The 144179-nt window shown below is 49.1% G+C and overlaps 2 protein-coding genes across 2 annotated transcripts in view; both read right to left on the bottom strand.

The window, feature by feature from the left end:
- Positions 1-15023: 15023 nt before the first annotated feature.
- On the bottom strand, positions 15024-74892 carry LOC142259232 (uncharacterized). Its single transcript, XM_075331746.1, has 3 exons — positions 74709-74892; positions 55765-55833; positions 15024-16584 (listed from the first exon to the last, which is right to left on the bottom strand). Exons 1-3 carry the CDS (start codon positions 74890-74892, stop codon positions 15563-15565), a joined length of 1275 nt encoding a protein of 424 aa, XP_075187861.1. The 3' UTR covers positions 15024-15562.
- An 11405-nt stretch (positions 74893-86297) lies between these two features.
- LOC142259334 (uncharacterized) overlaps positions 86298-144179 on the bottom strand; it is a 527893-nt gene continuing 470011 nt past the window's right edge. The window contains exons 11-17 of the mRNA XM_075331821.1: positions 110653-110762; positions 107778-107883; positions 104797-104973; positions 104593-104716; positions 104447-104511; positions 104143-104245; positions 86298-87664 (exon numbers count right to left, since the gene is read on the bottom strand). Coding sequence (XP_075187936.1) covers positions 86385-87664; positions 104143-104245; positions 104447-104511; positions 104593-104716; positions 104797-104973; positions 107778-107883; positions 110653-110762 — 1965 coding nt within the window. The 3' untranslated portion in view covers positions 86298-86384. The remainder of the gene's footprint in view (positions 87665-104142; positions 104246-104446; positions 104512-104592; positions 104717-104796; positions 104974-107777; positions 107884-110652; positions 110763-144179) is intronic.

Here is a 144179-nt window from a genome sequence, read left to right on the forward strand (position 1 = left end):
GCGCCTGGGTAGAAAACCAATATCTGAGGGAGAAACCACTGCCGCTTTCCCTGGGCTATGTGCTCCCCAATCCGCTGTCCAGGGAGCCGGTGCGGATGCCTCCTTCCCTGAACCTGTGGGTGCACATACACAACTAACATCAGCAACCACATCCACTTTTGTCCCTGTGTAGCGTTCAGTTGTTCCTAGCCCAGACTTTGCAATGGAAACAAAATACTCAGCCACCCACCCACAGGCCCAAACACTAAACTGATCGCCCTGGAAATGTTGCCGTTTCTGCTTGTGCAGACTGTGTCTTTTCACAACCTCTTGGCGGCGGCTGTTCCTTCGTCTTCGGTCCCCAGCCGCCACTATTTCTACCAGTGTGTCATCCCCGCTTCACAGATGCACATTTCTAATAACCTCACCCGTGCTCTGACCAACGCAGTTACTGGGAAGGTCCACTTCATAAACACATGGACAGGGACACTACATTTCCCTGACTGCACACTGGGTGAACCTGGTGGAGGCAGGGACGTAGTCAGACCCTGGGACACTACATGTGCTTCTGATGCCTAGAATAGTGGGCCCAAGTACCATCAGGGTTTCCCTCTCTTAGTACGCCAGTTCCTGCACCCCCTCCTTCTCTTCCACCTGCTCCTCATCCTCAACTGAATTACTCTCCCCATCAGTCCCAAGCTGGGAGCGCTGCAGCACTGCCTCAGCAAAGCAGCAACAGACTCTGCTGAAACTCGTCTCTTTAGATGATTAACCGCAGAGCTGTAGAAAGGTCTGAAAGACCAGACTGACCGGTGGCTCTCGCTGCTGAACCTAGAACCAGATTGGTTGTGTGCAATAATGGGCATCACCTTGTGGCTGCTCTGAAGCATGGCAACCTGGACCACGTTTCATGCCTTGCCCAAGTGCTTAATTAGTTGTACAGTGGTTTCTGTAAACATACCTAGACTTGCCAGAGCTACTTGTCAAGGTACGCTGCTGCATCTGCGCCCATTTCAAAAAGTCACCTTCCGCTTCTGCCAGTCTGGCAGTGCTGCGGCAGTGTTTTCAATTGCCACCTCACCAAATACTTTCAGACCTGCTCATGACCTTGGAACTCAACAGTACACGTGTTGGCAAGGCTTAGTGAGCAGCAGAGGGCAGTAGTTGATTACCAGTTCCAACATGGCCGTTGGACTTCAAATCACCACCTGCACATAACAACTGCTGATTGATCATGGATGTCTGACATCTGTGAGGCTCACTAAAACTTTGAGGGCTCCACCAAGATTGTCAGCGGCTATGACACCCAAATCTGCCTAACCATCCCGCTGCTGTGTCTACTGAAACTCTTGCTTCTCACTTTGAATGAGGAAGCTTCGCAAGCCGAGCAGGTGGGTACGAATCAAAAACTTACACTGGGTGATACTACCCATCCCACCCTCATCCTATCTTCTCCGCTCAGACTGGATAATAATCAAGAGGAGGAGGAGGACAAGAAGTTGCTTTTCTGCACTACAGAGTGGACTACTAACACCAGCTTCTTGTGGATAGCCTGAAGGAGAGTCAGGAGGAGAGGTAGGAGGTGATGGATTGTCTTCATCCTGCTGGGAGCACTGAATGTTTTCTCTTGGTAATCTGGCACATATGGCAGAGATCATGTCCTACTGCCTTTTATGAAGACCCTTGTATGATACCCAAATTGGCCACCACTAAATACTGGTTGTTCATCTTTCTCGATCTACGCTACCAGGAGAAATTTCCATCTCTCCTGCCGGCATCAGACAGGGTTAATAATAAGTAACATTACAGAAGGCCATTATTGAACAGTTGCTAAAAAAATTCCCTAAGACAACGCTGGCGGCAGAGGTACTGCTTTATTGGACAACCAAGAACTAGAGAGCAGGGACAAGCACAGCAGGTGTAACACAGGCAGGGGCACAATGTCCAAGACTTGGGACAGTTTAATCAAGCCGTCCCAGCACCAAAGGGATGGCTGTTCGGGGTACTCTGACAAATAGGGAGAAATTGACGAAGATGGTAGAGTACCTAAGCGACTGTACCATGATCCTCCTTGATTCCTTAGTGCCATATAAGTATTGGGTGTGCAAGCTGGACACGTGGCACAAACTCACCTTGGAGGTGCTGGCCTGCCCGGCTGCTAGCGTCATATGAACAAGTTTTTAGTGCCTCCAGGGCCATCATAACGGATAAGCGCAGCCGCCTGTCACAGGAAAATGCATTGTCACCCCACCAGATCCACAAGAACATCTCAGCATTGATTAAGAGAGAACGGAAGAGACCAAATAGAAAAGCCTTCATTCCGAAGGAAATGAAGAGAAAATATCCATTTGATTCAGAAGAATCCTAAATGTGGAACAAAATTCCAAAAATGTAGAGCAACTGTCACCTTTATGTTACTATGTTTCTTCTTCATTCTGCACCTGTTCACATTAGAAAGGTAGGATGTGCCATCAGTCTTTTCCTTAGATTACAGGGTCATGCCTTCTGATTGAGCTCCTGCTCTTCAGCCTCAGGATATTTGAATTCTCCATTTGCAGGTTCCTGTCCGCCCATAAATTGTAGGGGTTTTTTTTAACCCAAAGAGAGGCATTAGTTTGATAGGGGCCCAACAAAAATGAGGTCACCTTGCTGCTGGCTGTTGAGCTCACAAAGAAATGGCCAAATGCTAAGTATCTCAATTTTTCCATGTTTTTTTTTCATAGCAGTAATGCATGTCTATATTCCCATATTCATTGTTCCACATATTTTAGCACTGCAGTGTGCAACTGTCTCCTTTTTGTTACGAAGATTAAAAAAATATACGCCGCTGTCTCTAAGGTATCCAGGAACATGGCTCTCCCATTTGACGATGTGAGATTATTGAAGGACCCGTTATACCAGGGCTGTGGAGTCGGAGCTCATTTTGGTGGAGTCGGAGTCGGTATAAAATGGACCGACTCTGACTCCTAAAATATATAATAAATTAGGGACAGTAGTATAATGCCGAATGTGCTGAATGTTTTTTCATAGGAATTTGGGAAAGTTCTGAAATGTCCTATAAATGGCTGTTCTATTCCTGATCTAAGGCTACATTCACACACAGCGTTTTTGCTGCGTTTTTTGAGGATACGTTTTTCAGCGGCAAAAGCAGATCAGCTTTTTAAAAAAACGCATCACCTGAAAAGTTTTTGAGCTCATAGATGTTTTTAATAGCAAAAGTAGATTAGAAAATCGCCACACAAACTGACATGCGGATCCTCACAAAACGCTGTGTCTGAATGTCCTATCTTGAAACCCTTTGCCTTTGCTGGGATGCCCAGAATCACTGCATTTCACTGAATTATTTTGCCATCAATGTTCGATATGTTTGTAACAAGAAAGAAATTGTTAGAAAGACACTGGCAGTAAAAGATACTAAAGCTCATCACAGCAGCCAGTTTCTCCAGGCCTTAGGGGAAAAAGTTCTGCAAGATTAGGAACGCAAAAAAAGAACAGGTTCTTGCCATTGTAACGAACAATGCTTCAAAAATGATAAGTACAATTAAACTGATGAATGAGAGTAATGAACAACAGCTAGAAGAAAATGTAGGATTTAGTATGTGTGAGATAGAAGGCCACAGTACTGTTCATGTAACTGAGGAACAAGCAGATATTACAACAGAAGAACAGCAAAATGATACTTTAGGATTAGATGATCTTGTTGAAGCTGCTTCAAAACACTTTCATATTCATCACATGCGCTGTGTTGTGCACACACTGCAGCTGGCAATAAGAGATAGTTTGCAACAGGGACCCCGATTTCACACATCCGGCTTTTCGCCGGTTTGGCAGATGCGGCGTATTCCAGCACAGTGTATACAGTACAGTGGCAGCGCGACAAACGCCGGTCACATGCTGTCATGTGACCCGGAAGTTGCGGTGCTGCCACTGTACTGTATCGTACTATACTGGCGTGCGCCGCATCCGCCAAACCGGAGAAAAGCCGGATGTGTGAAACTGGGCGGACATGCTGGAAATCTGATTGGAAAAGTGAGGAAATTGGTTATTGCCGCCAGAACCCCTAAAATTGATTCCATCTTGAAGAGACGTGCTGGGAATGGGGCAATTGTTGATCAAGCCACTCTGTGAGGCAGCACTTATTTAACCCCTTCACGACCATGGACGGATGTTTCCGTCATGGAGCGTGTCCCATTAAGCCCCACCCCCTGCCGCGGGCAGGCGGCATGGATCGGCACACATATCAGCTGTTTTCAACAGCTGACATGTGTGCCTGCATGTTACGAGTGGAATCGCATTCCACCCGTAACATTAACCCCTTAGATCTCGCTGCCAAAGTCTATCAGCGAGATCTATATGCGCGTGGCCTCGTTTTTTACTTACCGCCGCCCCCACCGGAAGTCACGTGAGTGATCACGTGACGTTCGGTGGTTGCCATCGTAGCACAGGGTCATGTGATGACGCTTGCAGCTACGAAGTTTCACTTTCGTTTTTCCTCGGCCGGGAGCAGAGGGAAAAAGAAAGTGACTATTTCTGCTGTTTACAGCTGTATAGCTGTGATCAGCAGATAGCGATCAGCGATCGGATTGCTGATCGCTATAGCCCCCTAGGGGGACTAGTAAAATAAAATAAAAAAAGTAAAAAAAAAGTTTTAAAAAATAAAAAAACCTAAAAGTTTAAATCACCCCCCTTTCCCCCCATTGAAAATTAAAGGGTTAAAAAAAAATATAAATATACACATATTTGGTATCGCCGCGTTCAGAAATGCCCGATCTATCAAAATATAAAATCAATTAATCTGATTGGTAAACGGCGTAGTGGCAAAAAAATTCCAAACGCCAAAATTACGTTTTTTGGTCGCCGCAAGTTTTACGCAAAATGCAATAACAGGGGATCAAAACGTAGCATCTGCGCAAAAATGCTACCATTAGAAACATCAGCTCGAGAAGCAAAAAATGAGCCGTCACTGAGCCATAGATCCCAAAAAATGAGATCTCTACGGGTTTTGGAAAATGGCGCAAAACGTACGCCACTTTTATTGGACAAGCTTGTGAATTTTTTTTAACCCCTTAGATACAAGTAAACCTATACATGTTTGGTGTCTACAAACTCGCACCGACCTCAGGCATCACACCCACATATCAGTTTTATCATACAGTGAACACCGTGAATAAAAGATCCCAAAAACTATTGTGCCATCACACTTTTTTTGCAATTTTTCCACACTTGGAATTTTTTTGCTGCTTTCCAGTACACCATATGGTAAAACTTATGATTTCATTTAAAAACACAACTTGTCCCTCAAAAAACAAGCCCTCATATGGCAAGATTGACAGAAAAATAAAAAAGTTACGGCTCTCGGAAGAAGGGGAGCAAAAAACAAAAACGGAAAGTGCCCCGGGGCTGAAGGGGTTAATGACTGAGACAGGGTCAAAAAACTTAACCTTTGTCCGGCTGAATAGGTACAATTGTAACTATTCCGTTTTAAAATTGCAATACATTTTTTTTTCCAAAAACCGTAGAGGGCTGAAATTTCGTGACATCTCTGCAGTTTTAGTCCAGAATATATTGGCCAAATTTGAATAAAATATCTCCACCCCTTTCCAAGATAAGGGGTCGCTGTTAACATTGTAAAAATATGCAGCCTGACGAAGGTTAAAGAAAGAGAATCCTATTGGATCCACATGCTTAATACCCTCTCCCCCCTCGGACTCAATAGAGAATTTGAGAATTTCTGATGATATGGAGATATGAGGTCCGTCCTAACCTATTTATCTGTTACATTTATTAATGTATACTTCTGATGTTATAAGTATATGTTCAGTTATTTTGGGGGTTAGGATCATGTTAACCCCTTCACGACCATGGACGGATCTTTCCGTCATGGATCGTGTCCCGGTAAGCCCCGCCCCCTGCCGCGGGCAGGTGGCGTGGATCGGCACACATATCAGCTGTTTTCAACAGCTGACATGTGTGCCTACATGTTCCGAGTGGAATCGCATTCCACCCGGAACATTAACCCCTTAGATCTCGCTGCCAAAGTCTGGCAGCGAGATCTATATGCGCGCGGCCATGTTTTCTACTTACCGCCGCCCCCATCGGAAGTCACGTGAGTGATCACGTGACGTTCGGTGGTTGCCATCGTAGCACAGGGTCATGTGATGACGTCTGCTGCTATGAAGTTTCACTTTCCTTTTTGCTCGGCATGGAGCAGAGGAAAAAAGAAAGTGACTATTTCTGCTGTTTACAGCGGTATAGCTGTGATCAGCAGATAGCGATCAGCGATCGGATTGCTGATCGCTATAGCCCCCTAGGGGGACTAGTAAAATAAAATAAAAAAAGTAAAAAAAAAGTTTTAAAAAATTAAAAAAAAAAAAAAAAACCTAAAAGTTCAAATCACCCCCCTTTCCCCCCATTGAAAATTAAAGGGTTAAAAAAAAAATAAAAATATACACATATTTGGTTTTGCCGCGTTCAGAAATGTCCGATCTATCAAAATATAAAATCAATTAATCTGATTGGTAAACGGCGTAGTGGCAAAAAAATTCCAAACGCCAAAATTACGTTTTTTGGTCGCCGCAAGTTTTACGCAAAATGCAATAACAGGCGATCAAAACGTAGCATCTGCGCAAAAATGCTACCATTAGAAACATCAGCTCGAGAAGCAAAAAATGAGCCGTCACTGAGCCATAGATCCCAAAAAATGAGATCTCTACGGGTTTTGGAAAATGGCGCAAAACGTACGCCACTTTTATTGGACAAGCTTGTGAATTTTTTTTAACCCCTTAGATACAAGTAAACCTATACATGTTTGGTGTCTACAAACTCGCACCGACCTCAGGCATCACACCCACACATCATTTTTACCATATAGTGAACACCGTGAATAAAAGATCCCAAAAACTATTGTGCCATCACACTTTTTTTGCAATTTTTCCACACTTGGAATTTTTTTGCTGCTTTCCAGTACACTAAATGGTAAAACTTATGGTTTCATTTAAAAGTACAACTTGTCCCGCAAAAAACAAGCCCTCATATGGCAAGATTGATGGAAAAATAAAAAAGTTACCGCTCTCGGAAGAAGGGGAGCAAAAAACAAAAACGCAAAAACGGAAAGTGCCCCGGGGCTGAAGGGGTTAATAAAGGGAGAAAGAAATAAAATATATGTATATATGATATATATTATATAAATAATTACTGTTTTTATATATAGTTATTACTATATTAATCAATACATACTCCTAATATGAAATCCAGCTTAATTATCATAATAATTTCTTTGTCTTACAGACACAATGATATAACACTGCTTTTCACCGGAGCTTCAGGAGTTCTAATTCACCTTCACATAAGAAACGCTACTGCGCATGCGCGGACTTCCAGGTATCAGCGCGCACACGCGGCGTGCGTTCCATATACTCTCAATGTGCGTTCCACAATACAGGAAATTGTTAGTTATGCCCGCCCCTTCTATCATTTAAACCCCACCGCGGTCACACTTCTGCACACTTCACCGCTGACCACCGGCTATACAGGTAACGCTACAGTTCTCTGTCAGGTTAATTAATCTTTCTATTGGGCTGCACTTAGCGATTTCCCTATTTGCTATACTGCCTCCTCTATGGGACTGGATGATTTTTCGTTGAAATCTGATTCCCTCACTAGTAAGTGAGGTGTAACATTCCTCTCTTTTTACTTTTTTCAGCCACTATCATAGCGATACTGCATTATTATCACCTTCCCCTTGGGAAATCAGCACATTGTCCTCATTATCTCCTCTAACAGAGGTAATATAATCAAGTTGTAAACATAAACGTTAGGGGTGCTTCACACACAGCGAGATCGCTGCTGAGATCGCTGCTGAGTCACGTTTTTTGTGACGTAGCAGTGACCTCATTAGCGATCTCGCTGTGTGTGACACTGAGCAGTGATCTGGCCCCTGCTGCGAGATCGCTGCTCGTTACACACAGCCCTGGTTCGTTTTTTTATTGTTGCTCTCCCGCTGTGACGCACACATCGCTGTGTGTGACAGCGAGAGAGCGACGAAATGAAGCGAGCACAGAGCAGGAGCCAGCATCTGGCAGCTGCGGTAAGCTGTAACCAGGGTAAACATCGGGTAACCAAGGTGGTTACCCGATATTTATCTTCGTTACCATCCTCCGCCGCTCTCACGCTGCCTGTGCTGCCGGCTCCTGCTCCCTGCACATGTAGCTGCAGTACACATCGGGTTAATTAACCCGATGTGTACTGCAGCTAGAAGAGCAGGGAGCCAGCGCTAAGCAGTGTGCGCGGCTCCCTGCTCTCTGCACATGTAGCTGCAGTACACATCGGGTAATTAACCCCATGTGTACTGTAGCTAGGAGTGCAGGGAGCCAGCGCTAAGCAGCGTGTGTGGCTCCCTGCTCTCTGCACATGTAGCTGCAGTACACATCGGGTAATTAACCCGATGTGTACTGTAGCTAGGAGAGCAGGGAGCCAGCGCTAAGCAGTGTGCGCGGCTCCCTGCTCTCTGCACATGTAGCGACGTTATGATCGCTGCTGCGTCGCTGTGTTTGACAGCTAAGCAGCGATCATAACAGCGACATACAAGGTCGCTGTTGCGTCACAGAAAATGGTGACGTAACAGCGACGTCGTTGTCGCTGTCGCTATGTGTGAACCCAGCTTAACTTGTGTTTTTCTATTTATCCTGTAATCATATAATTGGATTATGTCCCATAGATATCTATAATCTGAAATTTACTAGGTACCTGAGCCTTTAATAATACGGAGCCTTTCACTATATTGAGCTCCAATTAGGTATGTTCTATTTATCCATGATTGTTTGTTTGCTACATTTATTTTCTATACTTTCTAATATATGGACATTATTTTCATAGATATAAATTGATATCAAGCACATCTGACGTTCTTCCTAGAACTTTTTTGTACATCATCTAGGAAAATTGATTATATGAAACTATGTGTTGATATCTGGATATTGATATGAAATTATAATATAAATATATCCATGGTACTAATTGTATGTTCTTTTGTATTCATTATGTAATATTTCAGTTTATGAAGAAGGCATCAGCCGAAACGTAAAAAATACAATTCTGAATGTGAAATAAATAAACAAAAATTCCTTTTTTCACTATATATGAGTGCCGCAGTTTTTTTTACTATATGATACTTGTTTCTCCTGAGCACCACTGACTCTACATTACTTGGACTGCTCCCTAATAAAGTCACCATCTCCCAGTGTGCGGTCCTTAATCTTGCTACACTTCTCCCTCTTCCAAGGGGGGAGTGTCCCACCTCTGACACCTTGGTGGAAGAGGTAGTCGACTCTGGCATAGCTGAGGCAGGAAAAATCTGGATTCGATACAGTGACGGATACACATTTGGACCCTAACTTAACCACTTTGCGGATAGATCAAGATGTGCATCAAGAAAACGGTTCCACACGGGTATGGTGGTGGTAGCAGAAGATGCTGTGTTGATAGGCAAGCGACTGCTCTAACTGCAAAAAAGCAGAGGTATGTGCTCTCACTGAAGCCTGCAAGATGGCACACAACATCTACTCTGTATGGAAGACAAGAGACTTGATCACTGCCAATGGAACTGTACGCCACCATGAGGCCATAGATGAACTGATGGAAGCTTTGCTATTGCCAGACAGAGTCGCGGTGAGCAGGGTTGAGGCCTACACTGTAGGAGACAAGGGAAGCAGTAAGAAATGACCTCGCTGACAGAACAGCCAAAGAAGCCCCAAGACCACTTACCATAGAAACAGTCAGTCAATCTGTGCTTTTTAAATGTCCCCAATGTGAAGACGAAAGGAAAGATGGAAAGTCTTGAGAAAACATTGTCCTGACCCTACAAGAGCAAGTCTCAGAAGAAGAGGACTGAGATGCTGCTGTGGGCTCCCGGAGACCATAGAAAGTGGCAAGTGACCTGCTTTTACTGCCAGCCAAAGAGATATGGCAGGCCTTAGACACAGAACTGACTCTACACACCCCATACCAGCCACAGAATAGAGGGAGGGTTGGGAGGTTGGGGCAGTGTAGAAAGCAAGGGCATGAGAGTTTTCCCCTTGCATTGTTCAGTGTCAGACACATCCCAGCAGGGACCACTAAGCTGAGACCCTATGAAATCCTGTTTAAGAGAACCCCCAGATACTTGAACTAAACTTGTTGTTTGTTTAACTAAAACATTTGCCTAATATACTTTCGTGAGTTTTCTCCTCCAGATCCAACCAGATCTAGATCTTTCTCTCTCTCTTCCTCTCTTTCTCTCTTCTCTCTCGCATCCTCTCTTTCTTTCTTACAAAGATCCATGCATTCTACTACAAAAGATGTCGGACCTGGGACCAGGAGATGGCTGTCTTCCCTCTTCTACCCGATGCTTTGTGCCAAGAAGATGATATCCAAGCCTGTGGACCAGAAGATGACTGTGCATCCCACCTTTGATGATGTCCCACCATTACCGCCTGAGGGCTGAGGAATATGAGACTCTGAGTGAAACCAACCCTGATTAATATGAGCTGATTAGAGGACTACGTCCACTTTCCCCCCTTCCTGAATAACGTGTGCCAGTGTGGAACATAGCCATGAGGACAGTCAAGAGGATACGGTCAGGATCTGACTTCCTATGCATATGTCGCGAGCGGCGGGGCGCTGCGCTCGCCAACGCTCGGGTCCGGCGCTGCTGCTCGTTGGCAGTCCCCCGGATCCGGGGACTCGAGCGGCGCTCCTCGCCCGTGAGTGAAAAGGGGATGGTTTGGTTTGGGGATTTTGTCCGTGACGCCACCCACGGTTTGTGGTGAGGTTGGGGACACCACCACTGCTCTGGACGGGGATCCCGGGAGCGATGACAGGGAGCAGCTGAGATGTTTCTCTCCCCTCCGTGGGTAGGGGGTTTTGGTGGACCCGGGGCCCAATGATGATGACTGAAAGGTGGATAGCGGGGTTTGGCGAGGTGCAGGGTCGCAGGGGCGGCAGCGCAGTGCCAGGTGGCACGATGGTACTCACTCAGCCAATGACGTAGACGGAGTCTCTGGTAAAACAAACGGCTGGATGGACGGGTCCCGCAGCCGGCTGCGGTGGTCACTCCCGGTAGGTTGGCGGTGACTGTCTCTCCCTGCATCTGTGATGGTTTTCGGCCCCGATGGCTTCCCACCGGTAGCCCGCTCCCCAGCGGTGTATCTGCCAGAGGAGCCCCTTTTTGCCCGCAGGCTCTGGCCCTGGGAACTCTAGCTGTGGCAGTAGCTGTATTTCCCTTCACGGTTGAGCGTTTGCCTTCAGTCGAGTCTTTGCTGCTGGGAAACCCCGGAGGTTCCCGTCGCTGACGGATTTGACCGGTTTAACGGCGACTCCAAGCCTGGTCGGGGTCCGTAGGCACTGCCGAATGGTGCTGGCTTCTCTTCGCTCCCCGGTCCGGTACCGGCGGGCCACCGCCCTTCCCCGGTCCTTACGGTTGTGCGTCAATCGGCCTCACCTGCAGACGGTCACCACTGTCTGCCAACCTTGCTGTTTGTGCCCGGACCACGTACCCGGACATGGTCAGTCTGCTCCACTACCGCTTCACTCCTTCCACTTCACTCTCCCTCACTCGACTCCTCGACTACACTGATCTGACTTCCTTTCCCACCTCAGCCCCTGGAGGGAGGCAACAAGGATTTGTGTGTGTGACTGATGTGCCTAACCGGGGTGTGGGGTGTGTTGTTGTAGTACCTGTGACGTCCTGGCTTGTCCAGGGCGCCACACATACTCTGTTGGGTGGGGAGATTCATCCACAAGGGATGGGTTATCTCGTATGTGATTGAGGTAACCATCGGCATTAGGACAGATCAATAGACTCAGCCAAAAGTCTTTCCTTAATTTTTTCAGCTCTAAAGGGGAGAATGTTATGGACATGATTATGAATTATTATAAGTATTGAGAGTTATATGAAGATATTAAAAAAACAGGATTTAAGATAAGTGCTTGAATTGTGTACCACACCTATACCTGCATTCAGACATCATAAGACTCAGACAGTCTGGACTTTCATGTGACAACTGAATCATGCTGCCATAGCTTAATATAAATGAGGAAGCACATATACTGTATACATATATTACAAAATAAACTATTTTATGGTTTACCCAATAGGAGACGTGTTACGTATTCTTGGCTCCTAGCCAACTGGTTCCTTTAAATATGTCTTAACTTCCGCAATAAAGTCAGTCATATTTTCTATGCAGATCCGTGTACATTTCTCTGGTCTGTATGGAAGAATAGTATGCATGCTACTAACAAATGACTCATGATTTGGATGCAGACGGGGTTAAGGTAGATGCATTATTAGATTGCATCACTCAAAATTTATGGCCTCCTTAACACAACAAGGCTACGACGTCAGCAAGGAGTTGGAGTCATGTTTTGGGCCAGAAGCATGGGGAGACAGCTAGTAGGCCCCTTTAGGGTTCCTGAAGGTGTGAAAATGACCTCTGCAAAGTATATAGAGTATCTGACTGACAACTTTCTTCCATGGTACAAAAAGCAGAAATGTGCCTTCAGGAGCAAAATCATCTTCATGCATGACAATGTGCCATCTCATGCTGCAAAGAATACCTCTGTGTCATTGGCTGCTATGGGCATAAAAGGAGATAAACTCATGGTGTGGCCACCATCTTCCCCTGACCTCAAACCTATAGAGAACCTTTTGAGTATCATCAAGCAAAAGATCTATGAGGGTGGGAGGCAGTTCACATCAAAAAAGCAGCTCTGGGAGGCTATTCTGACATCATGCAAAGAAATTCAAGCAGAAACTCTCCAAAAACTCACAAGTTGAATGGATGCAAGAATTGTGAAGGTGATATCAAAGAAGGGTTCATATGTTAACATGTACAGTTAGGTCCAGAAATATTTGGACAGTGACACAATTTTCGCGAGTTGGGCTCTGCATGCCACCACATTGGATTTGAAATGAAACCTCTACAACAGAATTCAAGTGCAGATTGTAACGTTTAATTTGAAGGTTTGAACAAAAATATCAGATAGAAATTGTAGGAATTGTACACATTTCTTTACAAACACTACACATTTTAGGAGGTCAAAAGTAATTGGACAAATAAACCAAACCCAAACAAAATATTTTTATTTTCAATATTTTGTTGCGAATCCTTTGGAGGCAATCACTGCCTTAAGTCTGGAACCCATGGACATCACCAAATGCTGGGTTTCCTCCTTCTTAATGCTTTGCCAGGCTTTTACAGCCGCAGCCTTCAGGTCTTGCTTGTTTGTGGGTCTTTCCGTCTTAAGTCTGGATTTGAGCAAGTGAAATGCATGCTCAATTGGGTTAAGATCTGGTGATTGACTTGGCCATTGCAGAATGTTTCACTTTTTTGCACTCATGAACTCCTGGGTAGCTTTGGCTGTATGCTTGGGGTCATTGTCCATCTGTACTATGAAGCGCCGTCCGATCAACTTTGCGGCATTTGGCTGAATCTGCGCTGAAAGTATATCCCGGTACACTTCAGAATTCATCCGGCTACTCTTGTCTGCTGTTATGTCATCAATAAACACAAGTGACCCAGTGCCATTGAAAGCCATGCATGCCCATGCCATCACGTTGCCTCCACCATGTTTTACAGAGGATGTGGTGTGCCTTGGATCATGTGCCGTTCCCTTTCTTCTCCAAACTTTTTTCTTCCCATCATTCTGGTACAGGTTGATCTTTGTCTCATCTGTCCATAGAATACTTTTCCAGAACTGAGCTGGCTTCATGAGGTGTTTTTCAGCAAATTTAACTCTGGCCTGTCTATTTTTGGGATTGATGAATGGTTTGCATCTAGATGTGAACCCTTTGTATTTACTTTCATTGGGTCTTCTCTTTACTGTTGACTTAGAGACAGATACACCTACTTCACTGAGAGTGTTCTGGACTTCAGTTGATGTTGTGAACGGGTTCTTCTTCACCAAAGAAAGTATGCGGCGATCATCCACCACTGTTGTCATCCGTGGACGCCCAGGCCTTTTTGAGTTCCCAAGCTCACCAGTCAATTCCTTTTTTCTCAGAATGTATCAGACTGTTGATTTTGCTACTCCAAGCATGTCTGCTATCTCTCTGATGGATTTTTTCTTTTTTTTCAGCCTCAGGATGTTCTGCTTCACCTCAATTGAGAGTTCCTTAGACCGCATGTTGTCTGGTCACAGCAACAGCTTTCAAATGCAAAACCACACACCTGTAATCAACCCCAGACCTTTTAACTACTTCATTGATTACAGGTTAACGAGGGAGACGCCTTCAGAGTTAATTGCAGCCCTTAGAGTCCCTTGTCCAATTACTTTTGGTCCCTTGAAAAAGAGGAGGCTATGCATTACAGAGCTATGATTCCTAAACCCTTTCTCCGATTTGGATGTGAAAACTCTCATATTGCAGCTGGGAGTGTGCACTTTCAGCCCATATTATATATATAATTGTATTTCTGAACATGTTTTTGTAAACAGCTAAAATAACAAAACTTGTGTCACTGTCCAAATATTTCTGGCCCTGACTGTAACTTGGCCTGTTAAGCTATTTAACTCCAAAATATCCTATTATTTCAGTGAATGTGACCTCCTAATGCTGCAAATTCCACAAATGAGCATTTCAGTTCTTTCAAACATAAAACGTTTAACTCTACTGTGCCTAATAATTTGGAACAGTGCATTTTGAGTTTTTCTTAATTTTGAAGATTATACTATTATCATTGGGAATTCTTCAATAAAATTCGATGTATACTCTAACGGGTGATGACTTTTATTAGACTAAATGTCATTTGCACCGACCATTTAGGAAAATCAGAGATTAATATAATTTGCATAATAATTTGGAACATGGTGTATACAGGGACAATTAGGCAGGGAATAGCAATATGCACCCAGGACTGCTCATAGTTCTGAGTGCATATTGCACTTGACAGGTTCCCGTTCATGGCGCTCTCCGTCTCCAAGGGCAATGTAGTAGTGGAATAAGGGGGATCCATTCAAGATTTTAATAAAAATAGTTTATTAAAATTAATAAAAATACAATGCCATGCATTATGCTGTGAACCGGCCTTCTTCAGGCATATAACTCCATTTATTTTACTCACTTTTATAGCTCCACTAATTCCAAAGCTTTGCAGACAATATCACCACTGTCCCCAGTGGGGCTCACAATATACATTACCAATCAGTATTTGGAGTGTTGGAGGAAACCAAAGGAAACACGGGCAGAACATACAGATTCCTTGCTGATGGCGTCCTTCTAGAAATCTGACTGAAACAATTGAAGAAATGTCTGTTTTCTTGTGTGCAAATACTATGGTGTCTAAAAAGATTTAAGTTATGGATATGTTTTTTCTGTGTGAGTTTTTGGATGTATAATCAGATGTGACCTTTACTAATAACTCTTTCCACATACAGAACTTAAAAATAGCTTCTTTTATCCTGTGTGAATTCTTTGATGTCCGATAAGTTCTGATTTCAAACATTCTGAAAATGAATACGGCTTCTCTCCTGTGCGACTTCTTAGATGTTCAGTAAGAGCTGATTTACTGCTATTACATTTCCCACATTCTATTCATAAAAATGTCTTCTACCTTGTATGAATTCTCATATGTTTAACAAAAGCGGATTGGTAAGCAAAACATTTCTCACATTCTGAACAAGAAAATGGCTTCTCCCCAGTGTGAGTTCTCATGTGTCCAACTAAAGAGTTTCTATGAGCAAAGCATTTCCCACATTCTGAACATGAAAATGGCTTCTCACCTGTGTGAATTTTCATGTGTCCAACTAAAGTGTTTCTGTGAGCAAAGCATTTCCCACATTCTGAACATGAAAATGGCTTCTCCCCTGTGTGAGTTTTTAAATGTTCAACAAGCAGTGATTTCTGATTAAAACATTTCCCACATTCTGAACATGAAAATGGCTTTTCTCCTGTGTGAATCTTTATATGCACATTAAGCTGTGATTTCTGAATAAAGCATTTCCCACATTCTGAACATGAAAATGGCTTCACCCTGGTGTGAGTTTGTATATGCAGATCAAGGTGTGATTTCCGAATAAAACCTTTCCCACATTCTGAACATGAAAATGGCTTCTCCCCTGTGTGGGTTTTTATATGTTCATCAAGCTGTGATTTCCGAATAAAACATTTCCCACATTGTGAACATGAAAATGGCTTCTCCCCTGTGTGAGTTTTTATATGCCGATCAAGTTCGCATTTCCCCACAAAAAATTTCCTACATTGTGAACATGAATGTGGCTTTCTTGTGTGACTTTTTATATGCCCATCAAATTGTGACCTCCATCTGAAACATCTCCCACATTCTGAACATGAAAATGGCTTCTCCCTCATGTGAGTTTTTATATGCAGATCAAACTGTGATTTCTGAGCAAAACATCTCCCACATTTTGAACATGAATACGGCTTCTCCCCTGTGTGAGCTCCTTGTTGTTGATCTCCCTGCGTATGGCTTTTATTTTGCTGAACATTCTGTGTTGAATTAGGAGATTGTCTAGAAGCATCAGAGGACGGATCTTGGGTGTAAACGGCTGAGGGTAGAGCTGAGATAATGACTTGCTCTTCGGCTGTATTTTGTATAATGCCACAATCTTCTGTCAAAACAAAATAACAGATTTTTATAAATTTTAAACACTATTTCTTTAAAACTTGGTTTTCACTGGTAAACTCAGGCCCCTGATTGCAGTATCATTGTGCTGCCCAGATAGTGATGGTCTTATGTATAATCTTTGCTTATTAAGAAATATGCAATACAATAGACAAGAAAAAAAGAATGGATTCGAATATCACATACAAATTTGACCAACAAATCAATTCCTTAGTGGTATAGAAATGAATCATGTAGACATATATTTTTCTTGAAAGTAGCAAGAGGCAAAAACAGAGGGAAGGGGAGAAAGGAAAGAGAATAAGCATATCTCATGCCCTGTAAAATACAAATGTTGTCCGCCCCCCCCCCATCAACATTTGCTTGACTCTACTCCCTCTGTTTACCTGGGATAGGGTATTATTTCAATACCAAAATGACAGGGAATCTACGGTACCACCTAACTCATAAACTCAAACATTAGGCACAAAGAATGCAACTTAAAGCCAGGGTACAGGATGGTAGAAAAAGGAGAAAAGACCTGGTAGTGAAGATAGAAGCAACATAGAGAGGGGAGGATGATGGAGGGGGAAGGTGAGAAAGTCCGAGGGGAAGGGATGTCCATGTTCCCCTAGGTGCGGCTGTTGGAACAACTAAGCCCAGCAAGTAGTCCACATCTATTCAAGGACCAAACAGTTCTCTATACGCATTTGTCCCTTTGAAGAGGATCCATGGTTGCCAAATTTTTAAGAATCTCTCGCTGTCCTCTGTCGCCTCCGCGGAAAGCTCCTCCATATAACATATGGAGGAGAGTTCCTGCTGCCATTCTTGCATGGAAGGAGACGTAGTCTTCTGCCAGTGTCTAGGCACCACCGAGCGGGCTGCCGAGAGACAGAATCTAAGTAAGTCTCCTTTTTGTGGCTTAATTGAGCCGGGCAACATAGACAGCAAAGAGATCTGTGGGGAGGGCAACACCCTCGCTCCAGAAATTTTGGTATATGTCCGAAACATCTCTAACCAGAAGGGTTTAATCAGCGGACAGTCCCACCAGATATGTAACATTGTCCCCGGAGACCTTCCACACCGCCAACACAGCTCAGACACAGAGGGGAAGATCCTATGCAGCTTCACTGGGTATAAGTACCATCTTGATAAAATTTTGTAATTCTTTTCTTTCGCATAGCCTGCTGTGGCCAACTTATGGGTAAACAGATATGCTTTCTGTTTTTCTTCCTCAGAAAAGGTGGTGCCCAGGTCTATCTCCCATTGTGACATGAAATTTGGATCCGTATCTGCCTCCGGGACCGCCTGACTCAATAATTTGTAAATTAATGATATTAACTGAGGTGGTGGGGATTTTTGCATGAACAACCCTTCAAATGGGGTCAGAGAAAGGTTGGGTAAATGTTTCCATTTTCTCAATCTATTGCTTACAAATGATTATAACTGTCTGTACTCTATCCATGATAATAAACGGGTGGGGGTCCAAACCCTGCAAATCCCCAAAGGACATAATGTCATTTCCTTTTAGTACATGGTAAATCCTAACGTCATCTTCCATTTCCCAGCGCAGAAAGGTGGAACGGACAAATCCCGGAGCAAATTCCGGGTTGGAAAAGATCGGGATGAGCAGAAGTGGAGGACCAGACAATGAGCTTTTTTGTCGGGTCTGATCCCATTCTTTTAGTGTGGCCTTTGCCAAAAAGTCAGCCGTAGGCAACTTCACTCCCTCTCGTGACTCCAGCCAAGGTAGATACCTCAGGGGCACCTGCGCTCCCCCTTGTTCTAATGCTACCCATTTCTTATGTTAAAAAAAAAGAAAAGTCCCAGTCGAACCTGCGCATTAATAGAGTAGCCTGGTGATATCTGCGGAGATCTGGTAGTCCAGCCCCTCCCCTGACGATGGGTCTGGTTAAGGTTTGATATTTTATTCTCGCCCTCGTGTGTCCCAATACAAACTTAATCAAAACCGATTTGAATGTGCGGAAAAAGCTAGCGGGTGGCGACAAGGGAACTGCCTGGAAAACATATAGAAACCGTGGGAGTACGTCCATCTTGAAAGAATTGATACGTCCAAACCACGAGATAGGTTTTTTGTGATATGATAGGAGGTCTTTAAGTGTGCGTGTCAATAGGGTTTGATAATTTAACGAGTAGACGAGAGAAAGGTCAGCCGGGATCTGTATGCCCAAATATTTAATTGCTTTAGTTTGCCACCTGAATGGGAAATTCTGTTTAGCCGATGACAACTCAGAGGGCCTTAGTGTGACGCTCAATGCTTCAGTTTTTGAGTAATTTACTTTAACATTGCTCAACTCTCCGAATCTCTCAAACTCCTTCATCAAGCAGGGCAGTGTGATGTGGGGTTGAGAAACATAAATCAATAAGTCGTCAGCATACAGGGAAGTCTTATAAGTCCTATCATCCACCCGCAGACAATGCACACTGGGGTTCCCTCTTATAGCGTTGGCAAGGTGCTCCATCACCACCACATACAGCAACGGTGAGAGAGGGCACCCTTGTCTTGTGCCATTTCTTATCGCAATAGGTCGAGACAATGCTCCATTGACCTTGATCCGTGCTGAGGGACACATATACAACGCCAATATTTTTTGTAGGAAGAGAGGGCCCAAGCCAATCTTTTGTAACGCAGCTCGGAGGAAATCCCAGTGCACACGGTCAAATGCCTTCTCTGCGTCCACTGACAGAAGGCCAACAGGTGAAGAAGAGGAGATCGCATTAACCATGAGTAACAATGTCTTATTCACATTGTCGCGGGCCTCCCTACCCTGAACAAAGCCGACCTGATCTGGGTTAATAATTGAAGGGAGGAGAGGGGCCAGTCTATTGGCCAGTGTTTTAGAAAATAGCTTCACATCCACATTTAATAAGGATATCAGCCTATAATTGGTAACCAGAGATGGGCCCTTCCCGGTCTTCGTCAAGACTGTAATGAACGCCTCCAGGGACTGTGCTGCAAATGGAGTCGCGTCTGAGGCAGAATTGAAAACCCTTGTGAGGAATGGGACTATCAATTCTCGAAATGTCTTGTAAAATACTGGGGAGAACCCATCTGGGCCTGGACTCTTTCCTGCAGGAGAACTTTTGATCACCGAACCCACCTCCTCCTCTGTAAACTGTTCTTCTAATTGTGAGACCTCCTCCTCCCTCAACGGTGTGGATGCCGTGTCTGTGATGTACTCGTTGATCCGCTCCATCCGGTTACTCTGCTCCATATCCGCCAGACGTCCCCTAATGTTATAGAGATCAGAGTAAAATGTCCGCATTTCCTCCATGATCTCTACCGGGTTACTCGTATCAGCGCCGCTACACCGATGTATTCTAGATATGAACGATATGTTGTTGCGGGGGGTGAAGAAGGCGTGACAGGGGCCTGCCACATTTGTCGGAGTGTTGATATAAAAAAAGTTTGTAATGAGAGCGGTATTTGAGGTATTTTTCGTTGAGAAGCGTCCTGAGGTCTTCTCTATTTTTAGCGAGGTTTGCCAAAACCCCGGCTGATCTGTTTCTTTTATGTGTGGTTTCCAGCCTGTGTATCACATCAAGTAGTGTGCTAATTTGCAATGTCTTCATCCTCTTAATGCGTGCCCCATGTTTTATTAAAACTCCTCGAATTACACACTTAAATGCTTCCCACTGAAAAGGTAGGGAGGTGGAGTCCCCGGCGTGAGCGCCAAAAAGAATATTGATTCCTTGATATCATTCGCGCACAATGTATCCTTCAATAAATTGTCATTAAGTTTCCATGTCCACTCCCGCGTCTGACCAACCGGGGGCGAGATTGTGTTGGTCTTATTACCAAGACGACTCTTGTACAATAATAATAATTAGAAATAGAAATCACATAGAAATTAGTTAATATTGATTATATTCAGAATGTCATGCCTGGAACAACAAGCACAGTGTCAATGGCTGCCTTATATAAGGCGATATGGGAGGAATTATACTTTATGATGCCATAAACCTGAGTGACTGGCGAGACCGGAGCAATAACCATCCCTGAACTCCAGTACCAAGTGAGGGAAAAACTAACCCAGTCTTTAAATAAACAACCCTGTAATGGACAGAGGTCGGTCAGTTCCATATAGTGTAACAATTATTTAACTCATAACAAGGCACGACGGCCAACGTACATGACAGTGCACAATTAAAGCTCCAGTCGCACTCCCGGCGAGCTGCACCTGCAACGCAGGACCACCAAATTATTAAAATGACTGCCATGGAGGAGCAAAGTAGCCGTACTGTGCTCCGATCCCCACCCAAAAGGAGCAGGGCTTGCTAGATCTCAACATGAAGTCCCTACAGGAAAATATCAAGGCCTGTATCATTTAGGTGCGCTCCATTGTACAGCAAGAGACCCGCATTATTTCCCTCGAGCTGCCGGCGTCTGATGACTACACCAGCTTTAATTTCCTAAAAAGCCTCATAGTCTAAATACTCTATAAAATAAAAGCACAGAGGACAGCGCTCCATTTGTGAATCGCCCGAGCACAGAAACCAAAATATTGTCCACAGCGCTCACGCCACAAGTTATGCTAGCCGGTACAACACTGGAAATAGCCCAGGAAAATCCTCCAGAAGCCGCTGCACCGACCGCCGGCTCCGACTGCCCAAGGCAGGCAGCGGATCATGGAAGGAAAGGGGCTAAGCGCAGGATGATCCGGGCGCTGCAAAAAGAGTAGGCGAGCCAGTGCAGGAGCAATCAATTCTTACAGAATACCGTCCTGCAGCCCCTTTCCTTCCATAAATCCTCTATAAGATGGAAGAGTCAGCAACAGAAATGAGCAACCAAGGAGAGATTTGTTACATTTCAGCATCTTGTGATTACAAAGGAAATAAATCTGAACATTTTCTCTCCTAGAAGAAAATCAGACTCTAGAAATACTTTATCCTTTTCCTATTATTAAACTCGTCTCCTGAACATTCACTGATGAAATGACGTCAGTAGAAGAATAGCTCAAGAATCTCCCCCTCCAATATCAGGATTAAATTGCTGGATCCGGACATCCTATCTGCACACAATGGGTTATACAGTTAGGTCCAGAAATATTTGGACAGTGACACAAGTTTTGTTATTGTAGCTGTTTACAAAAACATGTTCAGAAATACAATTATATATATATAATATGGGCTGAAAGTGCACACTCCCAGCTGCAATATGAGAGTTTTCACATCCAAATCGGAGAAAGGGTTTAGGAATCATAGCTGTGTAATGCATAGCCTCCTCTTTTTAAAGGGACCAAAAGTAATTGGACAAGGAACTCTAAGGGCTGCAATTAACTCTGAAGGCGTCTCCCTCGTTAACCTGTAATCAATGAAGTAGTTAAAAGGTCTGGGGTTGATTACAGGTGTGTGGTTTTGCATTTGGAAGCTGTTGCTGTGACCAGACAACATGCGGTCTAAGGAACTCTCAATTGAGGTGAAGCAGAACATCCTGAGGCTGAAAAAGAAGGGAATTTTGTTACTTACCGTAAATTCCTTTTCTTCTAGCCCTTATTGGGAGACCCAGACGATTGGGGTATAGCTACTGCCTCCGGAGGCCACACAAAGCACTACACCAAAAAGTGCAAGGCCCCTCCCCTTCTGGCTATACCCCCCCGTGGTATCACGGGTTCTCCAGTTTTAGTGCCAAAGCAAGAAGGAGGAAAGCCAATAACTGGTTTAAACAAATTAACTCCGAGTAACATCGGAGAACTGAAAAACCGTTCAACATGAACAACATGTGTACCCGCAAACAACAAAAAAATCCCGAAGGACAACAGGGCGGGTGCTGGGTCTCCCAATAAGAGCTAGAAGAAAAGGAATTTACGGTAAGTAACAAAATTCCCTTCTTCTTCAGCGCTCTATTGGGAGACCCAGACGATTGGGACGTCCAAAAGCTGTCCCTGGGTGGGTAAAAAAAATACCTCATGTTAGAGCTGCAAAACAGCCCTCCCCTACGGGGGTGTCACTGCCGCCTGCAGGACTCTTCTACCTAAGCTGGCATCCGCCGAAGCATAGGTATGCACCTGATAATGCTTGGTGAAAGTGTGCAGACTCGACCAGGTAGCTGCCTGACACACTTGTTGAGCCGAAGCCTGGTGTCGTAATGCCCAGGACGCACCCACGGCTCTGGTTGAGTGGGCTTTTAGCCCTGAAGGAACCGGAAGCCCCGCAGAACGGTAGGCCTCTAGAATTGGTTCTTTGATCCATCGAGCCAGGGTGGCTTTAGAAGCCTGCAACCCCTTGCGCGGACCAGCGACAAGGACAAAAAGTGCATCGGAACGGCGCATGGGCGCCGTGCGGGAAATGTAGATTCTGAGTGCTCTCACCAGATCTAGCAAACGTAAGTCCTTTTCATACCGGTGAACCGGATGAGGACAAAAGGAAGGCAAGGATATATCCTGATTAAGATGAAACGAGGATACGACCTTAGGGAGAAACTCCGGAATGGGGCGCAGCACTACCTTGTCCTGGTGGAACACCAGGAAGGGAGCCTTGGATGACAGAGCTGCCAGCTCCGACACTCGCCGAAGCGATGTGATCGCAACAAGAAACGCCACTTTCTGTGACAGGCGAGAAAAGGAAACTTCCTTCAGAGGCTCGAAAGGCGGCTTCTGGAGAGCAACTAGTACCCTGTTCAGATCCCATGGATCTAACGGCCGCCTGTACGGGGGCACAATATGACAGACCCCCTGCAGGAACGTGCGCACCTTAGGAAGACGTGCTAGACGTTTCTGAAAAAACACGGATAGTGCCGAGACTTGCCCTTTAAGGGAGCTGAGCGACAAGCCCTTTTCTAACCCCGATTGCAGGAAAGAAAGAAAAGTGGGCAATGCAAATGGCCAGGGAGACACTCCCTGAGCGGAACACCAGGATAAGAAAATCTTCCACGTTCTGTGGTAGATCTTAGCAGAAGTCGACTTTCTAGCCTGTCTCATTGTGGCTACAACTCCTTGGGATAATCCTGCAGACGCTAGGATCCAGGACTCAATGGCCACACAGTCAGGTTCAGGGCCGCAGAATTCTGATGGAAAAACGGCCCTTGGGACCGTAAGTCTGGTCGGTCTGGAAGTGACCACGGTCGGCCGACCGTGAGATGCCACAGATCCGGATACCACAATCTCCTCGGCCAGTCTGGGGCGACGAGTATGACGCGGCTGCAATCGGATCTGATCTTGCGTAAGACTCTGGGCAAGAGTGCCAGAGGCGGGAATACGTATGGGAGCCGGAACTGCGACCAATCTTGTACTAAGGCGTCTGCCGCCAGAGCTCTTTGATCGCGCGACCTCGCCATAAATGCCGGGACCTTGTTGTTGTGCCGGGACGCCATTAGGTCGACGTCCGGCACTCCCCAGCGGCGACAGATTTCCTGAAACGCGTCCGGGTGAAGGGACCATTCCCCTGCGTCCATGCCCTGGCGACTGAGGAAGTCTGCTTCCCAGTTTTCGACGCCTGGGATGTGAACCGCGGATATGGTGGATGCTGTGTCTTCCACCCACATTAGAATGCGCCGGACTTCTTGGAAGGCTTGCCGACTGCGCGTCCCTCCTTGGTGGTTGATGTATGCCACCGCTGTGGAGTTGTCCGACTGGATTCGGATCTGCTTTCCTTCCAGCCACTGTTGGAAGGCTAGTAGGGCAAGATACACTGCCCTGATTTCCAGAACATTGATCTGAAGGGTGGACTCCTGCGGAGTCCACGTTCCCTGAGCCCTGTGGTGGAGAAAAACTGCTCCCCACCCTGACAGACTCGCATCTGTCGTGACCACTGCCCAGACGGGGGCAGGAAGGATCTTCCCTGAGACAATGAGGTGGGAAGGAGCCACCATTGTAGAGAGTCCTTGGCCGTCTGGGAAAGGGAGACTTTCCTGTCTAGTGACGTTGACTTTCCGTCCCATTGGCGGAGAATGTCCCATTGAAGTGGGCGCAGATGAAACTGCGCAAAGGGAACTGCTTCCATGGCTGCCACCATCTTCCCTAGGAAGTGCATGAGGCGCCGCAAGGGGTGCGACTGACCCTGAAGGAGAGATTGCACCCCTGTTTGTAGTGATCGCTGTTTGTTCAGCGGAAGCTTCACTATCGCTGCTAGAGTATGGAACTCCATGCCAAGATACGTGAGTGATTGGGTCGGTGACAGGATCGACTTTGGAAAGTTGATGATCCATCCGAAAGACTGTAGAGTCTCCAGCGTAGCATTCAGGCTGAGTTGGCATGCCTCTTGAGAGGGTGCCTTGACCAGTAGATCGTCTAGGTAAGGGATCACCGAGTGTCCCTGAGAGTGCAAGACTGCTACCACTGCCGCCATGACCTTGGTGAAGACCTGTGGGGCTGTCGCCAGACCGAATGGCAGAGCTACGAACTGAAGATGGTCGTCTCCTATCACAAAACGTAGAAAACGTTGATGTTCTGTAGCAATTGGCACGTGGAGATAAGCATCTTTGATGTCTATTGAGGCAAGGAAGTCTCCTCGAGACATTGAGGCAATGACAGATCGTAGGGTTTCCATCCGGAACCGCCTGGCGTGCACATGTTTGTTGAGCAGTTTTAGGTCCAGAACAGGACGGAATGAGCCGTCCTTTTTTGGAACCACAAAGAGATTGGAGTAAAACCCTCGACCCTGTTCCTGAGGAGGGACAGGGATCACTACTCCTTCCGCTCTTAGGGAGTCCACCGCCTGCCGCAGAGCATCTGCTCGGTCTGGATGTGGGGAGGTTCTGAAGAATCGGGCTGGAGGACGAGAACTGAACTCGATTCTGTACCCGCGAGACAAAATGTCTGTCACCCACCGGTCCTTGACCTGTGACAGCCAAATGTCGCAAAAACGGGAGAGCCTGCCCCCGACCGGAGATTCGGCGGGAGGGGGCTGGAAGTCATGAGGTAGCCGCTTTGGAAGCGGTTCCTCCATTTGCTTTCTTGGGGCGTGCGTGAGCCCGCCAGGAATCTGAGTTTCTTTGCGTCCTCTGAGACCCTTTGGACGAGGTAAATGGTGTCTTGCCCGAACCTCGAAAGGACTGAAACCTCTGCTGCCACTTTTTCTGTTGAGGTTTGCTTGTTCTGGGCTGGGGTAAAGAAGAGTCTTTACCCTTGGACTGCTTAATGATGTCAGCCAATGGCTCGCCAAACAGTCTATCTCTAGATAAAGGCAAGCTGGTTAAACATTTTTTGGAACCAGCATCTGCCTTCCAGTCCTTTAACCACAAGGCTCTGCGCAAAACTACCGAATTGGCGGACGCCATGGAGGTGCGGCTGGTAGATTCTAGGACCGCATTGATAGCGTAAGACGCAAACGCAGACATCTGCGAGGTAAGGGACGCCACTTGTGGCACTGCTGGATGTATGATAGCATCCACTTTTGCTAAACCAGCTGAAATAGCCTGGAGAGCACATACGGCTGCGAATGCCGGAGCAAACGACGCGCCGATAGCTTCATAGACAGATTTTAACCAAAGGTCCATCTGTCTGTCACTGGCATCTTTAAGTGAAGCGCCATCCTCCACTGCAACTATGGATCTAGCTGCAAGTTTGGAAATCGGGGGGTCTACCTTTGGACACTGGGTCCAGCGCTTGACCACATCAGGGGGGAAAGGATAACGTGTATCCCTAGAACGTTTAGAGAAACGTCTTTCTGGGTGAGCGTCGTGTTTCTGGATTGATTCTCTGAAGTCAGAGTGATCCAACAAAGCACTCAATTTACGCCTGGGATAGAGGAAACGAAACTTCTCCTGCTCTGCAGCTGCCTCTTCTGCTGAAGGGGCTGGGGGAGAAATATCTAACAGCCTATTGATGGCTGAGATGAGGTCGTTTACCATGGCGTCCCCATCAGGGGTATCCAGGTTGAGAGGGGTTCCAGGAGTGGATTCCTGATCACTCTCTTCAGACACCTCACAGGGAGACTGATTGCGCTGAGACCCTGAGCAGTGTGATGACATTGAGGGTCTTTCCCAGCGAGCTCGCTTAGGGTGGCTGGGGCTATCATCTGAGTCATAATCCTCAGCTTGTGAAGCCGGGGACCCCCTTGTAGTCTGGATTGGATCCAGCTGAGGGGGGCCAGAGGACAGAGACCTCGCCGAGTCCAAAGACTGAGCCCCAGACATGGATTGCAAAGTTTCAAGGATTTTTGTCATAGTCACAGACATTCTATCAGCAAAAACTGCAAAGTCTGTCCCTGGCGCCGGGGCAGAACTTACAAGCGTCTCAGCCTGGGTCACTACCTCTCCGGACTCCGGCTGGCGAAGCAGCACCGGATCGGAGCATTGCACACAATGGGGGTCATCGGAGCCTGCTGGTAGAGCAGCCCCACATGCAGCACACGCAGTGTACACAGCCCTAGCCTTGGCAGCCTTGCGTTTTGTGGATGACATGTTGCTGCTTCCTCAGAGCGATCTGGGTATCCAGCCAGGAAGCGACCTCACAGTGCAAGAAATAAATATATCTATATATCTGGTAGACAGTACACCAATACACAGTGAGGCACTAGAGGGGCCAGCACTGAAATGCCGCTTACCGCCCGCTTAAGAGCGGGTGTGTGGTCGCCAAAAAGCCCCCCCAGTCCAGGTCTCCCAGAGCCTGCGTCCTTCCTCCAGCCAGACTGCATGTAATGGCTGCCGGCGTCCTAGGAGAGGGAGGAGGGCGGGCCCTGGGCGTTCCTGACTAAGAGCGGGAAGCCTGCTTCCCTCTGTGCCTAGTGAGAGGGCTGGAGCATGTAAATCAGGCTCCAGCCCTCGTCGCTGCTGCGAAACAGCGTCTCTCCCCTACCCTGATTGACAGGGTGGGGGCGGGAACGAAGCGGAGCTAGGCCGCAAAAGCCGGGGACTAAAGTTATAAACGCCGCCGCCGTAAAAGCGCGGTCGGCGTGTCCCCGGCGCACCACAAGTCACAGCAGCGCCGCCCGGTCCAGTGGGGGTCGGCGCTGCGTTCCCACAACACAAAGTCCCCCAGTAAACTGTAGGAACACTAACTCCAACGTTACGGTCCCCGGCGCACTACAACACCCAGCCAGCCCGGAGTGTGTCTGTGCCTGCCGGGGACACAGAGTACCTGTATGATGCAGGGCCTTGTCCCTGATTGTACTCCTGCTCCATATCCATCAGGTTCAACTGGGTCTGTGGATGGAGCCCGGCGTCAGAGCTTAGAGGCCGGCAGGATCCCACTTCCACAGAGCCCTACAAGGGGATGTGGAAGGAAAGCAGCATGTGGGGCTCCAGCCTCTGTACCAGCAATAGGTACCTCAACCGTACAACACCATCCACGGGTGAGACGGGAGCATGCTGGGGGCCCTATATGGGCCCTCTTTTCTTCCATCCGAAATAGTCAGCAGCTACTGCTGACTAAAATCTGTGGAGCTATGTATGGATGTCTGACCTCCTTCGCACAAAGCTTGAAAACTGGAGAACCCGTGATACCACGGGGGGGTATAGCCAGAAGGGGAGGGGCCTTGCACTTTTTGGTGTAGTGCTTTGTGTGGCCTCCGGAGGCAGTAGCTATACCCCAATCGTCTGGGTCTCCCAATAGAGCGCTGAAGAAAAAGAAAAAATCCATCAGAGAGATAGCAGACATGCTTGGAGTAGCAAAATCAACAGTCGGGTACATTCTGAGAAAAATGGAATTGACTGGTGAGCTTGGGAACTCAAAAAGGCCTGGGCGTCCACGGATGACAACAGTGGTGGATGATCGCCGTATACTTTCTTTGGTGAAGAAGAACCCGTTCACAACATCAACTGAAGTCCAAAACACTCTCAGTGAAGTAGGTGTATCTGTCTCTAAGTCAACAGTAAAGAGAAGACTCCATGAAAGTAAATACAAAGGGTTCACATCTAGATGCAAACCATTCATCAATTCCAAAAATAGACAGGCCAGAGTTAAATTTGATGAAAAACACCTCATGAAGCCAGCTCAGTTCTGGAAAAGTATTCTATGGACAGATGAGACAAAGATCAACCTGTACCAGAATGATGGGAAGAAAAAAGTTTGGAGAAGAAAGGGAACGGCACATGATCCAAGGCACACCACATCCTCTGTAAAACATGGTGGAGGCAACGTGATGGCATGGGCATGCATGGCTTTCAATGGCACTGGGTCACTTGTGTTTATTGATGACATAACAGCAGACAATAGTAGCCGGATGAATTCTGAAGTGTACCGGGATATACTTTCAGCCCAGATTCAGCCAAATGCCGCAAAGTTGATCGGACGGCGCTTCATAGTACAGATGGACAATGACCCCAAGCATACAGCCAAAGCTACCCAGGAGTTCATGAGTGCAAAAAAGTGGAACATTCTGCAATGGCCAAGTCAATCACCAGATCTTAACCCAATTGAGCATGCATTTCACTTGCTCAAATCCAGATTTAAGACGGAAAGACCCACAAACAAGCAAGACCTGAAGGCTGCGGCTGTAAAGGCCTGGCAAAGCATTAAAGAAGTTGTCCAGTTACATAAACTGTTTTTTTTTTTTTCTGATAAATCTTGCTAATATGTGCCCCTCAACACATCTATTATGTTTTTTCAGCAAAATTACCTTTCATTGTGCACTAGCAGCACATGCTCATTGCTGGCTCCAGCTCTGATGGGGTTAATCTCTCCTCTGACTTCCTGTGTTCAGTTCCTACAAGTCCCAGAATTCTTTGTGGCTCTAGGGCGGTGTCTGGCTTATCTAACACACCCATTGTGTCTAATACACCCACTCTGCTCCCACCCAAACCCTCCTCCCTGCCTCTTCCCAGTGGATGTGCACTGAGATCAATCATACAGAGACAGCAGCAGCTCTACACAGCCAGGGGAAGAAAGTGTGTGTGCGCGTATATACAGTGTGTGTGTGTGTGTGTGTGTGTGTATACAGTGTGTGTATATACAGTGTGTGTGTATATACAGTGTGTGTATATACAGTGTGTGTGTATATACAGTGTGTGTGCGTATATACAGTCTGTGTGCGCGTATATACAGTGTGTGTGTGTGCGTATATACAGTGTGTGTGTATATATACAGTGTGTGAGTGAGTGTGTATGTGTGTGTGTATGTCATACTCACCTGTCTGCAGGGTCCCGGTGCCATGCCTGCTTCCAGCCCCTGTCTCGGTCGCGCCGCTTCGGCTGTGTGCAGTCTCCCCGGGGCACGCACGAAGCTTGCAGGACCTGGCCGTGGATCACCTGATGCAGTCACCTGACGCATCAGCTGATCGTAGTCTTGCCGGCCTTTTCGCGCCCAGCCGGCTATCAGCTGATCCTGCCGTCAGGGGACTTCATCAGCTGATTACCGGCAGCTCCTGCAGCGATGGGCCAGGATCAGACTCTCATCCGATCGCTCCAGGAGCTGCCGGTAATCAGCACAGACGTGAGTATTTTATTTATTTATTTTTTTTTTTGCACTGATGCTTCAGCTGATTATATAATCGGCTTTTATACAATCAGCTGATGTATGATGTGATTCACATCCTTTAACCTGACACATCATCTGATCGCTTTACCTTCCAGCAAACCGATCAGATGATATTGGATCCGGATTGGACGGCGCGGGACCCTAACCCAGGATTACTGCGGAGGGGGGTTTATTTCAATAAAGATGGAGTCACTAATTGTGTTGTGTTTTATTTCTAATAAAAATATTTTTCTGTGTGTTGTGTTTTTTTTTTTTTTTATCATTACTAGAAATTCATGGTGGCCATGTCTAATATTGGCGTGACACCATGAATTTCGGGCTTAGGGCTAGCTGATAATATACAGCTAGTCCTAACTCCATTATTACCCGGCTAGCCACCCGGCATCAGGGCAGCTGGAAGAGTTGGATACAGCGCCAGAAGATGGCGCTTCTATGAAAGCGCCATTTTCTGGGGTGGCTGTGGACTGCAATTCGCAGTGGGGGTGCCCAGAAAGCTTGGGCACCCTTCACTGTGGATTCCAATCCCCAGCTGCCTAGTTGTACCCGGCTGGACACCAAAATTAGGCGAAGCTCACGTCATTTTTTTTTAAAATTATTTCATGAAATTCATGAAATAATTTAAAAAAAAAAAGGGCTTCTCTATATTTTTGGTTCCCAGCCGGGTACAACTAGGCAGCTGGGGGTTGGGGGCAGCCCGTACCTGCCTGCTGTACCTGGCTAGCATACAAAAATATGGCGAAGCCCACGTCATTTTTTTTTCTTTTTGGGTAAAAAACTGCATACAGTCCTGGATGGAGGATGCTGAGCCTTGTAGTTCTGCAGCTGCTGTCTGCTCTTCTGCATACAATGAACATTTTGAATAAGGAAATGACATCAGACCTTTTTTATTTTTTTCATCAACAATCTTTAATGGCATTGTGCACTGATTAAAAACGCAGTGAGCAAAAACGCAGCAAAAAAGGCACCAAATCGCGGCAAAAACGTGACATGCAGCACCGCAGGTGACAGAGCAGAGCAAGTTGGTGACATGCTCTGCTCTGACACATAGTGTGCTGCATGTCACTGTATCCACTCTGGGACTTGTTGTGCAGGTGACCGGATGATACATGTCACTAACTGCCCCACTCTGTGATTTCTGCTGCATAGTACCAACTGTATACACTCTCACCTGCACAACAAGTCCCATAGTGGAGACAGTTAGTGACATGTAGCATCCGGTCACCTGCACTACAAGTGCCAGAGTGGAGAAAGATAGTGACATGCAGCACACTATGTGTCAGAGCAGAGCATGTCACTGTCTCCACTCCGCTGACCCCACAGCCCGTACACGCTGCGATGGATGCAGGGGGACACAGAACAAGTAATCGGCCGACACTGGAGTCATCTGATTACTTGGGATGAATTGAGCAGTATAATGCTCTGGTGCTCGATGGGCGAAGCCCATGCCGATTTTTTTTTAAAAAAATTCATTAAAAATAAAAAAACAAAAAAATCACATTGTTTGTGGGCTCCCGCTGCATTTTCTGTTGCTAAGGGTAACCAAAGCAGCTACTGGCTGCTAGCCCCCGCTGCTTGGTGTTACTTTCACTGGCAATAGAAATGCAGGGAAGCATTTTCTTTTTTATAAAGGTTTTTCCCTGAAAACGTTTTTAAGAAAATGCCATGGGCTTCGCCATATTTTTGTATGCTAGCCAGGTACAGCAGGCAGCTACGGGCTGCCCCCAACCCCCAGCTGCCTAGTTGTACCCGGCTGGGAACCAAAAATATAGAGAAGCCCTTTTTTTTTTTATTTCATGAATTTCATGAAATAATTAAAAAAAAAAATGACATGGGCTTCGCCGAATTTTTGAGTCCAGCCAGGTACAACTAGGCAGCTGGGGATTGGAATCCGCAGTGAAGGGTGCCCAAACTTTCCCCCCGCTGCGCATTGCAGTCCACAGCCGCCCCAGAAAATGGCGCTTTCATAGAAGCGCCATCTTCTGGCGCTGTATCCAAGTCTTCCAGTGGCCCTGGTGGCAGGTGGCACGCTGGGTAATAAGGGGTTAATACCAGCTATGTTTTACCCGCTGGTATAAAGCCCGAGATTCTTAATGTCAGGCCAAGGTTGACCTGGCCATTAAGAATCTCCAGTAAAGGGTTTAAAAAAAAAAAGACCACACAGAGAAAAATACTTTATTAGAAATAAATACACAGACACGGTAGGGACTCCATGTTTATTACTCCCTCTCACCCCTCCACGATGGAGAGATTTCTGTACTGACCATGCCAGGAGAGAGCGAGGGAAAAGAGAGAGAGCGAGAGGGGGGAGGAAAAGAGAGCGAGCGGGGGGGAAAGAGAGCGAGCGGGGGGGAGAACAGAGCGAGGGGGGGGAAGAGAGCGAGGGGGGAGGAAAAGAGAGCGAGGGGGGAGGAAAAGAGAGCGAGGGGGGAGGAAAAGAGAGCGAGGGGGGAGGAAAAGAAAGCGAGGGGGGAGGAAAAGAGAGCGAGGGGGGAGGAAAAGAGAGCGAGGGGGAGGAAAAGAGAGCGAGGGGGAGGAAAAGAGAGCAAGGGGGAGGAAAAGAAAGCGAGGGGGGGAGGAAAAGAGAGCGAGGGGGGAGGAAAAGAGAGCGAGGGGGGAGGAAAAGAGAGCGAGGGGGGGAGGAAAAGAGAGCGAGGGGGGAGGAAAAGAGAGCGAGGGGGGAGGAAAAGAGAGCGCAGGGGGGAGGAAAAGAGAGCGCGGGGGGAGGAAAAGAGAGCGAGGGGGGAAGAGAGCGAGGGAAAAGAGAGGGGAGAGGAGAGAGGGATAAGAGGGGGGCAGAGAAGAGGGGGAAGAGGGGAGGGGGAGAAGAGTGGGGGGAGAAAAGAGAGTGGGGAAAGAACAGGGGGGGGGCAGAGGTGCTCTGTCACCAACTGTCTCCACTCTGTGACTTGTGGTGCAGGTGACAGAGTGCAGACAGTTGGTCCCATGCAGCAGGACAGATGGCAGAGCACAGCGGTGACATGCCCGTCAGTGTCTTGCTGCTGGGAGGAGCAGATGATCACACTGCCCGACACCGGCCGCTCTCCTGACATCGCAGCAGAGCGGGCGGGTGGACAGTGTGATCACATACTTACGTGCAGGGGGGGATTCAGCTGAAGAACCCCCCCCCCTGTACTGCACACTGGCGCCCCGTGTCTCACCATCTGCAGGATGCTAGCCGGCTCCACAGTGACGTCCTCCGGATCCTCCCCTCGATGCTGAGCTGTGACGTGCGGTAGTCACCGCCCACAGCCCTGTCACTCAATCTGAGTGGCGCCGGCATCCTGTGACGTACCCGTCTTGTTTGAGAGCCCGGAAATGCCGGGACGTCAGAGGATGCAGGCGGCCACAGCTCCAGGGGGTCATGTGACCGGCACTGAGCGTGCAGGATAGCGCCGCTCAGTGCCAGAACTGGAAACAGAAGCCAATGGAGAAGACGCCTAGAAAGGTAAGTAGAGCTCATACAGAAAATAAAAAAAATGGGTGAACCACCCCTTTAAGAAGGAGGAAACCCAGCGTTTGGTGATGTCCATGGGTTCCAGACTTAAGGCAGTGATTTGCCTCCAAAGGATTCGCAACAAAATATTGAAAATAAAAATATTTTGTTTGGGTTTGGTTTATTTGTCCAATTACTTTTGACCTCCTAAAATGTGGAGTGTTTGTAAAGAAATGTGTACAATTCCTACAATTTCTATCAGATATATTTGTTCAAACCTTCAAATTAAACGTTACAATCTGCACTTGAATTCTGTTGTAGAGGTTTCATTTCGAATCCAATGTGGTGGCATGCAGAGCCCAACTCGCCAAAATTGTGTCACTGTCCAAATATTTCTGGACCTAACTGTATATAAGAGGTGACGCTCATCTTTCATGTAACCATGATATTTGTTATGTGATAATAACGCTCCGCCATCTCTGTCTCTTCCTCCTCCCTGGTGAGCAGCATTACCGACCCTCAGAGCAGTAATCTCCATCCACTCCTGTTATTTGGGTTTATGCCTCCATGTTCTGTATCAGTCACACACTGACATGAGTGTAATAAGAGATAATGGATTCTTAGTCCCTAAACTGGAGAAACCCCTCATCAGCCCTGACAGCGGATAATAGGAAAGAGCTGGAGCTCGAACTCGCTCACATCGGCAGAATTCATGTCCAGCTGTATTTCTCCTCTATAACATAACTGCACATCCCGTGTTATCACCTGCACCGGGATCACAGATTCATTCACATTTCATGTGTATTGTACATGAAGGGTTAATATACCGCTGGAGGAACTGACACAGCAAAGAGCGGAAAATAGGAAAGTGTGACTTGTGTGTGTTATTGGGTGGTCTGTACTCACCGGGGCGGTAATCTGTAGGAATCTCCTCGTTACTCCGCTGATCGCCCCTCACATTTCTCTCTGGAGAATTAATGTTGTTCAGATCTTTATCCAGATCCAAAAGCTGCAAAACAAAATATTGTAAATGTCCCCGGGAATAATGGAGATAAGATCCGGACATGTGAGGTCTGTGGTCAGCTGTGATCCTGCCGTCTCCACCGCTCTCATTACACAAGTATAAACATCTAATACTGGAGGAGAAAACAAGACTGAACACAAGGAGGTCACAGCCGTCTACACCTCATAGGGGAGATCTCCATCTACCTGAGGATCCTGTGGAGGAGGAGGAGGAGCGGGACATCTCTCTGGGGTCGTCCTCGTACTGGAGAGACCTGCAGGAGACACAGACAGGACGGACATCATTATTACACACAGATAATTATAGGCCGGGTGTATTCAGTCCTGTCTATTACCTGGTGATGTGCGGGGCTGGGGCTCCTCCATCATCACCTCCTTGTACCACTCCTTGTGTCCTTCTAGATACTCCCACTCCTCCATGGAGAAATAGACGGTGACGTCCTGACACCTTATAGGAACCTGATAACACAATGATACCGTCATCACCCAGAATCCTCCAGTGTCGTCCTGTATAATGTCCCAGCATTCCCAGCAGTGTCACCTCTCCAGTCAGCAGCTCAAGCATCTCGTTGGTGAGTTCTAGGATCTTCTGGTCATTGATGTCCTCATGTATTCGGGGGTGAGGTGGAGGCAATGGGATTGAGCTCAGGGTTCCTCCCCATCCTTCAGACATAGGGGCCTGACAGCAATCAATAGAGGTCTTCTTCACTACTGTGTAAACCTGAGTGTGGAGACATTAATTATATCACTACAGACATTTCCAGAGTCCATCACCTCCCCGGTCATATCCTCTGTTATTCCCATAGATATTGATGTAATGTGATGACATCAGAACCTCTAACCTCCCTGGTCATATCCTCTGTTATTCCCATAGGTAATGATGTAATGTGATGAAATCAGAACCTCTCCGGTCATATCCTCTGTTCTTCCAACAGATAATGATGAAATGTGATGACTTCAGAACTATAGATGAGCGAACCTGAACTGTAAGGTTCAGAGTCTGTAGCGGACACCTTGTGTGCGGTGCTGAACCCTGAGCACAGACCTTTTACTGTACGTCTAGTTCCTGTTCAATCAGCAAGCATTTAGGCTGTGGGTACTTCTGGAGCCATCCCAGCCATGCCAAGTACCCCATAACTCGAGCTCTAAAAAGGCCGGATGATGGGCTACGCCGCCATTTTGTGCTGACTAGAATAGGGAGGGTACGCTGTTGGAGTGAGAGACAGTGATAGGTGTATGAAATACAGTGCTGCATCACACAGTTTTGGTTAGGTTGTTCAAAAAAGTACAGCACAAACGGTTATGGTTTGGGGTTCTCTCGAGCCTCGAACCGTGCCTGCTCCATCTTCATCACCTGCTGTGGTGCTTGCTGGCTCTCTGCTAGGCGTCAGGTGTCCAGGATCATTGTGAGTTCTGAGGCTGTCCCTGTTTTGCTCTGTTTTGTTCCTGGCTCTAAGTGCAGGATTCTCGCAACTGCGCATGATGTCACCAGTGACACGGCAGCCTCTGAATGGCCATCACTGATGTCACCGGTGATGCGGTGGCTGCTGATTGGCCGTCGATGACGTCATTAGTGACGTGGCAGTCCTGCATTGGCCACTGATGACATCACTGGTGATGTGGCGGTCTCTGATTGGCCCCTGCCGGCGCCATTGCCATCAAGTGCTTGGCTTGGGGCTGCACGTGCGTCACATATGCACTGTGGAGTGGTTCAGAGCTGTGAACCCATACTGCAACATTAGCGCCATTACAGTCTGGAAGTGGTAGGCAGGGTTAGGCGTCGGTATCCGTCACTCCAAGATAATGTGGCGAGGTACTGTTAGGGTCAGTCACTCCGCTTCTCCACCGATCCAGTTTTTCAGTGGCGGCTCAGTGGTGTCAACTGAGCTGCACCTTCTGTCCTGGTGTGCTCCATTCATGCACGGACAATTACCTTCTGGATCCTCTTTGTACAGTTAACAAGAGAGGTCTCGTTTCCGGCGAGTGTGAAGTTAACACTGCCTAGTGTGTTTTTGTTTTCGTCTGAAGCTGTGCCTTCAAACTGCTTGTCCATCTGTAGCTTTACCACCTGCACAAAAGGACCTCGGGAGATGTTCAAGCTTTTCTAATTTTTGGCTCCAACTGTCCTCCCGCGTAACAGTACGCTTTCGCCAACGGTCTTGGGGACATGGCGGATGTACAGCTTCAGGAGTATATCCAGCAACTGGAGGCTCGGCTTACAGCAGTCCTCTCCAGTTGTGTATGTTGCCACCCTGGTTAAGCAGGTTGCTACTCAGGCAGTCAGCCACACCTGGACAAGCTGGAGGCCTTGATTTCTGTAGCTACGAGGATCGATCTGCGCCGCTCGGAGCATAAGTTAGAGCAAGCGCTGAGTCATCCTCATGTGCGTCTGGCCCCTACCTTCTCCCGCCCATTAACTTTAGCCTCGAACCCTGAACCACGTCCAACACCCATGGAGATCGGGAAGACAGGAGCTGGGCCGCGTTCATCTCTATTAGGCTGTGTGCACACGTTGCGTTTTTTACCGCGGAAACGCTGCGTTTAGAACCGCAGCGTTTCAGTGGCAAATTGCATGCGTTCAGCTTTCCCAGCAAAGTGTATGAGAAAGCCGAAAAATCAGTGCACACGCTACGTTTCTAAACGCAGCGTTTTGGATGCCAAAAATCGGTGCGGAAAGAAAAGCAGCATGTCACTTCTTTTGTGCGTTGTGGCTGCGTTCTCTCCCCCATTAAATCAATGATGTGGGTCAGAACGCAGCTACACCGCAGTGAGCTGCTTTTTTGTTGCGGTCCGCGGCCTTTGTCGGCACGCCAGAACGCAGGCATTTACCTGGAAGTGAGGTCAAGAGGTTTCGTGTTGACCTCACTTCCTGGCAAAGTCCAGGAAAGCCCCCGGTGTCTCCAAAGTGCCCGCCCCGACCCCCCTCCCGAAAATCCAACATGGCCGCGCGCACAGTAGCGCACCGGCCGCCCTGCTCCTATGATTTCTGTCGCATGTGCAATAACACATGCGACAGAAAAATGCCCCCCAGGCCCTGCCCGGTCACCCCCTATTCCCCCGGTATTCCCCCTTACCTGTCCGGTCGCAGCGCTGATCCCCCGCGGCCCCCTACTCCTTCACAGCAGACGCCGGCCGGTCACATGAGCAGAGCAGCTGACAGCCAGCACTGTGTTCAGAGAGCTGTGCTGACTGCTCGCACTCTGCAGCTGTGACCCAGGGAGAGTGGGTGCAGATTTTTGGCACCCACTCTCCTCAAATGGAGGGTCTGCCCTCCTAGAAAATGGGGGATACGTTCCCTGAACGTGCCCCCATATTCTAGAAGGTCCAGAGGCGATGTGGGACGTCCATATGGATTTCTGCGGACCCATTTTTTTCAAATTTTTTGATTAAATTGGAGAACAAGGGAATGATTTGGGGAGTGTTTATTCTAATAAAAAATTTTTTGTCATTTTTTTTTGCTTTTGTTTACTGTCAATTAGTTATGTCGGGTATCTAATAGACGCCGTGACATCACTAATTGCTGGGCTTGATGCCAGGTGACATTACACATCTGGTATCAACCCCATTTATTACCCCGTTTGCCAACGCACCAGGGCGCGGGATGAGTTGGGGCGAAGCGCCAGGATTGGCGCATCTAATGGATGCGCCACTTCTGGGGCGGCTGCGGCCTGCTATTTTTAGGCTGGGAAGAGTCCAATAACCATGGCTCTTCCCACCCTGAGAATACCAGACCCCAGCTGTCAGCTTCACCTTGGCTGGTGATCTAATTTGGGGGGACCCCACGTTATTTTTTTTTTAATTCTTTATTTGTAAATAAAAAAAAAAAGCCTGGGGAGCCCTCCAAATAAGGTGAAGCTGCCAGCTGTGGTTTGCAGGCTACAGCTGTCTGCTTTACCCTGACTGGCTATCAAAAATAGGGGGGACCCCACGCCATTTTTTTCATTGTTTTGTTTTTTTTTATTGGATAAATACTAAGCTAGGCACCCTTTAGTGCCACATGAAAGGTACTAAAGGTGCCAGCTTAGAATATGCAGGCGGGGGTGGGACGTTATATATATATATTTGACATCCATTCATCCATTGACGCTTTTTAGGTTGTGTGCCCACAATCAGGGTTTGCAGCGTTATGGGCGCTGAGTGTTTTCCCTGCGTCCATAACGCTGCGTTGTGCAGTAGAAGCACAGTGGAAGGATTTTTGGAGATCCCATGCCCACTGTGCTTCTTTTCTCCGCAGCATAAACTGACCGGTGGCGTGGCTTCCCGAGCCTCAGCATGTCAATTTATGCTGCGGAGACGAGAGTGTTCTCTGCAGGTAGAATAGAGCTAAAGTCCACAGCAGCCTGAACCCAAATCGTGGGCATGGGCAGCTGCGCTCTCCCGTGGACAACACTCACATCTCTGCAGGAAGGCTGACACTGTGTACTAGACGCCGTGTCGCTGGATCATGGCCACATAGCCTTAGGCCTCTTTCACACGTCAGTGATTCTGGTACGTTTGTGCTTTTTTTTAAACGTACCAGAATCACTGACATACGCAGATCCATTATAATGAATGGGTCTGCTCACACGTCAGTGATTTGTCACTGCACGTGTCTCCGTGCAGCGTACCCGCGTGTGCGTGATTGCCGCATGGAGACATGTCCATTTTTTTCTGGCATCACTGATGTTCCACGGACCACGCAGTGGTGTGGTCCGTGAAACAAGTGCCAGAAAAAAACGTGCATTTAAAATAAAAATCATTTTAACTCACCCAGCGTCCAGCGATGTCCTCTGCAGCCCGTCCTCCCTGCTGCTCCTGAGCCGGCTCATTATTGTCGCGCATATTCATGATGTGCGACACAGCCGACCCGGAAGCAGCTGCTGCGGGGGTCAGCGCCAGCCGGATGCTGCACCGCGGGAGCGATCAGCATCATGGAGAACGGGAGCGGGCACAGGTGAGTTAATCTCTAAGTGCAATCACGGGCCACGGAGAACGGAGCCTGGATTGCACTTAGACAACCCATGTGTGCCGTGATTCACGGCACACGGAGGGACATGTGCGTGTTTTACACGCCAGTGAAAAACGTCAGTGTTTTTCACTGACGTGTGAAACGGGCCTAAAAGTGAGAATATTGTTGCTACAGCAACATTTTGGGTGAAGTAGCTGTGGATTCAAAATGCTTAATATACTCCTGAATAAAATCCTTGAGGGGTGCAGATTCCAAAATGGGGTCACTTGTGGGGGTTTTCTGACGTATAGGTACCCAAGGGGCTCTGCTAATGTGACATGGTGCGCGAAGTTTATTTCAACTTTTCCAAAATTCAAATGGTGCTCCTTCCATTCCAAGCCCTCCCATTTATCCAAACAGAATGTGGAGAAGGAAATGACAACACAGGTTTTTTTTTCCAAAGGTCTGTGTTCAACCAACTTTATTAACACTGACAAGTCTTAAAAAACGCACCTAAAAAAACGCATGAAAACCGCATGAAAACCGCATGATTAACGCATGCGTTTTCGATGCCTTTTTCTCAAAAAGCATTGTTTACAATTCTCCCCTCTGTCAGAGGGTGCGTTTTTTTCCGCGCTGATAAAAAAGCAACGTGTGCACATAGCCTCAAGCCCAGTTTGTTTTACTTGTTAACAGGGAGGTCACTTTGCCAATCGGTGCCCTAGTAGGTCAGAAAACGGTCGCATCTAGCTTCCGTAAGAAAGGGTACTCTAGACACGACTGCATCTCCTAAGCTGACCTATTCTGGAACCTTGGCCTATGGTGATGTCTCCATTCCTATGAAGGCACGTGTGGACTTCGGTGCAGATGGGAGTTTCATCTCCTCCACCTTCGCCCGTCTGCACGCGGTTCCCCTGATAAATGTTGCCAAAACCCATCACCATCCGTGTGGTTAACGGTTTCACTCTACCTGAGGTGATGTCTCATCGAACCGTCCCGGTGACCTTTACTATGCCACCTGGTCATCGGGAGACCATCTCCTTCTGGGTCATGTTGAATGGGTTAGATGAGGTCCTTTTAAGACTCCCTTAGTTAAGGCAGCATTCCCCTCATTTCGATTGGGGTACTGGGAGAATCCTCAGCTGGAGTGCCACCTGCCTGTTTACCTAAGACTGTAGGAGGGGTCTCTCCTGCTGAACCCTTGGACTTGTCAAAACTTCAGCGGCATTATCATCAGTTTGCGGATGTTTTCTCCAAGAGGTCAGCGGAGACTTTACCTCCTCATCGCCCCTATAACTGCCCTATAGACCTTATCCTGGGGTTCGAGCCTCCCCTGGGTAGAGTCTGTACCCGAGACTCAGGCCATGTCCGAGTACATCAGGGATAATCTGAAGCGAGGGTTCATTCAGAAGTCCACATCTCCAGCTGGAGCCAGTTTCTTCTTTGCGCAGAAGAAGGAGGGTGACCTCCAGCTATGTGTAGATTTAATGCCATTACCATCAAAAATAAATATCCTCTTCCCTTAATCTCAGAGCTTTTCGATCGATTGCGGGGCGGCTAAAATCTTCACGAAGTTGGATTTACAAGGTGCTTACAATCTTATCCGTATCCGAAAGGGTGACGAGTGGAAGACCGACTTTAACACCAGGGACGGTCACTATGAGTACCTTGTCATGCTTTTCGGACTGTGTAACGCCGTTGCTGTTTTCCAAGACTTTGTGAATGATGTCTTCCGCGATCTGCTGCAGCCCTCAGCAGTCGTTTATCTGGATGATATTCTCATCATCTCTCCAGATAAAGCGACTCATCAAGAAGATGTGGCATGGGTACTAGGGCTGCTGCGTGAGAATGCACTTTATGCTAAGTTGGAGGAGTGCATTTTCGAACAGTAGTCCATACCTTTCCTGGGTTATATCATCTCCAGCCTGGGACTGGCTATGGATACTGTGAAGGTGGAGTCTGTCATGAACTGGCCCGAACCCTGGTCGCTGAAGGCGGTACAGTATTTCCTCAGGTTCTTGAATTACTATAGCCAGTTCATAGAAAACTTCTCCACCTAAGTCGCGCCCCTAGTAGCCCTGACCAAGAAGGGTGCGAACCCCAAGACCTGGACAAAGGAGACATCAAACTCCTTCTCCTCCCTCAAAGCCCACTTCTCTGGGGCTCGCATCCTTCACCATCCAGATGTGAACAAGCCCTTCATCTTAGAAGTTGTAGCTTCCAAAGTAGGTGCAGGGGTGGTCCTTTACCAAAAGGATCCCCAAGAGCGAAAACGTCCTTTTTTCTTCTCAAAGACATTTTATCCTGCTATGAAGAACTACTCCATCGGGACTAGGAAGCTGCTGGTTATGAAGCTGGCATTCTCCAAATGGAGGCACCCACTTGAGGGCGCTAAGCACCCTTTCTTGGCGTACACGGACAACAAGAATCTGTAATATCTGCAGTCCGCTCAGCGTCTGAACCTCAGACATATAGGTAGTCCCTCTTTTCCCAATTCAATTTCATCTTACATTTCCTATCGGGAGAGAAGAACGCTCGAGCAGATGCGCTTTCTAGGTCCATGCACACAGAGGATGAGGAGGAGGAGCCTCGCCTCATCGTTCCCCCTGACAGCCTGAGGACGGTCTCTCCTGTGTCTCTTGACCAGGTACCCTCCGGAAAGACCTATGTGCCTCCCGAGAGTCAAGTGGAGGTATTAGCTTAGGCCCATACTTCCAAGCTGGGAGGTCACTTTGGGGTCAAGAGGACACAGGAACTCTTAGAGAGGTTCTTTTGGTGGCCTTGTCTTGCACGGGATGTGAGAGATTACATCCAGGCATGTGTGTCCTGTGCCACAAACCATCCTTCCAGGCAGAGGCCTGTAGGGTTATTGCATCCTCATCCGGTGCCTGACTGGCTTTGGGAGATGGTGGGGATGGATTTTGTTGGGGACCTACCCAGGTCCAAGGGCAACAAGATCATTTGAGTGGTGACTGACCAATTTTCAAAGATGTGCATTTCATCCCTCTGCCATGCATACCGTCCTCCAGGTGACTGGCATCCCTGTACATTAAGCATATCTTCCGTCTACATGGGATGCCAGACAAGATCGTTAGTGACCGGGAGCCCCAGTTTGCCTCCCGGTTTTGGAGAGATCTCTGCTCCCTACTGGAGATATAGCTCAATCTCTCCACCTCGTACCATCCAGAGACTAATAATCTTGTCAAAAGGATGAACCAATCATTGGTGACGTATCGACGTAATTTTGTTTTCGCACATCAAGACGATTGATTTTCCTTGTTACCCTGGGCGTAGTTTGCCATCAACCACTCTGTGGCAGAGGCGACAGGACAAACGCCTTTTGCCCTGAATGATGGTCAGCACCCCCGTGTCTCCGTTCCCATACCAGTCTCCTCTGCCTCTCCTCTTGTGGAGGATTGGGCAGTTCAGGCTGGGGAGGTATGGGATCGTAAGCAGGATGCAATACGTGCTTCCAAAGAACGGATGAGGACGACTGCTGACGTGTCTCGCTGTTCGGCTCCTTCCCTTGCTCCCGGGGATTGGGTCTGGCTGTAGGCGCGGAACATAAAGCTCCAGCTTCAGTCAGCCAACTTTGCGCCTCGGTATCTAGGCCCCTATAAAGTCCTGGCACAGCTCAACCCAGTAGTGTTTCGTCTTGCCATTCCCACTCACCTCCACATATCCGACACGTTCCATGTGTCCCTTCTCAAGCCAGTTCGGCTCACAAGGTTCTCTGGGGATTTTCTATCCAGTCCCGACTTCCCTGTTGGGGATCGGTCCGTACGTGCAGTGGTCGGATCCAAGAAATTCTTGGAGAGAATGATTTACCTGGTGGACTGGGCTGGCTTGGGTCCAGAGTACCAGACCTGGGTGAAAGCTGAGTAGGTTTCAGCTCCCGATTTGGTGGCTGCTTTTGAGCGGCAGAGTTACAGTTCGGGGTTCTCCCAAGCTTCAAACTGCTCCTGCTCCGCCTTCATTCCCTGCTGTGCTGCCTGTTGGCTCTCTTTCACCACCAGTCTGCCGCTCTAGGCGCCTGGCTGCTAGGCGTCAGGTGTCCAGGATCGTGAGTTCAGGATTCGTGCTACTGCGCATGCTCGTGATGTCACCAGTGACGCGACGGCCTCTGATAGGCCATCCCTGACGCCACCAGTGACACAGTGGCCGCTGATTGGCCGTTGATGACGTCATTCGTGACGTGGTGGTCCCATATTGGCCTTTGATGACGTTACTGGTGATGTGGCAGTCTCTGAGTGGTCGCTGCCGGTGCCATTGCCATCTGGTGCTTGGCTTGGGGCAGGGCTTAAGCGGGCTTTACACGCTACGATATCGTTAATGAATTATCGTCGGGGTCACTGTGTTTGTGACGCACATCAGGCTTCATTAACGAGATCGCAGCGTGTGACATTTATGAGCGACCTTAAACGATCGCAAAAGCGGTCAAAATCGTTTGCCGCGGAGAGGTGTCCTGAAACAAGAAATCGTTTAATGCTTATTAGCGATGTTGTTCCTCGTTCCTGCGGCAGCACACATTGTGTGTGACACATGTGACACCGCAGGAGCGACGAACATCTCCTTACCTGCCTCCACCGGCAATGCAGAAGGAAGGAGATGGGCGGGATGTTACATCCCGCTCATCTCCGCCCCTCCGCTTCTATTGGATGCCTGCCGTGTGACGTCGCTGTGACGCCGCACGAACCGCCCCCTTAGAAAGGAGGCGGTTCGCCAGCCAGAGCGATATCGCAGAGCAGGTATGTGCGTGTGACGCTGTCGTAGCGATAATGTTCGCTACGGCAGCGATCACACAATATCGCACGTACGACGGGGGCGGATGCTATCGCGCTTGACATCGCTTGCCGATGCTAGCGATGTCGCAGCATGTAAAGCCCGCCTTAGTCTTTAAAGATCCTGGACGACGCATATGGGTGCGCGTGCGTCACATATGCTCTGTGGAGTGGTTCAGAGCTGTGCAGCCGTACTGCAGCATTAACGCCATTATAGTCTGGAAGCGGTAGGCAGTGTTAGGTGTCGGTACCTGTCATGCCAAGATAATGTGGTGAGGTACTGTTAGGGTCAGCCACTCTGCTTCTCCTCTACCGATCCACATCTTCAGTGGTGTCAACTGAGCTGCACCTGCTGTCCCAGTGTGCTCCGTTCATGCACGGACAGTCACCTTCTTGATCCTCTTTGTGCAGTTAACAAGGGAGGTCCCGTTTCCGGCGAGTGTGCAGTTAACACCGCTTAGTGTGTTTTTGTTTTCCTCTGAAGCTGTTCCTTCCGACCGCTTGTCCATCTGTAGCTTTACTACCTGCTCAGAGGACCTCGGGAGACGTTAGAGGTTTTCTTATTTTTGGCTCTAACTGTCCTTCCGATTAAAACAAACAGTTTAATCTATTAGCCCAAACTTCCAAAAAAAAAAACCAGACTGTTTTCCAGCGTGCCTGGGTTTGATGGTGCAGAGCTTCCGGAAAAATTACACACATATGTGAGCGCTTCTGCTGAAAAAGCAGGCTGTATGTGCGCACTTTCAGCGTTCTCACCCTGATGCTACTTGCCTGTCTGTTCTGCAAAGTCACTTTGGCCTTCCTGTTCACTGCCTCATAAGCGTCGTACCAACAAGGTGAAGTTCCACCCTGCATATGGTCTTATTCCATTATTGAAAGCTGTCATATTCAGACATAGTTGCCTGCTTGGAACACAATTTTTTTTCAAGTTAAAATGTTTCGGCTTCCCGGGATAGACAGTGAGCAGCATGGCGAGCCGCTTTAAGTATAAATTCCTGGGACTTGCAGTAGCAAGTCTAGCTGTGGCACCTCCTGTGCTCAATTCCAAATCCAACTATGAGCTATTTAAATGCAGCAACTAGACTGTCCACCACTGGAGCAGAAAATTGTGTTCTATGTGGGAGCTGTCAAAATAGGCAGTCTAAAGGCCCTGTCACACACAGAGATAAATCTGCGGCAGATCTGTGGTTGCAGTGAAACTGTGGACAATCAGTGCCAGGTTTGTGGCTGTGTACAAATGGAACAATATGTCCATGATTTCACTGCAACCACAGATCTGCCAAAGATTTATCTCTGTGTGTGACAGGGCCTTAAGAATCGGTGCCCTGCTGAAAGCGCAAAGTTGGCACCTGAGGAGCATGGGCAACTTTAGTCAATGTCACCCCCTTGAAAACGAGCAAAGTAGTGGGAACCTCAATAATCAGGCACCTGTCACTTCTGGTTTTTATCACTCTGTTGGATGGGTTTCTGTGACCCATCTCTGTTTTAATTGGTTGCTGTGTGGTGATCTCAGGCAATAAGCTGCGAGGGTCAACCGGATAAACAGGCTCGTTTGGGCCTTTTTTACAATTAGGTGGTCTGTGGGGGTAACTTTGACAATCTTGGCTGCAAGGTCGGACTGGCCCGCCGGGGTAGCGGGTAATCCCCCGGTAGTCCCCGGGCCCTCAGTGGGCCCCTGTGCCTTATATAGTGTGGGGCTGTGTACAGCGCCGCGGGGCCGCCTGTTTCTCATGGCCAGCGTTATGTGCAGCAGACTGGGTAGGGCCCCCACGCTCTAAGGCCCCCCCCAGCCTTTCAATCACAAACTGCAGCGATAGCACAAGTTCTGTACTGTAGCTGCAGTTTCCGCGGTTGAGAAGGACCAGTGGTGACATCACAGTCATGTGATTCACCAAAGGTCCTGCACTATGGAAGTCCCAGGCCTGTACATATTTGGTGTACAGGTCCTGGAGACAGCGCCGCTATTCAAATGTATGCGCATCTTTCAGACACGCGTACATTTGAGCAGTCCAGCCGGTGACAGGATTGAGGTGGAGGAGCTCCTCATCCCACACCGACACAGTGGCTGACATCACACTGCTGTCGGGGCCGCAGAGCAGAAGAGGACGTGCAGGGCTGCAGAGGAGAGGTAAGCGCTCAGGAGGAGCCGAAGAAAAAAAATTATTCTCACCTCTCTCCTCGGTTCCCGGGGTTCCTCCTGCTGCTTCTTACAGACCGCAGGACACCTAGACCCCTTGGTGACCCGTCCGGTGTACGGAGCCGCCGCTGCAGGCTGACTTCATGGCTTTATTGCAGTTAAATGCTTTATGGCGCCGCAAAGCATTTAACTGCAGTAAAGCCATGATGGCATCCTGCAGCGGTGGTTCCGTGCAGCGGACGAGGTCATGGAGGGGTCTATGAGCCTGCGGACTGGTGAGGTAAGGACACCGCAGGAACGGAGGACAGGTGAGAATAACTTTTGTGTGTGTGTGTGTGTGTGTGTAAACAACGGCATAATAGGGGACAAGAAGGGGACTGGACATTACTAAAGGATGGGGGGCCCTTTGCTACACTGCACAAGGATGGGGGGCCCATTGCTACACTGCTCAAGGATGGGGGGGGGTATTTCTACACTGCACAAGGATGGGGGGGCATTTCTACACTTCAAAAGGATGGGGGGCCCATTGCTACACTGCACAAGGATGGGGGGCATTTCTACACTGCACAATGATGGGGGGACCCATTGCTACACTGCACAAGTATGGGGGGGCTCATTTCTACACTGCACAAGTATGGGGGCCCATAACTACACTGCACAAGTATGGGGGGCCCGTTGCTACACGACACAAGGATGGGGGGCCCGTTGCTACACGACATAAGGATGGGGGGGCCCGTTGCTACACGACACAAGGATGAGGGGCCCGTTGCTACACGGCACAGGGAGGGGGGGCCCATTGCTACACGGCACAGAGAGGGGGGGGGCGTTGCTACAAGACACAGGGAGGGGGGGCCCGTTGCTACACGGCACAGAGATGGGGGGCCTGTTGGTACACAGCACAAGAATTGGGGCACATTACATTTTATTGGGGTCTATTTTAATTTTTTAAATTTACCTACCAGTAGCTGCTGCATTTCCCACCCTAGGCTTATACTCGAGCCAATAGGTTTTCAGTTTTTTGTGGTTAAATTAGGGGCCTCGGCTTATACTCGAGTATATAGGTAACTTGAGATGAGGGGGCCTTGGTGGGGGGAGCGGTATTACATTACAAGTGACATTATGGGCCAGTGGGGGCTTTATGGGGAAATGAGGGTCATTATGAGGCAATTAGGAAGGGAATTGTGACAGGCTGCATAGTATAATGAGGAGCGGGGGGACTTTATGCAGAGAGAGATTATAGAAAGGGCAGTTTTGGGGGTACATTATGGAAAGGGACACTTTGTGGCCCTATTTTGGAGAGGAACAGTGTGTTCGGGGATATTTTGTGCAGGAAGCAATTAACAACCCTTCTGATTCCACTTGTTCCCCCAGATATTATTAAATAAAAGGGGATAGGATCAGGGACATACATTATTGGTTTATGGTGGCAAGTGCAGATAATTACTGAAGGGGCAAATTAGGGGAGATTATTACTGCTGTAATATAAGTTTATTTTCAGGATACTGTCTTCCATGGGGGAACAAAAGTCTGACGTAGCGTAGAAATTGGAGAATGTGCCCTGGGAGTGATTGGCTATAGGTGACCGTGTGTTATTTTCTGCAGAGTATTTCTCCCTTATATGTGGCATTATTGGTATAGTGGATTGTGTTTTGTATGGAGGTCACTTTTTCTCTCTGATAGCAAGATTGGGAAGATTCTTTATTTCCAATAGTTTAAATATTTGAACATTTAACCCCTCCCTGTCCTGTGATTATTACACAACACTTACAGAGGTTCTCCAGTGAAAACAAGTAATCCCCTCTACTAAAGCCATGTGCACACAGTATTTGGCCAGTATTTTATCTCCGTATTTTGAAGCCAAAACCAGGAGTTGTAAAACCAGAGGAAAAGTAGAATAGAGACACAAGCACCTCTTCTGTATTTTTAACCCACTCCTGGTTTTGGCTACAAATACTGATGTAAGATACTGAAAGTGTGAACATGGCCTAAGGGTACCTTCACACTTTAGCGATGCAGCAGCGATCCGACCAGCGATCTGACCTGGTCAGGATCGTTGCTGCATCGCTCCATGGTCGCTGGTGAGCTGTCAAACAGGCAGATCTCACCAGCGACCAGTGACCAGCCCCCAGCCAGCAGCGACGTGCAAGCGACGCTGCGCTTGCACGGAGCCGGCGTCTGGAAGCTGCGGACACTGGTAACTAAGGTAAACATCGGGTATGGTTACCCGATGTTTACCTTAGTTACCAGCGCACACCGCTTAGCTTAGCGTGTGCAGGGAGCAGGAGCCGGCACTGGCAGCGTGAGAGCTGCGGAGGCTGGTAACGAAGGTAAATATCGGGTAACCATCTTGGTTACCTGATGTTTACCTTGGTTACAGCTTACCGCAGGCTGTCAGACGCCGGCTCCTGCTCCCTGCACATTCAGGATTGTTGCTCTCTCGCTGTCACACACAGCGATGTGTGCTTATCAGCGGGAGAGCAACAATAAAAAAACGAACCAGGGCTGTGTGTAACGAGCAGCGATCTCACAGCAGGGGCCAGATCGCTGCTCAGTGTCACACACAGCGAGATCGCTAATGAGGTCACAAAAAACGTGACTCAGCAGCGATCTCAGTAGCGATCTCGCTGTGTGTGAAGTACCCCTAAGGATAAGTGATAACTTATTGATCAGTGGGGTATGATTGTGTGGCGCCCCTGACCTGGTCAGGCACCGCTGAGTACTGCACCCATGCTGGGGGCAGTACAATACAGGTAATCCAGAAGGCTGACCGAGGTGTGACTACACAGGCGCATAGTAATCAGGTCTCACACATCTACCTCTGGGTGGACCCCTGGGGAATCCAGGAGGGGGCGTGGCCTCCATGTCCACTCAAGGGGTGTGGTAGAGAGCCTGGTTGCTAGGTTGCGTAGGCAGACAGAGTAGGGAGGAGTGAGCTGAGTCTGAAGTAGAGCACAGGGGGAGCAGACGCAAAGAGGAGACCTGAGGCTGCCACTAGTCAGACAACGTACGCGCAGTGACTACCAACGGGGGAGATCGGTCACCTGGTAGTGCCACCCGAAATCCACCCAAGGCTAAAGCGAGCAAAGGAGTGGCAGAGTAAGGGGACTGCCAGGGAGGTACCAGGCCCGCAAGGGTAACAGGTCACAGTGCAGAGATTTATTCAATTTTTTCCTGCCAAACCTGCCGGTGGGGGCACTTCAGACCCACACCACACACAGAGTCCGCAGCCACGTAGCAAAGATTGGGCCCATAGTTCACAGGAGGCAAGCAGCCGGAGTGACCTGGTCCAGGCTACAAGCAAACGGGCCAAAAGAAGGGGAGAGAGGCATCAGCAACTTCCCTGGGTGACCCCAGCAGGGCTTCAAGTAGGGGTCACCCCAAAACACACAGAGCTAGGAAGGCGAGTTGGTAGTCACCCTCATCAGCCAGCCGGAAGGATACCTGGTTCCAGCCTGGTTCATCCCAGCTACGCCCGGGTTACTCACCCTGCCATCAACTGTGAGTAAAAACCCTGAAAGACTGCCTGGACTGTGTTTGAGTCATTCTGCGCCTTGTGGTTCCACACACTTACACCGGGCCCTGGGGCTTGCCTCACTCTCGGGAGGCCACTACAACTGACTGCACCCACCATCAGCCCCAGGCACCCCTTAATCTGCAGTGGCGGTCACCCTTACCGCAATACCGAGAGTGGCGTCACGAAAATCCTAAAGAGAAGGTTCCCTACCTGTGATCAGACTGTTCCTCCACGTGGAGTCCCTGAAGGTAATGCACCAACACAACACCTGTGGGGCTTCACATCTGGCATCACGAACAGGATAAGGACTAGACCTGTTAAGACAGGTGACCATGTGCCTTGGCGGTCCGCTTAAAAAGTTTGAAGCGCCGCCATATTGCCACCATGAAAAGAGCGCCAAGAAACAACAGCAGTGCGCGAAAACAGAAGTTACTGCCCATGAAGAGGTGTGGCTACCCAGAGAACCCCTGCAGCGTCCTGACCTCGCGAGTGATGAGAGTGGAGGTGTGCAGAGACGGCGGGAAGGAAAAGGAGTCCCAAGCCTGCTGCTGAGAGAAGATCGTGCAGAGAAAATGGCGTCCACATACAAGGACCCAGAGCCAGGCTCCGCTGTCTGGTGGGACTGGGAACTTGATCAATAGTGTGAACGGCTGGAGGCTCGAGTGATGCAGCAAATTCGAGAAGCCCGTGCAGAATTGCGAGAAATGGCTGGAGTCGCTTGGGCCCATGAGAAGTGGATGGCAAGGAGGGCGACACGCGGAGCAGCGACTGCCCGGACTCCGGTGATGCCACCGAGGGGCGAGTCATCTGATGCCCCTGCCTGCGCGGGTGCCCCGATCCCCGCTGCCACACCCGCGGTCCCCGGAGAGACACCCGGTGCGGCGACGCCGACCCAGGCCGCAGCCACGGCAGGTGCGGCCCGCCACGTCCTGGCCGCCGCCATGCCAGGGCCGACCCGCCAAGATCCCGCTGCAGCAGCGATGCCCATCCATGCCGCAGGAGCGAAGCTGACACAGCCCGCCGCCATGCCAGGCCTGGCCCGCCAAGATCCCGCCGCAGCAACGACGCCCATCCACGCCGCAGGAGCGATGCTGACCCAGGCCGTCGCCATGCCAGGCCCGGCCCGCCAACATCCCGCCGCAGCAGCGACGCCCATCCACGCTGCAGGAGCGATGCTGACCCAGGCCGCCGCCATGCTAGGCGCGGCCCGCCAAGACCAGGCCGCAGCCACGCCAGGTTCGGCCCGCCAAGACCAGGCCTCAGCAGTGATGCTCTGCCCGGCACGCCAAGACCAGGCCGCAAGGCCATCTACCCCGGCCTGTAAGGCCAGAACAGACGCCGCTCCCCAGCCCAGGGAAGTGGACCTCCCGTCCCCACCAGGAGAAGCCCCCGAATACATGAGGGTATCTGCTCCCTCCGCATTCCCACAAGAAGGCTCCAGTAACATCCACGATAAAAAGCCCACCGCCCTGGCCTGCTGATGAGGACCCATCCCCAGCGCTACAACGAGAGGAGTGCTCAAGAGCACTAAGGGGGAGGAGAGGCCCAGAGCCAGAGATTCTGCCGTACTCCCGCTGGGATGAGGAGAGCCCGACACCCTCAGAAGATGAACCTCTGGCCATCACGATACCAAGCATGTATGTAACCTGGGAGCCTGCGGTGCAGAGGAGCCCCACAACCAGAGCCCAGCGCCGCGCCCGTGCAAAACTGGCCGCAACACAGAAGTCCCCAGACCGGTATGATGTTACAGCTAGAGATCTTGAAGATAAGCAACACCTAAGGAAGGCTCGCTACCAGGAAAGAGGATTCTTTTGCCGTGGTGTGGTAGAAGACTTCAGCTTAAAATCAGGGTACGGCTTTATCGTTGCACCTGGCATGAAGGAGGGCATATTTGTGAGCAGAAGGGATGTAAGAGCACATTTACCAAAAGGACATCAAGGAAGAAATCTGTACATGGGTGACTTAGAGTTCACAAAACATCGAGGAGAGCGTGGTCGGTATGCGCTAGACGTTTCGCCATGCCCTAGAAATCCTGATTGTGGCCCAGCTGCTTCTGCCCAAACCCCAAAGTCTACAGTAACAACAGTAACAGAACAAGATAAAGAAAGAATAGAACAAGAAAAAGAAACAGAAACAGAAGAAGAAGATAAAGAATTAGAAAGAGACACCAATAAAGGCAAAGAACCAACAGAAGATACAACCACAGATGATGACGACGACAGAAATGTAGAAAATGACAGGTGCCGCAGCCCTACAGGCCCAAGCACTGGTGAGGAAGAAGAAGAGGAGAAGTCCATGTAAAGCGAAGTAAGAAACACAGCAAGTTACCAGTTTGAAAAGTTTGCAACGTTTACAAAAGTTCAAGAAATGCACCCACATGAACTTATGTGAGAAACCCCTTTGCACTTTGAAAAACGGACCATAGGCTATGAACTGGCTATAGCCACAAACTCTCGCAGTGTACATAGTTACCTTGAATGGTACCACCACGAGCCAGCCTTTTCAGGGGCCTGGCTCGCCTGTGACCAGGGAGCACGCCTGTTTATGGGGCCTGGCTCTCCACCACAAAGAGGGTACCTGATCAGCACCAATTGTGGAGGGCGCCTCTACATCCTGCCAGAAGAGGCTGAAGGCGCGCCTCCACCAGGCCAGGTATACCCTGAAACCACCAGACCAAGAAAGCCGCCTCTACATCCTGCCAGAAGTGGCTGAAGGCGTGGCTCAACGGGAGAGGAAGACTGGAGGAAAGGTCTGGGGAAACAGAAGACCCAGACCTGGTTACCATAAGGACCGGTGACCTGCTTCCTGAGAGGGTTTTGGGTGGGTTAACAGACTTGTGGGTGGAGGGTGGTGATGTATGGTACCTGGTGGTTTTAAAATGTTTTATATGTTTTACTGTTTTAAGCATTTTAAAAAGTTGTCTTGCAGCCCGAGGACGTGCTGGTGATAATTAAGGGGGAATGTGGCGCCCCTGACCTGGTCAGGCACCACTGAGTACTGCACCCCTGCTGGGGGCAGTACAATACAGGTAATCCAAAAGGCTGACCGAGGTGTGACTACACAGGCGCATAGTAATCAGGTCTCACACATCTACCTTTTGGGTGGACCCCTGGGGAATCCAGGAGGGGGCATGGCCTCCATGTCCACTCAAGGGGTGTAGTAGAGAGCCTGGTTGCTAGGTTGCATAGGCAGACAGAGTAGGGAGGAGTGAGCTGAGTCTGAAGTGGAGCTCAGGGGGAGCAGACGCAAAGAGGAGACCTGAGGCTGCCACTAGTCAGACAACGTACGCGCAGTGACTACCAACGGGGGAGATCAGTCACCTGGAGTGGCAGAGTAAGGGGACTGCCAGGGAGGTACCAGGCCCGCAGGGGTAATAGGTCCCAGTGCAGAGGTTTATTCAATTTTCTCCTGCCAAACCTGCCGGTGGGGGCATTTCAGACCCACACCATACAACCACAGAGTCTGCAGCCACGAAGCAAAGAGAGGGCCCATAGTTCACAGGAGGCAAGCAGCCGGAGTGACCTGGTCCAGGCTACAAGCAAACGGGCCAAAAGAAGGGGAGAGAGGCATCAGCAACTTCCCTGGGCGACCCCAGCAGGGCTTCAAGTAGGGGTCACCCCAAAACACACAGGGCTAGGAAGGCGAGTTGGTAGTCACCCTCATCAGCCAGCCGGAAGGATACCTGGTTCCAGCCTGGTTCATCCCAGCTACGCCCGGGTTACTCATCCTGCCATCAACTGTGAGTAAAAACCCTGAAAGACTGCCTGGACTGTGTTTGAGTCATTCTGCACCTTGTGGTTCCACACACTTACACCAGACCCTGGGGCTTGCCTCACTCTCGGGAGGACACTACAACTGACTGCACCCACCATCAGCCCCAGGCACCCCTTAATCTGCAGTGGCGATCACCGTGACCGCAATATCGAGAGTGGCGTCACGAAAATCCTAAAGAGAAGGTTCCCTACCTATGACCAGACTGTTCCTCCACGTGGAGTCCCTAAAGGTAATGCACCAACACAACACCTGTGGGGCTTCACAATTGCTGGGAGCTGCACCGATCGGCAAAATGTGCAACTTTTATCTCCATTACACTGGAGCTCATGTCTGACCAGACCCCTGATCCATTCATTCTCTCAGTGGCTGCGAACGCTGCACTTGTTTTTATCTGACCGCCCCAAAGAGGATGAATGGAGCTGCAGTCACACATCCCACCTGCCGCTGTATAATGGGGATAAAGGTGTCCTATCAGGGATAAAAGTTCCTCATTCTTCCGATCGGTGCGGTTTCCACTGGTTTGGTACCAGCTACCGAACCTGTGGATTGGTGATAACTTGTCATCAAAGACCCTCTACTGCAAACTACTGTAATTGTACATCCCAGTTATGGTGCATACAATAGATGTGCAGGAGCCGCCTGTGTTTTACAGTCAGTGCTTCCCTATAACGGAGATAGCAGCTAATAGGTATTTGCATGTAGCTGTAGGGTGGGCCCCTAGACTCAATTCCCCTGATGGGGCCCAGACACCCCAGTCCAACCCTGCTTGGCTGTGTGGCTGAACTGGAAATACAGGCTATAAAGGGGATATTATTTGTTAAACTTGTTGCCTGTCGGCCTGCTCTGAACAATAATTTTTTCAAAATAAATGCTTTGGATTCCTGGGATAGACACTGAGCAGCATAGGTGAGACGCTTCAAGTATTCATGGCTGTGAAAGGAAATAGCAAGTCTAGCTAGTGGACCGCCAGCTCGATCACAAATCCAACTATGAGCTTTTTAACTGCAACAGCCATACTGCACGCAACAGGAGCTGAAAATTAGGTTCTGTAGGGGAAGTTGGAAAACAGGCTCTCTTCTTTAAAAAAATGTTGTTCTTTAAGAACAGCCTTCTAATCTGAACTAAGATGGTGAAGTAGAAAAACAGAGTGGGCAGGGTGTACTGTAATGTGTTCTTCACCTTAGATGGAAATCGTTTTAGTGAATGTCCTAACACTGAGGATTGGTGCACATGTCCGTGTTTCCTACTACTATTCTGATTCTTCCACCTCCTCCTCATCCGGTCAGCGTAACACCTACACGACCAACCTCAGTACAGCACAGCCTGGGGGAAACAACAGCCGGCTTGTCCGAGACTCCCCACCGGGATGGACCTGTGGACAGACTCCAGAGGAGACTTTTTAAAAATGTTGCTCGGTGGGAGGGAGGGAGGGGCAGGGGGAAGTGTGGCAATCTTGACTGTGTGGGTGAAGTGGGAATACAAGCTCTGTAGGGACCTTTTTTTAAACTGTTGGTCTGTGGAGGATTTCTGAAATCTGTCCCTGTGGGGTCACTGCTAAAAGTTTTAGTTTCTTCACTTACTTTCTATGTAACCATAATTGCTATAGTGACAGAAGCCTTTAAGGCATTTTTAAATCCACATTTGTTTCCAGGGCAATTGTCCTGCTCTTACCCCCATTAAGGTTTCTTTTGAAATCCCCTGTCCATTCTGACGACCATTTTATAGCCTCGATCTTGGGCTCCCCATTGACTTGTATGGGGTTTGCTGTTTAGGTCAAGCTCAGCTGCCAAACCCGATTTCTTTTTTATTTTGGGGGGGTCTGTGCTGATTTGGCGAAGCCGAATATCCACGGATTCGCTCATCACTAATCAGAGCCTCTCACCTCTCCGGTCATATCTTCTGTTATCCCCATAGATAATGATGTAATGTGATGACATCAGAACCTCTCACCTCCCCGGTCATATCCTCTGTTATCCCCATAGATAATGATGTAATGTGATGACATCAGAACCTCTCACCTCCCCGGTCATATCCTCTGTTATTCCCATAGATAATGATGTAATGTGATGACATCAGAACCTCTCACCTCCCCGGTCATATCCTCTGTTATTCCCATAGATAATGATGTAATGTGATGACATCAGAGCCTCTCACCTCCCCGGTCATATCCTCTGTTATTCCCATAGATAGTGATGTAATGTGATGACATCAGAACCTCTCACCTCTCCAGTAAGATGGAAGATTATCTCCAGATTCAGGTTTAATATCTTCTCCATAATTTGGTCTTTGTCCTTATTCATCTTTTATGTCTGAATCAGGAAAAATCTATTTAAAACAAAAAAAATAACAGAAGATCCATTATTGCAAAGAGGATGAGATGATCTCCTCCATGAGTAGTGCGGGGTCTGTCGCTCTCTCTCCTCCAATATGTAGTGCGGGGTCTGTCGCTCTCTCCCTCATGTGTAGTGCGGGGTTTGTCGCTCTCTCACCCTCATGTGTAGTGCGGGGTCTGTCGCTCTCTCTCCCTCATGTGTAGTGCGGGGTCTCTCTCCCTCATGTGTAGTGCGGGGTCTGTCGCTCTCTCTCCCTCATGTGTAGTGCGGGGTCTGTCGCTCTCTCTCCCTCATGTGTAGTGCGGGGTCTGTCGCTCTCTCCCTCATGTGTAGTGCGGGGTCTGTCGCTCTCTCTCCCTCATGTGTAGTGCGGGGTCTGTCGCTCTCTCTCCCTCATGTGTAGTGCGGGGTCTGTCGCTCTCTCTCCCTCATGTGTAGTGCGGGGTCTGTCGCTCTCTCTCCCCCATGTGTAGTGCGGGGTCTGTCGCTCTCTCTCCCTCATGTGTAGTGCGGGGTCTGTCGCTCTCTCTTCCCCATGTGTAGTGCGGGGTCTGTCGCTCTCTCCCTCATGTGTAGTGCGGGGTCTGTCGCTCTCTCTCCCTCATGTGTAGTGCAGGGTCTGTCGCTCTCTCCCCCATGTGTAGTGCGGGGTCTGTCGCTCTCTCTCCCTCATGTGTAGTGCGGGGTCTGTCGCTCTCTCTCCCTCATGTGTAGTGCGGGGTCTGTCGCTCTCTCTCCCTCATGTGTAGTGCGGGGTCTGTCACTCTCTCTCCTCCATGTGTATGCGGGGTCTGTCGCTCTCACTCCCTCAGGTGTAGTGCGGGGTCTGTCACTCTCTCTCCTCAATGTGTATGCGGGGTCTGTCGCTCTCTCTCCCTCAAGTGTAGTGCGGGGTCTGTCCCTCTCTCTCCCTCATGTGTAGTGAGGGGGTCTGTCGCTCTCTCTCCCTCATGTGTAGTGCGGGGTCTGTCGCTCTCTCTCCCTCATGTGTAGTGCGGGGTCTGTCGCTCTCTCTCCCCCATGCGTAGTGCGGGGTCTGTCGCTCTCTCTCTTCTCCATGTGTAGTGCGGGGTCTGTCGCTCTCTCTCCCTCATGTGTAGTGCGGGGTCTGTCGATCTCTCTCCCTCATGTGTAGTGCGGGGTCTGTCGCTCTCTCTCCCCCATGCGTAGTGCGGGGTCTGTCGCTCTCTCTCCCTTCCATGTGTAGTGCGGGGTCTGTCGCTCTCTCCCCCCCATGTGTAGTGCGGGGTCTGTCGCTCTCTCTCCCTCATGTGTAGTGCGGGGTCTGTCGCTCTCTCCCTCATGTGTAGTGCGGGGTCTGTCACTCTCTCTCTCCTCCATGTGTAGTGCGGGGTCTGTCACTCTCTCTCCCTCATGTGTAGTGCGAGGTCTGTCGCTCTCTCTCTCTCCCTCATGTGTAGTGCGGGGTCTGTCGCTCTCTCCCTCATGTGTAGTGCGGGGTCTGTTGCTCTCTCTCCTCCATGTGTAGTGCGGGGTCTGTCGCTCTCTCCCTCATGTGTAGTGCGGGGTCTGTCGCTCTCTCTCCCTCATGTGTAGTGCGGGGTCTGTCGCTCTCTTTCCCCCATGTGTAGTGCGGGGTCTGTCGCTCTCTCTCTCTCCCTCATGTGTAGTGCGGGGTCTGTCGCTCTCTCTCCTCCATGTGTAGTGTAGGGGTCTGTCGCTCTCCCCCCCCCATGTGTAGTGAAGGGTCTGTCGCTCTCTCTCCTCCATGTGTAGTATGGGGTCTGTCGCTCTCTCTCCCCCATGTGTAGTGCGGGGTCTGCCGCTCTCCCCCCCCATGTGTTGTACGGGGTTTGTCGTTCTCTCTCCCCCATGTGTAATGCGGGGTCTGTCACTCTCTCTCCCTCATGTGTAGTGCGGGGTCTGTCACTCTCTCCTTCATGTGTAGTGCGGGGTCTGTCGCTCTCTTTCTCTCCCTCATGTGTAATGCGGGGTCTGTCGCTCTCTCTCTCCCCCATGTGTAGTGCGGGGTCTGTCGCTCTCTCTCCTCCATGTGTAGTGCGGAGTCTGTCGCTCTCTCTCCCTCATGTGTAGTGTGGGGTCTGTCACTCTCTCTCCCTCATGTGTAGTGCGGGGTCTGTCGCTCTCTCTCCCTCATGTGTAGTGCGGGGTCTGTCGCTCTCTCTCCCTCATGTGTAGTGCGGGGTCTGTCGCTCTCTCTCCCCCATGCGTAGTGCGGGGTCTGTCGCTCTCTCTCCCTTCCATGTGTAGTGCGGGGTCTGTCGCTCTCTCCCCCCCATGTGTAGTGCGGGGTCTGTCGCTCTCTCTCCCTCATGTGTAGTGCGGGGTCTGTCGCTCTCTCCCTCATGTGTAGTGCGGGGTCTGTCACTCTCTCTCTCCTCCATGTGTAGTGCGGGGTCTGTCACTCTCTCTCCCTCATGTGTAGTGCGAGGTCTGTCGCTCTCTCTCTCTCCCTCATGTGTAGTGCGGGGTCTGTCGCTCTCTCCCTCATGTGTAGTGTGGGGTCTGTTGCTCTCTCTCCTCCATGTGTAGTGCGGGGTCTGTCGCTCTCTCCCTCATGTGTAGTGCGGGGTCTGTCGCTCTCTCTCCCTCATGTGTAGTGCGGGGTCTGTCGCTCTCTTTCCCCCATGTGTAGTGCGGGGTCTGTCGCTCTCTCTCCCTCATGTGTAGTGCGGGGTCTGTCGCTCTCTCTCCTCCATGTGTAGTGTAGGGGTCTGTCGCTCCCCCCCCCCCATGTGTAGTGAAGTGTCTGTCGCTCTCTCTCCTCCATGTGTAGTGTGGGGTCTGTCGCTCTCTCTCCCCCATGTGTAGTGCGGGGTCTGCCGCTCTCCCCCCCCATGTGTTGTACGGGGTTTGTCGTTCTCTCTCCCCCATGTGTAATGCGGGGTCTGTCACTCTCTCTCCCTCATGTGTAGTGCGGGGTCTGTCACTCTCTCCTTCATGTGTAGTGCGGGGTCTGTCGCTCTCTTTCTCTCCCTCATGTGTAATGCGGGGTCTGTCGCTCTCCCTCTCCCCCATGTGTAGTGCGGGGTCTGTCGCTCTCTCTCCTCCATGTGTAGTGCGGAGTCTGTCGCTCTCTCTCCCTCATGTGTAGTGTGGGGTCTGTCACTCTCTCTCCCTCATGTGTAGTGCGGGGTCTGTCGCTCTCTCTCTCCCTCATGTCTAGTGCGGGGTCTGTCGCTCTCTCCCCCCTATGCGTAGTGCGGGGTCTGTCTCTCTCTTCCATGTGTAGTGCGGGGTCTGTCGCTCTCTCCCCCATGTGTAGTGCGGGGCCTGTCGCTCTCGTCCATCTGTGGTGTGGGGTCTATTGCTCTCTTTTCCCTATGTGTAGTGCGGGGGTCGGGGGTCTCTCCCTCTCTCCCCCATCTGTAGTGCAGGGTCTGTTGTTCTCTCTCCCCCATGTGTAGTGCGGGGTCTGTCGCTCTCTCCCATGTGTAGTGCAGGGTCTGTCGCTCTTTCTCCCACGTTTGTAATGCGGGGTCTGTCGCTTTCCCCCATGTGTAGTGCGGGGTCTGTCGCTCTCTCCCATGTGTAGTGCGAGGTCTGTCGCTCTGTATCCCACATTTGTAATGCGGGGTCTGTCGCTTTCCCCCATGTGTAGTACGGGGTCTGTCTGTCGCTCTCTCCCTCATGTGTAGTGCGGGGTCTGTCGCTCTCTCTCGTCCATGTGTAGTGCTGGGTCTGTCGCTCTCTCTCCCTTATGTGTAGTGATAGGTCTGTCGCTCTCTCCCCCATGTGTAGTGCGGGGTCTGTCGCTCTTTCTCCCTTTTGTGTAGTGAGAGGTCTGTCGCTCTCTCCCCCATGTGTAGTGCGGGGTCTGTCGCTCTCTCTCCCTCATGTGTAGTGCAGGGTCTGTCGCTCTCTCTCCCTCATGTGTAGTGCGGGGTCTGTCGCTCTCTCTCCCCTATGCGTAGTGCGGGGTCTGTCGCTCTCCTCCATGTGTAGTGCAGTGTCTGTCGCTCTCTCCTGTAGTGTGGGGTCTGACACTCTCCTCCATGTGTAGTGCGGGGTCAGTTGCTCTCTTTTCCCCATGTGTAGTGCGGGGGTCTCTCCCTCTCTCCCCCATCTGTAGTGCAGGGTCTGTCGCTCTCTCTCCCTCATGTGTAGTGCGGGGTCTGTCGCTCTCTCTCTCTCCCTCATGTGTAGTGCGGGGTCTGTCGCTCCCCCCCCCCATGTGTAGTGCGGGGTCTGTCGCTCTCTCTCCTCCATGTGTAGTGTGGTGTCTGTCGCTCTCTCTCCCCCATGTGTAGTGCGGGGTCTGCCGCTCTCTCCCCCCATGTGTTGTGCGGGGTCTGTCGTTCTCTCTCCACCATGTGTAGTGCGGGGTCTGTCACTCTCTCTCTCCCCCATGTCTAGTGCGGGGTCTGTCGCTCTCTCTCCCCCATGTGTAGTGCGGGGTCTATTGCTCTCTCTCCCCCATGTTGTGTAGTGCGGTGTCTGTCGCTCTCTCTCCCCCATGTGTAGTGCGGGGTCTGTCGCTCTCTCTACCTCATGTGTAGTGCGGGGTGTGTCGCTCTCTCCCTCATGTGTAGTGCGGGGTCTGTCGCTCTCTCTCCTCCATGTGTAGTGCGGGGTCTGTCACGCTCTCTCTCTCTTATGTGTAGTGAGAGGTCTGTCGCTCTCTCTCCCCCTCATGTGTAGTGCGGGGTCTATTGCTCTCTCTCCCTCATGTGTAGTGCGGGGTCTGTCGCTCTCTCCCCCATGTGTAGCGCGGGGTCTGTCGCTCTCTCTCCCCCATGTGTAGTGCGGGGTCTGTCGCTCTCTCTCCCTCATGTGTAGTGCGGGGTCTGTCGCTCTCTCTCCCTCATGTGTAGTGCGGGGTCTGTCGCTCTCTCTCCCTCATGTGTAGTGCGGGGTCTGTCGCTCTCTCTCCCTCATGTGTAGTGCGGGGTCTGTCGCTCTCTCCCTCATGTGTAGTGCGGGGTCTGTCGCTCTCTCTCCCTCATGTGTAGTGCGGGGTCTGTCGCTCTCTCTCCCTCATGTGTAGTGCGGAGTCTGTCGCTCTCTCCCTCATGTGTAGTGCGGGGTCTGTCGCTCTCTCCCTCATGTGTAGTGCGGGGTCTGTCGCTCTCTCCCCCATGTGTAGTGCGGGGTCTGTCGCTCTCTCTCCCCCATGTGTAGTGCGGGGTCTGTCGCTCTCTCTCCCTCATGTGTAGTGCGGGGTCTGTCGCTCTCTCTCCCTCATGTGTAGTGCAGGGTCTGTCGCTCTCTCTCCCTCATGTGTAGTGCGGGGTCTGTCGCTCTCTCTCCCTCATGTGTAGTGCGGGGTCTGTCGCTCTCTCTCCCTCATGTGTAGTGCGGGGTCTGTCGCTCTCTCTCCCTCATGTGTAGTGCGGGGTTTGTCTCTCTCTCCCTCATGTGTAGTGCGGGGTCTGTCGCTCTCTCTCCCTCATGTGTAGTGCGGGGTCTGTCGCTCTCTCTCCCTCATGTGTAGTGCGGGATCTGTCGCTCTCTCTCCCTCATGTGTAGTGCGGGGTCTGTCGCTCTCTCTCTCTCATGTGTAGTGCGGGGTCTGTCGCTCTCTCCCTCATGTGTAGTGCGGGGTCTGTCGCTCTCTCTCTCCCCCATGTGTAGTGCGGGGTCTGTCGCTCTCTCCCTCATGTGTAGTGCGGGGTCTGTCGCTCTCTCTCCCTCATGTGTAGTGCGGGGTCTGTCGCTCTCTCTCCCTCATGTGTAGTGCGGGGTCTGTCGCTCTCTCTCCCTCATGTGTAGTGCGGGGTCTGTCGCTCTCTCTCCCTCATGTGTAGTGCGGGGTCTGTCGCTCTCTCTCCCTCATGTGTAGTGCGGGGTCTGTCGCTCTCTCTCTCATGTGTAGTGCAGGGGTCTGTCTCTCTCTCATGTGTAGTGCGGGGTCTGTCGCTCTCTCTCCCTCATGTGTAGTGCGGGGTCTGTCGCTCTCTCTCCCTCATGTGTAGTGCGGGGTCTGTCGCTCTCTCTCCCCCATGTGTAGTGTGGGGTCTGTCGCTCTCTCTCCCTCATGTGTAGTGTGGGGTCTGTCGCTCTCTCCCTCATGTGTAGTGCGGGGTCTGTCGCTCTCTCCCTCATGTGTAGTGCGGGGTCTGTCGCTCTCTCTCCCTCATGTGTAGTGCGGGATCTGTCGCTCTCTCTCCCTCATGTGTAGTGCGGGGTCTGTCGCTCTCTCTCCCTCATGTGTAGTGCGGGGTCTGTCGCTCTCTCTCCCTCATGTGTAGTGCGGGGTCTGTCGCTCTCTCGCTCATGTGTAGTGCGGGGTCTGTCGCTCTCTCTCCCTCATGTGTAGTGCGGGGTCTGTCGCTCTCTCTCTCCCTCATGTGTAGTGCGGGGTCTGTCGCTCTCTCTCTCCCTCATGTGTAGTGCGGGGTCTGTCGCTCTCTCTCCCTCATGTGTAGTGCGGGGTCTGTCGCTCTCTCTCCCTCATGTGTAGTGCGGGGTCTGTCGCTCTCTCTCCCTCATGTGTAGTGCGGGGTCTGTCGCTCTCTCTCCCTCATGTGTAGTGCGGGGTCTGTCGCTCTCTCTCCCTCATGTGTAGTGCGGGGTCTGTCGCTCTCTCTCTCATGTGTAGTGCAGGGTCTGTCTCTCTCTCATGTGTAGTGCGGGGTCTGTCGCTCTCTCTCCCTCATGTGTAGTGCGGGGTCTGTCGCTCTCTCTCCCTCATGTGTAGTGCGGGGTCTGTCGCTCTCTCTCCCCCATGTGTAGTGTGGGGTCTGTCGCTCTCTCTCCCTCATGTGTAGTGTGGGGTCTGTCGCTCTCTCCCTCATGTGTAGTGCGGGGTCTGTCGCTCTCTCCCTCATGTGTAGTGCGGGGTCTGTCGCTCTCTCTCCCTCATGTGTAGTGCGGGGTCTGTCGCTCTCTCTCCCTCATGTGTAGTGCGGGGTCTGTCGCTCTCTCTCCCTCATGTGTAGTGCGGGGTCTGTCGCTCTCTCTCCCTCATGTGTAGTGCGGGGTCTGTCGCTCTCTCCCTCATGTGTAGTGCGGGGTCTGTCGCTCTCTCTCCCTCATGTGTAGTGCGGGGTTTCCTCTCCCACCTTCTCCTCAGAGCCGGTGTTGCTTGTGCTCACAGGACCTGTGTGATGTCACTGTCATGTGATCAGTCACATGATCAGGGGCTCTGCTCAGTGGTGTGTGCAGAGCTCTGCTGTGTGGGAGGATAGAGCGGAGCCGCGTGTGTAATGTGAATGGAGCGGAGCCGCGTGTGTAATGTGAATGGAGCGGAGCCGCGTGTGTAATGTGAATGGAGCAGAGCCGCGTGTGTAATGTGAATGGAGCGGAGCCGCGTGTGTAATGTGAATGGAGCGGAGCCGCGTGCGTAATGTGAATGGAGCGGAGCCGCGTGCGTAATGTGAATGGAGCGGAGCCGCGTGCGTAATGTGAATGGAGCGGAGCCGCGTGCGTAATGTGAATGGAGCGGAGCCGCGTGCGTAATTGGAATGGAGGGGAGCCGCGTGTGTGTAATGTGAATGGAGCGGAGCCGCGTGCGTAATGTGAATGGAGCGGAGCCGCGTGCGTAATGTGAATGGAGCGGAGCCGCGTGCGTAATGTGAATGGAGCGGAGCCGCGTGCGTAATGTGAATGGAGCGGAGCCGCGTGCGTAATGTGAATGGAGCGGAGCCGCGTGCGTAATGTGAATCTAGCGGAGCCGCTTGTGTAATGTGAATGGAGCGGAGCCGTGTGTGTGTAATGTGAATGGAGCGGAGCCGCGTGCGTAATGTGAATGGAGCGGTGCCGCGTGCGTAATGTGAATGGAGCGGAGCCGCTTGTGTAATGTGAATGAAGCGGAGCCCCCATGCCAGCAGTTGGGCTGCTCGGATTCGGATCCGCAGTGTGGCTCGAGGGATTTTCCGGACACTTCAAATAAAAGGGAACGGATTTGTACGGGCTTTGCCGTTAACACTCTGTGACGCCACCAACAGTGTGTGGTAAGGTTATAGAACAAGATAGGACACATGCAGACCAATTCCACATATATTAGGGATAGTTAACCCCTCATACAACATTGTACTAAACCAGAGAACAAGGAGGGAAGAAAAATACCCCGTGTCAGATGTTTAAAGGAAACACTTCAGACTGGGTCAGATGCAAAAAGTATAAACAATCTTTATTAAGTACAAAAGATCCAGGTAAAATCACACCAGAAACAGTGATCCAGGGGATTACACAAAGTAGATATAGAGCCAGGTAAAAAGATAAAAACCCAGAGCACACATAGGGGCAGTCAGGTCAGAGGGATCACCATGAGAGGCATCTGCAGAGTGAGCCCAAACATGTGGAGAGTAACTCCCAGTGAAAAACACATGTGGACATTTGAACATTAAATAGTTTACTTACTCATGGTGAGACCTCAACAGACCAGACGCCACCGCATCCCAACGCGTTTCGTAGTCTTCTTCAGGGTAGTGCGACATGATCATCATCCTCTGCACTGCTTTGTGTTGTGTTGGACTTCTCGGTGTGAAACACGGAAGTCCGCTCCCGGTGTATTGTGTACCTGAGGAGCCGTGCCCGCTGACGCTGAACCGTGGGATCTACCGGGCCCTGGCAGATTCCCTATCCCTCTCGGTGGGTGGTTGTCTGCTTTCGGGACTTTGGTTGGTACATGACCTCTAATCCTGCCCTCAATTAGTTAATTAGCTAGGCCGTTCGTTCCGGTCCTAGCTTCAGGGTCCAAGTACCCCCTCTGTGCATGGTTTCTGGGTCGGTTCTCCGGTGTCGATACTGGCGGGCTACAATCCTACCCCGGTCCACCTCAGATCTCCGGCTGCCGTCTTCCCGTCGCCTGGTGACGGGGACCACCATCTGCCTCCTAGCCAATGCACCGGGGCTCCTACCCCGGCGCCTCTGCTCTGGCTGAACTTGAGCTTCACCTCGTCCTTCCACTGGAGCTACGCCTAGCCCGAGCTTCCACTCCTCTCAACTTCACTGTCAAAACTCAACTGCTGTCTTTCCCGCCCTGGGCTGTCTAGACCCCTAGGTGGGCATTCTCCATCCACCTGGTCCCGCCCACTGGTGTGCTTGTCTTTCACTGAGGGGGATGGCTAGGGTTTCAAGTCGACTGTATGTAACCCTGTGAGGGAAGGTGTAATGCGGTGGACTAAATGTGTGACTACCTGGTCCTGCCAGGGCGTCACATTAGCAACCACGTCCACTTCCTTGTCCCAGTGCAGTGTTCAGATGTCCTTACCCCAGACTTTTGAACAGCAACGGAAATACTCAGTCACCCACTCACAGGCCCATACATTAAATGGCCACATGGCCAGACTGCTCACCCTGGAAATGTTGCCATTTCATCTTGTGGAGACTGATTCTTTCTACTGTGGAGGTCGCCTGAGCTGTAGTTTGTTTGTTTAAACGTAATAAGAATATCTGTGTATGTAAATAATCAAAATATATGTGTAGTAGCATAATTATCTGTCTGTCTATGTAGCAATTGCACAGGCCTATAATATAATTCAAAGCTGTATAGTCATGAAGGAGTTACCAAGAATAAGTGAACAGATGTACAAACGATGGAAGTCTTTTAATGATGAGTAAAAGTCTGATCAGTAGCTTTCACACAGAATGTTTTAATGAACAAAGATGTGTTTAATGACATGCTGGGAGAAACTGGGAGGTGGAACACTCCCTTAAATTCTGTGTTCTGGCTTCAAGGTTATTCATGCATACTGTATAATTGGATCTATTGAATACACAAGTTCAGTTGGTGATGCTGGCTCAAGGAGAACATGTCTCATGCATTCATTGTCTGATACATTAATATCGGCTCTGATATATATAGCTAATACGTCATCGACTCTGGTTTCCCTGTATGAAGACTCCATTAGCAGTCTTCAAGACAAAATTCCTCCCTTGACACTACAACTTCTTGGCAGCGGCCGCCCCTTGGTTCTGCAGCCACTACTATTTCTCCCGGTGTGCCATTCCCACCTTACACAAGCATGTGTATAATAACATCATCCATGCTCTGACTATCGCAGTTATTGGGAAGGTCCACTTAATTACAAACACGTGGACAAGTGCTTGTGCACAGGGACGCTACAGTTCCCTGATGACACACTGGGTGAACCAGTGCTTTTTTTTGCAGCGGTACACGCCGGTATGATGTACCGGAAAATCCGAAGAGCGCTGAGGGCCAGCACCTCTGGCTCTGTTGACATGGCAAATTTGTAAACTATGCAAATTAGCCATGTGTGCAGCGGAGGCACAAGCAGAGCAGCTATTGGAGCTGCAGGACCTGCGATGATGTCACGTACATGTGACTCGGGTGGGTGGAGACATGGAGTTTTGCCCAGCGGGAAAGAAGATGGAGGAGTGCAGGGTATGTGAGTAGAGGGGTGCAGAGGGCGGCAGGCTGTGCAGGGGGAATAGAGTGAGATCAGGGGTATGGAGAATTGAGAGACAAAGGGGTTGGAGGATGGAGAGATCAAGGGGATTCAGGATGAAAGGAGCAGGGGCAGTAGCTAGCAGAGGGGGGGCAGAGAGTGCGGCGCCCCCCCCCCATGCTCAGAGGGGGCCCACCCGGAGCTGCGATACCATCAACTATATCAGCATGCACAGCGCGCCGATATGGTTAAAGGAAAGGGAACCTGTCACCTAGAATATGCGATCTAACATATTAGCAGACACATATTTGCCCTAATAGCAGCTCCTTACCCATCCCTGTGCTGTAAAATTGTATAATATGAAAATAATAAAAAACGTTTTATTACTTTCATATTTCCTATGTAGATTACAGAGCCGCTGGCCCCATGGGCGGCACCTTGCCCTATGGGCGTCTGTACCCTTTCCGTGGTATCACGCCCCTGTGGGCATGATACCATGGAGTCACATGAGCGACGTCCCCGTCGCTCATTCTATCCTGTGCACGTTTATACTTACCATTGCAGCAGGCTTCTTTTCCGGGTGTTCACTCGCCGGCTTCACTGCGCGTCTGAAACTGACAAGGAGAACCTGGAAGAGAAGCAATGAGGGGCCTATCCCCAGTTTATAAACAAAATATCATGTCCGGCTTAATTTTAAGAAACTTAACCCATGCTAGGCACTGACAGAGTCCATGTCATCACAGGTGTGTCACGCTTGACAGACAGTCCTGTAATTTCCGGCTGCAGAAGGTTGCAAAATTTGGCTGCACAAGCTGCTCTATGAGTTTTCCTTTTTCCCTGCTTGGGTTTTATCCCTTTCTCTTTTGGACCCTGGAGATTTCCTCACCTTTTTAGCTATTAATCTTCTGTAGAGACTAGCGAATCTTTTAAAGTTCGGTTCGCCGAGCCTTACCAAACAAATGCTACGTTCGCCGAACGCCAAACCTTTTCAAACCCCATTGGAGTCAAAGGGAGGCCAAACCTAAGGCAGAGAAAACACCTTTTGGAGGGTTGAAAAGCTTTTAAACCAGCAAAAATATGTTTTTCAGTGCAGCCCCACTGTTTTGGCCGAGCTATTAACTTCCTAGACTAATGACATAAGAAATATTGAGGTGTATGAGAGACAGGTATAGGGATGGTGCTCCCACACCCCTGCTAGAAGAGACAAGACACAACTTGGAGACCCATGTTGGAGTCTTGATATTTAAAACCATTTCAGGCAAACAGCAAGACAATGGGCACAGCAGGGATGTATGGTCCATGCAACACACAGGATGTGGCATGGCATTTCCATTTTAAGAATCAAAAGGTGCATGAATGACAGGATTAGGCCTCTTTCTCCCACACTCCTGCCAATTGGCACAGACTGCAAATAGTCAAACATCACAACAAGCCTATTGCTCCCAGAAACCTAGCACTACACCATCGCCTAGTCTGCACAGTCTGGAAATGGGACGGCAAAGTCATTGGACATCCACGGCTTGTTCATCCTTATGAAAGTTAGGTGGTCTACACTTTCAGGGGACAGCTGGATGCGCCTATCTGTCAATACCACCATCAGCGCTGAAGACATATCCTGAAAGAACGCTGGCTGCCAGGCAAACCAAAACTACTAAGGCGTGACTGGAGAGCTCAGGAGACTCTTCCATCTTTGAAGTCCAAAAGGCAAAAGGATCCAACTCCCTCCTTATAGCAACAATATTGAGCTCTAGATGCTCCTGCACCATCCTCTCCAGTCATTCACTATGTGTTAAACTTCCACTCTGTTCTGCAAGTCCATGTGATAGTCTTAAAAAATGTGTCAAATCTCACAGAAATTGCTTCTACCAGTTGAACTCCTGCTGCTAATGTTTCTGTCTTGATGACACAACATTCCCCTGGTTGGAATTCTAGAACTGCAATGCACGCTATGTGCCTCACTGCTGTCTTGTGGAAATCTACTGTTTATATGGTCTACAAGCTTGTTTCGATACTCCAGCATCCGAGCATCCCTTTCCAGGTGTGAAGCATCTTGGTAAATTTACTATTGTACTGTTGATATAACAGAGAGGCAACCCAGTAGTCAGCACTATTTCCAATACTAACAATACGGACATTATGTTGCAGATAGTGCAGCAAGAAGGCGCTCATGTGTCGAACACTTCCATGAGGTCCAAGTCTATGTTGTGTTAGTGGTGGTGTAAAGCTCAAGCTTGCCTCCTCTATCCCATCCCACCAACCACAGACAAAAGAGACAGGATCAATATCTTCTTCAGCTCCTGAGTTTTCTGTGCTCATCATCTCTTCCTCCTCCATTTGTTCCTCGGCTCCTGTATCTTCACTACCAGTTTGTCTGTTGCCATGAGCCCTCCTCGTTCGATGATGTCCACCCTCCCGTGATAGACTATCTGGACCTTACAGGAAATGGTATCCATTCCAAATACTTCTTTGCTTGCTCCTCTTCCTCTGGGACCCCCACCTCCTTCCGCAGACTATTCAAAGTGTGCTCCAACATGTAGATGAGGGACTAGTGATGCTGATGATGGCATCGTCAGTGCTAACCATCTTTGTAACCATTTTGAAACTGTGCAGGATCGTGCAGAGGTCCTTCATCTGTGCCCACTCCGCAATAGTGATTTGTGTGCGTTGTCACAGGCTATGCCTCATGGCATAGTGCACCAGTGCTCGTCGATGCTGACACAGTCACTGCAACATGTGCAGAGTGGAATTCCACCATGTCATCACATTGTATATAGGTTAACCAGTAGGGCGAAAGACCTTTGTAGCATTGCAAGTCCATACCTCCCAACTTTTCAAGAAAGGAAAGAGGGACAAAGTATGTGGCGCGCGCAGCGGGCCGCGGCAAATTTTGACCACACCCCTAGCCACACCCATTTGGCAGTAAGGGTCATTCAGCAGATGCCGTGGACTGTTCATTCATATTTCTAGCAGTCAGAATTTTTTTATATTTCTGTGTCACTATATGACATGTTGCTTATTTGTGCCTATCAATCCGTGTTCACACGTTGCATAAATTCTGTTTCTTTTTGTTTCTGTCTGCACCAAACTACACAATAACAATCTTCTCTGTTTTTTCCATTTTTGCTGCATTTTTTCTGCCTTTTCTCCATTATTTAATGCGTTTTTGGTTCAGATGTGAATCTGCGTTTTTAAGTGTTTTTATTGTACAGAGAAGCTTTTTCCTGCATTTTTTTAAGCTCCGCATAGAAACCTCCAGAGAACCCCCCCCCCCCCGAAAACCGCAGAATTCAGCGGCGTCTTTTCATGGAATCACATCCACTTTACTTGGACAATTAAACACAGCAGAATAAATGTGCAAAGAAACAGCAGAAAAAAATGCAGCATTTACACTACATGTGAACACGGACTAATTGTCCAAGCAAAGTGGATGAGACGTCCTGAAATCTCCGCTCCTGGTGCGTGGAAAGACGCCGCTGAACTGTGCGTATTTGGTGTTTCTTTCTTTATAAGCTTCAGGATTCACATCAGCAACAAACATGTATCAAATAAAGGGGACAATGTATAAAAAATACCGCAAACACGCAATAATCAGAGAACATTGTTTTTGCACTCTTGGTGCGGACACCTGCAGAAAAAATGCAGCATTTACGCTATGTGTGAACTCAGTGATCCATTTTTATTACATTTTTTATGGGTTTTAATAAAGAAAAATAATAAATTGCGCCTTTTTTTCCCGCCATTTACCGATCCCCATAAATAATCTGTTCGCTGTGTTGTTCAGGTCATTACGATTACAGGGACACCAAATATGTCCATGTTATTTGCTGATTTGTGATGTTTATTATTTTATAAAAAAAGTGTAATAAAATTACATTATTCTATTTTTTTTATTATTTTTAGTAACTTTATTAGAAGAAAAAAAAATCCTCTTTTCCTCTCCCTCTAGAATACAGGACATAGAGATGCTGCTTTGTACAATGTAGCTGTGTCCTGTGTAATCTGCTGTGTAAGAGGCTGCATTGTAGGTTCATTTATGTGAAATCCTCCCTCTGACATCATCAATCCTAGTGGCTCAACAGCTAGAGCAGCTAGGAAAGCTAGGAGGCTGCTGGACACAAGTTTTGAACGTTGCTGGTTTGAATCCAAGGTGGTGAAGATAAAAAAAAATAAAATTGTATTTGTATTTTTTTCCTCATTTCTTTATGGTAGTTTTATGGGAACAAATGAATCTGACTCTTTCACCTACATTGAGATACAGTATTTATCTATCTATCTATCTATCCCTCTATCTATCTATGACTCTATCTATCTATCTATCTATGATTCTATCTATCTAACTATGATTCTATCTCTCTATTTATGATTCTATCTATCCATCTATCTATCTATGATTCTATCTATGATTCTATCTATCTATCTATGATTCTATCTATGATTCTATCGCTATCTATCTATTATCTGTCGTGTATCTATATATCCCTCTATCATCCATCCCTCTATCATCCATCCATCCCACTATCATCCATCCATCCCTCCCTCTATCTCTCCATTCATCCCTCCATTCATCCCTCCATTCATCCCTCTATCCCTCCCTCTATCCCTCCATTCATCCCTCCATTCATCCATCCATCCCTCCCTCTATCCCTCCATTCATCCCTCCATTCATCCCTCTATCATCCATCATCCCTCCCTCCATTCATCCCTCCATACATCCCTCCCTCTATCCCTCCATTCATCCATCCATTCATCCCTCTATCATCCATCCATCCCTCCCTCTATCCCTCCCTCTATCCCTCCATTCGTCCCTCCATTCATCCCTCTATCATCCATCCATCCCTCCTTCTATCCCTCCATTCATCCCTCTATCATCCATCCATCCCTCCCTCTATCCCTCCATTCATCCCTCTATCCCTCCATTCATCCCTCCTTCTATCCCTCCATCCCTCCATTCATCCCTCCATTCATCCCTCTATTATCCATCCATCCCTGCCTCTATCCCTCCATTCATCCCTCCCTCTATCCCTACATTCATCCCTCCATTCATCCCTCTATCCCTCCATTCATCCCTCCATTCATCCCTCTATCCCTCCATTCATCCCTCTATCCCTCCATTCATCCCTCTCTCTATCCCTCCTTTCATCCCTCTATCCCTCCATTCATCCCTCCTTCTATGCCTCCATTCATCCCTCCATTCATCCCTCTATCATCCATCCCTCCATTCATCCCTCCATTCATCCCTCTATCATCCATCCCTCCCTCTATCCCTCCATTCATCCCTCTATTCATCCCTCAATTCATCCCTCCATTCATCCCTCTATCCCTCCATTCATCCCTCCATTCATCCCTCTATCATCCATCCATCCCTCTATCCCTCCATTCATCCCTCCATTCATCCCTCTATCATCCATCCCTCTATCCCTCCCTCTATCCCTCCATTCATCCCTCCATTCATTCCTCTATCATCCATCCATCCTTCCCTCCCTCTATCCCTCCCTCTATCCCTCCATTCATCCCTCCATCCATCCCTCCCTCTATCCCTCGATTCATCCCTCCATTCATTCCTCTATCATCCATCCATCCCTCCCTCCCTCTATCCCTCCCTCTATACCTATAATAATAATAATAATAATACCTCCATTCATCCCTCTATCATCCATCCATCCCTCCCTCTATCCCTCCATTCATCCCTCCATTCATCCCTCTATCATCCATCCCTCCCTCTATCCCTCCATTCATCCCTCTATCATCCATCCCTCCCTCTATCCCTCCATTCATCCCTCTATCATCCATTCATCCCTCTATCATCCATCCATCCCTCCCTCTATCCCTCCATTCATCCATTCCTCCATAGATCTTTGCAGCTGAATAACCTGCTTCTGGTGTCTCACCTGCAGTATAGAGGTCAAGATAACAAAATCTTCCTATTGGTTTCAATAGAGGCAGTAGCTCAGTGGTAAAGCTGCTGCCTTTGAAACAATGAACTCATAGTTCCACGAGTTTGAGTCCCAGCCGCCCTGAAAATCCAGAGCCGATGATACTTTAATTTAATTTATTCACTCCACTGAGGGGAGGAGCCGGGACATCAGCTGTGAGCCGCGGGAGTGCAGGACAGCCCTCTAAAATCGTGGCAGTCCCGCAGAATCCGGGACGGTTGGGAGGTATGCAAGTCGATTAGCCGCAGAGTGCGAACGGCAGAAATGAGCACACAGCACCTGTGTACCTTCTGCAACAGCGCTCCAGGTCGGGATAGTGCTTTAGAAATTGCTGTACATTGAGGTTGAAAATGTGAGCCATGCAAGGCACGTGTGTGATGTGGCCCAGGCATAGGGCTGTAGACAGGTTTGCATTATCGAACACGGCCTTCTCTGGCTCCAGGTTCAGTGTAAACAGCCATTTATCAAACTCGGCCAGGAAAGCAATCCAGAGTTCTGCAGCTGTGTGACTTATATCCCCAATGCATATTAATTTCAGCACTGCCTGATTGTATTCAGCACTGACTGAGCTGTACAGAAGTGGGGAGGATTCTCTCTGCACTCTTAGAACGCGTGTTACATTAAAGGGGAGATTGAGGGTGCAGGTGGAGGCCCTTGAGGAGGTCGAGGAAGCAGAAGCAGTGGAGGAAGTGGTAGATCCAGAGGTGTGTCCCGCAAGCCTTGGGGATTTCAAGATTTGGGAATCATCCCCGCAGCCAGCAGAATAACCCAGCTCCCAGTCAGTGAGATGTAATGCCCTTGGCCATGCTTGCTCGTCCAGGTGTAAGTGATGAAATGCAACCTGGGAGAAAGAGTTTTCCAAGGAAAAGGTAATGTCTGCGACATGATGACAGCTTTATTGGAAAAGTAATGGCATCTGGGCAACTGGTACGGGGGTTCTTCGCTTTGGCGTGTGTGGGAGGAAATGATCCTTTATGTGACCAAAACTGTGGGACCAAGGGCTTGCTGCTGTGCTGAGAGAGGGTGGAGTTAGGTGTACACGACTGACTTGTGGACTGTGAGGGAGATGTAATACTGGATTGAGAAACGTGGTTTGCTTGGTGTCTCACATGTGTCAAAAACACAAGGCATGGTCACTTCCGTAACATTTGACTGTAGCGGGTAAACAATTGGAGGTTCTATGGTCAGAGACCTGTGTAAAAATAGTTTTGACGGTGATGCAGGAAGCACTGTTGATTTGGCAGCTGGTGGTTCGGTAAGCTGCATTTTATGATGTAAGATTCCCACAGTAATACATGTTGGTTGCGCATGTGTCGATTCATGCATGTAGTAGTCAAATTGTTGGCATTTTTGCCTCTACTAAGTAGTTGTTTACAACGTTGGCAGATAACAAAAGTTGGGTCATCCTTTGCGGTCTCAAAAATGGCTCAGGCTAGGCAAACCTTCCAATGAACTGCTGACCCACGACATCTGCTGGTCACAGCCAGAGTTGTGGCTGAGGATGCATTGCTTCTCATGGTTGCATCACTACATGTTTGTGCAGGAGTCGCAAACGTAACATCCTAGTCTTCCGCCTACTACTACTTATCTGCTGAGTTACACAGTTGCGTGCTTCTGGGTTCACACCAAGTGGGATCTAGAACGTCATCGTCATGCTCTATGTTGTCTCACTCCTCCTCTTCCTGACATCACAGGACAGTACGCAAGCACTTCAGGTATCTGAGTCTCATCATCATCACCTCCAGCCCCAGGGGTTAACGTCCATTGCCGAGGGTTGGGATGCTGCTCGGACCCTACTTCGTCTGGGCCAGGATTCAACTGACAAAAATTTTGGGCATCGGTGCAGATGCTTTCCTCCTCTTGAGTCTTGGATTTTTTGGAACAGACCCTTTGATGCCCATGGGATAGAATGTGTGAACAGCTCTTGAGATTCACCCATGTGTGGTTACCCACAGTCAGTTTGCCGGTTGGAGATTTGTGACGTGGGCGGAAACAAGTATAATTGAGGTGGTACCTCTGAGGAATGAACTGTGTGTGAAGTTGATGTGCATGAAAAGGAGGAGAAGCCACTTGATGCAGCACTTGCCATCCACTCTAGCACATGATGTTTAACAGCCTCATTTATAAGTTGAAGCGATGTGCAGCTGCCAAATAAATAGAGTGGAGTAGGCGGTCCAGAAATCAGCCAGCATCCCCCCACTCCCAGCCAAACTCAGTACGCATTGAAAGTACGCATTGTGAGTCAATCAATGCGTACTGAGTTTGACTGGGAGTGGGGGGATGCTGGCTGATGGTGGGGTACACCCTGTCTGCCACATCGGATTGAGGAGTTCTTATTCACATCAACCTGTACAAAAAGGAGATTAAAAAAAATGTGGAAAGGTAGAACTTGTCTGCTACTGTCCTGGTGGATCAACTGGGTCGACCTGACCTGATGATCTCTGAGGCTTCGGTGTTTGGAAGTTGTCCTCTTCCTGGATTTTTCTTCTTTCAATGTTTTTCGCCGCACACAATATTTTTCCATAAAAAAACCGCGAAACGTGCATCGGATGTCTTGCCATCCCTAGTACATGGTAATGTTGTCTTAAAATTACTGGTCATGAGCACAATTGTGCTCCTTTACCTATGTTTGCTTTGTACATGTTTTCAATTATGCCTGTGTCTCCTTTATAATCATTAAACAGGTTTGTTCCTTCCTTCCAAAACACGTGTTTGAAACCTTTTTCTATCTTTAATATATGGTCATTTTGTTGAATAAGTGTTTTTGCACTGCAATCTGAGCCCCTTTTTTTCTTCATCTGGTTCATTGCTGCTTGTGTTCTAACACTGCATTATTAAAAGGAAGCACATAGAAATGTTACCCACAATTGTGCTCTTTAGCTTTTCACTTATTCTCCATATTGTTTCCATGCTATTTGTGGTACTACGCTTCATCCATCTCTTAAGGAACTCTCCCTCGGCCACTTGGTCATGACATACATAGATACAATGCCTAGCCTCATATATAGTTATCGTTATACTGTTTGGGTTTAGCAGCACCATTGTGTGTTTTTTGCCTTATTAATATTTATATTCCATTCCCCATCCTCTCCATTCATGTTTTGTATGTAACAATATATTTTTGACATTATCTTTATGCACTTTGCAAAAAAATTCTTTAAAAATATTTATTGAAAATAAAAATTTGGTATATTTTCAGCAATCTATGCCTATGGTTTCTGATTGCTTTAAATGTAAGAAAACGGCAGAAATGATCACATGGGCTGACAAGAAAGAGGTTATTGGAAGATACAGAATTTATTACCTTCCATGTAACACAGGAGATGCTGGGGAGGAAGGGAGACAACTAGTGGCGGCCACTATAGAAGGATTTCACAAGGGTAAAATAGCAAATACAAATGATTTACACATTTCATGCTCGTCACCAGCTTTATTACATGAGAACACCTTTCTTTTTATTATTCTTTATTTAACTTGAACTTTAAACAAAAGGTAAACCGTAGAGCTACACTGCACATAGAAGAATGCAAACCATTTCAGGGAAAACAAAATATAGACTGGACTGTGAAACGTTTTTACAGAGATACAACAGCCTCTGGGTCCCCAGTGATGGAAAGACAAAACAGCCCAACAGGATGAGAGAGTAAAAAAGAAAAAATGGTGGAAAAGATAGAGATAGCGAAAGAGCAAAGAGAGGACGAACGAGAGAAGAGGAAAAGCAGAGAAAGAGGATAAGGGAAAATAGAAGAAAAAAAAAAGGGTGCTGGCAGTGAGAAGAGGAAAGCGGGGGCTAAGGGCCGCCCCTCCACACACCTTTATCCATAAGGTATCACTTTCCGTTTATCTCAGTGCCTCCTTGTATTTGTCTGTCTGTTGAAAGTCGAGTCAATAGTACCAGGTGGCCCAGAACGTCTCATAACTGTCATAGATCGAAGATATCAGGTTCTCCATATGCATAATGTTGTTAACCCTCTTAATCCACAGTGATACGGTGGGACAGGTGACTTTCCTCCAGTTAAGAGGCACACACGAGCGGGCCGCCATAATTAGAAATCTCAAGAGCAAACGTTTATATGCAGAAGTCAACATTTCGCTGTGCTGCAGTAGGTATAATGTCGGCCCCATTTCTCCCGCATACCCTGTTATTTTGTGGATAATTTGACTCACTCCTGTCCAGAAGGGCTGCAACACACTATACTACCAAAAGATGTGTAGGAAAGTACCCTCTGTCCCGCTACACCGCCAAATATTGGATCCACTGAAGGAAACATTGTGGGTAAACGAGAGGGGACTCTGTACCAGCATGAGAAATGTTTGTAATTTGACTCCTGTAATCTCGAGCTAAAGGACGTCTTATGGGCTAGACGAAATATGCTGGCTCACTTCTCCGGTGAGAAGGTTATACCTAAATCTCTTTCCCATGACAGAATGTAGTGGGGAGGTGGCTGTTCCAGTGGAAAGATCAACAGGAAGTAGGACATTGAGAGAGTATGTCTAATAGGTCCCGATGCTAGGCAAGCGGATTCAAAGAGAGTCTTTTCCGTCAAAAACTGTGTCCTAGGTGGAAATATGTTAAAGAAATGCTTCAGTTGGGAACTTCTCCAATTCCCCAGTGGCACCAGATCTGAAGCCGCAATCAGCTCTTCAAGTGAAGGCCAGTCAGAGTCCCCACTCCACCCCGCTACTCTGTCAAAACCTGCACTACTCCATGCCCTAAAAATGTGGTCCAACGAGCCGAGACTAAAGCCAAGGTGACTGAGAATTGGTGCAAGATTAGAGAGGTGAGGAATAGCCAACCTGCCCACTAACGGATTCAAGCAAATTTTTAGTGTGGGCTCAATTGTTGGTTGGGTGCAGCAGAGGCGGCCCAGGGGAGGGTGCATAGTGAGAAGTCTATAAAGTGATGTTCTATCTGGACCCACGCCTTATTATCTTTCTTTCTACACCAGTCAACAATCCGTGCCAGGTGGGAAGCCACATGGTACAGCTTGAGATTTGGAAGGCCAATGCCCCCTTCAGCTTTAGGTCTACATAGGACAGCACGTTTAACCCTAGCGTTCTTGCTGGCCCATATAAAGCCCATGTGAATTGCATTTATTATGTTGAAGAAAGCTGAATGGACTGCGATAGGCAGGGCCTCTAGCAAATATAAGATTCTCGGAAGGATATTCATTTTGAAGATTTGGCACTTACCAAACCAGGTAAAGTTAGATTTGGACCACCGATCACAGTCCTCTCTTATAGTTTTAAGAAGTCCCGGGAAATTGCATTGGTATAACATCGAAAGGGATGCAGTAAACTTTATTCCTAGATAGCTTAACGTTTGAGCTGCCCCTTTAAAACTAAATGCTCCCTTAAGGTGACTCACAAGCGGGGGGAGGAAGACCAACAACCAGAGCCTCCGGATTTGGAAAAATTAATCTTGAAGTTAGAGAGGCGAGAGTAGCTGTGGAATTCTGCCATTAGGTTAGTGAGCGAGATTCTAGGGTTGGTGATAAAGAAAAGAAGATCATTTGCGTAAGCAGCAATTTTGTGTGTGGAGGAGAGAATTTTTATCCTGTTAATATTCCCATTGGTCCGAACGTGTCTAAGAAAGGGCTCAATGGATAGTAAAAAAAAATCAGAGGGGAAACAGGGCAGCCCTGCTGCGTCCCATTCAATATGCTAAAAGAGGCCAATAGGATACCGTTCACCCTCACTCTGGCCAATGGGAAGGAATACAGGGACAACACCCAACACAACATTTTATTATCCAATATATGCTAGAGTTTCTTCCAAAAAGGTCCAATTTACCCTATCGAAAGCCTTCTCAGCCTCAGTTGAAAGGAGCATTAATGGCGTGTGGTCAAGTTTGGCTCTACGGATTAGGTTTATCACCTTAAGGTGTTGTCCTGTGCCTCCCTCCCCATCATCAAACCAGCCTGGTTCGGGTGAACGATACCCTGCAATAGCGGTGCCAACCTGGAGGAGAGAATTTTAGCAAATTAACTTAGTATACAGTGACTTTGTCTGCACCAAGACAAGTATGCACCATATAAGTATGATGCATTCAATTAGGCCAGAGATATTATTATGATGCACTTGGTAATCTATCTACCATCACTTCTCTGACATCATCTAATCATCACATCTATCTTCCCACAGGTATGTTAATTCATCCACCCTACTTTCCCATGAACTGAACTGCTCTCCCCTTTTCTCTGCTACTTGTGTGCTAATACCTGGTATGTTAATTCATCCACTATACTTTCCCAATATATCTGACCTGTTCTCTCTTTGCTTCAATATCTCCATGGCATGCTCCAGCATCTCACTGTGACCTCTCCCCCTGTTCACCACCTTCCTTTTATGACCTTTCTTTACTCTGCCTATGTGATGCTGCATCTGGCTTCTTTGAGTGATCAACAGTTTCTTGTTGCACCCCACCCCTTCACAGCTGATTGCACTTGTATATGCATATATTGGGGCAACTAAAAGTCTGCACAAGACTTTGTCTGCACCATATAAGTATGATGCATTAAATTAGGCCAGAGTTGGGCCTGAAGTGACCAGAAGGTAACTGGATACATAGTCACTGTAAACAATGTTTGTGTATCTATTCACATTCTCCCCTATAATACTTCACCTTCTACTGCCCCCTCTGATTCCTAAACCCAGTAATGAACTTTTCATCTCTCCTCCATCCTCCCCACCCATCTCACCTTCCCCTCAAATATTTTCCTCCACATTTCACCCAGTGTCTCCAGACACACACGACCATCTCATGGCCTCTCCTGCTCCCTCCTACTAACACTCTCACTGCTTCTCCTCACTGCTGGGGATATCTCTCCTAATCCTGGTCCTCCTCACCACATCCCTATTGTCACTTCAAACCCTCATCCACAACCTATCACAAATTTCCGCAACCTCTCTAACCTTATACCCATTCACCCAGCACCCGCTCCCCCAGTGCCACTAACAGGAGCTCTATGGAAAGCTTGCTCTGTCTGCAACAAACTTTCCTACATTCATGATCTTTTCATCACTAATAAACTTTCCTTCCTCGTTATCACAGAAACCTGGCTCACCCCCTCTGACACAGCCTCTCCTGCTGCACTTTCTTATGGCGGTCTCCAACTCTCTCACACCCCCGGCCCCAGTAACAAGCATGATTGAGGAGTTGGTTTGCTCCTGTCCGACCAATGCTCTTTTACACCAATTCCACTACCACCCTCTGTTACTGTCCCCTCTTTTGAGGTACACTCTGTCCGCATCTACTCCCCCTCCAACCTTCAACTGGCTGTCATTTACCGCCCTCCAGGGCCAGCCACTGCCTTTTTTGACCATTTCACCACCTGGCTACTTCCTCCTTCGGCCTCACCCAATGGTCTTCTGCAGCTACTCACAAAGATGGCCACATGCTGCACCTCATCTTCACTCGCCTCTGTTCCCTATCTAACCTCTCTAACTCACCTCTCCCCCTGTCTGACCACAACCTATTCACATTCTCTTCCCTCTCTTTTCCAAGTACGCAACCCCCCCTCCACAAACTTTCACACCCTCTTAGAAATATCAAACACCTCGATTTACACGCACTCTCTCAGTCCCTTCTCCCTCTCATAGACATTGCATTTTTACACGATGCAGTTGCTGCTGCAACTTTATACAACACTACAATCTCTGCAGCTCTCGAATCAGCTGCCCCCTCACACACACCAAAACCCGCACAATCAACAGGCAATCCTGGCACACGAGTCAGACTAAAGAACTAAGATGGGCTTCCAGAATTTCTGAGCGTAAATGGAAGAAGTCTCATTCCACTGAGAACTTCATTGCATATAAAGAGTCCCTCACCACCTTCAAGTCCACACTCACTGCTGGAAAACAAACCTACTTCTCATCCCTCATATCCTCTCTCTCTCACAACCCTAAACATCTATTCAACACTTTCAGTTCTCTCCTCCGTCCTCCAGCACTACCTCCCTCTCCTCTCAGCTGAAGACTTTGCCTCTTTCGTCAAGCAGAAGATTGACATCAGAGCAAGCTTTGGCCCACAATCACCACGACTCCTCATTATAGCTACTCAGCCCTCTTCCTCCAAACCCAGCTTCTCCACCATGACAGAAAATCTTTCCAGTCTACTCTCAAGATCACATCTAACCACCTGTGAACTGGACCCGCTCCTATCACACCTCATCCCCAACATCACCGCAGTCCTCATCCCAGCCCTAACCCATCTCTTCATCCTATCACTAACAAGTGGTGTATTCCCTTCATGCTTTAAACATGCCTCCATTACATCCATCCTCAAAAAGCCCTCCCTTGACCCATCCTCTGTGTCAAACTATCGCCCCTTATCCCTTCTCCCCTATGCCTCAAAACTACTGGAACAGCATGTCCATCTTGAATTGTCCTCATACCACTCCTCATGCTCCCTCTTTGATCAGCTACATTCTGGCTTCCGACCACATCACTCTACTGAAACTGCCCTAACCAAAGTCACCAATTCTCTACTAACTGCCACAACCAAACGACACTACTCTATCCTCCTCCTGGACCTGTCCTCTACCTTCGACACAGTAGACCATTCCCTCCTACCACAGATTCTCTCATCTCTGAACATCACAGACTTGGCCCTATCTTGGATCTCCTCATACCTAACCGATCGAACTTTCAGCGTCTCCCATTTCCTCATCTCACCCCCTATCTATCAGTGTCCCCAAGGGCTCAGTTCTTGGACCCCTGTTGTTCTCCATCTACACCTTCGGCCTGGGACATCTCAGAGTCCCACTGCTTTCAGTATCATCTCTATGCCGATGACACAAAGATCTACCTGTCTGGACCTGACATTACCTCTCTACTAACCAAAATTCCACAATGTCTGTCTGCTATTTCATCCTTCTCTGCGCGATTCCTAAAGCTTAACAGACAAAACAGAGTTCATTGTCTTTCCTCCTCCTCACTCATCTCCTCCAACAAGCCTTTCCATCAAACTTGATGGTTGCTCACTCTCCCCAGCTCGTTGCCTTGGAGTAACCTTCGACTCTGCTCTATCCTTCAAGCCGCACATCCAAGCCCTCTTCACCTCATGCAGACTACAACTCAAAAATATCTCCCGGATCCGTGCTTTCCTTAACAAAGAATCAGCAAAAACATTAGTGCATGCCGTCATCCCCGCCTCAACTACTGCAACCTCCTGCTCTCTGGCCTCCCTTCCAACACTCTTGCACCCCTCCAATCTATCCTAAACGGCCCACTTAATCCACCTCTACCCTCGCTATTCCCCAGCCTCGTCACTCTGCCAATCCCTTCACTGGCTTCCCATCGCCCAACGACTCCAGTTCAAAACATTAACCATGACATACAAAGCCATCCACAACCTGTCTCCTCCTTACATCTGTGACCTAATCTCCCGGTACCTACCTGCACGCAACCTCAGATCCTCACAAGATCGCCTTCTCTACTCCTCTCTTATCTCCTCTTCCCACAATCGCGTATAAGATTTCTCCTGTGCCTTCCCCAAACTCTGGAACGCTCTACCTCAGCATATCAGACTCTCCCCTACCGTGGAAAGCTTCAAGAGGAACCTCAAGACCCATCTCTTCCAACAAGCCTACAACCTACAATAACCCTCAGTCCAGTACACCACTGCGCAACCAGCTCTGTCCTCACCTATTGTACCATCACCCATCCCTGTAGACTGAGCCCTCGCGTGCAGGGTCCTCTCTCCTCCTATACCAGTCTGTTTTGTACAGTTAATGATTGTTTTACGTACACCCTCTTTCACTTGTAAAGCGCCATGAAATAAATGGCGCTATATTAATAAATAATAATAATAATAAGTATCAACATTCAGGAGGCAGATCGTCGGATGATAGCTGGAACATTGTGCTGGGTCCCTCCTCTGCTTGTGGATCATTGACACGTGTGCCCGCAGGACATCCATCGGCGGAGGAGTCATGCAAACCATAGCATTAAATGACGACAAAAGGTAAGGACACTAGCGCTCCTGAAATTTTTATAGTATGGCAGAGAAAATCAATCCGGACCTGGCACCTTCCCTGATTGGGATGAGGAGATAGCAGAAGCTAAGGGGTACTTTGCACGCTGCGACATCGCTAGCGATCTCATTAGCGATGTGTAATTCTAGATCGCAAGTGCGATCTTTCGAGATCGCACATGCGCAAAATGACCTATGTGCAATCCCAAAAGATCGCATTTGTGATCTAGAATTTCACATCGCTAACGAGATCGCTAGCGATGTCGCAGCGTGCAAAGTACCCCTAACTCTTGTTCTGTAATCGGTGTCTCTAGCCTCTCTATAGCTGCTGTTTGCAGAGATGGGAGGCCGAAGGTTTTAATGTAGTCCTGAATCCACGTATGGAAGTCAGGGGCGGAAGCGAGGGGGTTTGATCCATCTATGTTGTATAGTGAGAAATAATAGTTCTGAAAGGCCAATATACCGTATTTTTCGCTTTATAAGACGCACCGGAATATAAGACGCACCCCAAACTTAGACATAAAAAAAGGTAAAAAAAAGAAAAATGGGGTCCGTCTTATACTCCGATGTTCTCTTACCGGAGGGGGGCAGCAGTGGTGGTGAAGCGGGGTCACAGGAGGCACAGGTTGTGCTGGCAGGCGCGGCAGGTCAGTGGCAGCGGGGTCCGTGGTTGCAGGTGCCGTGGCGTCCGTGGTTGCAGGCGCGGTGGTGTCCGCGGTGGCAGGATCCGTGGGGTCCGTGGTGGCGGCAGCAGCCGTGGCATGAGAGCCGTGCAGCAGGCCGGTGCAGTGAGTGTCCGCGGTCCCGGTTCAGTGGTGGCAGCGGCGGCGGCGGCGGCTCAGTGGTGGGAGCGGCGGCAACTGCTCAGTGGTGGCAGCGGCAGGGACTGCTCAGTGGTGGCGTGTGTCCGCGGTCCCGGTTCAGTGGTGGCAGCGGCGGCGGCGGCGGCTCAGTGGTGGGAGCGGCGGCGACGGCTCAGTGGTGGAGTGTGTCCGCGGTCCCGATTCAAGTAATGGCGCCCGGAGCGACGCATGCGCAGATGGAGCTCTCATCCAAGGGCTCCATCTGCGCACGCGCTGACTCCCGGAGCAGCGCGTGCGCAGATGGAGCTCTCATCCAAGAGCTCCACCGGCGCCATCATTTGAAAGTGGGACCGCGGACAACTGGTAAGCTGCACAGCCGCCCGCCCCGCATGCACAGAGTGGCAGCCAGCAGGCTGCCCGCCCACTCTGCGTACAAGCCGCCGGGTACCTGTGCTTGCGTGCGGTGGCAGCCGGGTACCCATGGCTGTGTGCGGGCGGCAGATGGGTGACTGTGTGAGGGCGGCAGCCGGGTACCTGCACGGTCACCCGACTGCCGCTCGCACACAGCACCCGGCTGCCGCCCGCACACAGCCATGGGTACCCGTCTGCCACCGCATGCAAGCACAGGTACCTGGCTGCCGACCCCACACAGCACCCGCTGCCGCCCGCACACAGCCACGGGTACCCGGCTGCCGCTGCATGCAAGTACAGGTACCCGGCCGCTTGCATGCAGCCACAGGCACCCGCCCGATCGCTTCAGACAGGACCCCCCCCCCCCGCTACCGCTTTATAAGACGCACCCCCCATTTTCCTCCCAAAATTTGGGGAGGAAAAGTGCGTCTTATAAAGCGAAAAATACGGTAATCTCCGAGGTGAAGTGAACTTTCGAGTTCTTTATGTTGGAGGAAAGCTCCAATACATACAGTAGGTCAGGGGTGGAAAACCTTTTTACTGCCGGGGGCCATTTGGAAAATTCTACCAACCTTCGGGGGCCACAACAAAATTATCAACTTGAAAATGACCTGGCTATAATTGGTCAAACAATTAATTAACTCACCCCTAGACCCCTACTGTGGCGGCCGGAGCTGCTTCTCTTTGGCACAGCTGTGATGTTTGCTTCTCACAACTGCTTTTCCAGGTTTGTCTTTGTCTGGAGCGCAGGCAACTCTTCATGATTGGTAAATCATATACATCACACAGGAGACACTGTACATACACACACAGCCCTCACACACTGGTCGTATACTGTACACAAACTTGACACACTGGCTGTAAACCACACATTGTAAATCACACACTGGCCGCATACTGCACACAGCCTTGACACACTGGTCATATTGTACACCACCCACGACACACACTGGCCATATATAGTACATATGCACAGGAGGATGCACTCACACGCCGTATACAGCACGCACACACACACACTCAAGCCACACACAGCATTCAACATGCCGCATACACAGTACATAAGAAGGAAAAAAGCTCTGCATGTAAATATGTGCACACCAGGAATTAGATATACAAATAAACCTTAAAATATGAAACTTTATTAAGAGCCAAACACAACACAGCACACACAGTCCGTATACACAGCGCCCACGCCGTGTAAACAGCGCCCACGCCGTGTAAACAGCACCCACGCCGTATACACAGCGCCCACGCCGTATACACAGCGCCCACGCCGTATACACAGCGCCCACGCCGTATACACAGCGCCCACGCCGTATACACAGCGCCCACGCCGTATACACAGCGCCCACGCCGTATACACAGCACACACTCCATATAAACAGCGCCCATGTCGTATACACAGCACACTCTCCGTATACACAGCGCCCACGCCGTATACACAGCGCCCACGCCGTATACACAGCGCCCTCGCCGTATACACAGCGCCCTCGCCGTATACACAGCGCCCTCGCCGTATACACAGCGCCCTCGCCGTATAAACAGCACACTCGCCGTATAAACAGCACACTCGCCGTATAAACAGCACACTCGCCGTATACACAGCGCCCACGCCGTATACACAGCGCCCACGCCGTATACACAGCGCCCACGCCGTATACACAGCGCCCACGCCGTATACACAGCGCCCACGTCGTATACACAGCGCCCACGTCGTATACACAGCGCCCACGTCGTATACACAGCGCCCACGTCGTATACACAGCGCCCACGTCGTATACACAGCGCCCACGTCGTATACACAGCGCCCACGTCGTATACACAGCGCCCACGTCGTATACACAGCGCCCTCGCCTCCTTTTTAGTGTCGTGCAGGCCCCTCCCCCATCACTCTGCTTCTAGCTGCAATTTCACAGGGGAGCATGTAGGAGCCGGAGGGAGGGAGGAAGTCCCACCCCCAGTGCTGCCTGCCGGCAATGAGCAAGATGGGCAGCTGCCCGATCACCGCGGCCACCAGGAATCGGCCCCGGGGGCCGCATAAAAGGTCAGTGTGGGCCGCATACGGCCCGCAGGCCGGAGGTTCCCCACTCCTGCAGTAGGTGCTCAGCTTATGGACCGTTAAAGCTTTTGCTAACCATCTGCTGCACTTGTTCCCATATTTGTAAAAGTGACGCCTGGCTCTAGCCAGAGTCCCTTTTGCTTTTTGGTTCAAAAGATCCCTAAGCTCCACCCTTGTCTTAATGACTGCATCTCTCAGTCAATCGCTGGAGTTCACTTGTGTCTAGTTTTCAAGTCTCGCAATTAAGATAGTAAGCCCGCTATTTCTGATTCTCTCGCTCACTTCAATCTTGCATCATGCTTTAAGAGCAGACCCCTGATGACACACTTACTTGTCTCCAACAACACCAACAGCAACAAGTCAGATTGAATATTTAAGTCAAAGTACTCAGTTATGGCCTGTGAGATCTCATCCTGCGTCACTGTGTCATCCAGCAGGGCAGAATTAAGTTTCCATTGCCACTGTCTAGGTAGTGGGAAGGAATAAAGAATGGAGATTGTTACCAGTGCATGGTCAGAAAAAGTAATAGCGTTGATCCCTACCATCTGTATTTTGTCGAGGTCTGCATGCCTAATGAAAAAAGTAACCCTGAGTAAGAGTCATGGACCGTAGAGTAGAATGAAATATCTTTGCCATTGGAATGTAGAATATGCCAAGTATCTAGCTTTTAACTTTACGTAGAGGTGCACTTGACAGGGCTGAATGGCCAGTTGAGGTATCCATTAATGTCTTGAGGGCCATATTCAAGTCTCCCCCAGCACCAGGGTCCCCTCTGCAAATTCGTCCACACGTTCCAAAAAGAGTGTTAATGCTGAAATCTGGCCTGTATTTGGCAGATGTATGATGGCAAAGGTGTAGGGCTGTGCAGCAACTTTCCCCTTAACCAGTAGCGTTCGGCTCTGGTCATCATGACAGGAGTCAGTAAATTCTGAACATAAATATGGCTTCTCCCCTGTGTGAGTTCTTAGATGTTCAGTAAGCGTTTATTATAAGAGTCAATTTACTCCTATTACATTTCCCACATTATATACATAAAAATGTCTTCTACCTTGTGTGAATTCTCATGTGTCTAACAAAAGCGGATTTGTGAGCAAAGCATTTCCCACATTGTGAACAAGAAAATGGCTTCTTGCCCTTGTGAGTTTTTATATGTTTAACAAGATTTGATTTCCAAATAAAACATTTCCCACATTCTGAACATGAAAATGGCTTCTCCCCTGTGTGAGTTTTTATATGCTCATCAAGTACTGATTTCCAAATAAAACCTTTCCCACATTCTGAACATGAAAATGGCTTCTCCCCCGTGTGAGTTTTTATATGCACATCAAGATGCGATTTCCAAATAAAACCTTTCCCACATTCAGAACATGAAAATGGCTTCTCCCCCGTGTGAGTTTTTATATGCTTATCAAGCTGTAATTTCTGAATAAAACCTTTCCCACATTCTGAACATGAAAATGGCTTCACCCCTGAGTGAGTTTTTATATGCCTATCTAGGTCTACTTTTCGAATAAAACATTTCACACATTCAGAACAAGAGAATGGCTTCTCCCCCGTGTGAGTTTTTATATGCGCATCAAGATGTGATTTCCGAATAAAACATTTCCCACATTCTGAACATGAATATGGCTTCACCCCTGTGTGAGTTTTTATATGCCTATTTAGGTCTACTTTCCAAATAAAACATTTCCCACATTTGGAACAAGAGAATGGCTTCTCCCCTGTGTGAGTTTTTAGGTGTCCAACAAGCTGTTTTTTCAGCATAAAACATCTCCCACATTCTGAACATGAAAATGGCTTCTCCCCTGTGTGAGTTTTTATATGCACATTAAGGTGTGATTTCCAAATAAAACCTTTCCCACATTCAGAACATGAAAATGGCTTCTCCCCCGTGTGAGTTTTTATATGCACATCAAGGTGTGATTTCCAAATAAAGCCTTTCCCACATTCTGAACATGAAAATGGCTTCTCCCCCGTGTGAGTTTTTATATGCAAATCAAGGTGTGATTTCCAAATAAAGCCTTTCCCACATTCTGAACATGAAAATGGCTTCTCCCCCATGTGAGTTTTTAGATGTCTAACAAGTTGTGATTTCAGCATAAAACATTTCCCACATTCTGAACATGAATATGGCTTTTCCCCTGTGTGAGCTCTTTGTTGTTGTTGATCCCCCCTCGTGTGGTTTTTATTTTGCTGAACATTCTGTGGTGAATCAGGAGATTGTCTTGAAGCATCAGATGACGGACCTTGGGTGTGAAGTGCTGAGGGTTTATCTTTAATAATGACTTGCTCTTCAGATTTATTCTTTATAATGCCACAATATTCTGTAAAAAAAATAAAACAGATTTTGTACATTTTTAACACTATAACCTTAAACTAGGTTTTCACTGATAAACTCAGGCCCCTGACTGCAGTATCGTTGTGCTGCTCAGGTAGTGATTGTCTTATCAAGATGGCTCTTCCACAATTCCAAAAAGAAACCACATACAAATTAGTTAATATTGATTATATCCAGACTGTCATACCTGGTACCACAAGCACAGTGTCCATGGCTGCCTTATATAAGGTGATAAAAGAAATTATACTTTATGATGCCATAAACCTAAGTGACTGCTAAGACCGGACAAATAACCATCCCTGAACCCCAGTCCCAAGGAAAAAACTAAACCAGTCTTTAAACAAAGAACCCTGTGATGGATGGAGGTCGGTCACCGCCATATAGTGTAACAATTATTTAACTCTCATAAAGCATGAAAACCAATGTACATGACAGTGCACAATTAAAGCTCCAGCCGCAATCCCAGCGAACTGCACCTGCAATGCAGGACTATCAAATTAATGGCATGACCACCAAGGAGGAACATTGTAGCCGTACTGTGACCTGATCCCCACTCAGTAGGAGCAGGGTGTGCTCGATCTCATCTTGAAGTCCCAACAGGACAATATCAAGGCCTGTATCATTTACGTGCACTCAATTGTACAGCATGAGACCCGCATTATTTCCCTCGCGCTGCCGGCGCCTGATGACTACACCAGCTTTAATTTACTAAAGAGCCACTGTCACAAATCGGGGTACGGGGGCTCCTCGTTTGTCTTCTCTGGTACAGGGAGGAACAGCTCCAGGTCGCTCGGCCCGATCTGAGCCACAGATGGTGACCAGGACTTTTTGGAATTCTGACACTAAAGGGCGCTTTACACGCTGCGACATTGCTAGCAATTGCTAGCGATGTCGAGCGCGATCGCACCACCCCCGTTGCTCGTGCGACATTTGGTGCTCGCTGCCGTAGCGAACATTATCGCTACGGCAGCTTCACACGCACATACCTTGTCAGCGACGTCGCTGTGACCGCCGAACAATCCCTCCCTCAAGGAGGAGGTGCGTTCGGCGTCTTAGGGATGTCACTGCGGCGTCACTAAGCGGCTGGCCAATAGAAGCGGAGGGGCGGAGATGAGCGGGACGTAACATCCCGCTCACCTCCTTCCTTCCGCATTGCCGGTGGACGCAGATAAGATGTTCGTCGTTCCTGCGGCGTCACACATAGCGATGTGTGATGCCGCAGGAACGACGAACAACATCGTACCTGTGGCAGCAGCGATATTAAGGAAAGGAGCGACGTGTCAACGATCACTGTTTTTGAACGATTTTGCGATCGTTGATCGTCGCTCCTTGGTGTCACACGCTGCGATGTCGCCACCGGATGTGCGTCACTAACGACGTGACCCCGACGATATACCGGTAGCGATGTCGCAGCGTGTAAAGCCCCCCTAAGTGTCAAAAAGAGCCTATTGAGCATGTGCGGGATTCCTATGGGTCTTTTGACGCTATCTGAGCATGTCAGTAATGTGGCACGTTCCTATTGGCACAGTGACATCATTGGTGATGTGGCACATTCCTATTGGCCGGTGACATTATCAGTGATGTGGCACGTTCTTATTGGCCACCGTGACATCATCAAGTTATGTGTAAGGCTCTCATTGGCTAAAGGGGCTGGCTACACGTCCTCCATCTTGTGGGCGGTACAGAGGTGAAAAAAGCCCTGACGCCCACATGGAGCTTCAGCAACACACAGCTATCTTAGGTAGGGATACGCGGCGAGGTCCAACCGGACTGATTGAGGGTCAGAAGGCAGGTTAGGGTGAGGCGTTGCAGTCACATCTAGACCGAGTTAGGGTCAGAAGCCGTTTAAGCAGGGTTCCATAGATATCGGGGTTGTGTGGCTAAGGGACCGGTGGTTAACCGGCTACACCCTAATACATCCCGATATAGGAGCAGTACCCTACACGCTCACTCCTGCATATACCCAAGAGCATATACTAGCAGAATACGGGTAGTGTTCTGCAGGCCTATCCATACTGTGTATGTAACATATATTAACTTCTGTGAAGTCACAGGAGAGCATTGCGCCATATCTGGTCTTGTGAGTTAACAGGGTCTTGTCCTTTATATATTACCCGCGTCGGGTCCTGTGAGTTAGCAGGGTCCCGCTATATTATGCTACAGCTTCTGTGTGGCCTAGAACACAGACTGTACCCGCAGGTTCTGAGTACTTATTATACCTGCGTTAACACCTGTAACACAGGCGTATATTACTGGGATAGTTGGCACCCAACACCTTTGAAGGCTGGCATCCCAGTGGGTCAGTATCTCCGGGCTCGGAGGAACTGCTCGAATGAGCAGCTTTTTGAAAAAGAGTGTAGTAACCTCTATAATAGATTCTCTGCAAGAGCTTACCCCAAGAAGGTGTTATATCGTGCTTATCACCGGGGAAGATCTACGTGTTGTGACAGTCTCCTGGGAGATACTGCATGTAGACAAAACTCCGATTTGATCAGGATTATTGGTACCTTTGACGCACAGAGTAATGGGGTATCAAGGGTTCTACGACGTTATTGGCCTTTGCTGCAAGCGGATAGTGACCTTAAGGATAGAATTGGTGAATATCCTAATATTACGTATAGGAGAGGGAAAAATCTGAGAGATACCCTCGTTTCTAGTCACTTCACACAGCATCAATGTACGGATCATTTAGGAACTAGACAGGGTTCATACCAGTGTTCCACATGCTCCTTTTGTAAGTATTTAACCAGAATACGCGAATTTGTAAATCCAGCGGATAACAGGAGATATACAATAAGGGACAATATTGATTGTAAGACTAAAGGGGTAGTATATATTGCATCTTGCCCCTGTCCCAAACTTTACGTGGGGAAGACAATACAGGAGTTCCATAGAAGAATTTCCAAACATATCAGTAGTATTAATACCAAGGCTGATACGCCCCTCTCTATACATATGAGAACTATACATGCGGATACCCCTTTGGATCTACACTTTTGGGGCATTAGAAAAATTTTCCTGGGCCCAAGGAAAGGCAACCTGGATAGGTTGCTGCTACAAGAAGAATCCAAATAGATCTACAGATTGAATTCGTGATCCCCTGTGGGCTTAAATGATGGTTTTACCTATTCAGCCTTTTTGTGACATAGAACCGTTTATATAGTGTCTAACGTATTGGACTAATAATTATGTAACCGACTTCCCTGATTATCCTTTCGGACCCAGTATAGATTTGAAGGTGATAACTGATCGCCCAAATTATATGAATCATTGGTGTGCTCATAGTGGTCAAAGTAAATTGATGATAGATCACTTTAAACTTGTGGGCATATATAATAATTCTATATCTACACTGTGTTCCAAATTATTATGCAAAAAGAGTTTAGGAGTGATAAGGTTAGAATTTTTTTTTTTGTCATTTAAACTCATTGATGGTGATGTGTGCCAGGGCTCTTTATATCACTGAAAGCAATTGCAGATACCTGTGCAAATTAATTTGGCAGGTGTGTCCAAATAAAGGCAAGACTACTTAAGAAGGATGTTCCACATTTTTAAGCAGCCTACATTTTTTTGCCAAAATGGGAAAGAAAAAGGATGTGTCGGCTGCTGGGAAGCAACAAATTGTAGAATTTTTAGGTCAAGGCATGACTACAATCAACATTGCCAAGACACTTCATCATGATCATCGCACAATGAAGAAGCATCTAGCTGATTCACAGCACACACGTGTGCGTGCTGATAAGGAAAAATTGAGGACTCTTTCCAACAGGCAATTGCGTCAGGTTAAAAGAGCAGCTGCTAAAATGCCTTGTCATAGCAGCAGACAGGTTTTTGAAGATGCTGGTGCCTCCAACGTCCCCCGAACAACAAGATGCAGGGTCCTTCAGAGGTTTGCAGCTGTGCGTAAGCCATCCTGTCGACCACCTCTATCCACTGCACACAAGCAGAAACTGCTCCAGTAGGCCAAACGATACATGAAGACTGACTTCCAAACTGTTTTGTTCACCGATGAGTGCCGTGCAACACTCGATGGTCCAGATGGATGGAGTGGAGGATGGCTGGTTGATGGACACCCCATGAAAACAAGGCTAAGGCGCCAACAAGGAGGAGGTGGAGTAATGTTTTTGGATGGAATCATGGGGAGAGAGATTGTCGGCCCCTTTAGGATCCCTGAAGGGGTAAAGAGGAACTCCATAATCTATGTGGAGTTTCTAAAACAGCACTTCCTGCCATGGTTGAGGAGGAAGAACCGTGCATTCCGCAGCAAGATCATTTTCATGCATGATAATGCACCGTCTCATGCTGCAAATAACACATCTGCATCTCTGGCTGCTTTGGGCATAAGAGGACAAACTTATGGTGTGGCCACCATCTTCCCCTGACCTCAACCCCATTGAGAACCTCTGGAGCATCATCAAAAGGAGTGTCTACGTATGATGGTGGGAGGCAGTTCACATCTAAGCAACAGCTCTGGGAGGGTATTCTGTCCACATGCAAAACAATTGAAGCACAAACCATCCAAAAACTGACAAATTCAATGGACGAGAGTTCAGAAGCTTCTTTCGAACAAGGGGTCCTATGTACAAATGTAACATCACCTAGAATTAAGTTTTGACTTGAAAACTGTTTGATTTCCTTTTTGTAATAAGCTGATAATGCTTAAAATTTCACAATTGACCATTTTGTTTTTCAAAATAAAAATAAAAAGGTTGAAAACTCTGCTGTGCATAATAATTTGGAACATGCATTTTGAGTTCATTTTGAGTGTTTATTATTTTTAAAAATTTACTTTTTTCATAGGCAGTTTGATCAAAAACATTTTAATTATACTCGAATAGTAGATGACCGGAAAATAACAATGACTGCAATTCATAAAGTTAAATTAGGAAAATATGAAAAATATTTTTTGCATAATAATTTGGAACACAGTGTATATTTAGTGTCTGAGCAAATAATGGCCATGTTAGTTTGTTCCTAAGTCCATGAGCATGTGTAATGGAAGCTTGTCTCCATGAGCACGTGCTACATGAGGGAATTTTCCCTCCCTCCTTTTTTATTGGAGACTAAGTGCGTGAGCATGCGCTACTCGCTCTTTTATTTGATATTTTTCCAGTTCTTGAGCATGCACTGTGCACTCTCTGTATTTGATATATTTTTTAAGTCTATAAGTATGCGCTGTCTGGCTTTTTGTATCTGATATTTTATAAGTCCATGAGTATGCTCAGTTTACATTCGTGAGATATTTTCTAAGTTCATGAGCATGCGTTATTTCGTCCTTTGTATTGGTTTTCCTAAGTCCATGAGCATGCTCAGTTTACATCTGTGAGATTACCCATAGTTCATTGTGAACGAGATGAATATCACATGATCAAACTTAGATCCCGGATGTTTTGTTTTGATAGGCGGCAGGTGTACCTGCTGGGAAGCTATTCATTGGTGGACTTTATTGATTGACTGATTAACAACCCTATTACAGAGGGGGACTTAAAGTCATACTAAACTGTGGAAATGCCTGGAGTTATATCGGTCATCTTGATAGGTGGTTACTTATGAGTGACTGATATATTGCCAAATCATAACGTAGAACACATAACAGTGTTCGATTACATCCAACTGAAGTGTGAATGGAAGTTATCCTGAATCTGATTTGGCCACTGGAGTCCACCACTATTGGTAGCCCTATGGTGAGGTCACCGTCAGAGGTTTTAAAAGGAGATGAAACCGGTTTTCAGTGTTCTACAGCCTCAGCCCCCTGATGAAGCCAGTCATGGCGAAACATGTCGGGGAGGCTATTAACAGGCAGTGTAGGTGATAACCAGCCATACTACGTTAGGAATTATCCAGAGCAGAATCGGTCCGCGACCGCACTCATCTAATACGGAATTGGCCTCCCACCTGCCAATTTTAATCTTTGTCCATTTATATAATTTAATAAAGTTTATTTGATTAAGTCTTTAGTTAGGGTACCTCTTGTTGCCCTTTGGGCAAATAGTGTTTGTATAATTACCCTTACGCTGACCAGGTGTGACAATCAGAGGTTAGTGTTTGAACACAGAGACTGTACACGCAGGTTCTGAGTACTTATTATACCTGCGTTAACACCTGTGTGACCTGTAACACAGGCGTATATTATTACCCGGGGCTTTGTTGAATATCAGTAGAGCCTTATACTATCAGCTGCAGTTTACCACCACTGCACGGTGGACCCCGACCACTGATATAGGTTTACTCTCATCTTTTACCATATCAATAGGTCCATCCGTGACAGTACGAGTGCGCCAAGGGTCTGGCTGAAATGTCTGATATTCAGCAATTACATCGGTATATCCAGCAGTTGGAGACCAGACTTAAAACTGTGGAGGAAGGCATTTCAACTGCTGACCTTGAAACAGTAGCTGCGCGTGCAGCCCATCAAGCAGCAGCATTGGTTACTCCTGCAGTACAGCTCGCTCAGGCACGACCGAAGTTGGCTCTTCCCCATAAGTTCTCAGGGGAGAGTAAAACGTGCCGTGGTTTCATTAACCAATGTCGCAACCATTTAGTGCTGCTTGAAAAAGACTATCCCACTGAGGAGACCAAAGTGGAATTTATTCTTTCCCTATTGGAAGGAAGAGCTTTAGACTGGGCTACTCCTTTATGGGAGAGAGAGGATGTAGTAGTTGCCACTGCAGAATCATTTATTGAGGCCTTAAAATCAGTATTCATGGGTCCTCAAGTCACGCATAATTCAGCCCAACAATTACTGGAACTCTCTCAGGGGTCCTCTAGTGCCAGCCTATAGACTATTAAGTTCAGGACTCTGGCTGCTGAACTGGATTGGCCTGACAGGGTTCTTGTAGTTAATTTTTGGGAAAGGATTAGCTGGGTTCATTAAAGATGCCCTATCCACAAGGGAAATTCCCACTACTCTAGAGTCCTTAATAACCATAGCTATTAGAATTCACGTCAGACGTTCTGAGCGAAAGTTAGAAGTCGCTCAGGCACGTCCTAAGGTGCGACTGGCTCCTTCTTTTTCGACTCCCATAGCTCCTCAGTCATCTGAGTCTTCTATTACTCCTACTGAGATAGCTCGGATGGGTGTCAGAGTTCATCGATAGGCTCTTCCACCTATCTGTTTTGCCTGTTGCCAGTCTGGACACTACGTTAACAGGTGTCCTTCCCGTCTGGGAACGCTTCCATCCAGTGACCTGGGGGGGGGGGGGGGGTGTCACTAGATGTGCCTACTTCTACCTCTAAATTGACCCTCACAGGCTCTCTTTCTTTTGACACCTGTAAGATAGAGGTTGTGGCATGTGTGGACTCTGGGGCAGATGGGAGTTTTCTATCCTCCCATTTTGCTCGTCAACATGCTATTCCTTTACTACTACTCCTCAAATCTATTTCCATACGTGTGGTGAATGGTTCACTGCTACCCGGGATGGTAACCCATAGAACCGTACCCCTTATGCCTCATAACCATCAGGAGGTCATTTAGTTTTTGGTATTACGAGAAGGGGTAGACGCCATTTTTTTGGGACTACCATGGCTTAAACTCCATTCCCCACACATAAATTGGGCTTCTGGGAAAGTGTTTGCTTTGGGTTCCACGTGCCAAGAAAGTTGCCTGATTCGTACAATAGAGACTATTTTTTCTGGTAACCCTTCTTTGCTCTCTGAGTTACCATCGTCCATACGATTGTGCTATAGATCTCATACCAGGGACAGAACTGTGCCGCCCCGTGCTCGGCAGCTACCGAGCCTCTCGGGTCCGGACCTTAAGTGGGTGGCTCCAGGGTCTCCGGTCCTGCGGTCACTCCGACCAAAAAGAGGCTGGCGGTTTGGGGACGTAGGTGTACGGCGGGAGCCGTATTTAAGTTCGTGACGCCACCCACGGGTTGTGGTGAAGGTGGACACCACCGCTGCGATTACGGGGCACCCGGGGGAGATGTTGCGCAGCAAGTTTTTAACCCCTCCGTGGGTAGGGATGGTGGCCCCGGGACCCGTTGGGGAGCTGGAGCAGGGAGATGGGCGGCTGGAGGGTACTGATGTACTCACGATTAGTAAACACACAAGTCTCTGGTAAATCAAGGTGATGGTGGTCGGTGCTCGCAGCCAGCTGCAGTCTGGTCCCCCACCCGGTTGGTGGTCTCTATCTTTCTCCTGCAGCTGTTTGTGATGGTGGACTACCTGCACCTGCAACATCAGGAGTCCGTTCCCCGGCTTGTGGTTGTCGGAAGAGCCCTAAGCCCGCAGACGCTGGCCCGTGGGATCTCTGCCGTGTCGGTGGCTTTCTATCCCCCTCGTTGGGCTATTGTCTTCAGTCGGGACTTTGGGTGGGACAGAACCTATAGTCCTGGCCGCAATCAGTTAATTAGCTAGTCCCCAGTAGCTTCTGGAACTAGCTTCAGGGCCTGAGTACCCTCCCTTTGTGCTCCGGTTTCCGAGTCGGTTCCCCGGGCCTCTACCCTGTCCCGGTCCACCACGGTTCCACCGAGCCATCTTCCTGGCTCCTGTAGACAGAGGCCTCCGTATGCCTCCTAGCCAAAGGTGCCCGGGCTCCTACCCTGGCACCTGTTAGTTGCAGACCTGACACACAGGCCTGCCTCCACTTGACTCTACTCGACGCACTCCTAGACTGGACTGATTCTGTTTTTCCCCGCCTCAGGCTATCCGAACTCCTTGGTGAGCGTGTCCAACCACCTGGCTAAGCACCCTGGTGTGTACATCAAGCTAGGAGGGTGGTAACTAGGGTTTAATGGTTGGCTGCTGACACCTTGTTAGGGGACTGGTGTAGTACGGGGCTCTATCTGGGACTACCTGGCTTGCCCAGGGCGTCACAGAACCACCTCAGGGTAGGGTGTATCCTCTTTCCATTCCGGAGACTGAGGCCATGTCAGCTTACATTAAGGAGAGTCTAAAGAAGGGATTTATTAGAAAGTCTGTGTCGCCTGCTGGAGCAGGATTCTTTTTTGTGAGAAAAAAGGAGGGGGACTTGCGTCCGTGCATTGATTATCGGGGACTCAATGCCATAACCATAAAAAACAAGTATCCCTTGCCTTTAATCTCTGAGTTATTTGATCGCTTAAGGGAGCTCGTATATTCACAAAACTGGACCTGCGGGGGGGCATATAATTTAGTACGAATCTCAGAGGGTGCCGAGTGGAAAACATCATTTAATACTCATGATGGCCATTATGAGTACCTCGCCATGCCTTTCGGATTGTGTAATGCCCCCGCAGTATTCCAAGATTTCGGGAATGATGTGTTTCGCGATCTGCTGTTTATATCAGTCATCGTTTACATAGACGACATCCTAATTTATTTCCCAGATCTGGAAACACACCGCCAGGATGTGGCACGACTCCTGACCTGCTTGCGAGCTCACTCACTTTATGCCAAATTAGAAAAATGTATCTTCGATCAACCGTCCCTTCCCTTCTTAGGGTATATAGTTTCTCATAAAAGGTCTAGCCATGGAGCCTGTGATGGTGGGCTATGGGGGAGGTGTATCTTGCTGTACAGATTCCTATTTCAAGCTGGGTTCATTGTCTTATTTGAACTACTTCTGTGTACATTTCTATTGTTGTAGGTAATCACCCCCTAAAATGCAAGGTTATATCCTCTTGAGGCACTTCCATCCCTGGGAGTAGGGGGAGGTGGGCCTAGAGTCCAACTAGTGTAAACTCTGCTTACCTGGGAGATTCTGGCAGAGTGAGCTGAAACTTGAAGGGAGCAGGAGCTCCAGCCTGTGTGGCTGTGGACACGGACGGAGCTAGGCCTGTGTGGCGGCCCGTGGGATTGTGTGGAACTCTTTGGACTACTGTAAGGACGATTGCTTTGTAATCCGGTCCGAGGATTGTCGGGAAGGGCCCCCGAATCTGTTTTACGTGGACTTATCGTGTGCTGTTCCAGTGTTCTTGTGAATAAACCTGTTGGATCGTTCCTCGGCCTGTTGTCTCTCCTTGCTCTGCTGTACACCCCGTCACAAACTGGTTGGCAGCGGTGGGATCAGAGCAGAAGAAATGGAGGACAACAGCCAATCGACGTCTGAAACCAGAACCTCAGGATACAGGAACTGGACTGTGGCGAGTCTACAAACAAAGGCCCGTGAATTAGGTGTCGGCTACAAAGGACTCTCTAAGGAGCAACTACTTGAGGCATTGGAACACGCTTGCCTGCAAGATGGCACCGAGGAACAATTTCCACAGCAAGGGGAGCAAAGACGGGAGCCGGAGGTGAATACCCAAAAAAGTCAATGGGTTGTGTGGTACAAGGAAAAGATGGCACTGCTTGGAGATGAGGCCACCATAGAAGATAAGAGGGAGGCCATGCGTGGAGCTGAAGAGAAGGAGCGCAGAATGGAGGAGATGGCATTGCTGGATAAGCAGCTCGCTGTGGAAGCCGCGAGAGGTTCCAGACAGACTGTAACCCCAGCACCCACCATGAGGGAACTTCCCAGGGTGTCCCGCAAAGACTTCAAGCAGTTTAATGAGGCTGCTGGTGACATTGAGGGCTTCTTCCAGGACTTTGAGCATCAGTGTCGATTAATGGAAGTCCCAGAAAGGGAGCGCGTCCGGCATCTGGTTGGGCTCTTAGAGGGTGGAGCTGCTGCAGCCTATAGAGCTATGGACCCTCGGTGGAACTGTGAGTATGCGGATATTAAACAGACTATTCTAGAACATTATGCTGTAACGCCAGACACTTACAGGACTCAGTTCCGTACTCTAGCATGTGATGAGGAAGTGTCCTTCAAGATGTATGCCCACAAACTCAAACATCTGTGGCATCGTTGGTTGGAGGCAGAGGAGGCCTTAACCTTGGAGACCGTCCTCCAGGTCCTCCTAAAAGAGCAGTTTTACTTCAAGTGCCCCGCTGAGATCCGGGAATGGGTGCGTGAAAGGAGACCAGCCACTGTGGAGGAAGCTGCAGCTCTAGCTGATGAGGCTCTCACCATCAAGCCTCAGTGGAGGGTTCTGTTGGAGGATGGAGAGACGCCTAATAGCTCCACAACACCGGATGCCCCCAGTTATTCTGTCCCCATTGTTCCCCGTTCCTCTAAGCCACCACATGTTGATACCCGTGTTAATGTGCCTCCAGTTGCTTCTACTGCACTTTCTGGAATATGCCGGGGAGAGGAAGTAACAGAGCGCAGGTGTTATGTTTGTAGGCATCCCGGGCATTTGCAGGCCTCATGCCCAGCCAGGCCATGGAGGAATCATCCTCAAACCCCTACAGCACCTTCAGGTGGGAGCCGGCCTCCAAGTTCCCCTACCCCTTACCCAAGAGGACGCCTTGGATGGAGGGAGACTCAGCTCAGATGCTATCAATGTGGACAGCCAGGGCATCGGCAAGTCTCCTGCCCAGCTGTTCAAATGAGGACTGATCCTGCACCCAATCGGATTGTTAATTATTTACAGCCCAGTGCCATGGAGGAAGATGTGGCACCGTTATGTGAGGACTGGCCTAGTGACTCAGCCCCCCATGTTGCACCACCAGGAGTTTACGGGGTGCGACCCGCAGTTATGACGACTTCTGCTCATCGAGGTAAGCACTTGCAGGAGGTTGTGCTGGATGGACAGAGACTTGTTGGATTTTGTGACTCGGGTGCTTTCCTCACACTGGCTGATCCCCGAGTGGTTCGGCCTGAGGCAATCCATAGAGGACCTGGGATTGTTATTGAACTGGCTGGTGGACAATGGAGGACTATTCCCACAGCCACTGTGGATCTGAACTTTGGTTTTGGGGTCAGGCGATGTGTGGTTGGGGTGATGGGTGGTCTGCCTGCAGACATTCTCCTAGGCAATGATGTGGGAGATATACAATGCCGATTTGTGGGTGCAGAAAGCAGAGTTTGAGTGAGGGAATACACAAAAGGAACCTTGTCCTTCCAACCCTATCGCTCTACAGGGGATTACCTACACCTTTTCCATCCAATACAAGTGTGGAAGCCAACACCAGAATGCTGATGGACTGTCCCAGCCAGAAGAACCATAGACTATTCACAGCTGAGCAACATGGACGTAAGTGAGATGGCCAGAGGTCTGTGTAGACCTCGTGGCATACTCACTTATTAAAAAGGGGGGACAGGTTGTGATGGTGGGCTATGGGGGAGGTGTATCTTGCTGTACAGATTCCTATTTCAAGCTGGGTTCATTGTCTTATTTGAACTACTTCTGTGTACATTTCTATTGTTGTAGGTAATCACCCCCTAAAATGCAAGGTTATATCCTCTTGAGGCACTTCCATCCCTGGGAGTAGGGGGAGGTGGGCCTAGAGTCCAACTAGTGTAAACTCTGCTTACCTGGGAGATTCTGGCAGAGTGAGCTGAAACTTGAAGGGAGCAGGAGCTCCAGCCTGTGTGGCTGTGGACACGGACGGAGCTAGGCCTGTGTGGCGGCCCGTGGGATTGTGTGGAACTCTTTGGACTACTGTAAGGACGATTGCTTTGTAATCCGGTCCGAGGATTGTCGGGAAGGGCCCCCGAATCTGTTTTACGTGGACTTATCGTGTGCTGTTCCAGTGTTCTTGTGAATAAACCTGTTGGATCGTTCCTCGGCATGTTGTCTCTCCTTGCTCTGCTGTACACCCCGTCACAGAGCCATCAAAAACCGAGGCAGTGAAAAGCTGGGCAGAGCCAAGGTCGTTGAAGGCTATTCAACGCTTTCTTGGCTTTGTGAATTATTATAGGCAATTTATACCTCATTTCTCTACCCTGGTGGCTCCTTTGGTGCTCCTTACCAAAAAGGGAGCTAATCCAAAAAATTGGTCACCTGAGACTACAAAAGCCTTTAAAGCTATAAAGGACCATATCGTGAGTTCCCCAATTTTACATCGGCCAGGTGAAGAGAAACCGTTTTTGATGGAGGTGGATGCTTCTTCGGTAGGAGCTGGAGCAGTGTTATACCAGAAAGATAGCAATGGTAGGAAAAGACCTTGATTTTTCTTTTCCAAGACCTTTTCTCCAGCTGAAAGGAACTATACAATAGGGGACAGGAAGCTTTTAGCTATGAAGTTAGTTATCTTCTTGAAGGGGCTAAGCACCCATTTCAGGTTTTTACGAACCATAAAAATTTGGTTTATTTGCAAACCACTCAGAGATTAAACCCGAGACAAGCTCGTTGGTCTCTTTTTTTTGCTTGGTTTAATTTTTCTCTCCATTTTCTTTCGGGTGAGAAAAATATTAGAGTGGATGCTCTGTCTAGGTCTTGTCTTACGGTAGAAGATGAGGATGAGGAACCTCGGTTCATTCTACCTCCTTGCTCCATACATGCTGTCGCAACAGTGACCTTAGACCAGGTTCCACCTGGGAAGATGTATGTCCCGCCTGATAGACAAAATGACATCTTGTCTTCGGCACATACATCTAAGGTAGGTGGCCACTTTGGAGTTCGGCGTACCCAGGAGCTAATCGAAAGATGGTATTGGTGGTCAACACTGTCGAGAGATGTCAGGGAATACCTCCATGCCCGTATTCCTTGTGCCAGGAACCGACTTTCCCGTCAACGACCTGCTGGATTGTTTTATACATTGCAAGTCCCAGATAGACCATGGGAAGTCATGGGAATGGACTTTGTGGTTGATCCCAGGGTCACAAAGTCATCTGGGTTGTGACCGACCATTTCTCCCGCATGGTTCATCTGGTTCCACTCTCTTGTATACCATCTTCACGCCTTTTGGCCAAGTTGTTCATCAAGCACATCTTTCGATTACATGGGTTACCCGACAGGATGTTTTGTGACCGAGGCCCTCAATTCGCCTCCAGGTTTTGGAAGGCTTTGTGTCAGCTCCTAAATTTTGAGCTAAATATCTCATCTTCCTACCATCCTGAGACCAATGGTTTAGTGGAATGCACAAACCAATCTCTCCTAACTTATTTACGGCACTTCGTAAGTGCTAATCATGATGATTGGTCGGTGCTTCTACCCTGGGCAGAATTTGCCTTAAACAACTCTGTCTCGGAGGATACTGGTCAAACACCCTTCCTCTTAAATAACATGCAACATCCCCGGGTACCAGTACCTATGCCCGTCTCTTCTCCTTCGCCTGCGATTGCAGATTGGGCATCCTCTGCCAGGGAGATGTGGGATGACACCAAGGCAGCCATCGCAGCTACTAAGGAGCACATGAGGCATGGAGCAGATAGATTCTGACACCCTGCTCCTATCTTCTCTCCGGGAGACTATGTTTAGCTGTCTGCAAAGAATATAAAACTCCGAGTGGAGTCACCCAAATTTGCTCCACGGTATTTGGGTCCTTTTGAAGAAGTCATTAAACAAATAAATCCTGTAGTGTACCGGTTACGTCTGCCTGCCCACCTCCGGATCCATAACACCTTCCATGTGTCGCTACTTAAGCCCGTGCGTTTGTCCACTGGTCCTAGACAGGAGCCTTCGTCGCCTACTTCGTCATCATCTGAATATTTAGTTCAAGCCATTCTGAAGACCAAAGTGGTCAAGGTCAGGTGATAATATTTAGTGGACTGGGAAGGTTATGGTCCCGAGCATCGCTCCTGGGAACCGGTTGAGAACATTCATGCCCCAAATGTTGGGGGAAAGTGGGGGGGTGCGTCTTATAGTCTGAATGTAGGGCTGCGGGGAATGAGGGTGCTGCAGTGGAGCGGGTCATCGGAGGCACGAGCAGGCTATAGCAGCGCCTGCCGTGACCACCTGGGCCTGCTCATTTCATTTGCATGCATCCTCCCGCCCATCATCTCTCAGCGCTGAAGCCGGCGCTGACAGGTGGGCGGGATGATGGGCGGAGGATGCGGGCATAGTAAAGAGCCAGCCCACGTGATCACCCCTGGCAACTACAGCCTGGAGTGATCATGTGTGGCTATATTCACTGCCCCCCGAGCATCATCATCAGCGCGGGGGGCAATGAATAAGTACAGTATACTCACCGGACACTGATCCCTGCAGCATCGTGATGTCCTCCTGTATGTCGGCAAGCTGATCTGTGTAGAAAGCGGTGAGCACAGCGATGACGTCATCCCTGTGCGCGCTCTCCACACACAGCAGCGGCCACAGACAGGAGGACATCACAATGCTGCAAAGGAACGGCTCCACACAGGTCAGCGGCGCTGCTGCTGACACAGAGAGGAAGACGAGCGATGCTGCAGGAAGTGAGGAACGGTGAGTCTAAACGTTTATTTTTTTTCTCTGCCAATGGATACAAGGCATATACCAGAATGGGGGTATATTATGAGCAGGATAGGGTATATAGCAGGATAGGGCTAAATGAGCAGGATGGGGTATATAACAGGATGGGGGTATATAACAGGATGGGGGTATATAACAGGATGAGAGACATATATAACAGGATGGGGGACATATATAACAGGATGGGGGACATATATAACAGAATGGGGGTCTCTAACAGGATGGGGGTCTCTAACAGGATGGGGGTCTCTAACAGGATGGGGGTCTCTAACAGGATGGGGGTCTCTAACAGGATGGGGGTCTCTAACAGGATGGGGGTGTCTAACAGGATGGGGGTGTCTAACAGGATGGGGGTGTCTAACAGGATGGGGGTGTCTAACAGGATGGGGGTGTCTAACAGGATGGGGGTGTCTAACAGGATGGGGGACATATACACAAGGATGGGGATCATATACAAGGCAGGAGGATCATTACCAGGATGGGGTACCTTAGTAGAGAATTTGGGGAAATTACCCCCATAACAGTGTCAGCAGCAGATCCTCGCCCCATAACAGTGTCATGACCACATTTTTTGCTTAAAATGTTATTTTCATATTTTCCTCCTCTAAAACCAGGGTGCGTCTTATAGTTCGTAAAATACGGTAATCTGAACATTTTATCTCCTAGAAGAAAATCAGACTCTAGAATTACTTTATCCTTTTTCCTATTAGACTCGTCTCCTGCACATTCACTGATGAAATGACGTCAGTAGAAGAATCGCTCAAGAATCTCCCCCCCAATATCAGGATTAAATTGCCGGACCCCGGACATCCTATCCGCATACAATGGGTTATATATAAGAGGTGACGCTCGTCTTTCATGTAACCATGATATTTGTTATGTGATAACGCTCGGCCATCTCTGTCTCTTCCTCCTCCCTGGTGAGCAGCATTACCGACCCTCAGAGCAGTAATCTCCATCTGCTCCAGTTATTTGGGTTTATGTCTCCATGTTCTGTATCAGTCACACACTGACATGAGTGTAATAGGAGATAATGGATTCTTAGTCCCTAAACTAGAGAAACCCCTCATCAGCCCTGACAGCGGATAATAGGAAAGAGCTGGAGCTCGTCCTCGCTCACATCGGCAGAATTCATGTCCAGCTGTATTTCTCCTCTATAACATAACTGCACATCCCGTGTTATCACCTGCACCGGGATCACAGATCCATTCACATTTCATCTGTATTTTACATGAAGGGTTAATATACCGCTGGAGGAACTGACACAGCAAAGAGCGGAAAATAGGAATGTGTGACTTGTGTGCGTTATTGGGTGGTCTGTACTCACCGGGGCGGTGATCTGCAGGAATCTCCTCGTTACTACGCTGATCGCCCCTCACATTTCTCTCTGGAGAATTAATATTGTTCAGATCTTTATCCGGATCCAAAAGCTGCAAAACAAAATATTGTAAAAGTCCCCGGGAATAATGGAGATAAGATCCGGACATGTGAGGTCTGTGGTCAGCTGTGATCCTGCCGTCTCCACCGCTCTCATTACACAAGTATAAAACATCTAATACTGGAGGAGAAAACAAGACTGAACACAAGGAGGTCACAGCCGTCTACACCTCATAGGGGAGATCTCCATCTACCTGAGGATCCTGTGGAGGAGGAGGAGCGGGACATCTCTCTGGGGTCGTCCTCGTACTGGAGAGACCTGCAGGAGACACAGACAGGACGGACATCATTATTACATACAGATAATTATAGGCCGGGTGTATTCAGTCCTGTCTATTACCTGGTGATGTGCGGGGCTGGGGCTCCTCCATCATCACCTCCTTGTACCGCTCCTTGTGTCCTTCTAGATACTCCCACTCCTCCATGGAGAAATAGATGGTGACATCCTGACACCTTATAGGAACCTGACAACACAATGATACAGTCATCACCCACAATCCTCCAGTGCTGTCCTGTCCTGTCCCAGCATTCCCAGCAGTGTCACCTCTCCAGTCAGGAGCTCAAGCATCTTTTTGGTGAGTTCTAGGATCTTCTGGTCATTGATGTCCTCATGTATCCGGGGATGAGGTGGAGGCCCCGGGATTGGGCTCAGGGTTCCTCCCCGTCCTTCAGACACAGGGGCCTGACAGCGATCACTAGAGGTCTTCACTACTGTGTAATCCTGAGAGTGGAGACATTAATAACATCACTACAGATGTAGCACCGCTGAAACCATCTAGGAGCTATAAGGTACTGCATACCCACCAGGATGCAGGGCCTACCCCCAGGGACCCAGAAGACCAGTGCCGGTAACAACCAGACATTCCAGTAAATCCCTGTTTTTCCCCAAATTTCACATAGACTGGTACCAGGCTAGGGTTAGACCAACGGATGGCCATGGAGGTGGCACCGATCCAGTCCACTAGACGATCAGGTGGGAGGGGCAGACAGTGGAAAGTCTGAGTCTGAGAGTTGGTGACGGAGGAAGCAAGTGGGAGCACTGACAGGAGTGTGATAGTGACCTGAGGGCCCAGGCGGTTGGTTGCCAGTGGCGTACAGTGGAGTACTCCCGGAACCATGCACCAACGGGTACAGAATCCTAAGTCAGGTAAACGCTCCAGGCAGACCTGATAAAATCTGCACAGTGAGGGGCCCATCAAGGACCTCACTAACCTTGAAGCTCGGGACACAGTAGCAACGGGAGAACCAGGGACCAGGAACAGAGACCATGAGCCCACAGGGTTCACGCTACCGTCAAACGGACTAATGCCTGCTTTACACCAGACGACCTATCGTGCGATAGATCGTCGGGGTCATGGTTTTTGTGACGCACATCCGGCATCGCTTGCGACGTCGGCCTGTGTGACACCTCTCACAAACCTCTCACAAATCGTGAGTCGTGTACTGGTCGCTAGGTTTCATAAAATCGTTTATTTATACTTTGCGCCGGTTGTTCATTGTTCCCATGGCAGCACACGTCACTTCGTCTGACACCATGGGAACGATGAACATCGCTTACCTGCGTCCCGAGGCTCCTGTCAGTTATGTGGAAGGAAGGAGGTGGGCAGGATGTTTACATCCCGCTCATCTCCGCCCCTCCGCTTCTATTGGCCGGCGGCCGTGTGACGTCGCTGTGATGCTGAACATCCCTCCCACTTCAGGAAGTGGATGTTCGCCGCCCTCAGCAACATCGCCCGGGAGGTAAATACGTGTGGAGGGGGGTTAACGACTTTGTGCGCCACGGGCAATCAATTGCCCGTTACGCATAAACGACGGGGGCGGGTACGATCGATCGTGAAATTGCACAATCGGTCGTCCCGTGTAAAGCCGGCATAAGACACAGGGACCCACCAACCAAAGGCAGGTGCAAAGGTAAGAGACCAGCCGCCCTCGGGTGACCAGTTTCCAGCTTACTGTGAGTAAAGGTACTCTGCGTGTTCCGGACGCATGCGCTCGACAGGGCCATTCACTGGTATGGAGCGCACTGCGTTCGCGTGTGCTCTGTTTTGTGCCATTTTTTGCACATATACGTTTCTGCAGACGGACACCCGAACGTAGTCCGTCTGCAGAAACGTATATGTGCAAAAAATGGCACAAAACAGAGCACACGCTAACGCAGTGCGCTCCATAACAGTGAATGGCCCTGACGCGCATGCGTCCGAAAAACGCTTTGCAGAGTGGGGGAGGGGTAGTTCGGACGGATGCTCCAACGGGACCTGTGAGCGGAAGGTAAAACGCAATGTGAAAGGAGCCTTACACTGCAACCCTTTGTGTGGCCTACCTTCTTTCAACACCCAACTACATCACCTATCCTCTGGGGCCTGGCCCTGCTTGCAGAGGGCCTAACATTCAGGCTGCCACTAACACCAGCCCGAGTAGCAAGAACTGTGCAGCTGCGACACCATCCACATAGCCGCAAACCAAGAGTGGCGTCACGTATAAACTTTCATTTAAATTCCCCTGTAAACATAACCCCTTTTAAAAAGCACCCAGGGCACGGAACCGAGAAACGGCCACCAAAGTGACATTTCCCAGTTATACACTGCCAAGGACAAAGTACTGCATAACCCTGGGCGATACACAGACATTTCAAGAGTCCATCACCTCCCCGATCATATTCTCTGTTATTCCCATAGATAATGATATAATGTGATGACATCAGAGCCTCTCACCTCCCCGGTCATATCCTCTGTTATTCCCATAGATAATGATGTAATGTGATGACATCAGAGCCTCTCACCTCCCCGGTCATATCCTCTGTTATCCCCATAGATAATGATGTAATGTGATGACATCAGAGCCTCTCACCTCCCCGGTCATATCCTCTGTTATTCCCATAGATAATGATGTAATGTGATGACATCAGAGCCTCTCACCTCCCCGGTCATATCCTCTGTTATCCCCATAGATAATGATGTAATGTGATGACATCAGAGCCTCTCACCTCCCCGGTCATATCCTCTGTTATTCCCATAGATAATGATGTAATGTGATGACATCAGAGCCTCTCACCTCCCCGGTCATATCCTCTGTTATTCCCATAGATAATGATGTGATGTGATGACATCAGAACCTCTCACCTCCCCGGTCATATCCTCTGTTATCCCCATAGATAATGATGTAATGTGATGACATCAGAGCCTCTCACCTCCCCGGTCATATCCTCTGTTATTCCCATAGATAATGATGTAATGTGATGACATCAGAGCCTCACCTCCCCGGTCATATCCTCTGTTATTCCCATAGATAATGATGTGATGTGATGACATCAGAACCTCTCACCTCCTCGGTCATATCCTCTGTTATTCCCATAGATAATGATGTAATGTGATGACATCAAAGCCTCTCACCTCCCCGGTCATATCCTCTGTTATTACCATAGATAATGATGTAACGTGATGACATCAGAGCCTCTCACCTCCCCGGTCATATCCTCTGTTATCCCCATAGATAATGATGTAATGTGGTGACATCAGAACCTCTCACCTCTCCAGTAAGATGGAAGATTATCTCCAGACTCAAGTTTAAAATCTTCTCAATAATTTGGTTTTTGTCCTTATTCATCTTTCTTCGGTCAATTAGGAAAAATCTCCTATTTAGAAATGAAAACAACAGAAGATCCTTTATTGTAAAGATTATGAGATGACACCCCCATGTGTAGTGCGGGGTCTGTCGCTCTCTCTCTCCTCCATGCGTAATGCGGGGTCTGTCTCTCTCTCTCCTCCATGCGTAGTGCGGGATCTGTCGCTCTCTCCCCCACGCGTAGTGCGGGGTCTGTCGCGCTCTCTCCCCCACGCGTAGTGCGGGGTCTGTCGCGCTCTCTCCCCCACGCGTAGTGCGGGGTCTGTCGCGCTCTCTCCCCCACGCGTAGTGCGGGGTCTGTCGCGCTCTCTCCCCCACGCGTAGTGCGGGGTCTGTCGCGCTCTCTCCCCCACGCGTAGTGCGGGGTCTGTCGCGCTCTCTCCCCCACGCGTAGTGCGGGGTCTGTCGCGCTCTCTCCCCCACGCGTAGTGCGGGGTCTGTCGCGCTCTCTCCCCCATTCGTAGTGCGGGGTCTGTCGCGCTCTCTCCCCCACGCGTAGTGCGGGGTCTGTCGCGCTCTCTCCCCCACGCGTAGTGCGGGGTCTGTCGCTCTCTCTCTCCCCCACGTGTAGTGCGGGGTCTGTCGCTCTCTCTCTCCCCCATCTGTAGTGCGGGGTCTGTCGCTCTCTCTCTCCCCCACGTGTAGTGCGGGGTCTGTCGCTCTCTCTCTCCCCCACGTGTAGTGCGGGGTCTGTCGCTCTCTCTCTCCCCCACGTGTAGTGCGGGGTCTGTCGCTCTCTCTCTCCCCCACGTGTAGTGCGGGGTCTGTCGCTCTCTCTCTCCCCCACGTGTAGTGCGGGGTCTGTCGCTCTCTCTCTCCCCCACGTGTAGTGCGGGGTCTGTCGCTCTCTCTCTCTCCCACGTGTAGTGTGGGGTCTGTCGCTCTCTCTCTCCCCCACGTGTAGTGCGGGGTCTGTCGCTCTCTCTCTCCCCCACGTGTAGTGCGGGGTCTGTCGCTCTCTCTCTCCCCCACGTGTAGTGCGGGGTCTGTCGCTCTCTCTCTTCCCCACGTGTAGTGCGGGGTCTGTCGCTCTCTCTCTCCTCCACGTGTAGTGCGGGGTCTGTCGCTCTCTCTCCCTCATGTGTAGTGCGGGGTCAGTCGCTCTCTCTTCCTCATGTGTAGTGCGGGGTCTGTCGCTCTCTCTCCCTCATGTGTGGTGCGGGGTCAGTCGCTCTCTCTCCCTCATGTGTAGTGCGGGGTCAGTCGCTCTCTCTCCCTCATGTGTAGTGCGGGGTCAGTCGCTCTCTCCCCCCCATGTGTAGTGCGGGGTCAGTCGCTCTCTCTCCCTCATGTGTAGTGCGGGGTCAGTCGCTCTCTCTCCCTCATGTGTAGTGCGGGGTCAGTCGCTCTCTCTCCCTCATGTGTAGTGCGGGGTCAGTCGCTCTCTCTCCCTCATGTGTAGTGCGGGGTCAGTCGCTCTCTCTCCCTCATGTGTAGTGCGGGGTCAGTCGCTCTCTCTCCCTCATGTGTAGTGCGGGGTCAGTCGCTCTCTCTCCCTCATGTGTAGTGCGGGGTCAGTCGCTCTCTCTCCCTCATGTGTAGTGCGGGGTCAGTCGCTCTCTCTCTCCCTCATGTGTAGTGCGGGGTCTGTCGCTCTCTCTCTCCCTCATGTGTAGTGCGGGGTCTGTCGCTCTCTCTCTCCCTCATGTGTAGTGCAGGGTCTGTCGCTCTCTCTCCCCCATGTGTAGTGCGGGGTCTGTCGCTCTCTCCCCCCCATGTGTAGTGCGGGGTCTGTCGCTCTCTCCCCCATGTGTAGTGCGGGGTCTGTCGCTCTCTCTCCCTCATGTGTAGTGCGGGGTCTGTTGCTCTCTCTCCCTCATGTGTAGTGCGGGGTCTGTCGCCCTCTCCCCCCCATGTGTAGTGCGGGGTCTGTCGCTCTCTCCCCCATGTGTAGTGCGGGGTCTGTCGCGCTCTCTCCCCCATGTGTAGTGCGGGGTCTGTCGCTCTCTCTCCCTCATGTGTAGTGCGGAGTCTGTCGCTCTCTCTCCCTCATGTGTAGTGCGGGGTCTGTCGCTCTCTCCCCCATGTGTAGTGCGGGGTCTCTCTCCCCCATGTGTAGTGCGGGGTCTGTCGCTCTCTCCCCCATGTGTAGTGCGGGGTCTGTCGCTCTCTCCCCCATGTGTAGTGCGGGGTCTCTCTCCCTCATGTGTAGTGCGGGGTCTCTCTCCCTCATGTGTAGTGCGGGGTCTCTCTCCCTCATGTGTAGTGCGGGGTCTCTCTCCCTCATGTGTAGTGCGGGGTCTCTCTCCCTCATGTGTAGTGCGGGGTCTCTCCCTCATGTGTAGTGCGGGGTCTCTCCCTCATGTGTAGTGCGGGGTCTCTCCCTCATGTGTAGTGCGGGGTCTCTCCCTCATGTGTAGTGCGGGGTCTGTCGCGCTCTCTCCCTCATGTGTAGTGCGGGGTCTCTCTCCCTCATGTGTAGTGCGGGGTCTCTCTCCCTCATGTGTAGTGCGGGGTCTCTCTCCCTCATGTGTAGTGCGGGGTCTGTCGCTCTCTCTCCTCCATGTGTAGTGCGGGGTCTGTCGCTCTCTCCCTCATGTGTAGTGCGGGGTCTGTCGCTCTCTCTCCATCATGTGTAGTGCGGGGTCTCTCTCCCTCATGTGTAGTGCGGGGTCTCTCTCCCTCATGTGTAGTGCGGGGTCTGTCGCTCTCTCTCCTCCATGTGTAGTGCGGGGTCTGTCGCTCTCTCCCTCATGTGTAGTGCGGGGTCTGTCGCTCTCTCTCCATCATGTGTAGTGCGGGGTCTCTCCCTCATGTGTAGTGCGGGGTTTCCTCTCACCTTCTCCTCAGAGCCGGTGTTGCTTCTGCTCTCACAGTCGTGTGTAGATTGGAGTTGATTTCCTGAGGTAATGACGTCACCGGAAGGGGCGGGGCCTCCTCTGTGCAGTTCTTTTATTAGGAAGCAGCAGTGCAGCCCTCCTGACAGTTGGCCTCGGGCACATGCCCCGCCCCCAGATAGGTCTCTGACATCACTATAGCAGCTGAACTGTGGAGAGTGGAGGCTCCTCCAAAAATCAGCTCTAGTCCAGATGTAGGAATGTGCTCACAGGACCTGTGTGATGTCACCGTCATGTGATCAGTCACATGATCAGGAGCTGCTCCAGGGGGCTCTGCAGTGCTCAGTCTGCAGGCACTGTTGTGTGGAAGGATGGAGCGGAGCCGCGTGTGTAGCAACTACCATAGCGGGATTAATAATGTGAAAAGGAGACAGGCAGTAGTTGTGTTGCTCCAGGGAATTCTGGGAAAAAGGGAGTGGTGTCCATGACAACCAGGTGAAAAACGTCTGAGAGAGCTTTGAGGGAACAGACCAGTGGGTTAGATCAGTGTTTTTCTTGAGAAACGGTCGATATAAATACGGAGGCTGAGGACAGACAAGATTCTTTATTATCTGAAGAGAGGAGTAGAGGGACAGCACGGACTATTGTCTTCCTATCACACCTCCATTGTATGAGGCGAGTACAGGCTGCACAGTTCTAGTCACGCAGTGAAGAGGACGGGTCTGTGAGGAGAAACGCTTTGTATAGAGTTGTTGATGAGTTATCGCATGAAGAGAAGTAATGTCACGTATTGGAAAGAAGTTGAATAAAATCCCAATAGTTACCTTCACTTTTGAAGATCCGGCCCTCCCTTTACTGTACAGAAGAATAATGGTCGCCCTGTGTAAGATTTCCCTGGGATTCCAGAAGAACTCATGTTAACTATAAGCCTTCACATACTGAGGGTCGTACTTGCAACATTGGTGGCCCGTACGGGGAATCCTGAGGGAATAAGGCTGCAATTGACCTGAGGCACAGCTATTGTAATACACAGCACCACAACTCAGCTCTGCTACACCGTTTAAAGGGGACCAGCATTGTAAAAGCACAATAGCAGAATCAGCAGCTATGGATGTGGAAACAGAATCAATAGTATCAGTGAGCTGCTCCTGCAGTTGTCTTTTGAGGAATTGAGTACAGTAACATGACAAGTAAAGATGGCAGAAGAAATGATCACCAAGGCACGCAACCGCAGACATCTCTTAACAGCCATTAACAAATATATGGATGAGTTAGGAGAGAAAGAAGATGAGCACGTCATAGGGACATTCCTTCAGGAATTAACACAGTTCATAACCAGGTTGAAGATGAAGGATGCAGAGGAGTTGCCAATCACCAGGAGTAAAGGCTGCTTTACACACTGCGACATCGCTAGCGACGTCGCTGGTGATCGCACCCGCCCCCGTCGTGCGTGCGTCATGGGAAAAATCGCTGCCCGTGGTAAACAATATTGCTAGTACGCGTCACACGCACATACCTTCCTAACGACATCGCTGTGGCCGGCGAACAAACTCTTTTTATAAGGGGTCGGTTCGTGCGGCGTCACAGCAACGTTACACAGCGGGCCACCCATAGAAGCGGAAGGGTGGAGAGCAGCCACATTAACGTCACTCTCACCTCGTTGCCGGAGGACGCAGGAACGCTGTTGTTTCACACGTAGCGATGTGTGCTGCCTCAGGAACGACGAACAACCTGCATCCCAAACGAGCAGTGATACTTGGGAGAGGAACGACGTGTCAACAATCAACGATTTTTGCCGCTTTTTGGATCGTTAGTGGTCGTTCGTAGGTGTCACATGCAACGTCGTCGCTAACAACACCAGATGTGCGTCACAAATTCTGTGACCCCCAACGATATCTCGTTAGCGATGTCATTGCATGTAACGGGGCCTTTAGATACTTCTTCCACAGATAGAACTACAGGAATTGAGAGAACAATTTATCGCTTTGAGAACAGCTGCGCACAGAACCGGACTGACCATAGGGTAATTCTGGCAAATGCCAGATGGGCCGGTCCCTGTAGTGGGCCGGTGCCTGTAGTGCGCCACTGTATCTGCAGTCACCGCCGCGCTCCTCAGCAGTGTGTGCATGCTGGGCACACTAGCTGCAGCAGGACCAGGAGGCAGCGCTGCGCTGTGCCGGCCCTGCTGTGTGATAGTGTGCCCAGCATGCAGACACTGCTGAGGAGCGCAACGGTGGCGGTGACCGCAGCTTCCTCCTTCCTATTCAAATGTATTTGCGTCTTTCAGACGTGTGTGTGTGTGTGTGTGGAGGAGGGGTAATGGAGGGTGTATTGTATTGTGTGTGTATGTAGGGGTAATGGGGGTGCATTGTATTGTATGTGTGTATGTGTGTGTGTGTGTGTGTAGGGGTAATGGGAGTGCATTGTATTGTGTGTGGGGGGTAATAGAGGGTGCATTGTAGTGTGTGTGCGTGTGCGTGTGTGTGTAGGTGTAATGGGAGTGCATTGTATTGTGTGTGGGGTGAGGGGTAATGGAGGGCGCATTGTAGTGTGTGTGTGTGTGTAATAGTGCTGCTGAAGAATAAAGAGGGATGTCTTCAGAGACGAGCGGTGGGCACGAAACCTCATTATGGCGTCTGTACTGCGTGGAGACAAAAGGGACGGGACCGACTCAGAAGATGTCACCTATAAAGGTACCTGGATGTAAATGATTATATTTGATACTGCCTACGTCTTATCAGTATTGTGGTCCCTGTATGGTCCGGAGTCTGATAACAACAACTCCCAGCATCTCCTCACCATTGTTAAGGACAAGCTGGGAGATTCCGGCATCTTCCGAGCCTTCCCATTGATCTGCATTGTAAAGTACAGAGCGTTTTCCGAGTGGAAAACACCAGAATATTGGAGCAGTCTCCTCTTTTAATCATTTTGAGGTTTTAGAAACATGAAGTGGGTAAAAGATGCTCAAAATCCTGATCCTGTGCACAGCGATAGATGCAGATGTCATTCCAGGATTCTTCATAGTAGTTTCCAAAACTACTGCCCCCAAAAATGTCATTACACATTCCCTAAGTGGTATGTGTCCAAAATTATCACCAGTGACAACAGCTTCCCTGATCACCTGTCTACAGAAATAGGTCATCAGTATTAGCTCAGGGGGATGTGATTTTGTATCCCTGCCCATCAGCTATGTGACCGCAGCATTATGTGGAGAGCAGCGTCCTCTTCATTATCTGCGAGACCCAGCTCTGTAGGAAAATAGCGGCTTCACCAGGTCCTGCTACTAAGAGCAATAAATAGGCCTGAGCTGTAATACTGGATGCAGCCGTGACCGCATGTTATATGGTCGTGTTACACAATCTACAAGTGCACAAAGATATTACACATTGAACACGCGAAAAGTGGCCTGTGCACCCCCAAATGCCAGGGCTGAATGTGAGTCCCAGTCCGGCCCTGCACGTGTGTAATGTGAATGGAGCGGAGGCGCGTGTGTAATGTGAATGGAGCGGAGCCGCGTGTGTAATGTGAATGGAGCGGAGCCGCGTGTGTAATGTGAATGGAGCGGAGCCGCGTGTGTAATGTGAATGGAGCGGAGCCGCGTGTGTAATGTGAATGGAGCGGAGCCGCGTGTGTAATGTGAATGGAGCGGAGCCGCGTGTGTAATGTGAATGGAGCGGAGCCGTGTGTGTGTAATGTGAATAGAGCGGAGCCGTGTGTGTAATGTGAATGGAGCGGAGCCGCGTGTGTAATGTGAATGGAGCGGAGCCGTGTGTGTAATGTGAATGGAGCGGAGCCGTGTGTGTAATGTGAATGGAGCGGAGCCGCGTGTGTGTAATGTGAATGGAGCGGAGCCGCGTGTGTGTAATGTGAATGGAGCGGAGCTGTGTGTGTAATGTGAATGGAGCGGAGCTGTGTGTGGAATGTGCAGGAATAAGGGCAGACAGTGAGCGGCTCCTGACTACGGCTCGTTGTCTATAGTTGTCCCCCGTCGCTCTCTGCTCATAGATTGAGGTCTGCCCTGACACATGGTCAGTAGTGATGAGGGAATATATTCTGCACTATTTGTTACTCGCACTAATAGTACGGTATTTGCATTATCTGTTTCTCTTCGGCTCTTGCGATTTGAGTCCCCTCCCTCCGTGATTGTCGTTTGATTTTTAGCCACTAGACATGCTGGGATTACTCACCAATTACTGATTGTTCTCAGTGAGAGAAACAAAATTATAATCTCGTAGTTGTGATACCTTTTAATGGCTAACTAAAATAAAGTGATGTTACAAAGCAAGCTTCCGAGACTTCTCAGGTCCCTTCCTCAGGCATGGGATGACAAAATATCTGAAGAAACACAAATATATACACAAAACGGCAGAGGGATGTCAGAATAAAAGGACATTTAAATAAACAAACTTAGAGAGTGAATCCTTAATTAGCTTTGATTAGTGATGTGAGAGTTTTATTGTCCCAATATCCATATAAGAATCATCCCACATGGATATTGGGACAATAAAACGTTCACACCACTAGATAGCCATTAAGAAGGTATCACAACAAGATTATAATTTTGTTTCTCTCACTGAGAACAATCAATCATTTTACAACTGGCTAACACGGTACCAAAAGCTTTTATCTTGTAACTTGCCAATTACTGTAATGCTGTATTCATCTTTGCAACTTGCATTACTGTAATTGGCTGGTTGTATTGTGTGATTGTGTCTATTTGAGACTCGTCGACGCCATCTTAGATGCATTTTATCTGGAGTGATCGTAGGGAGTGCTGCTGTTGGAGAAGGGACGGTGTTAGTGTGGCACCCTTGAGGAGTCAGGTGCCACACTGTATTGCATCTAGTAACAGGTGCAGTGCTAACCTCGGGTTCCTGTAAGACCAGTGCCGGTAAAAAAACCCAAACAACACGAAGCAAACACACACAATCCAAGCCCTTTTTCCCCCGACTGGGTAACAGGCTAGAGATGGACCAGATGGATGGCCACCTAGGGATGGGACTTATCTAGTCCACTAGTCAGAAACTCATGAGGAGGAGGGGCCAGTTAGTTGAGTCGACATCTTGAAAGAAGTGAGACGTTGACGTTCTGACAGGAAAGTGTGAAGTGACCTGTTGGGCTCAAGGCACACGGGTGCCAGGCAGAGTACAGTGTGAGTACTCATGGGACCGAGGCACAGGCGGGGTGCAGAGCCCTAGTTCAGGAAGACGCTTCAAGCTCACCTGATAAATCTGCCCGGTGAGGGGACCATCAAGGACCTCACCGACATTAGTGTCCGGGGCACAGCAGCAAAGAGGGAACCTGGGAACGGGACAGAGGTCCAGCCCAACGGTCAAGCTGCCTGCCATACGGGCCAGGACTGCGACAACAGGAAGGAACCCCAGAACGCTTCAGGCCACAGGGACCCACCATCTAAAGATGAGTGCATGGAAGTAAAGCTCACCAGGTCACCACACCGGCACTAGGACAAAAGGAATACCGGATTACCTGAGGCCCAGATTGGTAGAGACCAGGACCAGGCGGGTTGCAGCCTCACGGAACCAGTGAGTAAAGAACAAGTTAAACCGCAGCCCCTGTTTTGTCTGAATTCGTCCTACATCTCAGCACCACCAACATTCAGCATACTGCAACCACCATCATCCTCCCCTGGAGCTTAGCTCTACTTGTGGAGAGCCATAACATCTAAGCTGCTCATTACCACCAGCCCCAGCAGTGAGAGACTTTGCAGCGGCGTCTTTCCCCATATAGCTGCATTTCGCAAGTGGCGTCACGAAAAAAAAATATTTTTATTTTCTTTTATTCCCCTTTTAAGCAACCCCAGGGTCACAGAACCGGTCATCGGCCATACCCGTGACATGTCCCCGTGATACAAAGCCCGGGACCGAGTACCCCACAAGCCCTGGGGTGCATCATTAGTGTGTGCAATGACCGGCTGGAAGATTATACAAACAGCCATTTTCAGGGCTAAATCTCAAGACCGCTGGAAGCTGAGGATAGTGCAGGGCGAGATGCTGGAGCAGGGTACAGTGTGTTTAAAAAGGCATTTATGTTTAAGATCATTGCACTCTCAGAATGTGGTTTTGCTAAATTTTATTTTGATTTTGACATATGCCGGACATATAAACAATCGTGCTGGGAATTGCGAGAAAAACAGACAACATTTCGACCCTCATGGGTCTTGTTCAAACTGTTGCTTAGAGAAAAGGGCAGTATGGTGCTCCTGCGCATGTGTCCGGCTGGTGTGGATCTAAAATAAGCCATTTATAGACTCAGTGATTCAGCGTTGCAGCTGCTGTGTCTGGCCGTAGTAATCTAGTGTGATGCCCTGGCCTATCAGGTCGTCACAAGGTATTGTGCAATCTGCCCTTCTGTGCAATATCCACCTTCTCCTTGGTTACGGGTCCCTAACCTTTGGTGTTGCCAAAACCAGCTAATCAAAATCCTAGGAACACTCTGCACCACACCCACCAGACACACCAGTGGATGGCCTGAGTGGAATAGGGTTGCCCACTTGGGGTGTTGGTTAAGGGGGGGTCAGGAGTGTCAGGAGCAGTGCAGTGTAGTGTTGGAAGTGAAGGAGAGAGGAGGTCAGGAGCTGGGTTTCTTGGAAGTACTAGGTGGCAGACGTTGATCTGGGCCTGGTAGGAGCTGGACCCCCGGTCGCAGGGGATCGTGACAATGGTCACGGAACTGTCGAGGAGGACAGCCGGCGGCCTTGTACCATCACCGGGCTGGGGCCAGGGCACGACGGAGTACGTGGACCCTAGGTCAGGGAGTAGCTTCATGCTACCTGACAATTCACCCAACGAGGACGGAGCCTTCAAGATCCGCTCTCCACCCGCTCCAAAATCGGGGTACTAGCGCAACGAGGGGCATAGGACTTTCCACTAAAACGGACAAGGAAATCCCAAGCCTGAACCCTGAGAGCAAGCTCCCTCAGTTAGCCACACTGGGGAGCGGGACCTGATTAGTTTCAGACTATAGGAGCCAAATAAGAAGAGAACAAGGTGCCAAGGCAAAGGTCACAGATCAACAGGCAACACCAGCAGAAACGGGACCCAAACGTGCTCCACCTCAGCGTCAGTGGTGTCAAGAACTTTGGTTTACTAAGTTGTCGGTGTCAGCTTTATGGACTGAGTGAGTACTCAAGTGACCCTTACCTCCCCAACGGCATGTCCCTATCACCGTCACCGAGTCCCGGGATATCCCCCCTACCCGAGGAGGAATTAAACACCTGGCTGCCCACTCCATCGCCACCGGATACTACCCAGCTGCAGCGGTGGTACTCTACCTTACCACACACCACTGGTGGCATCACAAACTCTAAATGCAACCCCCTGTAAATAACCCCCTTTAATTCGAGTGACCGCGCGACACCCGGGTCCGAAGGCCCCCCGAGCCACCACGGGTCCGGATCCGAGCAGCCCGGCTGCTGACCTGGGGGCGGCACACCTTAAAATTACCTGGCGTCGTGAACAGGATACGAGCAGGACCCACTTACCTGGGTGACGTGCGCCTTGAGGATCAAAAACCGTGAGTCAAGATCCTGTTCCCTACCAATTCCGCCATCTTCCGCCATCTTTTCACACCAAAACGCCGTCTTCTTCCCTGAAAGCACGCAAAGCTGAAGCCCCGCCTTTCGTCCTGAGCGAGAAGCCAGAACTGGAAGTTCATAGAGGGCCACAGGATCGAAAAGAGTGCTGAGTGAAAACCGAGGGGGCGTGCTAGAATGTAGCTACAGAGGAAGAGAAGCAGGGACTCCAGGAGTCTGCCATAATGTACCGCCCCGCTCTCAGCAGCCGACGCTGCTTGGATCCGGACCTTCTGTGGGTGGCTCGAGGGTCTCCGGACCCGGGGGTCTCGTGGTCGCTTCAGCTGACAAGGGGTTATAGATGGGGACGTATATGTACGGGCTGAGCCGTATCGAGTTTGTGACGCCACCCACGGTGTGTGGTGAGTTGGGACACCACCGCTGCTGTGACGGGGCACACGGGGGAGATGTTGTGCAGCAAGCTGTTAACCCCTCCGTAGGCAGGTATGGTGGCACCGGGACCCGATGGCTGTGGTGCAGGGGGGAAGATGGCGACCGCAGAGGGTGTCTGTGTACTCACTGTTGGAAATAAACACACGAGTCTCTGGTAAACCAAGGTGGTGGTGACCGGTGCTCCAGCTGACTGTATCCAGGGTCCAACACCCGGCTGGTGGTCTCTATCCTTTTCCTGCACTGTTTCTTTAGAAAAAGACTTCCCCGTATGGAACGTAGGAGTCCGCTCCCGGCTGGATGTGGCCTAAGGAGCCGTGCCCGCAGACGCTGGCCCGTGGGATCTATGGGCCTTGGCGGTGACCACTTATCCCGTATTGGTGGGCTGTTGTCTTCTATGAGGGACTTTGGGTGGGACAGGACCTATAATCCTGGCCTCAATCGGTTAATTAACCAGTTCCAGTTGATTCTGGCTTCAGGGTCCGAGTACCCCCCTTTGTGCTACGGTTTCCAGGTTGGATCCCCGTGTCGGTACCGGCAGGCTACAACCCTGACCCGGTCCACCTCGGTTCCAGCAAGCCGCCTTCCCGTCTCCTGCTGACGGAGACCACCGTCTGCCTCCTAGCCAATGGCACCAGGGCTCCAACCCTGGCGCCGGTAAACTTCAAGTCTCTCTCCTGCTGGGACTACACCTAGCCCCAGCTCCTCTCCACTTGAACTTCAAAACTGATCTGTTTACTTTCCCGTCCCAGGCTGTCTAAACCCCTGGGTGGGCGTGCACCAACCGCTTGGCCACACCCACTGGTGTGTCTATCTGTCCCTAGGCGGGGTGACTAGGCTTTAATGGTTGGCTGTGGCTTTAATGGTTGGTGTTTCCTGAATGTGGGAACGGTGTTGTGAAGGGGCCTATTTGTGACTACCTGGATTCTCCTGGATAGATAGTGAGGTATAGATATCAGCATGCAACCATAGCCAAATTATAACAATTGTTAAACCAAATAATTACAATATTATATATATATATATATATATATATATATATATGTATATATATATATATATATATATATATATATAGCCCACTAGGAATAGATGGAGCCACAAGAACCATGTGGAATTAACAATATGTTATAGCCATGTTCGTGGGATGGCGTAACCCTCATGTATTTACCCACACAATATTGACTCAGGTTTGATTCATCAGTCAAAAGATCCGGACATGCTAAATAAGGATAAAGTGACAAAATATGGGTTAAAAATACGAAATATACTAACACCCATGAGGGGATCCTAAAATAATGCTACATACAGGCTAAGCAGTCAGCCCAATACTGTACAATACCGTACACCAGAGAGCCCTGCAAAAGAGCATCATGAAAGGAGGGGGGTCGTCAGCAAAACCCCACGCGTATCCCTGGTAGACAGCTTCATCAGCTCATGAAAGGAGGGGGGTCGTCAGCAAACCCCATGCGTATCGCAGGTGGACAGCTTCATCAGGTCATGAAAGGAGGGGGGTCGTTAGCAAACCCCACGCGTATCCCTGGTAGACAGCTTCATCAGCTCATGAAAGGAGGGGGGTCGTCAGCAAACTCCACGCGTATCGCTGGTGGACAGCTTCATCAGGTCATGAAAGAAGGGGGGTCGTCAGCAAACCCTACGCGTATCCCTAGTAGACAGCTTCATCAGGTCACGAAAGGAGGGGGGTCGTCAGCAAACCCCACGCGTATCGCTGATGGACAGCTTTATCAGGTCATAAAAGGAGGGGGTCGTCAGTAAACCCCACCCAAACCCCAAAAATTATATGTATATACAGTGCTGGCCAAAAGTATTGGCACCCCTGCAATTCTGTCAGATAATACTCTGTTTCTTCCTGAAAATGAGTGCAATCACAAATTTTTTGGTATTATTATCTTCATTAAATTTGTCTTCAATGGAAAAAAAACAAAAAGAATTGTCATAAAGCCAAATTAGATATAATTCCACACCAAACATAAAAAAGGGGGTGGACAAACGTATTGGCACTGTTTGAAAAATCATGTGATGCTTCTCTAATTTATGTAATTAACAGCACCTGTAACTTACCTGTGGCACCTAACAGGTGTTGGCAATAACTAAATCACACTTGAAGCCAGTTGACATGGATTAAAGTTGACTCAACCTCTGTCCTGTGTCCTTGTGTGTACCACATTGAGCATGGAGAAAAGAAAGAAAACCAAAGAACTGTCTGAGGACTTGAGAATCCAAATTGTGAGGAAGCATGAGCAATCTCAAGGCTACAAGTCCATCTCCAAAGACCTGAATGTTCCTGTGTCTACGGTGCGCAGTGTCATCAAGAAGTTTAATGCCATGGCACTGTGGCTAACCTCCCTAGATGTGGAAGGAAAAGAAAAATTGACGAGAGATTTCAACGCAAGATTGTGCAAATGGTGGATAAAGAACCTCGACTAACATCCAAACAAGTTCAAGCTGCCCTGCAGTCCGAGGGTGCAACAGTGTCGTATCCGTCGGCATCTGAATGAAAAGGGACTGTATGGTAGGATACCCATGAAGACCCCACTTCTTACCCCTAAAACGTTTTGGAAGAATGTTCTCTGGTCAGATGAGACAAATGTAGAGCTTTTTGGGAAAAGGCATCAACATAGAGTTTAAAGGAAAAAAAAGAGGCATTCAAAGAAAAGAACACGGTCCCTACAGTCAAACATGGCAGAGGTTCCCTGATGATTTGGGGTTGCTTTGCTGCCTCTGGCACTGGACTGCTGGACCGTGTGCATGGCATTATGAAGGCTGAAGACTACCAACAAATTTTGCAGCATAATGTAGGGCACAATGTGAGAAAGCTGGGTCTCCCTCAGAGGTCATGGGTCTTCCAGCGGGACAATGACCCAAACACACTTCAAAAAGCACTAGAAATTGGTTTGAGAGAAAGTACTGGAGACTTCTAAAGTGGCCAGCAATGAGTCCAGACCTGAATCACATAGAACACCTGTGGAGAGATCTTAAAATGGCAGTTTGGAGAAGGCACCCTTCAAATCTCAGGGACCTGGAGCAGTTTGCCAAAGAAGAATGCTCTAAAATTTCAGCAGAGCATTGTAAGAAACTCATTGATGGTTACTGGAAGCGGTTGTTCGCAGTTATTTTGGCTAAAGGTTGTGCAACCAAGTATTACGCTGAGGTTGCCAATACTTTTGTCTGGCCCATTTTTGGAGTTTTGTGTGAAATGATCAATGATTTGATTTTTGGTTCATTCTCTTTTGTGGCTTTTCATTGCAAGCAAAATTAATGAAGATAATAATACCAAAGAATGTGTGATTGCAATCATTTTCAGGAAGAAACAGAGTATTATCTGACAGAATTGCAGGGGTGCCAATACTTTTGGCCAGCACTGTACATGTTCCCAGCCCCTTGTGTAATGTATGTGCCCCCAGTGTCACCTGTGATGTATATACAGTAGTCCCAGCATAAACTGTGATGTATATACAGCAGTCCCAGCGTCTCCTATGTGATGTATATGCCCCCAGTGTCTCCTGTGATGTATATACAGCAGTTCCAGTGTCTCCTATGTGATGTATATGCCCCCAGCGTCTCCTGTGATGTATATACAGCAGTTCCAGTGTCTCCTATGTGATGTATATGCCCCCAGTGTCTCCTGTGATGTATATACAGCAGTTCCAGTGTCTCCTATGTGATGTATATGCCTCCAGCGTCTCCTGTGATGTATATACAGTGTCTGTTATGTGATGTATATGATTTACCAATCTTATTATCACAAAGAGTTGACTGTGCTCCAGACGAAGACAAACCTGAAAAAGCAGTTGTGAGAAGAAACATGATTAGTATCGCCAAACATCACAGCCGCACCAAAGAGAAGCAGCTCCAGCCACCACAGTAGGGGTGAGTTAATTAATTATTTCACCAAATATAACAGGGTCATTTAAACATTGATAATTTTGTGCAGCCCCCGAAGGTTAGTAGAAATTTCCAAATGGCCCCCGGCAGAAAAAAGGTTCCCCACCCCTGGTGTAAGGGATAAATAGGGTATCGGATAATTAACAGTATGTAATGGCTGGGTTGGGGTGTAGCTTCACCATCATCACAAGGTGGCACAGTAATCCCATAGTTTGGTTGGGGGGAAGGAGATGAGCTCAGCAGACAGTGGAAAAAGGAGGAGGTGTAGTTTTAGGGGAGGGCACAAGTGAGAGATGAGAGGAGAGGGAGTAGTGAAGGAGACACGGCAGAGAGAGGCTGTAGAGAGACTGAGAAAAAGAGACCGGAACCTGACGTGTAGAAGGCCGCTCCTGTGGCTGGTGGACTGGTGGAAGAAGACACGGACGCAGTTTTTCTTGTTTAAAAAATTTGCAAAAATTTCTACATTTCTGTTTTTTTCTGTCAAGAAGGGGGATTGGGTGCAGAGTGTACATTAATGAGAAAAAAAATGATTTTTTTTATTTAAATGGCTGCAATAAAACAAAGAGAAAAAGATAAAGGGGTGTGAATACTTTCCGTACCCACTGTAAATATTACTGAACATATAACAATAATGCAATATTATTATTATTATTATTATTATTAACCACATTAAACACTATTGAAAAAGAGGAAAAGAAGAAAGAAATAAGCTCTATTATCCTAGGGATGGGTTTGCCTACTTTGAGGGAGCTATTTAATTATGTTTGTCCCCCACAACATGGGGGTTGTAAAATCCCCAATTTTGATAAAACATTTTATTGGGTACATACATATACAGTTAGGTCCAGAAATATTTGGACAGTGACACAATTTTCGCGAGTTGGGCTCTGCATGCCACCACATTGGATTTGAAATGAAACCTCTACAACAGAATTCAAGTGCAGATTGTAACGTTTAATTTGAAGGTTTGAACAAAAATATCTGATAGAAATTGTAGGAATTGTCACATTTCTTTACAAACACTCCACATTTTAGGAGGTCAAAAGTAATTGGACAAATAAACCAAACCCAAACAAAATATTTTTAATTTCAATATTTTGTTGCGAATCCTTTGGAGGCAATCACTGCCTTAAGTCTGGAACCCATGGACATCACCAAACGCTGGGTTTCCTCCTTCTTAATGCTTTGCCAGGCCTTTACAGCCGCAGCCTTCAGGTCTTGCTTGTTTGTGGGTCTTTCCGTCTTAAGTCTGGATTTGAGCAAGTGAAATGCATGCTCAATTGGGTTAAGATCTGGTGATTGACTTGGCCATTGCAGAATGTTCCACTTTTTTGCACTCATGAACTCCTGGGTAGCTTTGGCTGTATGCTTGGGGTCATTGTCCATCTGTACTATGAAGCGCCGTCCGATCAACTTTGCGGCATTTGGCTGAATCTGGGCTGAAAGTATATCCCGGTACACTTCAGAATTCATCCGGCTACTCTTGTCTGCTGTTATGTCATCAATAAACACAAGTGACCCAGTGCCATTGAAAGCCATGCATGCCCATGCCATCACGTTGCCTCCACCATGTTTTACAGAGGATGTGGTGTGCCTTGGATCATGTGCCGTTCCCTTTCTTCTCCAAACTTTTTTCTTCCCATCATTCTGGTACAGGTTGATCTTTGTCTCATCTGTCCATAGAATACTTTTCCAGAACTGAGCTGGCTTCATGAGGTGTTTTTCAGCAAATTTAACTCTGGCCTGTCTATTTTTGGAATTGATGAATGGTTTGCATCTAGATGTGAACCCTTTGTATTTACTTTCATGTAGTCTTCCCTTTACTGTTGAGTTAGAGACAGATACACCTACTTCACTGAGAGTGTTCTGGACTTCAGTTGATGTTGTGAACTGGTTCTTCTTCACCAAAGAAAGTATGCGCGATCATCCACCACTGTTGTCATCCGTGGATGCCCAGGCCTTTTTGAGTTCCCAAGCTCACCAGTCAATTCCTTTTTTCTCAGAATGTACCCGACTGTTGATTTTGCTACTCCAAGCATGTCTGCTATCTCTCTGATGGATTTTTTCTTTTTTTTCAGCCTCAGGATGTTCTGCTTCACCTCAATTGAGAGTTCCTTAGACCGCATGTTGTCTGGTCACAGCAACAGCTTCCAAATGCAAAACCACACACCTGTAATCAACCCCAGACCTTTTAACTACTTCATTGATTACAGGTTAACGAGGGAGACGCCTTCAGAGTTAATTGCAGCCCTTAGAGTCCCTTGTCCAATTACTTTTGGTCCCTTGAAAAAGACGAGGCTATGCATTACAGAGCTATGATTCCTAAACCCTTTCTCCGATTTGGATGTGAAAACTCTCATATTGCAGCTGGGAGTGTGCACTTTCAGCCCATATTATATATATAATTGTATTTCTGAACATGTTTTTGTAAACAGCTAAAATAACAAAACTTGTATCACTGTCCAAATATTTCTGGACCTAACTGTATATCTGCTGACATTACATATGTATTTCGGTATGCAGCTCTGGTGATTACATCTTGTAAGCCAGAGTCCCTTAGATGGACAAGAAACAGGTACAAGCGAAACATAAATAACCCATCACATGTCACTCAGGGGGATCACTCACTTGAGGGTCTTCACAGAACACAAGACACATACTGTCTGGTCTGCAGCATCTTCAAACTATGGCTTAAAGAGCTGACTGAGCTTTCCTTCAGGATCCCAGCAAAGATGGGTGAGGAAAGAAACAAACTTCTGGTGATTTAATAGAGCAATGGACTATTGTCTGCTAGAACCTCCAAACAGCAGCAGCTCTTAGAGACCTGAGAACTAGAAACGTATAGGACATGTTGCATTGCCCAGGCACCTCTTTTAGGGGGAGGGTGCCTTAAATATCTGATACCTCTCAGGCATAGGCTGAGGCACTTTAGAGCTAGAGTGTACTGGCCCTATAAAAAAAGGTGCCAGCAAGGGCCCCTAGGAGCACTCCAAGGAGGCCTGTGTGGCGTGTGCAGGCCCCGGGAGATGGTGACAGGAATCAGGGATGATGCAGCAACTGCTAAGCAGATAGGAGAGTGAGTGTGCGTGTGTCCCCACAGGAGGAGAGGAGCAGAATAGTGTGAGGGACACCGGTGAGGGTGTTACAGTAGACCTACAAATTTAGATGTGTACCGCCCCGCGCTCGGCTGCAGCTGAGCAGCTCGGATCCGGGCTTGTTTGTGAGTGGCTCGAGCGCCTCCGGACCGGGGGTCACTTCGCTCTGAAAGGGGCTGGCGCTTTGAAGGGGGGTTAGGGTTATGGCCGAGGCCGTGGTTTTTGGTTTCGTGATGCCACCCACGGGTTGTGGTGAATATGGACACCACCGCTGCTGTTCACTATGCACCCGGGGGAGGTGTTGCGCAGCAAAGGTGTTAACCCCTCTGTGAGCAGGGGTGATGGCCCCGGGACCCAATTGGTGTGTTGTGTCGGTGCTTGGCGGTGCAGGGCGATGCGTGGCCTGAGGGCACAGTTCTACTCACTATTACAGATGCACAAGAGTCTCTGGTAAACCAAGAAGATGGTGGTCGGTGCCCGCAGCCGGCTGCATCTGGTCCCCCACTTGGGTTTGTGGTCTCCGCTTTTCTCCTGCACCTTCTGTGTAGCTGTGGACAGCCCATGCTTCAGCAACGGGAGTCCTCTCCCCGGCGTTGTGTGTCGGGAGAGCCCGTTTGCCCGCAGACGCTGGCCCGTGGGATCTCTTTGCCTGAGCGGTGGCTTTTTATCCCCCTCAGTAGGCTGTTGTCTTCAGTCGGGACTTGGGTAGGAAAGGACCTAAAGTCCAGACCTCAATCAGTTAATTAACTGGGTCCACTGGTTTCTGGACCGAGTTTCAGGGTCTGATTACCCCCCTTTGTGCTCCGGTTTCCAGTCGGTTCGGCACCGGCGGGCCACTACCCTGTCCCGGTCCCTTACGGTTCCACCGAGCCGTCTTCCCAGCTCCTGCAGGCTGAGGCCACCATCTGCCTCCTAGCCAGAGGTGACTGGGCTCCAACCCAGACACCTGGTGTTAGACTGCGGCAGATCTAGGCACAGGTCTGCCTCTGCACTTGAACTTCACCACTTCACTCCTCCTCTCCTCAAACTAATCTCCCTGTTTTTCCTGCCTCAGGAGCTGTGAACTCCTCGGTGGGCGTGACCAACCGCCTGGGCACGCCCCCTGGTGTGTCCATCAAATCCTGAGGAAGGTGACTAGGGTTTTAAGGGTGGCTGATGACACCTTTTTAGGGGACGGGTGTTTGTGCAAGGGCCTACCTGTGACTACCTGGCAAGTCTAGGGCATCACAAATACATAAGTGATATTTCATTACATAAGACACTGCTAAAGAATCAAAAGACGGAACAATAGCTATTACATTTGTTATAATGCAAAAGTCACATTGGGGGAATTATTTTCATTGATGTCCAATATCTCAAAAACTAGAAGCAATTCAGCAAAAGTAATTGGATTTTTTTAATTCATCTCCCTGAAAATACACAAAATCCATTAAAAAACCTGAACAATATTTTATATAGACCTGTGTATAATACTTATGCTGCTGCGCTCCGGGTCCTTGGTGCTAATGATGCTTCTGTAGGTGACAAGAGTCCTCTACTTTTACTCCTACAAGAAAATCTGAAAATTAGTTAATGTCCATTCTGTTATTACATCCTATTATTGGGATCGGTCATCTGTGTATGCCGTGTACTAGGGATGACAGCTCTGCAGTAATTCAGCTCTGTAATGTGTACAGGCTCAGAGTGATCCAGTAAGGCTAGTTTCACACTTGCGTTGAACGATATCCGTTGCATTGCGTTGTGTGACGGATGCAACGGATGTGTTGCATTTAGTGGCACAACGGATGCAACGGATCGTACAAAACAACGGAATCAGCCTTTTTTTTTTTTTTAACACAGTTTCACCGGCGGCAGACTATTGTGAACGATTAGCTGATCGCTACCAGCGCCGGGTGATCAGCTGATCACTCAGCCGCCCAGAATGTGTGCGGGGGGCGGAGTGCGGAGTGGGGCGCTGAGGACAGGTGAGTGTGAGTGAGTGTGTGTGTGTGTATGTGTATGTGTATATATATACATGCGGAGTGGAGTGCGGGAGGGGGCGGAGCCAAGCAGGGAAGTGTCGGGCTCCCTGCACATGGGCCAGGGTAAATATCGGGTAAAGCACTTTGCTTGGTTACACGATTTTTATCTTAGTTACGGGTGCAGGGAGCCAGAGAGAGCATGCGCAGTGAAATCCTAAGGATTCCGTTGCTCAAAAAAAGTTACATGCTGCGTTCCTCCTACTGGGCGGGAGCAATGCAGCGTCGCCCAGCAGAAGCAAAGCAGGTCCTTTTGGCACAATCCGTCATCCATACAAGTCTATGGGAAACAGCGGAATCTGTTAACGGATTCTGCTGTTTTCCAAAAGGGCGGATTGTGAAGGAAGGAAAACAACGCAAGTGTGAAAGTACCCTAACTCTGACAAGTGGGAGAATAATAGCTCCAACCTATAAAAGCGAGAAAAGCTGGACCAGTAATATAAGAAAATGCGAGAAATCATCACACAGGCTGACAAGAAGAAGTTATAGGAAGATAGAGAATCTATTACCTTCCATGTAACACAGGAGATGCCGCGGAGTCACTAACAGCCGGAGGTCAGGAGGAAGGGAGACCATAGGCAGATTATAATGAGGGCAATCTGGACTACCGCCCGGGGCCTGAGGCTCCAGGGGGCCCATTCAGGGCAGTTAGTAATAAGGGCAATCTGGCCAGTTGTTCGGAGCCTGAGGCTCCGGGGGGCCCATGCCCAGATTGCCCTCATCTATTATCAGCGGCAGGGTCGGTCTGGCCCACCGGGGTAGCGGGGAATCCGGGGCCCCCAGCCTTTCAATCATAAACATTAGGCCAGAAATATTATTATGATGCACTTGGTCATCTATCATCTATCATCACTTCTCTGCCATCATCTAATCATCATGTCTATCTTCCCACATTTATGTTAAATCATCCACCCTACTTTCCCATGAACTGAACTGATCTCCCCTTTCCTCTGCTGTGTGTGCTAATTCCTGGTATGTTAAATTATCTACCCTACTTTCCCAATATATCTGACCTGTTCTCTGTTTGCTTCAATATCTCCCTGGCATGCTCCAGCATCTCACTGTGACCTCTCCCCCTGTTCCCCACCTTCCTTTTATGACCTTTGTTTACTCTGCCTATGTGATGCTGCATCTGGCTGCTTTGATTGAGTGATCAAGAGGTTTTTGTTGCACCCCACCCCTTCACAGCTGACTGCACTTGTATATGTATATATTGGGGCACCTAAAAGTCTGCACAAAGACTTTTCGTCTGCACCAATACAAGTATACACCATATAAGTATGATGCATCGAATTAGGCCAGAGTTGGGCCGGAAGTGGATACATAGTCACAGTAAACAATGTTTGTGTGTGTTTTTACTTTCACCCCTATAATACTTCACTTTCTACTGCCCCCTCTGATCCCTAAACCCAGTAATGAACTTTTCATCTCTCCCTCCATCCTCCCCACCCATCGCACCTTCCCCTCAGACATTTTCCTCCACATTTCACCCAGTGTCTCCAGACACACACGATCACCTCATGGCCTCTCAGGCTCCCACCTACTAACACACTCACTGCATCTCCTCACTGCTGGAGATATCTCTCCTAATCCTGGTCCTCCTCACCACATCCCTACTGTCACTTCAAACCCTCATCCACAACCTATCACAAATTTCCACAACCTCTCAAACCTCATACCCATTCACCCAGCACCCGCTCCCCCAGTCCCACTAACAGGAGCTCTATGGAACGCTTGCTCTGTCTGCAACAAACTTTCCTACATTCATGATCTTTTCATCACTAATAAATTCTCCTTCCTCGCCATCACAGAAACCTGGCTCACCCCCTCTGACACAGCCTCTCCTGCTGCTCTTTCTTATGGCGGTCTCCAACTCTCTCACACCCCTCGCCCCAGTAACAAGCATGGTGGAAAAGTTGGTTTCCTCCTGTCCGACCAATGCTCCTGTACACCAATTCCACTACCACCCTCTGTTACTCTTCCCTCTTTTGAGGTGCACTCCGTACGCATCTACGCCCCCTCCAACCTTCAGCTGGCTGTCATTTACCGCCCTCCAGGGCCAGCCACTGCCTTTTTTAACCATATCACCATCTGGCTACTACATTTCCTTTCCACCGATATCCCCACCATCATCATGGGTGATTTCAACATCCCCACTGACACTTCCCACTCATTTGTGTCTAAACTTCTAACACTCACTTCCTCCTTCGGCCTCACCCAATAGTCTTCTGCAGCTACTCACAAAGATGGCCACACGCTGGACCTCATCTTCACTCGCCTCTGTTCCCTATCTAACCTCTCTAACTCACCTCTCCCCCTGTCTGACCACAACCTACTCACATTCTCTTCCCTCTCTTCTCCAAATACGCAACCCCCCTCCACAAACTTTCACACCCTCGCAGAAGTAAGTCTCATTCCACTGAGCACTTCATTGCATATAAAGAGTCCCTCACCACCTTCAAGTCCACACTCACTGCTGCAAAACAAACCTACTTCTCATCCCTCATTTCCTCTCTATCCCACAACCATAAACAGTTATTCAACACTTTCAATTCTCTCCTCCGTCCTCCGGCACCACCTCCTTCTCCTCTCATCTCAGCTGAAGACATTGGCTTTTTCTTCAAGCAGAAGGTTGACAACATCAGAGCAAGCTTTGGCCCACAATCACCACGGCCCCTAATAGCTACTCAGCCCTCTTCCTCCAAATCCAGCTTCGCCACCATGACAGAAAACAATCTTTCCACTCTACTCTCAAGATCACATCTAACCACCTGTGCACTGGACTCGCTCCCATCGCACCTCATCCCGAACATGACCGCAGTCCTCATTCCAGCCCTAACCCATCTCTTCAACCGATCACTAACACACTAACAAGTGGTGTATTCCCCTCATGCTTTAAACATGCCTCCATTACACCCATCCTCAAAAAGACCACCCTTGACCCATCCTCTGTGTCAAACTATCGCCCCATATCCCTTCTCCCCTATGCCTCAAAACTACTGGAACAGCATGTCCATCTTGAATTGTCCTCATACCTGTCCTCCTGCTCCCTCTTTGACCAGCTACAATCTGGCTTCCGACCAGATCACTCTACTGAAACTGCCCTAACCAAAGTCACCAATGATCTACTAACCGCCAAAGCCAAGCGACACTACTCTATCATCCTCCTCCTGGACCTGTCCTCTGCCTTTGACACAGTAGACCATTCCCTCCTACTACAGATTCTCTCCTCTTTGGGCATCACAGACTTGGCCCTATCTTGGATCTCCTCATACCTAACTGACCGAACTTTCAGCGTCTCCCATTCTCACACCACTTCCTCATCTCGCCCCCTATCTGTCGGTGTCCCCCAAGGCTCAGTTCTTGGACCCCTGCTGTTCATCTACACCTTCAGCCTGGGACAGCTCATAGAGTCCCACGGCTTTCAGTATCATCTCTATGCCGATGACACACAGATCTACCTCTCTGGACCTGATATTACCTCTCTACTAACCAAAATTCCACAATGTCTGTCTGCTATTTCATCCTCTCTGCGCAATTCCTAAAGCTTAACATGGACAAAACAGAGTTCATTGTCTTTCCTCCTCCTCACTCATCTCCTCCAACAAGCCTTTCCATCAAACTTGATGGTTGCTCACTCTCCCCAGTCTCACAAGCTCGTTGCCTTGGAGTAACCCTCGACTCTGCTCTATCCTTCAAGCCACACATCCAAGCCCTCTTCACCTCACGCAGACTACAACTCAAAAATATCTCCCGGATCCGTGCTTTCCTTAATCAAGAATCAGCAAAAACATTAGTGCATGCCCTCATCATCTCCCGCCTCGATTACTGCAACCTCCTGCTCTCTGGCCTCCCTTCCAACACCCTTTCACCCCTCCAATCTATCCTAAATTCTGTAGCCCGCTTAATCCACCTCTCCCCTCGCTATTCGCCAGCCTCGCCACTCTGCCAATCTCTTCACTGGCTTCCCATCGCCCGACGACTACAGTTCAAAACATTAACCATGACATACAAAGCTATCCACAACCTGTCTCCTCCTTACATCTGTGACCTAGTCTCCTGGTACCTACCTGCACGCAACCTCAGATCCTCACAAGATCTCCTTCTCTACTCCTCTCTTATTTCCTCTTCCCACAATCGCGTACAAGATTTCTCCCGTGCCGCCCCCATACTCTGGAATGCCCTACCTCAGCATATCAGACTCTCCTCTTCCATGGAAAGCTTCAAGAGGAACCTCAAGACCCATCTCTTCCAACAAGCCTACAACCTACAATAACCCTCAGTCCAGTACACCACTGCGCAACCAGCTCTGTCCTCACCTATTGTACCATCACCCATTCCCTGTAGACTGTGAGCCCTCGCGGGCAGGGTCCTCTCTCCTCCTATGCCAGTCTGTTTTGTACTGTTAATGACTAATGTACGTATACCCTCTTTCACTTGTAAAGCCCCATGGAATAAATGGCGCTATAATAATAAATAATAATAATAATAATAATCGTGCGAGTTCTGTATGATCACTGAGGTTTCTGTAGTTGTAGGACCTTTAGTGACATCACATGTGTCATGTGACACACCAAAGGTCCTAGCGGTGCACTGCGGGAGTCCCCAGGCACGCATACATTTGTACAGTGCGGCTGGTGACAGAAGGCAGAGCAGCGCTGCTCAGCCCCGCACCACGACATCATCACCAGGGCCGAGGCTGCAGAGGAGGAGGACGTGACACGACTGAGGCAGAGGAGCGCATCTCAGTCCTGCGCCAACATGCCTTCATCACCGGGGCCGAGGCTGTAGAGGAGGAGGACGCGCAGGCACAGGTAAGCGCTCCACAGGAGCCGAAGAGGACATATACAGTAATTTTACATGACAGGCTGTGGTGGGGGAGGGGCGGTGTTATTTTACAAGGGGCATTAAGGAGCGGTGGGGGACGTCATGGAGCATAGTGGGGGATATTATAAGGCAGTGGGGGATATTATAAGGCAGTGGGGGACATTATAGGGCAGTGGGGGATATTATAAGGCAGTGGGGGACATTATAAGGCAGTGGGGGACATTATAGGGCAGTGAAAGACATTATAAGGCAGTGGGGGACATTATAGGGCAGTGGGGGACATTATAAGGCAGTGGGGGACATTATAGGGTAATGGGGGACATTATGAAGGAAATTGGGGCATTACAGGTCAGTCGGGGACGTTATGAAAGAAATTGGGACATTATAGGGCAATGGGGGACATTATGAGGCATCAAGGATTGTGGAAGGCAGCATAGTATAATGAGGAGTGGGGGGGGGGGATTTATACAGGGATTTAGTATGGGAGAGATATTATAGAAAGGGCAAATTTTTGGGGGACATTTTGGAAAGGGGTACTTTGTGGGGCTATTTTGGAGAGGAGCAGTGTGTCAGGGGATATTTTGTGCAGGGAGCAATTAACAACCCCTTCTGATTCCACTTGTTTCCCCAGACATTATTAAATAAAAGGGGCCATGATGAGGGACATAATTACTATATGGGGCCAGAATGAGGGACATACATTATTGGTTTATGGTGGCACGTGGGGTATAATTACTGTAAGGGCAAATTAGGGGACATTATTACTGATGAAATATAAGTTCATTTTGAGGATACTGTCTCCAATGGGGGAACAAGAGTCTGACGTGGTGTAGAAATTGGGGAAATTGTGATGAATATCCTCTGGGAGTGATCGGCTATAGGTGACTGTTATTTTCTGCAGAGTCACGTCATGGCAGGAAGAAGTGATGATGGTCAGCGCCGGATGAAGAGAAAAAGCGAAGATGAATAAAGTCAGCTAGAGACGTCACTGGTAAGTCAGTGTGTTACACACACTATACACTGTATACAGAGTGTCACGAACAGGCGGGGAAGTCACTCAGAAATCCGCAGCTGTTCACTGATTTGTTACACACGACTACTTTCTAGCGCCCCCCTTGTCTGCAGGCCACTTTTGGTACTGCAGGACAATGCATAAGATGAGGCTGCTGAGCTGATAATGCCAAATATTGGAGGTCTCACAGCAAGGGTAAATGTATATATCCCCAATTCCTGCTAATGGAATATTTATATACCTCGGTACCCTTAATGATAGCACTCCAATAATTCTATGCAATAACAATTACGCTGCCACCACCCAGACTTTCTACAGGTAGCTGGGGACCCGTTTCAGATAGCATAAGGCCCTTCGGGGTTTTGGATTCGTATATAAAGCATAAGGAAAGAAACTCTTAAATTTTTATATATTTAATCCGAAAATAGGCAGTGTTTAAAGAATATACAGGAATTTACAAAAGGGAACAATACACATTACGGCATAACAGTTACATTAAAATAAAAGGTATAAACGTGAAACTTACTAAGCTTCTGCCATAGAAGTGACGTCTGCTTATGGAGGGAGGGGCTCCAAGAGATGTTAGAATCGGCCAGCATCACCCTTCATGATGCCCTCCTCGTGCTGACTGAGCCCCCAAGACAGGAACTGTCTCTTATGCTCTTGCTAGCCCCCCTTGCCTGTGACATCATTTTACAGTCACTTGTGGGCTGTGCTCTGATGTTCACAGAGTTCCATAATTCTAGGGTTTTTCATATCTTTGCTCCTGGGTCACACAGGTGAAAGATATTAGCGTCATATTTAATATCTCGATTTTACAGTTACATTGATACCAAACACAACGCCTCTAGCACAATTTTACTGGCCAATACTAATTTGTCGTGATTCCGTCGATCTCCTCGTCAGGTGAGACGGTGCGCTGGGTTCCGCACGACGCAGGGATTCTGGCAATGTGTTTTTCATCTTTCTAGCATTAAAGTTGCACTTCAAAACCTGCTTTGGGAGTTTTCCCGCCAATATTACAAAGAATTGTCTTTCTCTGCAGCTTTTGGCTTTGGTTCTACCATCACCCAAAGTCATAAATACCTTAAGCTTCCAGGCCAATCAGATAATCGTCATGACGATCTCTGGCTGATGGTGGACAGGAGGGGGATGGAGACCCTTCAATAGTTCTACATGACACCTCCCCCTTTTTGAGGTAGCATGGGAGATTGATTTGCCAATCGTCTCCTAAGCCTACCTCGCTGGCATCCCCCTGCCGGGACAGCCCATCAGCGTTGCCATGCTCAACACCCTTCCTGTGTTGAATGGTAAAGTCATACTGCTGTAGTGCCAAGCTCCACCGCAGTAGCTTACCATTGTCGCCGGCCACCCGATGTAGCCAGCTGAGAGGGTTGTGGTCTGTCACTATGGTGAAGTTGCGTCCATATAGGTAGGGCTGCAGTTTCCGCAGGGCCCACACTATAGAGAGGCACTCCTTCTCCACAGTGGCGTAGGCCACTTCCCGGGATAAGAGCTTGCGGCTGAGAAACATCACCGGATGCTCTTCTCCCTTCCCATTTACCTGGCTGAGTACTGCACCAAGGCCAAACGCACTGGCATCTGTCTGAACTATGAACCGTCGGGTGAAGTCCGGGGCTTGTAGGATTGGGGAACTGGCGAGGGCAGCTTTTAGTGCCCTGAAGGACCGTTCACAGTCATCTGTCCAGGTGACTACTTGCGGTAGCTTCTTTTTGGTGAGGTCCGTCAACGGCTTAGCAAGAGCACTATAGTTAGGAACGAACTTCCTATAGTACCCTGCCGTACCCAAGAAGGACATCACCTGCTTCTTTGACTTGGGGGTAGGCCAGGAGGTGATGGCATCAACCTTCCCTGGCTCTGGTTTCAGGGTCCCGCCACCCACTCTGTGTCCAAGGTACTGTACCTCCGTCATGCCGATCTGACACTTCCCTGGCTTTATAGTCAGACCAGCGCTTTGGATCCGCCTGAGCACCTGCTCCAGGTGCCCCAGGTGTTCCTCCCAAGTGGGACTAAAGATGGCAATGTCATCCAGGTAAGCTACTGCAAACCCTCCTAGTCCCTCGAGCAGCTGGTCGACCAATCGCTGGAAAGTGGCAGGAGCATTTCTCATGCCAAAGGGCATGACGAGGGATTCATACAGCCCGAATGGGGTGATGAAGGCGGACCTTTCCTGTGCTTCCTTGGACATAGGGATCTGCCAGTACCCTCGACTCAGGTCCATGATGGTCAGGTACCGGGCCCCGGCTAAGCAATCCAGTAACTCATCGATGCGTGGCATTGGGTACGCATCGGGTGCTGTGATTGCATTTAGCCTCCTGTAGTCCACACAAAACCGGGTTGTCCGGTCCTTTTTGGGAACCAAGACTACAGGCGAGGCCCATGCACTTTTGGACCTCTGGATCACTCCCAGGACTAGCATTTCATCGATCTCCCTTTTTATGTCCTTTTGTACCTCTAGAGAGACACGGTATGGGGGTTGACGAACTGGGGAATGACTCCCGGTGTCCACCTGGTGGGTGGCTAGGGATGTCTTCCCTGGGACATTTGTGAAGGTCATCAGGTAGGGCCGGAATACCTCCCGCAGCTGGGACCTTTGGCCCAGGGATAGCTGTGGGTTGAATGTCGCCTCCTCGATAGACCCTCCATCCCGGGCCGAGGCGAGCAAGTCCACCAAGACTTCACTTTCGCCTTCCTCGGGTAGACTACACACAGGAAGGGCAAAGGCTTCCCTGTCATGATGAGCTTTCATCATGTTGACATGGAAGACCTTTTGCCTCTTCCTGGCATGGTCGATGGTGACCACATAGTTTACGTCATTGAGGCGCTGATGCACCAGGTATGGACCCTCCCAGGCCGCCTGAAGCTTGTTCTGGGTCATTGGGACTAGGACCCACACCTTCTGACCCACTTCGTACACCCGCTCTCGAGCGTGTTGGTCGTACCATCGCTTCTGGCTGGCCTGGGCTTGCGCCATATTCTCATGCACCATCTGCGTCATTGACTGCATTTTGTCACGGAGCCGAATGACATACTCCACAACGGACACTTCTGGGGAATTCAGTTCCTCTTCCCAGGATTCCCTTACCAGACCAAGAGGCCCCCGGACTCGTCTGCCATACAGGAGCTCGAAGGGGGAAAACCCCGTTGAGGCCTGTGGTACCTCTCTGTAGGCAAACAGCAGGTGTGAGAGATACCGCTCCCAGTCGCGTCCATGTGACTCAACCAGCATCTTAAGCATCTGCTTAAGTGTACCATTAAATCGCTCACACAAACCATTGGTCTGTGGGTGATAAGCGCTTGATATCAGATGCCGCACCTGCATTTTCTTACAGAGAGCCTCCATTAGACGAGACATGAACTGAGTCCCCTGGTCGGTGAGCATCTCCCTGGGAAATCCTACTCGGGAGAATATGGTCAAGAGGGCATCTGCCACCTTATCGGCTCTAACTGAGGACAGAGCCACTGCCTCCGGATACCGGGTAGCATAGTCTACCACAGTAAGGACGAACCGTTTTCCAGAGCTGCTGGGGACGGCCAGAGGCCCGACAATGTCCACAGCGACCCTCTGGAAAGGCTCCTCTATCACCGGCAAAGAGATCAGGGGAGCTTTGGGAGCAGGCCCTGACTTTCCCACTCTTTGACATGTGATACAGGAGCGGCAGTAGTTGGCAACATCTGTCCCCATTTTGGGCCAATAGAAGTGGTGAGACAGCCGGGCCTTGGTTTTGCTAACCCCCAAGTGTCCGGCGAGTGGGATCTCATGGGCAATCCGCAGCAACTCACTCCTAAAGCGGTGAGGCACCACCAGCTGTCTTTCCTTCAGCCACTCTTGTTGGGGGTTACAGGGAATTGTCTCCCGGTACAACTTTCCCTGGTCCCAGAATACCCTCTCCTTATCGGTCTCTGAGGAGGGCTTCTCGGCGAGGTCCCTTAACGTCTCTAGACTGGCATCAGTTCGTAGAGCCACCTGAAACTCTTGGCTAGAGGCAGCCAAAAGTGACGTTAAGGTTCCAACCTCACCGGGACCCTCTGGGACCTGCTCTGGGTCCATCACCAGTTCCGTTATCCCCCTGGGTGAAGAGGTGTCAGAAGGCAGGGTTTCATTTGCGTTCTGGGCACTCTGACTGCGGGTGACAGCACCGATGAAGGCTGTCTCCCCGGGGAATAACCACTCTTCTCCATCAGCCTGACAGGTACTACTGGCTGTGTCACTGTCCGCTGTGACACTGCTCAGTTGCATTTGACCACTGTCCTCGTGGTTCTCATGTCTTCCTCCATCTCTGTCGGTACAGACACTTGCTACCTTGGGGTCGTCCTCAGCCACGTCACCCTGCCGCGTGGCATGGCTGAGTTCCCCTGTACAAACCTCCACTTTATTACCATGCACAACATTTGTAATTACGTTCTGGGTATCCGCATTCGGGTCGCATGACTTATCAACAACATTTGCATCACATGATTTAACAACATTTGCATCACATGACTGATCAACAACATTTGTATCACCTGACTTTTTGGATTCGGGAGGATCATCAGGGAGAAATTGTGCAACTAATCGCCCCAGATCAGTCCCCAATAAAACATTGGTTGGTAGATGTTCATCCACCCCCACTTCCCTCCACCCTCTCCCAGCACCCCAGTCGAGGCGAATAAGGGCCATTGGGAAGGAGTGGTGGACACCCCCCGCCAAGGCGACAGTCAGGAGTTTTCCCGGGATAAAGTTTTCAAGTGGTACCAGTTCAGGGCGGACCAGTGTTCTGTCGGCCCCAGTGTCCTTGAGCCCCACAGTGGGGGTTCCACCTACGGTGACGGGGTGTAGGTTTTCGCAGGCCCTACCACCCGCCTTCCTTGCCAACAGGACAGTTCCAGTAGGCCCTTGGGCCTTGGATGTGGGGTTCCTCTTCTGCCTCTCTGGGCAACCAGAGCTGAGGTGTCCAGGCTGGTTGCAGGAAAAACACCTGCGAGTGTCAGAGGTGGGCCGGGCACTGGTGGATGAAACAGGACCTACGGGAGGTCGGCTGGTAGGGGCAGGGGTGGTTGTAGTTGTCATCTTACCCCCTTTCCAGCTAGTGGTGGACGGCTTCCGCACCTCCGATGCACGGTTGGCCACATAGGCGTCGGCAATCTGGGCTGCTTTTGAGGCCTCCTTGGGCTCTCGGTCCATAACAAACTGTCGAACCTCCACAGGACAGACATGTAGGAGTTGGTCCTTCACCATGAGGTCCTTTAACTCCTCAAAGGTTGTAACGGACAGTCCTTGGATCCACTGGTCAAAGGTGCGCTGGAGCCCACCCTCCAAATCGCTGTAGCTGTCATGAGGTCCGAGCTGGAGGGTCCGGAATTTTTTTCGGTACACCTCCGGAGTCAGCTGATACTTCCGTACTAGGGCCTGCTTTATGGCCCCATAGTCTCCACTCTGCTCTTGAGGGAGACTGGCAAACGCGTCCAGGGCCTTGCCTCGCAGCCCTGGGGTTAAGTATTGTGCCCATTGTGTTGAGGGCAACTGGTACTGCAAGCAAGTCTTTTCAAATCCCCTCAGAAAGGTGTCCAAATCCCCGTCCTTTTCCATCACAAGAAAGTGCTCCGGTCGGGGCTTAAAGCTGCTGGCATTATTGGACTCACCGTTTAGTGAGGAAGATGTCTGCTGCCGGGCTTTGAGGATATTCAATTCATGGTCTCTCTGGGCTTGGCGCTCTCGCTCGGCTCGCTCAGCCTCTCGCTCGGCTCTCTCAGCCTCTCGCTCGGCTCTCTCAGCCTGAGCCTGGCGCTCAGCTCTCTCAGCCTCTCGATATTGCTGAATGAGGTCCAGCCGTCCCTGCCGGTCCTCGACAGTGAACTGTTGTAGGGCCATTTGCAGGTAGGAGTCCATGTTGCCCTGGTCACTGCTCTGGCTTGCAGTTGATGGTGGGGATTCTGCAGCAGTCCCGTCCTGGGCTTGGCTTGCCTCCCCTTCTTCAGCACTGGGGGAACGGACATGCTCTGCATCCCATTGTAAAAGTTCTTTAATGAGGTCCTGCCTCGTTTTGCCATGGCCATCAATCAACTTGGATCTGCAGAGTGCAGCAAGAACTTCCTTCTTCTGCTGATTGTACCAGGCTTCTGACACAGCCTCCATAATTGCCAAATAAAAGATAGGATAGAAAACAAGAGAGAAGGGAGGGGGTAACTGCTACACGTACAGTATTGTTCCAGGTATATTTAAACACTGAGTTCAATCCTCAAAACTTTTGCAAGTTTTTAGTGAAAGGGATGATTGCTCAAACCAGATCACTAATGCTTTATATATCCCACCGCTTGCCACCAATTTGTCACGAACAGGCGGGGAAGTCACTCAGAAATCCGCAGCTGTTCACTGATTTGTTACACACGACTACTTTCTAGCGCCCCCCTTGTCTGCAGGCCACTTTTGGTACTGCAGGACAATGCATAAGATGAGGCTGCTGAGCTGATAATGCCAAATATTGGAGGTCTCACAGCAAGGGTAAATGTATATATCCCCAATTCCTGCTAATGGAATATTTATATACCTCGGTACCCTTAATGATAGCACTCCAATAATTCTATGCAATAACAATTACGCTGCCACCACCCAGACTTTCTACAGGTAGCTGGGGACCCGTTTCAGATAGCATAAGGCCCTTCGGGGTTTTGGATTCGTATATAAAGCATAAGGAAAGAAACTCTTAAATTTTTATATATTTAATCCGAAAATAGGCAGTGTTTAAAGAATATACAGGAATTTACAAAAGGGAACAATACACATTACGGCATAACAGTTACATTAAAATAAAAGGTATAAACGTGAAACTTACTAAGCTTCTGCCATAGAAGTGACGTCTGCTTATGGAGGGAGGGGCTCCAAGAGATGTTAGAATCGGCCAGCATCACCCTTCATGATGCCCTCCTCGTGCTGACTGAGCCCCCAAGACAGGAACTGTCTCTTATGCTCTTGCTAGCCCCCCTTGCCTGTGACATCATTTTACAGTCACTTGTGGGCTGTGCTCTGATGTTCACAGAGTTCCATAATTCTAGGGTTTTTCATATCTTTGCTCCTGGGTCACACAGGTGAAAGATATTAGCGTCATATTTAATATCTCGATTTTACAGTTACATTGATACCAAACACAACGCCTCTAGCACAATTTTACTGGCCAATACTAATTTGTCGTGATTCCGTCGATCTCCTCGTCAGGTGAGACGGTGCGCTGGGTTCCGCACGACGCAGGGATTCTGGCAATGTGTTTTTCATCTTTCTAGCATTAAAGTTGCACTTCAAAACCTGCTTTGGGAGTTTTCCCGCCAATATTACAAAGAATTGTCTTTCTCTGCAGCTTTTGGCTTTGGTTCTACCATCACCCAAAGTCATAAATACCTTAAGCTTCCAGGCCAATCAGATAATCGTCATGACGATCTCTGGCTGATGGTGGACAGGAGGGGGATGGAGACCCTTCAATAGTTCTACATGACACAGAGCCCCTGTGTATAATGTCACTGGTGATCACTGTATTACCTATACACCATATACAGAGCTCCTGTGTATGATGGCACTGATGATATTAGTGTTATTAGCATTGTAGTTTTTATTCATGATCATTATTGTAGTATTATACGTCCCTGTGTGGTAGTAATATGTGGTCTGATCATGTTGTACTGATATTTGTCTTGTGTGTGGTATTATTTGGTCATTATGTGGTGTGGTTATAGTGTCACGGTATTTCTCCCTTGTATGTGGTTGTATTCGGTCACTATGTGGTCTGATTATGGTGTGGCGGTATTACTCTCTTGTATGTAGTTATATGCGGTCATTATGTGGTGTGGTTATAGTGTTGCAGTATTTCTCCCTTGTATGTGGTAATATTCGGTTACTAAATGGTCTAATTATGGTGTGGTGATTGTATGTGGTTGCTTTTGATCACTATGTGTTGGTAGTATGTTATCTGGTCATAGTGTCGTGGTATTTGTCCCTTGTATGTAGTATTATTCGGTCACTTTGTGGTCTGGTCACGGTGTGACAGTTTTTCCCCCTTGTATGTGGCTGTATTTGGTCACTGTTTGGTGGTAATATGTGGCCTGGTCACGGTATGGCGGTATTTCTCCCTTGTATGTAGTATTATTCGTTCACTTTGCGGTCTGGTCACAATGTGGCGGTATTTCTCCCTTGAATGTGGTATTATTCGGTCACTTTGTGGTCTGGTAACGGTGTGACAGTATTTCCCCCTTGTATGTGGCTGTATTTGGTCACTGTTTGGTGGTAATATGTGGTCTGGTCACGGTGTGGTATTTCTCCCTTGTATGTGGTATTATTGGTTTTTGTACAGTGGATTGTGTTGTGTATGGAGGTCACTTTTTCTCTCTATAAGGGGGAGATTATTTCCAATAGAAATGAAATACGTAAACATTTAACCCCTCCCTGTCCTGTGACTATTACACTGCAGCAAATATGCACTTACAGAGGGTCTCCAGTGAAAAAAGGTATTCACCTTTACTAAGGCCTCGTGCACACGCTGAGAATTTGAGGAGTGTTTTACTTCAGTATTTGTTAAACTATGTTCACATAGGGGGTTTTTGCTCAGTTTTTCATTTTTTTTTTGCAATAGTCTTGTTTACAGATTAAGAAAAATCCAGCTTCCGGAGTAGTAGTAAAACTAATGCAAAATTTTATTAAAGGACGTAAAAATTAATGTGATGACAAAAATAGGGAGCCCATATGCGGCGTAAGGCTACGCGTTTCGAACGCTGCCTGCGTTCTTTGTCAAGCCTTGTTAAGGCTTGACAAACTACGATGTAGTTCGTCGTTCCTGCGGCAGCACACATCGCTATGTGTGACATCGCTTGAACGAGGAACCTCACCTTACCTGTGTCCCGCCTGCAATAAGGAAGGAAGGAGGTGGGCGGGATGTTCGTCCCGTTCATCTCTGCCCCTCCGCTATGATTGGGCGGCCGCTTAGTGACGTCGCGGTGACGTCGAACACATCTCACCCTTAAAGGAGAGATTGTTCGGCAGTCACAGCGACGCCGCCGACCAGGTAACTGTGTGTGACGCTGCCGTAGCGATAATGGTCGCTACGGCAGCGATCACACAATATCGCATGTACGACGGGGGCAGGTGCTCTTGCGCTCGACGTCACTAGCAATTGCTAGCGATGTCACAGCATGTAAAGCCCGCTTTAGGCTATAGTTTCGCCAACTATTTTTCAGAAATTATTTGTATCAGGTGCAGTGGCGTAACTAGAGTTTGATGGGCCCTGGTGCAAAATTTGGACCAGGGCCCCCCTCCATGTACACCGACACTTAGGGTACGGGATAATGATGCTGACACTTGGCTTTTACCCACAGCACCCTGCTTTCCCATGATCTGATATCCATCTTATCCTCAGCACCCAGCTTTCCCATGCTCTGTCACACATCTTTCCCTCAGCACCCAGCTTTCCCATATCAGAGCATGGGAAAGCTGGGTGCTGAGAGATGTATAGCAGAGCATGGGAAAGCTGGGTGCTGAGGGAAAGAGCCTTCACACCTCAGCACAAAACATTCCCATCCCATACTTGTATCTTTGTCCCCCCTCGTACATAGTTCTCCAAATACTATAATGGCCCCCACATAGCCTTCCATATAGTATAAAGGGTCCCACATAACCGTTCATATATTAGAATGCACTTCCATAGTCCTCCATGTATTATAATACATTTTCCATAGTTATCCATATTTTATACTGCACAACATAGTCCTCCCTGTTTTATAATGCACCCCCACAGACCATGTATAAACTAGCCTCCATAGTCCTCCATATATTATAATGTAGCCCCCATAGTCCTATATGTATTATAATGCAGCCCCATGAATCATATTGTATTATGCAGTCCCATAGACCTCCATGTATCATGCAGCCAGCACCCCCAGGCCTCCATGTATCATGCAGCCAGCACCCCCAGGCCTCCATGTATCATGCAGCCAGCCCCCCAGGCCTCCACGTGTCATGCAGCCAGCTTGCCCCGGGGCCTCTACGTGTCATGCTGCTAGCCCAGCCCCCCAGCCCCACCAGGTGTCATGCAGCCAGCCCCCCAGGCCTCCATGTGTCATGCAGCCAGCCCCACCAGGTGTCATGCAGCCAGCCCCCCCAGGGCCTCTATGTGTCATGCAGCCAGCCCCACCAGGCCTCCATGTGTCATGCAGCCAGCCCCACCAGGTGTCATGCAGCCAGCCCCCCAGGCCTCCATGTGTCATGCAGCCAGCCCCACAGGCCTCTGTGTCATGCAGCCAGCCCCACCAGGTGTCATGCAGCCAGACCCCCAGGCCTCTATGTGTCATGCAGCCAGCCCCACCAGGTGTCATGCAGCCAGCCCCCCCCCCCCAAGGGCCTCTATGTGTCATGCAGCCAGCTTCCCCCAGGGCCCCTGTGTCATGCAGCCAGCCCCACCAGGTGTCATGCAGCCAGCCCCCCAGGCCTCTATGTGTCATGCAGCCAGCCCCCCAGGCCTCCATGTGTCATGCAGCCAGTCCCACCAGGTGTCATGCAGCCAGCCCCCCCCCCCCCCCCCCCCAAGGGCCTCTATGTGTCATGGAGCCAGCAAAATAACAAAAAACAAGTACAATACCTCTCTTCTCCTTCCGACCCCTGCGACCGCGGTAGTTACGCCCCTGCCCCCATATGTCACACACCCTGCTCCCC

The sequence above is a fragment of the Anomaloglossus baeobatrachus genome, chromosome 1, assembly GCF_048569485.1.
Source record: "Anomaloglossus baeobatrachus isolate aAnoBae1 chromosome 1, aAnoBae1.hap1, whole genome shotgun sequence".
Lineage (NCBI taxonomy): Eukaryota > Metazoa > Chordata > Amphibia > Anura > Aromobatidae > Anomaloglossus > Anomaloglossus baeobatrachus.

Coding starts and splice junctions, on each gene's coding strand:
- LOC142259232 (XM_075331746.1), bottom strand. CDS start 74,892: ATGAACCAGATGAAGAAAAAAAGGGGCTCAGATTGCAGTGCAAAAACA. Junction 55,834..74,708: donor CATGTACAAAGCAAACATAG/GTAAAGGAGCAC, acceptor AAGATGAATAAG/GACAAAGACCAAATTATGGA. Junction 16,585..55,764: donor TCTTCCATCTTACTGGAGAG/GTGAGAGGTTCT, acceptor TTGTTTTGACAG/AAGATTGTGGCATTATACAA.